The sequence below is a fragment of the Lutzomyia longipalpis genome, chromosome 3 (genome assembly GCF_024334085.1).
Source record: "Lutzomyia longipalpis isolate SR_M1_2022 chromosome 3, ASM2433408v1".
Classification (NCBI taxonomy): domain Eukaryota; kingdom Metazoa; phylum Arthropoda; class Insecta; order Diptera; family Psychodidae; genus Lutzomyia; species Lutzomyia longipalpis.
In genome coordinates, this window is record NC_074709.1 from 21,247,188 (window position 1) to 21,361,422 (window position 114,235).

A 114,235-nucleotide genomic window follows, 5' to 3' on the forward strand; every position below is an offset into this window, starting at 1 on the left:
AATTGAATTTCCATGGGAGTCAGCGTGTCATCAGCTTTTTGGGAGTTATTTCACGATGTCTTGGGCGGATATGGGATAAAGTGGGCAATTATAATTTTATTCTCTCTTGTTGAAATTAATTTTATTTTATGCTGTATCATTTGCTTGTTTTTCAATGTAAACATCAGTCACCCAGATGAAAATCCACCCTCAAATTTTCCAAAATTAAGTCAAGTTTTGCTGTCCACTAATTAACCCTTTACACTGACTCAGACAGAATTGAGCTTGAAAATGGTGACAAAAGTGGTTCAAAAATTGTGGTGTTGTGGGGAATAAAGTGAAATTTGGGATAGAGTTACTTTTAATCAGTTACTTTCCGGAACGCGTCTTTTAAAATCTTGCGGGATGGTACGCGGAGGTGGATGGAACTTTGTGACTTTCAAATGCGGAAGGGGTTTTTTCCATGGAAAAGTTTTCAAGAACAATTTAATAAACAGATTGAATGAGTAAACCTTTTGGGGTAAACTTGAAACAATTGTATTAAATCACACGAAAAGAGTTGCTTAAGGTGGTTAAGGCTGGGTTCCTGATAAGTCCTGTTCTCTTTAAAAAAAATCCAGCAATACAGCCAAATAAAATTAAATGGTTCTTCTTAGTCTTTCACTTTAAGAACTTGGAATAGAACAAAGTTGAAATGCATTAAATAATGGCAAATTAAGCAAACTAAGATGGACCATAATTCATGTATGAATTGGTATACATACATATTTCCTGCTGGCATGGGGGAGTACTTCCCAAACGAATGGTTCATCTTGTATGCGGGAAGCACATCCGCTAGATTGTGGAAGTTAAGTTTGTAGGTAAATTGTATTAGAAACTTGTGCATAGAGATCGACAAAGGTAAATCAAATACGGTTAAATTATGGTTGTGCTTCGAATCTTGCCTTCATCATTAATATTCTTGCTTCACATTCATCTCACTTCCATTATTCATCCATTTCATATCACTTAACCCCTTTTTCTATCCCCCCGCCGTGCAAACACACGACTGCATTTTCCCTTATATGAGAGGGGTAGAGAGGTAACGCAGTGCGAGGGTGAGTAATGCAGAAGAGCCCTAAAGGTGATAGATGGTCGTCCCTTTCTCCACCCTCGCATACAATGCACACCTGTCGAAGGGTTTTTGCACCATCAATAGGGGCGTCCTTGTTTTGTAATGCGACGCCGCACTGAGGATTTCAACTCTTAGTACCATTGCCGAATGCAAACGACGTCCCCATCGGTGCGGCAGCACGTCGAGATGCCAAGCTGAGAAAGTACTTGGATGTGTTTTTTGGTCAAAACATTCTCCTCAGTCTTCTGTGCGAATTTGATCTGTGCGGGCGTGCAGACGCGCTTTCAATTAAAAGTTCTCTTGTTCCGCCATAATCCAATCAACTCCCCATCCGGTATCCCGTGTTTTGCTAACACAAAGTTAAGCTACCGCACGAATTTTGTGGGCAGAGGGGCCAGCAATTGGACGAGGTCTCAGCGATCAACAATTGGGTACATATCGGAGGAACCTCCCATACATAGTCTCTCTTCTTATACCGGTAAAATTGTTGAATCACTCACCTATTACACACATCTTCATCATAACTTCACTGCTTACGCGGTTGTAGCCATACTACATTCAGGAGCCAAATCCCGCCGCAGGGAGTCCACGTGAAATTTTATCATCACAGCGCCAATTGAGAGGTGGAAGGTTGCTTTCTGTACCACAATCCTGTGATTTGTTTCAAGAAGCAAATTGTTCAATTGCGGAAAATCTTCTCTGATATTTCCACGCAAAAAAAATCACCCGAAGATTTGCAATACTATCTGCTTTTACCTTTTGCTTTTAATTTGAGTGCTGTGAAAGGACTATAAAAACTTTCTTCCAAAGCTTCGAAAAGTTCATTAAAAAAAGTGACTAAATAAAATTTTTAAAGGAGTCATAGCACAAAAAAGCGCGTTAGTTGAAGTGAAAGAGTTAATTTGGTGTGCATTTCTATCTGGCATTTGTCGGTGAAGGCATCGCAAATCTTCTCACAGACGCCAAATTGCATGTAAGTATTATTGAATGTTTCCGGGTAATTACACAAAATAAGTCCTTGTCGCTCTTTTTGCTATTATACGTAGAAAATTGTTTTTCCTCCGAATCTACAATGAATGATTGAAAATTTCCCCTGAATTTCCGTCGTAGGTCGACAAATATTTTCATACTAGAAATTATCATGTGTATGTACTGAAAATGAATTTTGGGGTATCTAATCATTCTGTTAAAAATTCTTATTTTGTATTTTAAATATATTTTTGTACCGTATCTCAGAATTCTCATTGTCCGAAAAATTAATTTACATCAGTTTTATTTAATTTGTCTAATTTTCACAATTTTTTGAAAAGATTTATAAAGAAACGTTGATTTTTCATCAAATTCAAACTGATTTTAACCCTTGGAGGATCCGATATTTCTAACCACAAATTTTTAAATTAATTTTCTCTCAAAAAGAAACTGTTTTTGGATTTTTTTTCCATGCTAAATTGAACTTCGACGTGTAGGGAACTTCAATTTCTACAAGTTAGTTGAAAAAAATTTGGAAAACTTTTTTTTTCAGAAAAAATTAAGGGCAAAGTTTGAAATTAAAAGTTTTGGTCCTACAAGTGTTAAATAGATTATTTTTGACGAATTAGAAATTCGAATTGTACACGGTGGCCAGTAAATTCCTCAAAGGGTTAATTTTTAACTTTTAATTAACCCTGGAGGATTTTGCTGACCACCCTGACGAATTCGACTCTTTTTAATCGTAACATTTATCATTTTGTGATATATTCTTTTAAGATCGTCTAAAGAAAACTTGGAACAATCTTTTCTTTTTGATAGAAAATTAAAGACAAAGTTTGAGATTAAAAATATCCGATCTTAAAAGGGTTAAGAGATTTTAATTCGTGTCTTTTTATTTCATTTTTTTCAAAGATGAATAAGAAAAACGTTGTTTTCATTTTTTTTATCATTATAAGCCCTGAGTGGAAATACCTTGTGGGTAGATTCCGATATTAAATGCAGTTTTCCTGCATTCCTCCACAATTTCCTCCCAATTTATTTTTCGCTTTTGAAAATGTATTTATATGTCGTACATAATGAGTGAAAAGCATTGTTGCATGCGGAAAATTTTCGTCTATTTCGGGAAATTTTGACACACAAACAACGGAGAGAAAACCGAAAGAAAAATCGTGGAGAAAGGCTACGTTACACATCATAATCTATCCACAAAAGAGTCAAGGAATGAAAAACTTAGATCAAGAATTGTAAAATATATTTAAAAAAGAGAAAAAAAACTTTACGAATCATTCAAAATGTAGGATCCTAGCTCTTATATTGTTTCCGAAATTTTCTAATTAAGAAAATCAATTGAATTTTTCTAAATAAATTCGTTTCCTTGCATACATATTTTTATTGACATGTTAAACATACTATGTATATGCTGCACAGTGCACATATATTAATGTACCTACATATTATATAGCGACGTGAGATGTTATACACATATCTACATACAATAACTCTGAAGAACGTGCTAAATTGGAGCGAATAGCACTTTCTAGCGTCAATAGTGAAAGAACATACTGGTATTCTGTGTAACCTTATAATACATAATTTGCTGTTGTTGCAAATATCTTATGCTCTGCTGAATGAGTTGATGATGAGGGAGATGAGGGGCTGCAGTCTCGATTGGAGCATCCCGAGTATTCCCATTGAATTTGCCGGGTGAGGTCCTTTTCAGCATAGCCAAGGGTATGTGTGACAATAGGATTTGCGGGAATGATGGTGCTAAAGAGTCAGAGAGTGTGTGTGTGCAGGACGCTAGTGGCGGGATGAATGATAATCACGCACAATGACAGTGCTTGCTAACAATCAAATATGAAAATTGGATTGAGAGTGAATTTGAATACCATGGAGAGGCTACCTACTCCTAGCCCATCCCGTGGCACAAGCTCGTGAGTCCATGTTGTAGAAATCAATAACCATCATATGAGTAAATATCTGGAAAACTCCTCACTTTGCCTCATTGTTGTCCCATCAATCGTCGTGAGTGTGTGTCAGAATCAACATTCGCACGACAGTCAAGCAGCACGACACATTTCAACCATATCGGACGCTTTTTTTCCTTTTTGTCCTCTATGGATACAGAACTGGGCATATGTAGCAAAGTGTTACTATATATAGTTATGTAGGTAGCAAAAAACTTTTATTCAGCAATAAATTGGGTATTATTTTGCAATAAATCGCTACTCTTTGTTCCGCACTCCAGTACAGTCGGAATAAATGGATACTGGGGCTATGGGGGCTATGATAGAAAATTGTAATACAGATGGTTCGTGACTTTTTCACTAAATGTGCTATCGCAATTCTCAATAATTCTTGGACAATGTGAGGGAGTTTTGTCTTTCTTTTTTAGGACGGCAACTTTCAGAACATTCGATGAAACATATTTGCTGTGTGGACATTAGATCTTGACCAATTCAAATTCTTTAATTAAACACATATTGGGTATATATAAACCCTTTAAGGACTGGTGGGACGTTTTTGAAAACGCCTAATTTAGCGTAATTACTCTTTATTTATTTATTCAGAATTATGGACATTTTAGGATCACAAAAAAAAATATTAATTGTAAGGACACATAGAATCAGGAAGAATAAAAACAAATAAATGTTAGAATTTTTATTAACACGGTTTAATCAAACTTTTAAGAATGAAAAAAATAATGTAGAGACGCCTCTTATTGGCACAAGAACAATGCCTAATTAGGACTCAAAGGTCTTATTATGACTCAAAATACCTTATTTGCACGAAACTTTTCTCTAATGTGGACTCATTTTTTTACCTAAACTGGACGAAAATATAACTAAAACAATTTCGTTTAAATAAGGTGATTTAAGTCCTAATTATAACCATGGAGGATCCAGAAGGAGTCCAATAGCCATAAAAGCTAAGAACTAAAAACGAAGTCCTAATAACACATTTTAGTCTGAATTACAAATTACTTGAGTTCCAATTTGAGCTTTTATGGAATTTGTAAAAAGTCGGTTTAAAAAAATTATAGTCGCTTTCTTGAAAGCTTTATGTTTTGTCACTTAATTGAATTAAAAAATTTAGCATCTTCCCAACATTTTTGCTTTCAATTTTTGTTCGTTATAAAATTTTCTTCGTCATAATAAATTCATAACACATTAAAGATCGTATTTCTTAGAGCTAATTAACGCATGATAGTCAGTAAGTAATTTTATGAATTTTACTCATAAAACAATGATGTATGTTGGTACTGAATCTACATCCTGAACAACAGGTTAGAACATTTCAACCAGGAGCCGTAGAGTACAAAGGACCAAAGAAATTAATGTTGAGGGACACAAGAAATAACAAACGTTTCCTCCACACTTTTGTTCCTCCTTTTGCTATTTTATCACAATAGAGCACATCCCAGTGCTACCAATGGGAATTTGCGAAACATTAGCACTAACCACAGAATACCCTTGCTAATTCACATCACCATTAATGGTACTTTGCGTGTTTTTCGAGTGTTCAATTCAATTGAATGTGCCTTTACTCACAATCACTTGGTATGCTTTTTCATCGTTTCCCAACCTCTTCCTGCTTCCTTTCTCTTCCTCATGTGTTCTCTTTTTTCCTATAGCCACAAATTTTACCAACTAATTTTCTCACATTGAAAGAACGGGATGACTTTGAAATAGTTTTCTTTCACCGTGAATGTCTCTCGGTTTTATGCCAACCAACACATCCTGCGGGGCTTCACACGGGAAAAGTTAAATAAGACTTCGTATGTCCTATGCTATCCCAATGTGATATAATGGGAGAGGAAAAGTATACACACATAGAAAACAGAGAGAAAAAAGGGCATTCTTGTAGTTTGTCTTTTAGTTCTATTTCAAATTTCATCTCATTTTTCCCATTTTTCTTTCGTTTTTTCCTGCACTCACACACTTGCACGTCCCCCTAACTGCCGACGCGAATTCAATTTGCACTAACGTAGTGAGAGCAATTTAAGTTTTCAAGAAGAAAAGCATTTTTCTAGTAAAGATACCAACGAAAAGTACACATGAAATAGGATGTATAGGTAGGTGAATATACATACATATATGTTTTTATATGTATTGTATGGGATAGGTGAGATATAAGGTAAAAAGAGGATAATTGGAAAAACTAAGTTTTCACGTTTCATTTCAGCACGACATGATTCTTTTCTCCCCTTAAGCATAACTTTGAAGGGGTTTTGTGGGGTTAGTTTCATGGTGAGCTTTTGAAGCTTTTGCAATATGAGGGCACGAAAATGTTAAACATGAAAATAGCTCACCTGTAATCTAGGTATATAGCCTACAGTTAATTCAGCAGTATGTAGCTTTGTATGTACTATCTAATTGCAAGCAGCATAATTGAATGAGTAGAAAACATAAATAGTCTTGTTAATATACAATATACTTACGATGCTGTCCTACCCCGAAACGGTCCTTGTTAAAATCGTTTCTAGTGCGAAATTTGACAGTAAAAATTGCGATAAAAAGGATTTTGCTTAAAAAAAGTTATTAAAAATTACATATTTGCGTTAAAAAATGAAATTTGCATGTCGAAAATTAAAAAAAAATCAATGTGATTTATCTTTATAAGGGCCAATCATAGCGATTAATGGGCCTTATTCAGCGACCAAGAAACCCTTGAAATCTTTAAATTTTGTACTGAAATTTCAAGATTTCAACCGAATTTCAAGGGTACAGTCTTGGTCGCTGAATTAGGCCCAATTTCCCCTTTTCCAAGAAAAATACTAATTTTAAAATTTCCATTGAAAAAGTCAACACAATGAAAGTATTTAAATTGGTCATCCACGAAACGATATATAACCGTGAGTTCAAGGAGTGACGAAGATTATAAAGCATTGAATGCGATGTATAAAGTTGAATTTTACTCCCTATCGAGGTGCTATGTATCATTTCCTTGCATAAGAACATTGAATGAGAGTTCCTTTGAGAAGATTTGCACATGAAAGAATTCTCCTGGGTTGAATTTCATTACAGTTTTCTTTTGGTACAACGTAAGGCATTTGGAGGTGATGGTAATAGACTAAATAAATATTATATATACACACCCTATATTGAGCGAAAAGTGCTGAGGAGGTGATTCCAAAAATGTATAAAAAGGATTGGAGCGTGGTAGGGTGGATTTAATTTCAATCAAAACACACCGGAAATCTTCGAGAAAGTTAAACAAATAAGACGAACTTTCATTGAGGAACTTTATTCATTTTGTGTGCTCACAGAATTCTCACACCATATCGCTTCACCTTTCGATTCTTCGAAACTCCACACCGTATCTCCTTTTACCAGTTTTCCAGCTCAAAAAGATGCTGCCTCTTCCAGGGTGTGTTCTCCTTTCATAATGGGAAAATTTATTGGGTGACTTGTCAAACTCAACTTTTCAATAAATATGTATTTGAAAAACATTCACGTGACTTTTCGGGAATATACATACCTTTGTGCGAAAATTCTGATTAGCTTTTCGAATGTTGTTTGTGTGAGAATACGGAGGGTATAGAAGGATTTAAATTTCCGAGGGGTTCGCATAATAAAAATATTATATACAAACCAAGAATGCACTTATTCGGTTAATGACTTTGATTTTTTCCATGGGAAAATTAATATTAAAATCATAAAGTGTATTGTATAAAAAAGCCAACCGTTAAATTAAAATTTTTGTAAATATAAAAAGGTTTTATTTTAATTATTTAAATCGAATGGTGCAAAATTTGGGTGTTTCCGAATTAGTTTGAAGTTTTTCACCATCTTTAGTTATTTCTCCTGGGCTAATTTTATTATATAAAATGGTATAGAAAGGTTCCGTTTCAGAATCTAGCAACAGGTGTACCTAGCTCAGGTCCTTATTCAATTAATTATTTTGTTTTGTACGGTAAGGAGAATATTCTCTCATCTTTGAACCCTTGACCTTTAGTTTAAGTAAATAAATAATTAAATAAAATCCTTTCTTTCTGTAAAATACAACAATTCTATTTTGAGTGAGAACAGAAAGATTGTTTCGTTTTTAAATAATAAACAACAAACAATAGTCAGTTGGACTGTATTATAATTTCGGGTTTTGGGAAACAAACTAATTGAAATTCAATATGAAAATCAATGATTGCTTCACTGAATTTAGGGGTGTTTTCGGTGAAGAGTGGTTTTGGTACTGTATTGAAATATTGCTTGGAAAACTCCACAAGTGTTTAGATTCAGTTTTGGTGCACTCACCGTGATTTTCGAGTAGATGATTGAGAAATTATAGGGGTTTCCTGTTTTATGGGAAACTTATTTAATACCAATCTTCATTTCACAACTTTGCACACTGAATTCAGGGATTGGAGGTGGGAGTGGGAGAAGATCAAGAGGGGCTACCCAGGAGAAATAAGTACCATTAATTTTCCTAATAACACTACATATATACTATTATGTGCTCCATAAGATGCTCTCGACAGTTATTGGACTGTAGCATGAGTGGGTGGAGGTGAATTCATTGAGTTCATTGTTTTTGAAAGGCAAGTTTGACTTTGCACCCTTCAAGTGTACCCCCAAGAAAACACCTCCAAGCACACCCATAGGTGCTTGAAAAGGATGGAGAAGAACGGAAGAATTCTCTAAATTATCTTTCCCTTATTTTCTTTTCCATCCCCCGCCCCCACTACACGTGACTTTTTCCTTAAACCCCTGTCCTCGATGGAATGGGGAGTCATTTATTATGAGAGCAAAGCGTAGTCTGGCGCAAAAAAAGTACGAATTCCCCAAGATTGTGTGACTCCTCTTGATTTTATTTATAATCGTTATAAAAGTACTATTTATTTGGTGTTGCACTCACAGACAAATCTGTCGGTGACTTACAATAGAAGATGAAAAACAGAATTGCACTATAAGAGAATTGCACGTTGCAAGTTGTTTTATAAATAAATTCGTATCCAAATTAACTATAGCGAAGTCACACAATACAACTACACAACAAACCATCAAGGCATTGTCTAATGCACTTTTACACTATCAAAGAGGATCCCTCTTTTTATTATAAATCCGTCTCGTTCATTTACGCACAGCACATATGCTCAATAATTTAATTGTAACATTACTTGGTGCGAAGGGGTGGCAAATTAGGAAGTTTCGGTTCTGCAAAAATTAAATTGGCATAAATTGTAAAATTTCAACATTTCATATTAAACAAGTCATAGTTTTTAAAGGCTTAAAATGAATATTAAATATAGCAATAAAATACTGTTATTTTTCAACCTCTTCTTCAAAAAATCTCACTTAAAACTTCCTCATGCGATACCCAACGTTATTCTCACACTATATAATGGACTATAATTAATTTGAAAACAAAAAGGATAGGAGAGAAAGCAAGCAACTTTCGTAGTATGTACTTACGGTTTTGTACATAAGTACATTATATTTGTTTCACTAAATAGTATTAGCATGAGAATTTTAGATAGGCATTATAGGAACTTATAAGCTCATATTAATTGTAAAATTTTCAAAATCTCTAAAATACTAATTTTCATTTACTTTTGAATAATTCGAAGTAAAATTTATGTTTTAACTGTAGAGGTACAGTTCCTTTATTTCATGAAAATTTTAAGAATTAGATTTAACAAAATTTCCCATTTTCTATTATATTCATTTTCTTTTCTTTAATAATGAAGGGGTTCTGGAAAGCTTTTGTAAGTTTGAATCCTATTCAAAAAAATTTTTTTTGCTGTATTCAGTGAATTGAATCACTTCAATTCATTTTTTCGAAATATACACACAGTGAATTGTATTTGCTTTAAAATTCCTTGTAATACATGGCCAAAAAGACGACATGACTGCTCTCCTGCAGGGTGAGTAAAGCTGTACAACAAATGTGGAATTCACGAAAGAATTTTTCAGCAAACGGGGGTAAAGCACCCAAGGAGCGAGAAAAAAAACGGATAAGGGTTGAAAGGGAAAAAAAGAGTGATAGAACATGAGCGTGTAGCTCCGAGTGTATTGGAGGGGTTGGTACAAAAAAAAGGGGAGAAAGTTTTGGAGGTTGGTCGGGGGCACAGGTGAAGGGATTTCAAGCAGAAAAACTGATTTCTTTGCCTCAAAAACTCATATACTGCGCCATTCTGCTAACATTTTATCGCTATATTCATTTATTGAGAAATTCGACACGAAAAGAGGGTATATGGGTGAAAAATGAATTTTTGATAGCATATGTATGTTTGGATATCTGTAAGGTGGCTTCCTTATTTTATTTTTTTTACTCTTCCACAAACTCCTGGATGGGGAGCGCCTCTGGAAAATTTTTACATAGACTGTATATCTTACATCATTTATTGGAAATTTGTCATACAACTTCGTCTCCAGCGGATCCTGAGCCCTTCGAAATATTCTTCACTTCACTTCCTTTTTTCGGGCTCTCCTCCAATAATGATGGGTATAAAATGAAATCCTGCCATGAAGAACGTACTGTCTCCAACATTGTGGGTTTGGGAAGAGAATAAAAGCCATGAGAAATTTCTTGATTTGAAATTTTCAACGTAAATACGCCGACGGCTATTTATTGTGTGGTACACGACATTGTCAATATTAAAAAAAATTATTTCAAGTTACCTACATAGATCAAATAGGTAGCACAATATTAGTTGGTGTTCCACTTCGTGGCCAACACCAAGTATTGTAATCGTCGGAAAAACCGACCACCTCAGATCGGGCTCAAACTTGGTATGAGCACGTTTTAGACATCCCACATTACGAAAATGGTGGTGGAAAATTTTTGATCCGGCCGGCCGGCCTGCCGGCCTGCCGGCCTCTGGCCCGAACTTTGCTTTATAACTCGAGAACGGTAACAGATAGAGACTTCCGGTTTGAAGTTTTCTATAGAAATGTGGGTGTAAAATTTCATTTTTTCGCATTTTCAAAATCCAAGATGGCCGCCGTCCGCCATTTTGAAATACCGTCAACCACTTCCCTTACAGCTAGAGGTCTGAAATTTTAATATGTTGTAGAGCTCAGTGAGACGTTTTCATCGACAATTCATACTTGAAAATCGGTCAAGCGGTTTAGCAAATATGGCGGCCTAAAGCAAAAAGTGTTTTTTCAATATAACTCGAGAACGGCTTGACCGATTTTGATCATCTTGGTATCAAATGAAAGGTTTCAAGAAGCCCTACAACTGTCTAGAACATTTCAAGTTCCAAAAATGGCCGCAAGAGGCGCTAAAATCAAAAACAAAAATTGCCTAACTTTAAGGGGAAATATCTCCGAATCCCCATTAGGCAAATCTTTTAAATTTTGATATGTTGTAGCCTGACTCAATATCTTTCATCAGTCCGAAAATGAAGAAAATCTATGTCGCCGTTTAGAAGATATCGCAGTTTGAAAAATTCTTGAATTTGAAAAGTTCTAAGAGCCATATCTCCTGAACTGCTTGTCCGATTTTGCTCAACTTGGTATCAAAATAAAGGTTTTGCAAAACTCTACAACTTTCTAGAACATCAGAAATCTCTAGAACTATTCCTTCAGGATAAAAAATGCCAAAAACTGTTTTGGTGAAACAAAAATCCGCCATTTTGTGTTCTAGTGGTGACCTTGAAATGTATCGAAACATATGTCAGATTATAGCTTATTTCAATACCTTTCCATAACTAGTCAAGAAATTTCTGTAGGCCTTATAGAACCAGAGATATAACGATTTTTTGCATACAATTACTGAAGTTCACAAAAAAAAATCACCTTTGCCTACTAATACTGCTCACAAATAGTATTACAACGCATAAACAAACTTCTATACGTTGTGGGACACCAACTCTTATAACTGGACGCGTTATGATTGACTTTCTCCTCCTTTCCTCCCCAAAGACTTTAGGCGACACATTTTCAAGTAGACGGTTCTTTGAATTCCTTTTATAAAATAGAAATTTGAAATATTCCTCAAACATAAACTTTTACATTCAATTAGATTCACTATTTATACTATATTTTAATTAAATCCAAGAGCTTTACATTCACAAAGTGCAGGTCGTAAAGAAATTTTCATTTTCCTCTCTGTGACTTCCACACATTTTTATCAAACTCATACCATGGAATTTTCATAACAATGTTCGCAGAAATGAAAAAACTTCCCCAGAAAATATCCCGTTGTGAATTTTTCTTCCACTAATACTAATTAATTTTTACCTCAGAGAGTAAGGTGTGGAGGTGAGTTACGAAGAAAAATTGCAGCCAAATAGGAAAAAAGCTCCCCAAATGAAAAGTGTAATCCAAGTTGTGTGAATGTTGTGCGTTAATTTAATCAGATTATGAATTCCATGTGAGATTACCCCCAGAAGTACCCAGTCATTGAGATAAATCACTTTTCACCCACTTTAATGTGCTGAAAATTTGCATAATAGAGTGACTTAATGAGAATTTCGCGGCCGAGACCTACGATGAAAAATATTGGTATTCTCCGCAGTAAGTGTAATCATCAAAATGTTAACTTTGGAAAGCTTTTCAATGAGATTGTTTTTTTCTTGTGATTGCAATGACAAAAAAATAAATTTCTGCTCAATTTTTCATTAAGTAGATTGAGTTTTGAGACAGTAAACAATCAAATGTAAGAGCGGCTAGAATAAAGAAAGAATAATATTGGAAAAATCTTGTGTTCACTAATGAAAATTCTCAGGAAAACTAATGAAAAACACTAATAATTTATATTACGAAGAATTATCTAAAATATTTAAAAAATAATGTTTATAGTCCTTTTCATTTTGAGATCAATAAATAAAATATATCTATCAATCCATACATCTATTTTGCTTTATAATTCTGTTTATAAGAGCTTAAAAGCTGAGCCAAAACTTCCTTCTTCTTGGTATATACAATTATACTATTCGCAATAAGCTTTTTTTTTTATAAATTGTGTACAAATAGTAGATTGCTTGAGATTTTCTTGAGCAATTCTTCATTTCTGGTACTCTATCATCATTTTCATCTCTCGCATTTTCTCAAAATGATGAGAAGATATAAAAATGTAATGTAACTTACGAAAAAAGCTCATGGGATTTCTATATATAATACGGTTTTTATAACAACATCTACAGCATCAAATGTAATCCTGTCGCACAACTTTAAAGAAAATAATATTTACTAATATACCTACCTTCTTCTTTAGAGTTTTCTCTTTTCTACTATCTGCTGCAATATTTTATTTCTCTGTGAATCATTCGAAAGAAAAAAAAACAACAATCAAAAATATAGCAAAAATGTTCCAAATATATATATTTTTTAATATGAATATTGCATAGGCTGTATGTAAAATAGGTATAAAAATACTTTTTTGGACGCATTGGCAAGAATATGAATAAAGTTCATTATTAATTGTAATTTAGAATTTATCTACAAAAAGTAAGTTTAACCAGAGACGTGCAAAAAAAATTATTTAAAGGAGTGTTTTTAGAAAGAACTTTACGCAGTATAATAAACTAAATCTAATCGAAGATTGAAGATTTCACACAGCAGTGAATTTTCCCCTAAACAAAAAAGATCTTTATCTATGCTTTTGGCAACTTTGTCAAACTGAGTAGCATATTGACTGGATTTGTGTACACACAGTATGGAAGTGGGGAGCTTTTAATGCATCATCATTAATAATGTGACGTAAAAAATGTATGAATCGGAGAAATGTAGTAGCTGGAAATAGTGTGATAAGGCGAGAAAATGACAAAGTGCAGAGTGTCAACCGTCCCATAAATTGCATCCAGTGTTCAGCTCATAAGTTGAAAATAATTATCATTTTGCACGTCTGTGGCACATATTTTTTCTGTTCTCCTATGCTTCACCCAAAACACATAAAATGATGGCAATTTGTCCGATCTGCCACTCCCAAGCATTTTCAAACAATTTTTTTTGTTTTAAATACTGTTTTAACCTTTGGTGTGAGAATATACCACCACACATAGCATATGAGTGGGAGGAAATATGTTTCTCACTTGCATATGACGTGTTTGGGGAAAAATTGTCAAATGTTGGGATAGGCGTTTAATAAAGGTGAATTCTATACAGCTTAAATACCTGTACAAATTTTATAAATTCTATACAAGCAAATTAAACAAATTGTGGGATAAAATCTCAAATAAATTTAGCACGTATTCACGCTATATAATAGTTATAAAATAAATAAAGTCTTATGGTCTTTTGTTTAAATGTTAATATTTTCACTATTATTTCAAGGAAATAATGTTAGTTCAAGGCTCGATTAAAACCGAAAGTTTTGTTTGAAAAATATCTGATCAAAAACTTAACTCAAAATAAGATCCATCCGGTTGAAGCATAAATCATCTGTTGGAAAAGTCTATGGATCAGTTTTCAGCTTGATTTAAGGATTTCGTGTTTTTAGAACGTTTTAGGGTTTGTAAAGTACACAAGAACATAGTATAATCAACACTTCCAAGGAGAAAAAGATTGACCTTAAGTTTTTTTTGTTATATACGTAAGGAATTAAGTAGACCAAGCTTTTAGAATTTTCAGAGGGAGAGATAAATATCCTTAAAATTTGAAACAAAGTAGCATTGGATGGATAAATATAAACATAAATGAAACGTGGTTAAAGTTTAACTGGGCACAAAGAGAGCTTTTCCCAAACTCTCCTCTTTAATATGGCACAAGGGAACTTTCAATTTGTCTTTGCGAGGTTCTCGGAGATTCTCCTCTCAGAGCTATATGCTGTTTATTGCACAGATGATAAACGTGGCGTGATGAGATGTTGGCATCATCTTATGGCCCGCACACATCACAATATGTAGTGAACAATCCATCGTATATAGCGTATGTGTGTGTATGTAGCAAATAAGCAGCAGAATAATCTCTTTTGCAGATGGTGGAGAAATCTCTCTTCCATATTAGGGATGAAATGGTTGTATGGGCATGGCATAGAAATTTGATGATAATACGAGATTTCTCTTTTAATACGCATTAACAAATTATATTTTGATGAATTTACTATGAGATAATCCCCCTCATGTAAAATATATAGTACGGGGGTTGGCTTAACTTTGTGCTAATTGCGTGATATTTCCACGAATTTTCAAAGGATCTCTTTTAAGCCCTAATTGAGCCAATCTCACAACACTGACGAGGGATCCATTTAACCCCACCAATATGATACCTTTTTTTTGGAAGAAGAAGGAATAATAAAAGTTAGAGATCTTCTGAGAATATTGTATGTACAGATGTATATAAAAGTAAAAAACAAATAATTTAAAAAGTCATCGTTTTAGTCTTTCTGAAGAAAATTAATTTACAATCGATATGAAAGCTTTTTACCAGAGCTTTTATATTTCTCAGCATTATTGACTGTGTTATTTTGAATTTTTCTTTCTTGTAGAGTCAAATAAAAAAATATCTTTGCTTCTTTCACGAACTATTTTAAGAAGATTGAATGATTTTTTGATTGAATGAAAAACAATATTTTTCAATAGATGTTAAACAGCTACGCTTTATTGTTTGAAATACATAACTATTGGAACATAAATTCATGAAATCAACATAACTATTGTATAAAACCTCGAAATATTAATTGGGGAATGGTTGAGCAGTTCCCTCGGTTTTGTCCAAAACCTGATCAAGGAAAAATAAATTTACTTTTTGGACAAACATATTCTCGCATAAAAAGTCAGATAAGTAGTGAATCCTTGTTGGTGCTGGTCGATCGAAGGGAAAGCCGAGGTTTCTCTCACTGCCATATGGTTTAATTAGGTCCTTTCCAACAATTACAAACAGGTCGCACTCGTATCCACTTGGCCTTCCTTTGGGTATTAGGAGGTTTAGGGGCCAACCTAGTCCAGTGTAGTTATTCGGTTTATCGCTCTGCTGCTGACGGAATTTGTTCGATACTGAGCATTTCAGCCAGTCCAGGATACTCGAATCACTAGACCGTCGCACAATTGTATTGGATCCAGGTCGAACTAGGATTAAATTCAAAAGAATGAAACTTTAATAGCGAATAAGGAATCTTAGTTATACTTACGGGTTACGTTAAAATAATCCATTTCAATAAAGAATTCCCTTTGATCATCAAAGGGAAATTGTAAGTCATTTTCATCCCTTTTGGGTGCTAGGAAAATTCTTACGGATGCTTCAGTTTGTGATCCACTATTTTCAACCAAAATTTTGTAACTGAATTTTTGATGCTGTAGATGAGTTATTCGGACAAAAACTGGATCCGTTGGGGAAAAGTCTAGGCCTTTAGATATGTTAACGTCATCCTTCTCCCAGTAAGTTAGCAATTCATTCTTAACTGGTGATCCTTGCTTCGTTAGAATAAATGTTTCTACATCTGTTATTTTGATTCCGGGAAAACTTAGTTCACTCCTTGTGTAGGCTGGCAAGTAGCGCTTGTGATGATTGCAAATATCGACAATCAGAGCATACCATCGGTAGAATGCTGGATCACGGAGAGCTGTAGCGGGATCACTAATAACTCCGAACCCTTCGAGGTTCCTCCCATCTGGATCGTGACAGTAACCAATGAAGTTGTGGCCCATATTAGCTAAGTCACCATAGTAATCAGGATTGGGTGATAGAGATGAAGATTGGATCATATTGCCCAGAGCATCGATCCCTGTATCGTCATTCATATCGACGGTCTTGTTGTGAGACTGTCACGATAGTTTGCATTAATTAAAACATTAATTAGCGTTAACTAAAATGCTATTAAACTTACATTGATAAGAAAACCACGATCGCATGCTTCTAGAATGCGATCCCTCCAACGAGATAGTGCAGATCGATCAACAACAAGCTTATCCTTTTCCCGAGATAAATCATCCAGGGGTGTATTTTGAAATCTGGCAGGATAATTTTGACTACCAACAGCTCTATTGAGTTTAGGGAAGTAAGCTTCCTCTATGGGTTTGTCAAAATTGCTAAGTCTCGCCGTACGATGCATGCCATTGCAGAGACGTTCAAAGTTATATCGGGCCAGAATTTGCTGATGAACGTGATAGAAAATCTCTCCTCGTCTGTATTTCTTAACTATTTCGTCAGTACCACTAAATGGAAAAGCAAAGTTGTAAATGAGATAGTAGAAACTGAGTCCGATATCTTCGCGGAAGTATGCGCAACGTTGCTCAGGTTCAAAGAGTGTTGCCGTAAAATTCAGTTCAATTTCAATGGGTGTCCTGTCTTCAATTGGGATCAATTCTAACGATTGTACAGCTTGTTGGTAAACCTTGCCATCGAAGAATTTTTCTGGAAATATTTCTGGAACAACAGGTAGCACATAATCTGTTGTGTGAGGATGATTAACTACGGTAATACAGAGAACCCAATTGAATAGGTAAACATTGACCCTTTCATGGCAGTAAACAATTAGGGATATCAGTTCCTTAATTGTTGGACATTCCATGAAGATTTTAAGGAGTTTATTTGCAATTTTCCGATGAAGCGGAATATAAATCGAGAATAATTCTTCCAGCTTGATATCATCGGCAAATCTCAGATCGGGAACATTCTCACAATCGTCAATCTTAATGATCACGCCATTATCAATGGGTTTGTTGCAATGCTCAAGAAAGGCACTTCCGTATTTTTGATATTTCTTCGAGACAAATTGATCAGATACTTGGAACTGATAGTATCGATCACCGAGAGATTTCTTTGGTTTTAGAATTGTCTCCTTGGGGCGCGTAAATAGAGCATCGAGGCACTGATACAACACTGTTTTAGATTCATCTTTCTCATCCATTTTCAATTGCGCACTTTAACTCACAGTGAGTTCAAAAATTAATTTCCAACTGATTCGATTTGACAATGAAATACACCATTTATAGCTCAAGAGGGAAGATATAAAGTTAATTGACACGTTATCTGTGTAAGAAACACAAACCACAGAAAATAATCTCGGTTGTTTTTGCAACAATGTAACTAACTCAACTAACTAGTTAAGATTTACAACATTTTTCCAAGAGAGAGAGGCTTGGAGAGAAAATAAGAATATACTGTGTTACACGTTTTTTGAATTTTCGATATTTTTCGATTACCAAATTTTTCTAAATTTTATACGTAGGTACTCCCTATATATTTTGTAATTTTCAAGACTGTGAGAGTGCTCGCAGAAGAAAAGGTCATTGATGTAAATCTCCGGCGGAGCAAGGCGATACGGTGATGGCTCTGATGGCCTTATCATGAGTATCCAAATTTATCACGGCATGTTCGACGTTACCCCATATGACCCTTTTCTTTCTGCAAGATTGCTGCCACACACACGATTAACACTCAATCCCAAGTGGAAGGTTTTGACTGCATAAAAGGGAGAGCTACACGGTCGGGTAAACTGGTGCCGGGGGGAGCCGATATAAACCCCTAAACGCCACACGTCTCATCACTCTTTCATCTTCTGGAGGCACATAACTAAATCTGTGTTTCATTAACCTTCCAATAAAATGTGCGGCTGACAACAGATGATCCGGAAACCGCACCACACCATATTTTATATCCATTCCAGGCCTAAGCACCATTTTCACACTCGTCCGATCAAAGGAACTCTCTCCCCTACCACACAGCTCCTTTGCCAGGCTGTAGCATGTACAGACATACATATAGTCATACCTATAGAGCATAAAATTTCCATGTTTATTCCACTGAATAGGTAATAAGGTCGTTATGGAATTTCCAAACGAATCTTCTCATACGGGATTACGACGCAATATTCTATACAAATTAATTTCAAAAATCGCATATCAATATGCCAGAGATAGAAAAGCTTATCATGACCCTTTTCACTCTTTCACTGAATTTATTTAAGAAGTAGGACTCAATTTATCTCTCATGTGAAATAATATTAAAATCTTTAATTCTGTGTTATTTTCGAAAATCTAAATGTTAGAAATAATGCAATTATCCAATTTTTGTGATTAAATTTCTGTTCTAGTTTTGTTTTTAACCGTGTGTACACTGTGCGGAATTCACTCAGACGCATTGCTATGGTGTATCCCAGCACACCTTCAGCAGCCACCACGCGGTCCGTGGCGGTCATGGGTGGCCCCTGTGGCGCCACCAGACAGCCACCACACGGTCAGGTGACATACAAATGGGGAATAAATCGTGACCGGTCACTGTGACGTCCCCTCTGTGGATGGCTCGTGGCTACGGCGCAAGCATCCAGAAAAATTTCCCACAAAAATATCCCAAAAATATTCTTTCAAAATATATTTCTACAACATACATAGAGGGCATGGCGATGGTATATTCCCTCATGAAATATACAATAATATGTCAAAGAATTATCATAACTTTGTAATCAGATTTTCGGGGTATCAACCATTCAGAAATAAATGCGATATCCACTTTACGTCTTGAAATTTAATGAATAATCTCAAAATGCGGGTCCTTAATGCAATTTTATTAATTAAATGATTTAAAATTGACGATTTTTAGGGTAAAATAATAAAATTGCAAAATATTGATCAAAACCTAAACTAAACCCTTTTAGAAGGGTCCTGACATTGTTTTATGCCAATAAATGTCCAGGATTATAAAGAAACTAAGATTATTTGTAATGATATTTTTCCACGTGCTTCATATGGGCTAAATAGGGAACCATTGCAAACATTATTCTCGTAGGCTTACGTAAAATAGATAGCTATTGCAAAGACTAAAAACTGAAAATACGCTGTTTTCGAGACTTTAAATAATATGAATTTTCTGCAAACAAAATTAATTCATATATTTTACTGTGCGTCTGGAAAGTTTAAGAGTTTTTTTGCAAAACATTTGGGTATTTCCAATATTAACATATGCATTGATGCCCAAGTGCTGCTCGAATTGCTACCTGGAGCATAATCTTTTAGTTTTCCCTACTAAGCCTTTCGGCAGTACAATACCATAAAACCCATTTATTACCTGCAATTGTCTCAACTAAAGGAAAATACTTACAGTAATATTTGTGTCAAAATTTTTACCTAAATTCATACCTAAGATTAAGATTGAAAATTCTGTTTAACGTGATATTTAGCAGGTGTGGTAAAACATGTTTTTTTCTCTCTTGAACGTACTCACATATCGATATAGTGGTTTATATTTTTTAAAAATAATTTATTTTCTGACAAAAAAATGAATAACTATGATTTTTGGTTTGAACGATCACAAAAAATATAATTAGTAATTAGTGAGAGCATTGATAAAATGGAATTAAAAACGCGAAAAATTTAATAAAGTATCTTCGGATAATTTTTAATTATTTAAATTTATGTAAAAGCATATTTTTATTCAAAAATATAAAAATATTTTTATTTTAAACTCATTTGGCATTGATCTCCCGGAGAATCATTGATCTTGTGAGTGAAAAGCATCGCTGTGACGTCATGCATTTCTTAGGATCGCTGTGGCCGTGTGGTGACCGCGTAGTGGCCGTCCACGTGGTTCGCGCACCGCTTGCGGATATATATTTCTTTCACTTTTCTATCTTTGTCTCCCTAATGCGTTTTGGGTCTGTCACCAAGTAATCTTCTCTAATGTGTAAGAAGAGTATAGGAATATGACGTTTATGTGCCTCTCTTTCACACAAAAATATCTCAACATAACTAGCGCCGCGGTGGTGGCTCAAAAAATTATTTTGGGAAATTTCCCAAAGTAGGAGCCACAGGGCGGCCACGAACCAAAAAAAAAGGGAACCCCCTGTGACTTTACTTTTGTGGCTGATTAAAAAAAAATTTTTTTTCTTTGTATTTTAGATAAAATGATATTTATCAGTTGTTATCAACATACTAAAGATGCCCAGATATTTTATTTTCAAGAAAAAGCTAAAAAACTGCTAATATTCCACATAAATTGTAAACGTCTCGTCCCCGCTGTGGCTGCTCTGGGACCCTCTCGTGGCCGTTTTTACAAAAATGTTTAATTCTCTTAAAATTCTATACTTTTCCGATTGATATCGATTTTTAAGTAATCTCTATCTGAAATTATAAAGTTTCTGTTACATTAAATTGGTGTTAAATACGTGAAATACGATTTTCAAGATTCATTGAATTCTGCATGGTCACAATTTGCAACCATTCGTGGGTCCCCTGTGGCCGCCAATTTCGGTCACGGCAAAAACTGAAAGAGCCACGAATTGGGACTGTCTGGTGGCGCTACTGTGGATCCCCGTAGCAGCCACAGGAGCCACAGCCACAAGAGGCTAGCTGGGGTGACCAGTCCCGGAGATTTCCCACAAAATGCAAAAATATGCACAGCAATTGCTTATTTTTAATATTTTGAAAGATTTAAAGGAACATTTCGATGAATTTTATTTTAAAAAAAATGTTTCCTAAAATCATTCCTCTCTTATAAGTATAAGCTTGAATAGGCTCCTTCCTTCGCTCAAATAAAGTTATATTAATAATATAATAATAAAGACTATAAGAAGATTTATATCAATTTTGCAGCATAAAAAATAATTTATAATGAATTTTTAGGGATCTTTTAAAACAAATGTTTTTGCATTGAATTTTTCAAAAACAAAAGCAATTCTCTTTTCATTTGCTAAAGATTTCTTAATGTTCAAATTTATTTCCTTTCTCTTAATAAAAAAAAATACATTTGATTATACTTTTCAGAGATTCTTGTTTTACTGACTTTACCCCAAGCATCCCTATACAACACAATATAATAGCTTTTTAATCGATGTAATGTAAGTAATGAATTTATTGCCAACACTTGTGGTTTAGGATGCTATATAAAATATTTAATAAACCACACAACATTTATCTTGATTCATTAATAACAAATGTAAGAAATTTATAACCTAGTTGGTGGAATTCAGGTTTTATTAATAGATATATTAGTCTGAAGAAATCTTACTAAGTTTTTCTGAAGACTTAACTATGTAATTCATATTTTTCGGTTTCTTAACTTTCTAAAATATTCTCTGTTGTCTATATTCCACGATATTTGCCCCACAATCCCCTCTATTTAATAAAATTTATGACTGATATTTAGAGATGTGAAATTTTCCCTTTATATGTATCTATGTATGTATGTATATAGCTGAAATTCACTTTGAATTTTTCTCTTCCGATAGGCACATCGTGGATTTCCGTCATTGTACGACACCCCTTGGTATCTCGGAAAAGCGGTAAGAGTAGCAATGAACTTTTTTTTTATAGAGTGCGTATCTCCTATGAAATCCATCCAATTCATTTCGTGTCTCGCCTCCACTTTATACGGAAATTGAAATGTCTCTCACCCATTGTGCCATCCTCCTTTTTCCACCGCAAATTCACCATCGCGAAGGAGACTATGTATGTGTATAAAGTAAAACACGCAGGAAGATGGAGAGGCCGGGTTTTTTTGTGACGATTTCAGATCAAATAACTTTAGCGGTCGTAGGGAGGAGGGGTGCTTTCTCTTATATGGTTGCTTTCGTATAAATGTAAAGCTTTTTTTTCCATGGAGCTTTTCTTTTTTATGAAGTACGATGAGAAAAGTGTGATAAAAATTGTAATACGTGGCTGTTGTGGGCGCAGAAGAATGAATAATTCCATCTCAGAAGATAATTGCTACTGAGCAATTAAACGCACATTAATTCTTCTCGGTCCGACACCACTGGAATAACAATGTATACACAATGCAGTGGTGCAGAAGTGTCCCACACCATGTGGGGTTTGTCTTCGGAAGCTCCGATTATTCTGCAAACTATCTCGCCTGTGAAATGTGAAACTTTGAAAACTTTCCTAATTACTCCTATTTAGCTTCCATCAGGAACTTTCCGACTGTATCGCATAAATCCTCTCATCCGATTAACATAAACACCAGCAACCTTGCAATTTTCACTTTTACCAATTTTGCATTCTTTATTTTTATGGAAGAATTTTAAAATATTTGATATTTTTTTTTATTCTGCAACATTTTTTGTTAACAATGTACTTACTGTCAAGTTTTGCTTTGAAGCTGTGGTTTGCTTCATTGGTTTCATTAGTTTTTCAATAATATAACTACTTTATACTTTCTTTAATTACGATATAGGCCATTTTGGATTCTAACTATATACATATAATGTCTTTCATAATTTAAGCGGTAAAAAATGTTAAAAGGATAAAACTACAAAAATTAAAAAAATAATAATATGCAAGAATTTAATCTTTAAATCTGGTTGAATCCGTTCGTAGAGCAAGGTTTAAGGTTTTTACTCAAACTTTAGCTTTTTTAACCGGGCCTAATTTTTTTAGAATCAGTCTTTATAATGTTTTAAGATTAGATCATGCTGAATCAGGATTTAATGCATTTATTGGTGATGATTATACTAATTGCAGAGCCCGAAAGTAATCAAAATTCGTAAAAATTATCCAAAAATGCCCTCAGGCCTAATTCAGCCTGATCTAACCTTAAAACCCTAAAGATTTGACCTTAAAATAACTTTAAAAAATAGCTTAAAAAATTAAATCCTGCCCCAAAAAACTTAGTTCTGGCTAAAACAAATTAAGCCAGACTTAGTTGTGAATTTCATTCATGGTTTATTTTCCTGGAATCCCTTTTATCTTTTACAGGAATTTAAAACCCTATAAGTAGTTTTCTACTTAGTATTCCAAAGTCATATTCAATAAAATTTTAATAGTTCATGAGGTAAAAGTCGAACTTTTTACTTCACAATGAACTTTTCACAAGTGGTGCCAGGATACATAATTTTGTTGGATAAAAAGTTAGTTATGTGTATTCACTCCGACCCATCTAACAATATCGAAAAGAATGTAGGTATATAAAATTTTCACTTCATCCATGAGATTTTATGCCAACTTTTGAAAGCATTTTAGGAAAAATTCTTTAAAATGGAACACAGCATTTTTTTTTCAAAGCATCCACTTTATATAGAAGAGTGAAGAGATCCATCAGGGGAGCTTCATTTAAAATCAAATAGTACAGGGAATATAGAGAGAGGTCTATATGGGTATATTTTGTGTGAATGTTGGTGTATTCACATGTACATTTCACAAAACTTATATAATGATCGATTTTAATTAACAACAGAACACCCACAATACGTTAGTGTGGTGTATCCCCCTTTTTTCAGCTGATACAGCATTTTCCCGTCCTCAACTTTGAATGTACTATTGAGGCCTCACACAGTCCTAAATAGCGCTCTGTGGTTATATGGAGCTCTAGGTGGTTGGGAGAATATTCCATTTAAATTATACCATCATGTAGGACGTATAACGTATCAAAGTATGGGGGAGTTATGGATCTCCCAACTTGCCATCCTCATTCTTTGTTCCACAAACAATGTGGATCTATGACTTTTGTATTTCTGTTAGGGGGCACCTACATCCCACACCATCCACCAAACCTTCCAGCCTACCACTGATGTCGAAGTATTTCCAACTCGGAGATATGGCATTGCGTTCTATGGTTTCCTCTATCAGGAAGGGGGTGAAAACTTATAAGTCAATCACTGCAAAGAATTCCTTTCTCGACTATTCGGGAAGACTTTTAAAAATATGAATGCTCAAATTGCATCATACTTCTTTATTTGATATGTGGAGCGCAACAACATATTTTTTCTAATTCTTTTTCTAATTTTTTTTCCCTCTAAATTCAATTAGAACATTGCTCACAAACATACGGAAAATACGGTGGGAAAGCTTGCACATTCTTTAAGGTTTTTTTTACAGGTCTATTTGCTAGAGATTTATGGGAATATGTATGTGATATTTATTAAATTACATAATAGGTACTTATTCCTATTACAAAAATCAGTTTTATAGTTACGGCCTCATACTACCAACTACTTTTAATGATATATTGCAATAAAGCATAACGAGTTTTAAGAAAAAGTATAATATATTTTATTATATTTTTTTTTAAATTATTATTTTTAAAATTCGATAATTAAGAATCGATAATTTAAAAAAGAAAAATGACTAAAATGTCATAAAAATATTCCTTAAATATGATATTTCCACGAAGGATTATCAATAATGTAACTATTTAATAGAATTTCAGTCAGCATTATATTAATTTTTTATATCAGAGCTGCCTCATACAAAGGCAAAAATAATTATTCGTTTTTTTTCTACATCTCTATATATCTGCAGTTATGTATACAATTTAACTCGTGATATATACATATTCCAGAGAGCACCTTTCTTTGTAAAAAAAAATCAATCTTAACCCCAAAGGTTTTGTTTTGCTTTTTTGTCGTATTTCCTCCCCCTTAAAACAGAATCTCTTAATTTCTACCCTCTGATCTAGATAAATAGGGAGCAGTGGTTTTTTTCTCCCTTGATCCTGAATAATAAGTATTATTAGGGTCCTCATGGGAGTCTTATTTTGCCCATTACTGTGTCACCCACTTCTCATTCTAAGGCATTATCTATGATACCAATTAACGCCCGGATAAAAGGTAAGATAAGTGTAATCACTGAAATAATTCCACAAGGCAGCCAAAGAAAATTACTCTGAGAGAACATGAGGGGGGTGGGATAAAACACGTAGACAGTTGAAATAGGAAAGAACACACGCTTGAGAAAGCTCATTGTTTTCCTGAAATAACCTGCGAACTTTCATTTAAATGAATTTCTTTAATTGAAAAGGGCTTTTCAAATATCAACTAGCACACACTGTGGGTAGATATATATAATGCAATTGTGGGGTAGTGCATTGAAAATTATATTAGAGTTATGGTGAAAGAGTTTTAAAAAAAATAACCACAGCAAAGAACATCAAACGTTTTCCTGTGAAAATAATTCTATTTGCTGCTGCATTTGGCAAACCCTCTATGTGGCTCGCGCTTTGGAACTTGAGGGAAAAAATACATAACAAAACGGAGAGTGTTAGTAAAAGGTAGAACTTTTCAATCTCTCCAAAAATCCAGCAGTAGTGGTCAAAGAATTTTGGTCTGTTTTCGATTTATTCATTCGTATTTCACTAAAAATAATAAATTGATTTTTCCTGGGACTTTGTAGTATTAATTTCAATATTTTGTCAATTGTCTCGTCGAGTCTAATTACAATACTTTGTAGAACTATTCTATACTCCTGGTTGCATTTGAGCTTTTGCCGATGGGGTTCCCCCATAATAGGAAGTTCCAAGGCTTGACCACATCTTTCTAGGGTCAAGTCAAATCCTCCCAAAGGAAAGAAGAAAAATCTCTGATGTGACCATCATATACACAAAAACCCCTAAGATTCTCTTCTATATAATAAAAGTAAATATGTAGGGGAGACCGGGGTAAAAATAGTCAATTTGCATAAATCCTTATCTGCAGGATTCCCCAAGGGCAAGAAAATTTCCTCGATAGGTCATTCTTATAGGAAATTTCCTGGCCTACAACTTTGCCTCAGACCACTTTTCTCTATCTCCACGGGAAATATGAGTTTTCGAGCTTTTCCTAAACCCTTCCGCTTCTGACTTTTTTTAGACGCGGCGGGTAAATATAGTCACCAGTTGGCTAAATAAAGTCGGTCGAATTTTCCGACATTTCCAATGATTTTCCACCTGAGAGATTGATAGTAGTTGATAGCTAAACTTCTCACCTTTTGATTCGCGACAAGAAATTTCACTTTTATACGCACTAAAACAGAGAATTTTGCGATTTTCTCAATCACGTCATTTTGCAACAAATGAAATGAAAATATGCCAAAAATTTCGATCTCCCATATGATTTACATGGGATGACTAGATCTACCCCAAGGGGTATGTTTTGATTCAAAAAATTGTAGAGAAAAACCATTAAAAGTTATTGAAGAATACACCTTGGCAATGTTTTCTGTAGTAACCCAGCTAGTAAGAAAAATTATCAGATTGGAAAATTGCTGAGGGAAAACTTCGGAAAACGCGTTTTTCTCAATACGCAAAAGTTTGGGAAATGGGCCAAAAATCTGTTTTCATTTTTAACTCATAAAGTACTGATCGCATAACCTCCAAATTACTGTCAAAAATTATGGGTTGGTAGGGCTTTCCACCAGAATTTTTTCCGATTTTTCCGATTAATAACTTCGGAGAAATTGGCATTTGAAAATTCGAAAATGACTATTTTTACCCCGGTCTCCCCTACAATGTACCTACATTCTGCATAACATTTAAAAACGAACCAGGGGATAAAAAATCAATTTGGCACAAAGAGAAACTGAAAGATGAGACGACCAAAGACCGTGTAGTCATGCAATAGGGCGCTCATTGGCACTTTAGACATGCAAATTCATTCAAATCATCCACTTTCAAAGAATGAATAATTAATAGAGTTTGATGGAAAAATTTATTATAATACCGTGGGGGGTAAATATATTGGTATAGAAAAAAAATCGAAAATCTGACAAAGAGGAAATTGCTTTTCTCACTGATGGCACAACTGTGTGCTCTTATATCACCCCATACGGTCCCTGGAGACTTCCGTCAAATTATCCGCGTCTCGAAAACAACCCTCTGTTGGTTTTAAAATGCTAATAATCACCCAGATAGAGGTATATACTGAATGTGTGAATTAGTTTGATAATTTTTAATTTTTTTTATTGTAAAAAGGAAAGTTTTATTCATTGTTAAAATAATGTGAAAATTTCCCCTGTAGATCATACATAAATTCAGGAATCTAATCCCACACCTTTGTACCAAAATGTGTGTACCAGTGATATCTCAATCGAACAACAAAATCCAATAAATTTTATCTGTCCAATGAAAATTTCAAGTGTTTCGTTTATATTCAATTTGAAATCCATTACGGTTGTAGCTCATGTCAGCGATAGATTTGTTGCGTGGTGTCCCCAACAGTGCTAAATTATTCTCCCCAAAAGCCTTCAGCATTAATCGAAAGTATTATTCTATTGAAATGCGCAAGAGTATTAATGCCCTCACGGAATGTGTGTTTGCGGGACCCATTACAATGCGGTTTAAAATGTAACCGCGTTCCCATAAATGCTTCAGGGAGGGATTGACTAGGCTTTACCGCGTGCTGTGTCCGATACTGCAAAATTGTCTGATCGTTATTCAATGAAAATTGTATACTTACCACGGGAATGTGGGGACCCATCGTCATTAGTAAAATAAATCCACCTCTTTCCAAATTTCGAAATATTATTTCAAAGTCACAGCGACATTTTGCGTACAAATAGGAAAATCGGGAAAATCAATTGATTTTCGATTGGCAAATGGCTCCCGCAATGAAATATTTCAACGAGCTAAATACAAATCCCATTGCTTGAAAATTATCACTTAAGTGGAGACCAAAATGCAGGATGTATACTCAGGGGCACGTTCCACCTAAAACCAATTGGCGTTTTTCACCGAGGGCTGCTCTCTGTGGGACTAATCCTCTTTGCACCTCCAAAACTCACAGAATCACTTTGCAAAGAGGATTTAGGTGACGATAATTCCAGCGAGTCTTAATTAACAAATTGACAATTGCATGAAAGTTAATCCACTCTATATTTCCTATCGTTTTTTTTTGAACGCATTATGTTGTCTATAATTCGGCTTTTGAAATGTCTTTTAAACTTCCAATATTTATAGTCAGTTATCCTAGAATTCTGCTGGCAAATGTCAAGATTTTCATGCAGTCATTTCAGAATGGTTATTTTAAGAAAAAGGTTTCTCTTTGGTCCACCTCCATTGCCTTATTTTATCCTTCCATCAACGGTCGGATGAAATGGATGGAATGGACATATTATCACACTTTTTGAAAATTTATTTTGTGGCTCAACAGCAGGGTAAAATCTTGTACTATATACCCGAAATATATATACTAAATTGTAGCTCATTTTATGTACTTTCTAAAACTAGTAGTGTTTGTGTAGAGCGCTTACTCATAAACATAATATGTTGATGGAAGATATTTTGAAAATTTATCCTCTTAAATTAAGTGAAGTTTTTTTTAACAGTATTGGTACATATTATTCTACAGGAATTTTCCTTTTTTGAACTTAAAAAAAAAAGTGTTTTGAAAACATTTTTTATTACTAATCCTAATGGAAATACAAGACAAAATCAGATAAATCAATTAAAATAGAGCACAAATTAAAAAGTTTTTCTTCTTTCAGTATTTTTTAAGTGTTGTATTTCTTGCAGAAATTGCTTCTTGAAAGTTTCTTGTTGGAATTTTTTTTCTCACAAGAAGATTGAAAGTTGCAAATTCCGATTAGTTTTGAAATCACCCCCAAGCTGGGAAACTTTCTTCATGCACATAAAAAAAAAAACCAAAATATACTTATCTGCACTGAAATCATTAGAAATAATAGGTTATTTCTAATTAGATTTTTTTAAAGTTAATTCACTAATCAAATACTTTCAAAGACTTTATTAATCCAAATAAAACGATGAAGTAACAAATCTATAGAGTAAACTCTCAGCATTGTGCATTTTGTGAGGTATTCCCATGTTAAATCAAAGAGATTTGGGATTGTCATTTTGTGAAAATCTCTCTCGCCGCACGTTTAATCTTCTCTGCATCAATTCCTACGTGATACCGAAGATACTAGCACGCACCATCTGATGTTTCTTCTCATGATTCCCAAGATCATGAATCCCTCGCGGGGCTTGTAGAGGAGGAATTAAGTGAAGAAAATGGAACGAAGAAGAGATAGAAAAAGCAATTGATGTAAAGGATGAATCAATATAGAAAAAAAGAGCATTAACAATTGAATATCGACGGACGTCTCCCTGGGAAACACTTGAAATATTTAATAGAGGGATTAGGATAAAGGATTTCACCAAATTGAATTCATATCTCATCATTCCCTTTTCGCCAATAATCTACATTTCCATGGTGTAGGATTCACAATTGTGAATAGAGTCACGTACGGGGATCCTTTGCGAACATTTAAGATTTTATTTGATTTTCCTCGACTTCCCGGTTATGTGCAACTTATATCGAGGACACCCTGCCAACAACTAAATCTCCATCCCCTTCCCACCCAGGCAGTTTCCGCCGCGTGAAAACGAGGTAAGGCGTGCAATGTAGGAGTATTTCTCACATAACTTGCATTTGGTAGCGTACCTCGCAGAAAATATGGAAGTACAATGGTGTGAATATTGTTCAAGAATTTATCCATGTCATGGATTATCCCTCAAGTGGCATAGCTACTTGTTCAACAATCTCATGTCTGTTGTTACAAAAGGGATAAATAACATATCCGCCACGATAGTAGGGTTACTTTAGAGAATAAATCCACAAATTCTTGTGCAATTATGCTCTTGTCTATTCTTGACGCGTTTCCGTGTATTATATATTGTACTGTACATAGTGAAAGGTACAATAAGACATATAGTAGTCACATACATACATCATGATGTAGAGTGTGAAGATTCGAGCCATTAAGTCATGAATTAATTCTACCCGGTAAACATATTTTGGCAAAAATTGATAAATTATTGAGCTCAATATTTAGTCAATGTAGGTCCGCAGAGATTGATAGACAATAATGGCTCAAATATTGATCAATTGTTGACGAATCACTAAAAATTCATGGTTAGATATAAAATTCTATTGTTTTTTTTTAAATCATCTAGAGTAAAGAAAAATTACCCGACGATTGAGTGAAAATAGTTATTGTTCAATAATTGAGCATAAATTGTTTAATTGATCAATTATTGAGCATGAATTGAGCAACTGATGGATGAAAAATCTATTGAACAATGTTTGGTCAATTTTTCTCAATCCATAATTAAAAATTGATTGAGCTCAAATGTTGTAGAAACGAGGTTCAATTATTGAGCAATCAGATTTGACCTGCGATTGATCAATCCTTGGCCAATTATAGATCAATTGATTGACTCACTCAATGGGATAAAAAAAACTTCAATAAATAAATAGCAGCATATTATAAACAATATTGCAGTGTTATAATATAAATTTATAGAAACTAACTAGCAGTGATGTCACTCCCATTTACGGTATTAACCAAAGTTTCAGGATAAAAGTAGCACGAGAGCCAGGCATGGAAAATACCGGATGATGCATAAACAGCCATTATTGATCAAGATGAAGGAATAAATTATTAAAAATGGGTATTTTCCCCCAGCGACCTTCTTCACCTGTCTCCAAACGTTATTCCCAAAAGAGAGGCCTCACAGAAGGTTATGCTGGGAGGAGGGTTAGTGTCCCTACCTCCCTCAAAAAGTCTTATTTCCTGGAAAACTATTTGCAATGGTTTTCCATGAGATATTTTTAGCTTTATATAAAACTATATAATCATTGTTGCTAATAATTAATTAAATTCAAAAGTGATTCAATTATTTATTCACTATACCAGTGCTAGATATGCTACAAGAGAGTTTTAAAATACAATTAATATGAAACACGCGAAATCTTACAGTTTGTAGCGAAACACAAGCGGCAAAAGAAAGTTTTAATTGTATATCGGTTTTTCCCATTGGGGCATACAATTGAATACTCTCTGACATTATATATCTATGTAACACGTCTGGGATTTTCTATCTCATGGCAGAAATGTGTATACTGTACGTCATGAGCAGAAAGTTGTTCTTAGCATCGCTTGCATGCAGAATTCATTAGGCAAAGTGTGGATGAGAGTGGGAAATCTGGGAGAGACTACTTTTCATGGAGTACCCTATAATAGTATCTACATAGCCCCAATTTATATTACTTCCATTAGTCATTTCAAGTGTTATAGACAACACGGATTTTAAACTTTTCCCCACCCTATACAACCTAAAAGCCACCCCAAAACATCAATATCTAGGTACCTATATAGCTTCATCCTGCCAATATGCAACACCGCCCCACGTTCAATATCGCCTAATCCCAATTCTGTATACAATATGTAATTGATAATAAAACTTTACTCCGTTCATCTTGATTGAAAATCTATTCGTGGAAAAGGTAGATGTATATACTAATTTAGATTTGGAGGAAAGACCTAGTTCTTTTCTCTCTATATATCAAAAACAAAAAAGATAAAAAAAAGATTTAGTTACATAAAGAAGAGTCTCGTATAACCTGCCTTTATAACCTGCCAGGAGGGAGAGGGAAAATTTCATTAGATATTATATCCCAGGCAGAATACAAGAAAATGATTCATTCAATTGTATGTGTAATAAGATTTATCAGCAACTCTCAGAACTCCGCATTAGCATTAGTTTGGTACGCCAGTAAATTTCCTTTTCACAAACTTTGTCGCATGCACAATGATTCTCAGGAGTAGGGTGTTGCTTACAATATTGCAATATGCAGAAATTTTGGAAAGGGGGATGTGGGGTAAACGACAAACCCCCCACACGGCCAAGTTAAACTGGAATATGTATGCAAAGAGGCTGATAAATGAAGAACGTCTTTGTTTTACATGCACCATATATAGAAGAGAGAAGGGAATTTTCAATTGCACAAGGTGATGGAAATTGATCCCTATTGTCTCATATTTTACTTCAAAGTCCATGAAGTTGACAGAACCTTACTAACTGCGCTAATCTATGATTTAAAAAAAATGTGTATTAAGGATCTTAAATATCTAGACAACGGTGGATCAGTCCAAACGACAGAAGTGTCGAATCCTCTGACTAAAATTGTAAAGTTGCGTTTAAACAGTTTCTCCGTGTCCTTAGCTGATACTTCCGGAAGGAATTTATGTAGTTCTACATTTCCCTAAATAAGTGAATTTTCCGAAACGGTTGGGTCGATCGTGACAATACTTAGAATAGGGTTTGGGAAAACCATTACGAATTTCTCCTAATGACTAATCTGATATAAAAATAATGATTTCTCTGAATCCCAATTACTGATTACAAGACGGGATAAAATGCTATAATCTATTACTATGTATGTAACTACCTACAAATTGAACTCAAAAAGCTTTTAACTTGGTAGATTTTTATGTTTCGTTCTAATTGATTTAATCGGATAACAACTTGTACTTTGAGAAAACTACACAAGGAAGGTTTTAAGGTATCGAAATCATCGATAAAACTGTCCAACACTATATCTTAGATTGATGGGGATTCTCACACAGGAAACCCGTGGCATAAGTTCGCAAGACATTATAAAGTTTCTATCATCAGCTGATAGTTTCCTTGGTAGTTTCCACCAACAAGTACAAAGTGTAATTGGATGTATAACAGAGGCGACGCACGCCTTGTTCTTTCTCATGTTTCGCAATTCTCCCACCTTGAAATGACTAAGAACCCATGTGAAGTACATAATACAACTCTAGAGTGATTTTCTCTGCAATTAAAAGTGTTGCATTGTCAACAAATGTCGCTTCCTGAACTTTGGAGTTACTTGTACGCTGGGAATACCTACATGTAGGCAGAAAAATCAAAATAGGAAGAGAAAGTTTAAAGAAACACGTGATATCTTAATGATGGCACACGTATGGTGTGGGTTCATTCGAAAGCACACAAATCGGTTTTTAATAAATGTTTTATAGTATTTTAAGATTCTAATCCAAGTAACAGTCAAGGAGGTGTCATACCGCCTTGAGGGATACGAAGGGCCTTGGCGGCTCAGTGATCCCCAGCATTACTTGGAGGAAATCTACAAATCTACAATCTACAATCTACATTTAAAGATTGCTTTAAAGTTAAACGTTTTTTTGTAATTTTTTTTAGTTTTAAAAAGAATTTTTTGAATGGAAACACAGGAAAGACTTTTATTACCTATTATTATTATTTTTTTTAGCTGTGATTCTTTCGAAGAAAAGAATAGCACAGCTTCTGTGTACACTCTAAAATGCAAAGTCGTCAGATCGTGCTCAAACTTGGTATGAGCACGAATTAGGGTCCCCACATTCCAAAAAACGTATGTCAAAAAAAATTTTTCCGGCCGTCCGTCCGGCCGTCCGTCCGGCCGTCCGGCCGTCCGGAACCTTTTGCTAAATTACAAGAGAACGGTAATAGATAGAGACTTGCGGTAAACGGCAAAGTTTAAATATCGACCGGAAGACATCCGATTATGAGGTCAAATCCACCCCCCCACCCCGCCGTCCGCCATTTTGAATAACCCCCAAATTTTATTATGCCTATATCTCAGCCCCTATTACAGCTAGAAATCTGAAATTTTGATATGTTGTAGGGGCCATCGAGACCTTTCCAACGATACCTCATTTTTGAAAATCGGCCAAGCCGTTTAGCCAATATGGCCGCCACAATTTTTCATCGAAAATCGGCCATAACTCGAAAACGGCTTGACCGATTTTGACCAACTCGGGCTCAAATGAAAGATCTCAAGAAGCTCTACAACTCTCTAGAACATACAAAGTTTCAAAAGTGACCGCTAGAGGGCCAAAAATCAAAAACAAAATTTTCGATTAGTTTTCGATGAATATCTCGAAAGCTACACGATGCATTTTCTTCAAATTTTAATATGTCATAGCTGACTATATTATCTATCACCATGCCAAAAATGAAGAAAATCTATGTCGCCGTTCTTGAGATATAGCCTTCCAAAGTTGGCATGCCATATCTCGGGTTCTACAAGTCCGATTTTAATCAACTCAAGCGAAAATGAAAGGTTTCATGAAGCCCTTTAAATGTCTAGAACATTGCAATTTCGAGAAATGACCGCAAGAGGCGCTCAAGTCAATATTTTGCATATCCAAAATTTTTAAGTCCAAATATCTCAAAAACTGTACTATGCATTTCGTTAAAATTTCAGTATGTTATAGCTGAGGTCAAGACCTTTCCAACGATAGGTCATTTAAGAAAATCTATGGAGCCGTTCAGGAGATATAAGGGTTTTAATTTTTTATTTAATTAATAAGCAAATTCTTGGGCGCCCCGCGAAGCGGGGCGCCTTATATGTATATAAGGTATATGAATATAAATGCAGAGTAAAATATAACGGTAAAATATAAATATATATAGTTGCATGTTTAATTAGTACGCTAACTATTTGGCGCCCCGCGAAGCGGGGCGCCTTATATATAAGGTATATAAATATAAATGTAAATGCAAAGTAAAATATAACGGTAAAATATAAATATATATAGCTACATGGTACAGATTAAGGAGAAAAGGGAATGTACATGGTAAGTTTCACTTACGGGCTGTGATTCTTCCTTCAGAGGCCAAGTTAAATATATTTAAATGCAAAGTCTAATAGATAGCTGCAGAGTATGGATTAATCAGAAAAGGGAATGTACTGGTAAGTTTCACTTACGGGCTGTGATTCTTCCTTCAGTGATCAGTCTAAGTGTGATATTTTATATAAGTTTGATGGTGCAAACTCTGGGGAAGGATGACTCGCGCCACGAATCACAGCCAATGCGCGAGTTAGCCTTCCCCCAGAGTTTGCACCATCAAACTTATATCAAATATCACACTTAGACTGATCACTGAAGGAAGAATCACAGCCCGTAAGTGAAACTTACCAGTACATTCCCTTTTCTGATTAATCCATACTCTGCAGCTATCTATTAGACTTTGCATTTAAATATATTTAACTTGGCCTCTGAAGGAAGAATCACAGCCCGTAAGTGAAATTTTACTTATAAGGGAAAATCCAATCCCCGAAGAAATTTAGACATTTTTCCATATTTTGGGATCGGCTTCTCAAACGGATTTGGCTTGATCTTTACGATATTTACGATGTCTGCTAATTTCCAGTTACTTCGGATATTAAGGAACGGTTATGGGGGAAGTAATTTTGAAAATTCTACAAGAAAAATGGCCAAAATGTGAAAATAATAAATTCTAATCAATATTTGGCAATTTAAATAGAATACCTGCTACATAATTTTTATTTTTCTTTTCAAAATTGGCTCGAAAATCATTCTTAAAAGTCTCAATGTTCTAAAAATTATTAGATCATCTCTTATTTAATCTTCATAAAAACGACTAAACTGCATAATTCTTAAACTCAAAAAATTAGCTGAAAGGGTTATAAAATCTTTCCCTCTTTGCATTATCAACTTGTTTATAAACAAGTAAGTATGTATTACATTGCTTTTCATATAATATCCAAAAAATAATACCAAACCTCACAAAAAAGGTTTTAAATTTCCCATTTGCTTGGGTGAAGATAATTAAAACACGAGAAGTCGTCATTACAGAGAAAACGTCTCCTTTTCTCGCTATTATCATAATTGAATAAAATTCTCTCATCTTCCTCTTTCTTTCATTTTACCTACTTTTTTCCAACCCCTATATTATATATATTTGCACCTAATATATAATAATCAATAAACGGGAAAGGCAATTTTAATTTTATTTAGCTATAAAATTGAAACAATTGACTATATTATCTACTGAAAGTCCTTAGAGTTTTTATCAGCCCATTCCCATGTGGCTTGGAGAAGAACATTATGATTCTCTATTTAGCTGGTCGTAAGAAGTGGTATGGGGTGCAAAGAGTAAAAATCAGAGAAGTATAAAGACCTAATTAATAAGATAAATTATCTTTTGGCTTTTGTTGAAATTTCCCTCGCCAGAGTTTTAGTTTGGTGCAGAGACATCGACAAACTGGTGGAAACTTTTTCTTTCAACAGAAAGGGATTATCTGCGCCATTCAATCTAAAGTTACTTATAGAGAATATTATCTTTAATAGAATTTAAGACTATATAATTTAATTTTAATGTATAATTGGGTGATTTAGGTAGTATCAACGTTTTTCTGTGTGTAAAAATAATCTATTCGATAAATTGCTTATTTATGATCAATTTACTTTTAATGAGTGTGTACTTGAGTGGTCACACTTTTGAGTGGATTACGCGTTCTTGATATAAGAATGATTCGAAAGAACAGAGAAAAAACCTCTTATTTCACTTACTGTCGCACATAGTTTTATATCAAAAGGTTAGTCTTAAGCCAAGCGTCGTCGGCTGGGTCCGTATGTGGGAGAAAAAAAAGAAGCTTCCACCACTTCGGGAAGCTTTTCATCGAGTTGGCAAGAGAAGTAGAAGATAAGAATGTAATGACACAGATTGTTGAGCAATTTAATATACTTTTCTTTTTCTCCGTATACTCTTTTTCGCGGCGTAGGAGGTGGCGGATGATGGCATTAAATTTTAATTATCAGTCTCTAAAATCCATTGTAGGGGTTATTGGATTAATGTGAAATTATGGAAATTATATGAGCGAGATTGTGAGCAGTGAAGTTGGTAAATCAGATGGTGGAATACAAGTGAATGAATATGATTCCCATTTGTTCTCATATATGTATATCCACTTGAGAATTCAGTCCCAATTCAGCCACTCTGTGTGCTGTATCTCTTTCAGCACATTGTTTGAGTCAGGAATTTCGACCTCTTCTACACTTTATTAATAATAATGAACGGCACAAACATAGGAGGAAAAAACCCTTCAGGCGGGTAGTATAAAATTTTCCCCAACAATACAAACGCTAATTAGAGTAACAAAATAATGATAAGCAAGCACAAATTGTATTGTCAGTTGATGCGAAATTGAAAAAGCTTTCAAGGGGAAGCACATAAGGATTATCTGTGGCAAAGTGAAAATCGCTTCGTGGATAAAAATGAAGAATAGGAAAATCCTTTTTGTGGACTATATATGTTCTATCTATATTTCTATCAAAAACGGATCAAGCAATTGGTGGAAAAATTGAGTGATATTGCTGGTAATATATTTCATCAAAATCCTCTAGACTATTGAGTTTTCTTTGGTAAAGTTGTAAGAGGGAAAATTCATAACGATCTATTTTATTATTTTTTTTTATTTTATTATTTACAAACATTCTTAACGAAAGAAAGCTTAATTTAATTAGTCCTTCCTTTAATTTTATTGTCAAGTTAATTAACACGATGAATTTGAACATAAACACATACATAAATATGCTTAAACATTCACAGGCTCGTTTGCATTAAGCAGAATAATTATCCAGAATTTAATCTTTGGAAATAATCATTTCTCATTATTGATCGTCAATGGCAATTTATTCAAAAATTATTTCCATATCAACAAATATGCTCGAATATCAGATTGATTCTTTTTCCGTGCAGACATTCCCATTAAATTTGTTCTTCACTGTACATAATATACATTCCTATGTACATACCTACAATAAAATATTTTCATCAATGACAGATTGTCGTGAAAAACTAACTTCCTGCACAAATTCACTATTCAGAGTTATTGGAGCGAATTTCAGACAAGCAAATAACACATCACTTTGTATGTCGTATTGAATCATCAGTCAAGCAATATATAGCCTAATATTAATATGCATTGAAAGCAATAAGAAATTGTCGATAAAAACACAGATATTTGGTCCTATTCAGCGTTAAAGAAATACTTGAAATCATTGAAATTTCAGAACAAATTTCGAAGATTTCAAGGACTTCTTAATCACAGAATAAGACCGATTGATGTAATTTTATGAGAATTTCTGAAACATCAGTGTGGATTTAGTTAAAAATCTTTTCTATTCTTTTTTTTTATAACTTGAAAGTGAAAAATTTATGGATATTTCTCTTTCTTACGACAATCCATTAAATATGATTTCCTTCATTTTCTTCTCAGGAAAGTCTTCAGAAACATTCAAGGACAGTGAATGCTAAATTATTTTTCTCGTATTTTCTCGACTGATAAATTAATTTTCAAACAAGTCAACTTTTTTTCTGATCCTTATAATAAATGAAAGAAATAAAGAGGAAAGAAAAAATAAATAAAATTCCTGACCCAAATACAATACGAAGTCACTTCAAAGTATGAAGAAACAATTTTTTAAAAACTATATTTTCCGATATAATCTTTTCTTATTAAATTCACACACTAAATATCCATTCTTTTTTCTAGCTCTACTGAAAAGTATACATTGTATATACATAGGTACATACTTTAAAGCATTATAAACTTTCTCCTTCTTCCTTATAAAAGCACTTCTTCCATGCAAGAAATATACTTTAAAAGCTGTGAGAAAGTTGGTATGTTGGCAGAACTAAAGTTGCCTTAAAAGCACTTGGTGCCATTTCCAATTTTCACAATATAAACTGCCAGCAGATTGAGTGGTTTACGAAGGTTGTCTTTTACGGAGGGGTTGCGGCATAGGAAAATGTGACTTAACGGTTTTGACATTTTCCATTTTTCCACCCCATGTCTTTTGGTTTTATATCTTGTTGGCTAAATCGTTGGTAGAGGAGGAGAGTGGAGTGAAAGACGATGTTTCATTTGCTTCGTCGGCATACTCTTTCATTTTCCTTATAGTGAAATTTGTGTGCTGGTCCTGGTTAGTAAGGGTTTGGATGGACACATTGGCTAATTCTGTGAACAAATATAACGTTTTTGGCGGGCAATATTCTATCTTTTTATTTGATAATTCGAGTTATATAGCGCCAATCAGAGAAACATTCTCCAAAAATGATTTTCCCTAATTTATCTTGAAAACAAGATGTAAATATCGAAGGTAGTGCAGTTAATCTTCCGTAAAAACGTATTGAATATTTCCAATAATAATAATCTACATACAATAAATATAACTCGATTGTAAATTAATTTTACGGCATTAGGGATGGATAATTAGTAAATTTCGGATGCCTTTGATGTTACGGATCCAGGTGTATTTTCTCTATTCAGCCGACCTCTCTATACACACACCCTAAAACAATACACATTTCATCCCTGGAAAATTATTATTCAGAAAGCGTCCTCTTCCACTTACTGAAGCTCACTCTCCTGGAAACTAATTGCGGGAGATGGTTGCTCTGTGCAAATTTCAATTTAATTTCCAATCGTCACTCTCCCTCGTTCTGTATCATTTTTGGGGAGGGTCCCGTCATCGATTATGAGGCATTGAAGGGAATAAAATGAACATCAACTTTACCCAAAATGTAGCACATACATATATCACTGTGAAATCTCCAGTTAACCGGAAAAAGTTGTATTTATCGTACATTTAGGTTTCACGAAGGTTTGTAAAAAAATGTTAAAATGAATAAAAAATAATATTCAAAAAGTGATTTTGATTTCTATTATTAATTAAAAAGGTAATTTAGGTATTAAAATTGTTTATTTAACAAACATAAGTAATTCAGTTCATTGAGAAAATTTAATAAAATCTATTAATGGTGCTGCTGTAGCAAAAAAAAGAAATATCTATAAACTATTTTTTTCTGTTTTTTTTTAATCTATATTCTTAAAGCATGCTTTTAAGTTTACTCACCAAGTTAAATCATCGCACCCACTGAGAATGTTTTGCTGTGTTTTCCACCATGATGGTGAAAAGCGGAAAACAAATTAATTTACGGTCGTCATTACAGGGCAAAAGCGGTGTGTATATTACAGAATTTTTCATGCGGGAAGAGGGTACATGGTGCACTGTTTAGTGCGGGAAAAAACAAGAGAAGAAATCTATCTTCTTGGGTGATGTGTTGTAAACAACAACAGTATGGAAAATGATTTGCATAAATACATTTTGATGAAGCTTCTATAAATCCACGTGCACGGCAATCTCTTAAGATATCCTCATACTTTTGCAGAATATACCACCAATTTTCGTCCTTTCACCCACCTCCCACATCTGTCGACCTATAGTACTTTTACCCATTGTCAGTATGTTGATGTGTATGTTTGCAATTAGCAGAAACAATGTCATGGCATGAATTTATGCATGAAATTCGTAAGAGAGAGTTTGAAGATCGCAACCAATTCAATTTTGCAGTAGATAATATATTTTGCATTAGAAAAGAACTCCAAAACTTTCCATGATGGAGTTTCAATTAGACGAATATATTTATGGTGGGTGCGGGTGGAATTGAGATAACATTTCAGGGAAATCCCACAATGCGTTGAAAAACATCTAATGAGGATCCAATGTTTGAAATTACATTATAATATTCACGGGGATACGCTGACGGGTCCGCAACACAATTAGGGAATCATTAGGAACGTTAGATTTAGCATTGATTTCAAAGTAATGCACGCACTCAATCGCTTTCCAGGTATTAAATGAATTTATATGTATAAAACATACATACATAATATACATATATAGACACATCGCTGGATTGGCGCAATTTGCAAATGAGAAAAAAATTGTTAAAGCGAGGGGAAATTCGGAAAATTCTGGTAAATCATTTTGAATGAGTTTAAGGACAGGAAAACACGAATAAATAATTTTTGTTAGGTAGCATAAAATATGGGATTTTCGGCGAAAATCTTGGAAATTAATATATTCAGCGACACCTAAAGAGTTTATTGTAAATATTGGAAATTAATTTGAAGTTGTTGAATGTTGAGGTTAAGAAACATATTTTATAGGTCTTTATGTAATTATACATGTATGTATCTCATATGCTAGATTACTGATACATGGTAGTAGAGTGTGATAGAAAGTAAACCTTCATTCTTTTTTTTTGATATTGTACAAGAAAGGAAATTGTTGATTCGAAAAATATTGTGACAAGGGTTCTTTTATGTAATATATCATCCCTTTTGTGATCGTTCCTTATACATATACATTACATAAGATGCGGAAATTCATGATGGTTTTTCAGAAAAACACACGCGAATCCTTATGACAAACAATCTTATACTCCTTCCCACATACGCTAAAGTGGAAGATAATCACCGCTTCTGGTAAACACATTCAGTACTTTGGGCACGTTCAGCGCAAAAGTCGTTATGGTTGCAAATCCTCCAACAAGTGTTTCTGTATCTATTGTGAAAGAATGGATACAAAATTACTCTCATTTTCACCCTAATTTCTTTTTGGGGTTTTACAACTTCTTTTTGATATTCAGATTTAAATGTAGGTATTATGTGAAGATGAAGTTAAAAATATTAAAAAGGTTTTATAACCCTTTTGAATTCTTTCCAAGAACTTGATATGGAATGCTTTTCTCAATCAATTTGAAAAGAATCAATAAGCTTTGAATTTTTCTTCAAAGAATATTCTTGATATTCGTTTCTTAGAATTCATTTATTCTTACATATTTGCTTTTGACTAAAAATTCATTTTGAATGTAGAAATTTTTTTTTAATTAAAATGAGTTTTAAAGAGATATTTTAACCCTTAAAATGCAATGTTTCCAGGAGATATTATTTTCAAGTAAAATCGTAACATAAAAGTACATTCAGTACATTGTACATCATTGCATATTATGTAATTTAAAGTCATACAACGATGGGGCCATAACATTAAATGAGATTAAATTTTGGAAGAATGCGTATGGGTTGTATAAATTTTCATGAAATAAAATGGCGACAATTTCAGTGCTACTGGTGAAGACAATATTGTATTATTTGACGAATAAATTTAGATACTAAACGGTTGTGGAATTTCATCTTAAGCATCTACCACCTGCTTCAAGAACTTCATAATAGAGTTTCCCTTTCTGCAATGTATTTTATTGCACTTTCTGTGAAGGTATTCCATAAGATTGTTCATGGGAATTAATTTTTTTTTAAGTTCGTAATTTTCTAGTAGGTAAAATAATGAAAGCTAAGATAACAACTTGAATTTTGTAAAAGGACGCACCTGTTTATCTATCACTAATTTTTCAAAATAATTCCTGAAAAAAACTTTTCTAAAGTAGCCCCGCGTTTTCTAAAAAAAGCCTCCTAAAAAAGTACTAAAATGAACCAGAAAAATTTCTAAATTCTCTTATGGATTTTTATTAGGTTATTTAGTGAATATTAGTGATATTTAGCAGATGAACAGACGCTTTTAAAATTAAAATTTTTGAAATTTTACTACTTTGTTATTACAAACTAAACAAAACGCTTTTAAATATTGAACGTTATATATGTACAGTATATAGTTAAATTTCTTAGTTTCATAAGGAAACATAAAATGCAATTCAATTCTTCTTTATTGTGTAACTCACCTGCTTTCGAAAACAAACTTGTTAAACTAAAACTCTTTTCCTTTTCCTTTCTTTGTATATTAAAAATGACTACATACATATGTATGTACCATACATATACCTGTATTTCTAAATATTTTTCCTAGGCGCAAAGGGAGATCACTATATATAGCATTTCTATATGCTATTTTATTCAAATTTTTTCTATGGCTACAGGACTTTTCCCAAGCACAAAGATGAATTTTTTATTCATAGAAGAACATTGTACAGAGAAAAATGCGAAAATTCTGCAAAAGCTCGTCGACATTGTTGGAAAATTTTCTCATAGATAATTGTACTACCATGTAAATATTGAGATAAAAGGACTGACTCTGCACAATGTTGGGAGTTTTTATGAGGAATATATACATAAGCAAGCGTGTCTGTCAGCAAATTTATTTTTTTACGGTGGAAATGTAGATTTTCCATGTGAAAAGATACCCCTGGGGGCAATTAAATGGCTGTTTATTTCACTTACCGGGTCATCTAGATTGGTAAACTGAGAGGACAATTGTGTGCAATATTGTCTCAATTGCAAGGGATAAACATCTCATGTTGAAATCCCTTTTAGGTAGTATATATACCCACCCACATGATGGACAATTTGTCTACCATAATCTCTCAATTGGCCATCATCATCCGGACATGTTTATCCTTCGTCACAAAATCCAAGCTGAGGCTACACCAAAATGAAGGAGGGATGCATTAAATTACCAATATAATTAAATTACACCCAAGATCAATAGATAATTTTAGTGAAACTCAAGTCAATCTTATTTTGTTGAATAATTTATCAGATAAATAATGTAAATTTAATTACACATTTTCCTCTAATTACATGAGTTTCGCAGATGGGACGAAATATGACGCACATTATTATATGAGAGACTTTTCTTTTGTGTATGGAGGTGAAATTGGGAAATTGTTCTCAATTGCGTCTCAGATAGAATTTATTGATTCATATTTACTCTCAAAAATACAGAACATTTATCAATTTGAATTCCTCGTTAATATTTTATTGATTGAATATTTAAAAAATCATAGATAACAGAATACCTATTTCTATTCTCACGTGTATTTAGTAGGGAAATAAGAATTCATTCCTATCGTTCTTACAGTCGAAACCGAACAAAAGTTAGAATCCACAACGATAAAAATTCATCCATAATTTCTCCCAAAAATCTCAAAGCTTCTCAAAGAGTAAGACAAGAAATTAAAAATTTATCTCCAAAAGAATTATTTCATTCGATGGGTTGCAAAAATTTTCCCATGAAAAAGTAATCTCATTCACTCATCTTAATCTCCCAGAGGGCACATTTGCGGAAAGGCCAAAAGTAATGGATTTACAATTTTGCTTCTTGCTTGATAATTCATCAAGGAGAGCTTCCGAGAGGGACCTCTTCTTTTCTTGCAAAAGTCAGCAAAAAAAAGACGCAAATGTTGTATATTAAAATTTCCAAAGGAATATCCAGTCAGAGTTTCTTTTATTATTTTCAAGTCATCAAGACACACCGCGTACACTATAAAATAAATTATCTCATTTATCCTTGTCCTCGAAAAATGAAGCAATTCTCATAAGTATTTTCTCCTTCTGCCATACCAATCTACACTCACTTTCACGCTTTACTGGCAGGGGTGATGCGAAAATTTTCTACATTACATAAAAATATTTATCACCTCCCGAAAGCTTGCAACTTTTTTTCCCTCCCTCTCTCTCACTCATCCTCTGTGTAGATATTTCATTATATTGTGCGAAAATATTTGTAGGTATATATGGAGTTTTTGTACACCCTCAAACGTGATAATTCTTCCGTAGAATATAGAATTCTTCCATAGCCTCAAAAATGCGGAGAAAAAAGGTGAAATTCACTTTAGCGTGTAAAGAAAAACAATTTTTCGCTCATAAATTGAGATTACGGATATTTTTTTTCTCTTCCTTTTTTTCCTCTTCAGCTCAATTTTTCGTGAGAATTTTCGAGATGTGCCAAGAGTTGTTTTTCAAATGTGAACCAAAGTTGTCGAAATGAAACAGACCATTTTTGGGAAATTCAAAATCCCTTCAAGGATGTGCTCTGAGAGTTTTTTTTTTCAATTTAAAAAAAAAACGACAAATCTTCGAAATTTTTTTTCTAACGTTTGACGTTTCAAAAACTTGATACAGCCTTTAGAACGTTTGACGATTTTTTTCTAACATTTGACGTTTTTTCACGTCAGATGTTTCTCTTCAAACTTTTGACTTTTTTCTTTACTTGAAGTTTCTTTTCTAACGTTTGTCATTTTTCCTAACGTTTAATAACTTTTTATTACATAAGAAAATTTTCTTTTGTCGTCTAAAGAAAATCCTGCACTTTCTAAATTTTAAAAAGGTTTAAATAACAGGGTTTAGATAATCTAAACTTTAAACCCTCAAAAACCCTCCCTGGAAAAACTTTTGATATTTAAATTAGGATTGATTTTTTTTAAATTCACAGAATCAACGTTTTTTTTTTAAATTTGTATAAAACTATGATTCATAAAAAATCAGACATTTCAAATTGATAAACCAACAGAAACAAGTTCGTGAATTTGGTGTCCTTCATCATGGCTGGTGGATGGATAACGTATAAGATGAGAGTGATGGAGAAGCTTTCGTGATTGCCATTGTTTGTGAAACTTTTTCGTCATACAATTTTTATAATGTGTCATTTAGGACGGTGTTTTTCATTCCATCTTACCCCATCCTCTTGTTACTTATCAAAAATCCCCGTCTGTTCTTCAAAGTTAAATAATTCAGCACGATCATCCACCTCCCTCTGACACAAAATTACCCCAATCAAATTGAGCAGCGACGTAGGGATGATGAATGTGAAGATGTTAATTTCTCCGTTTGTACACCAAATGCAATCAATATATGTACGACAATGTGTTGTGCTACCTCTTGATCTCCCCCATCCCTTCCCTTCAAACCATTCATGGCGCTAGTATTAAATACCTCTCCTCAGGTTATTAGTCTCGTGCCAATGTTATATGTTCTTGTCATTCTCCGTAAATGGCTTTGCCAAGTCATGTGGAATGAGTGATTTCTAAGGAAAATGTTGCTTTTCTCAACACAGTGCACATAGATTGTGGGTGGGGGGGGGAGGGGGTGGCAGGCAGGGAGGACAGAGGTTGTCACAGGAGCATTGTTGGCATTACAAGAGAATCCTCAATTTAATAATAATACAACCGACGCATTGAAGTTTCAATCTATATGCTCGCTTTAAATTTCTAACAAACTGTCAATATTCAATTGTCAAGAATACATTCCCATCCACTAGGGAATGTATGCAATGATTCTATATAGCATAGCATAGAGTAATATCTCACTGCAGAGATGACGTGTGAACTTTTTTCTCATTTCCTTTATGATAACACAAAGTGTTTTGATGGTGAGGTGTTGGAAAAACTTAGAACAGTTTGGGTGGTTATCTGCCGAATATTTTGATTGTTTTTGGGGAAATAATCCGAATAAATATTGGAAAATAATTGGAATATTTCCAAAGATCAGAATATATTCATTCCGATAAACACCCCGTGCTACATACCAATAACCTTTTACTGGCTTGAATTTTTTTTTGTTTCTGCTTCTCAATTTGAACGTTTTCAAGATTAAAAATCAAATAAATATTTTTCAGCTTCAAATTAGAACTTTTAGGGTTGAATTTAATCGTTCTTAGGCTTGAATTTAATACTTTTAGGGATTAAAATTAGTACGTTTTAGGTTTGAATGTAGTATTTAGTTCTCTTTTTTTTTCCCTCAATTTAGTACTTTTAGGCTTAAAAATAGTATTTTTGAAGCTTAAATTTAATACTTTTAAGGTTTGATAATCAATTCGAATTAAGAAAAAAATAAAGCTTTTTGGTTTAAGGATTTTTTGGCGATAGAAATTTTTAAATACATACCTTTCTCAATCTGATTAAAAGTTATTAGCCGTTAAAATCATGACCAAAATTCTCGGCCACTCTGTACAGTATAAGTAGGCGATTTCCTCTCAAGATACCTCTATACTCTTAAATGAAATTTCTGTTTTGATTCCTTGAGATTAAATTTTGTTTTTCTTTTAAAAATTCTTACCGCTCACCCGCTTTCGCATATTTCTATTTCCCAAAATCACCATAGAACACAAAATGTTAATAAGAAAAAATGCATAAAAACGTCTTCGATGAAATCTTTCACATCATAATCTTCATAGTCCTTCTTCTCCATCTTCTTAGAAAGTGCCCTACTTATATTTTTGTCACTAATCAACCCACAAAGAGATAAAGTTTCCTAACTTATCAAAGCTCTGGGGGATATAATTCAGTAGTTTCAAGGGATGTCGTGACACATCGACCAACATCACAGGATAGTATTTCCGGTCTTGTGCTGACATATTGTACGTACAACCCCGTTGGCGTTGGGGATGTTATAAAAAATGCATGAGGTTAACTTATCCACTTGAGAAGATGCCCGTTTATTGGTATGACCGCCTAGTGTGGGGTGAAGTTGTTTCAACATTGTACATGGCCCCAACTGGCACTGCCTCGTGAATTATAGAGAGGGACGTGTGAGTTGATTACCAATGGTGAATTATGTAGTCACAGACACGATCCAACATTGTGGCGGCTTTATAGGCTAGGAAGAAATGGCAATTCTGCAGCGTCATTTGATTATGTTTATTTAGTGGTAATAGTTATTTGAGGAGAATCTTCCCCTTATTCCATGCCAACTTCCTGATAGTCATTATGACAAATTCCTCGTGGATGCTGCTGGTACACTCGAATCACTCGAATATATCACAAAATATGAATCGTTGGGTTACTCAAAATTATTTCTTTTTATCCTCCCATGGCTATCATAAAAATGATGACCATATCGATGAGATAAGACCTGCCAAAATCAGCTTTCAATTTCTCACGTCACATCAAATTTCAGCGTGTAGGAAGCCAGTGGAAAGAGCCATAACGACCATTTTACTTGAAGGGCCATTAAAAATGAGGAAATTATTATCGGAGATTTAATCATTAAATGCCGAATGTTCATGAGAAATAGGATTATATTGCGATTCTCATTCACTCCAATATTGATGCCTTTCAATCAATTTTTTTCGTCATTTTACGACCATCTCTCAAGGATCTTTTCCGGGAATGGAATATCATATACGGTAGAGAAAAAAGGAGCAATGAATAAAAGAAAATTTGTTATCTTGATCGTTCTTTGAATAAACATTAATTAATGAACATTACATGCAAAATTTAAGGCGATTTTTAGAAGATTTTCTAAAATCAATAACTATCCAAAAATAATGAATGAAAAAATTTATTGGTAACTCTTATCATTAAAAAAAATGGAATTTAAAAACTAATATAACGGCCAAGTTTATACCCTTCTTTGTTTTCAATTTTCATCAGAATTTTCATGAGGATTCTCATTAAATTTTCATTTTTTTATTATTTCTAATCCTCTCTACCTCAATAAGTACTAAGAACGAGAATAGCTTCTTTTTCTTTTAATTCTTTTTTTCTTAAATTCTTTTATTTGGAAAACTTTCATTCCTTTCACCCCTGCGGGGCACCCAAATAACTCTGTTTCTCATATACGTATGAACGCGAAAAACGTTATGTATGTAGTTATCGTAGAAATGATAGTTTTCCTTACTAACAGTGCCAAATCTACAACTGAGAAATGTGTTTTATTATTATATAAGAATTTGTGTAGGACTAAGTCTCCGCCATAGGAACTCTTTTGGTGGGTTGTCGTGAAAGAAAGGGGTTGGATGAATAGGAGTGTGCCATATGCAAATTGGTTGGGAGCCGTAAAATTAATGTGAGCAACATTGCAAAATTACTATACATAAAAACGTGTCTTCATTTTGCCACAAGAGCCGCAGTAGCTTCCCGCATGGCTGCGCTTCGTCTCGTACGCCCAAATGCAAGGGAATGCACTACCGGAGGATCTTGCCAGAAACTTTTTACCATGAGGTTTTTTTTTTATAAAAGGGAGGGTATGCAATCCCCATACTATCGCCCCCCCCCTTTTATGTATCTACTCATAGTTAATACTCTTGCGGTACTTTGAGTCACTTTGAATTTTGCTGCGCGATTTATTTTCCCAGGGTATTTCAAAGTGCATGAAATTGTGTGCATTTTACTCACTTTTACACCCAACGAAATAAATGTACGTATGAGAACACAAAAGCAACTTCTTTCCCATCAAATATGTATGAATGAGCTTAAAATTTCCACAAGATCCCCTCGGTTGACGTTGCTAAAAGAATTTAATGTTACTTATAAATTTATTCGAAGCATTTTTTCTTTTCGTAAAACAGCATTATGCCTCATGTATCCCTTGGAAAGGATACCTACACCACTTAGACTTAGCTTTAAATTATTAAAATAGACATAGTGGCCCTCATGCTATTATATAGGAGAATGAGATAATTGGTCATAATCGTTAGAACATTTTCAAAGCTTTACTCTCTTCATCACCTAATTGAACACTTGATAACTATGATGCATCGAAGGATAATGATTTATTAATTTTCATCGGTGGAAAATAAAAATTCTTACACAGAAAAAGTCACGTTTTCCCTGAGATTTCGTCTCCGCTTGGAGCTTTTTTTAGTAGCTACAGAGAGAGGCAATTTATTAATAAAGATTTCTCAAAATAAAACAAAACACTTCTGGGAAATAATTCTCCAATGATAGAGTGGGTGGAAAATGTTTGGTTTTTTAGAGAACTTTATTAATAAATGATCTCTCTATGTAGCCAATAAAAAGGACTCTAAGAGAAGCCGAAAGCTCCGGAAAAACGTAAGATTTTCTTGGTGAGCATTTTCATTTTCCACTGACGAAGGACCCGGAAGTAAAGTCGACGTAAAACACGTAAAATTATAGTTAAATTTTTACTATAATTAACTCTTGATGTAAACACTAAATACTAAATCACCCCGCATTACGGTAAAGTAATTTTTATATCCTTAAACCATATAAAATGAAAATTATATCCCTTTAATTTCTAAATTAGATTTTTTTTTATATTTCCTTTAAAATTCCATCAATTTCGGAAACTTACAAAGCCTCATGTTCTAGCATAAATGTGAGATTTTTCAATTTTCTCTTCAGACAACAAAGTTAAAACATCTTTCTGCGCATAATGCAAACATGAAATAGCAATAAAGCACAAATTTAAATACCATTTCCCAAACTTGCCATACGCTATAAACGTTAACGAATTTCCCTTAACTTTAGGCGATGTCACCGTACAAAAGGTAAATACATCAACCTGTGTACATCTTAAAATTTGCATACAACCCCTCAGAGAAGATTTTCTGCCTGAGATTTTGGTGTAATATGGATTTTGTATTTTCCGCGGTATGCGATGGATTGTGAGTGAAAGTTCCTCATGTGAATATCACTTGTCGCACTTCTTGCAAAAGTTCTCTCGTTATTTCACTAAGTTAGGCATCAACCAAACCCAATTTCCTTCCACAAGGAAGTGTCAGATGGTTTTAAATAAACATTACATCGTGTGCTACACAATTCTGGTCTAAAAGATGATGTCATACTTATTATCCCATCTCCCCACTTATATGCGGATGAATAAAGTATTTAGTTGCTACATAAGAAGTGAAGGAAATATCTTAGGGGAAGGAGACTTTTTCTGCGCATAGCCAAAGAATTTTCCTTCATATTTTATCTTTTTTTTCTATATATAAACTTTATCTTATAAAAACTTTTACTTTAAGTCAAAAATGCAAAGCATTAAAAACTAATTATTCTGACTAATACACACAGAATTCTGTCTATAAAATTTCTAAATTAATTTTTAACCTACAAAAAATTACATTAAAATTACTTTAAAAAAAAATCAATGTAATAGAATTAAATTTGATTTTTTTTACTTGAATCATATGTACGTAGCATGTACGTACTTCAACAACATAAAACGAATTATTCAATTTATCGCTTTTATGATGGCGAATCAATTTATGGCCTCTTTGTGTTGCTTCTTCTTGGCAAGAATGTGTGTGTTCTTCGGGTGTAATTTCATAAAGGGAGCAATTTAATTCAAAGTCAGCGACAATTGAGAACCTTCTCCCTTTTTATTCGGGATAAAAGGCGCATAAGAGTGCGAAATTCTGAGGGCGATGTGAAACCTCCACCCCCTCCCCTGTCCCCGCTGCCAAACTCTCTAAGTCAGGGCGAACTTTATTTATACACCATCCTCGAGGTTGTGGGTGCCCTATAGCCAACAAACTGAATATTTATATGAGTGTCTTTGTTCGATCAGGACGTGATAAATTTAAGGCGATTACATTCCAATTCAATATATTATATCGATCAGAAAATACATTTGTTTTCTCAGCAATTTATTTCCCACCACCTCCCTATGGGAAAGAAATGTGTGGACTGTGGGGATTGAGATGAAACGATTTCGTTAGCCATTTTTGGGGGGTGGGAGTACTCAGTACCGCCACCCCCAACCCCACAATATGGGGGATGAAGAATGAACAGATAAAAGGCGGGTGTGACGTGTCTCGAGATTTGCCACCCTCAAAATAGAAATCACTTTGCTAAATCGAAGAGGAGAATATACACACCATAGCTCAGACAGATAATAATTTTCATGGATTTTTCAACTACTCTCAAGAGAGACTAAATTATGCCAAACCTACTTCACGCTATATATACATTGGATATGTCAAGAAAGAAAGAAAGAAAACGTTTTACAACGATTAAATAGAGATTACTTACTTTTTCATGAAATAAGAGAGAGAGCAAGAGAATTCTTTATCAATTCACCAAGACAGTTAAAATATTTTAAAAGTCTCAACAACTAGGGGAGAAATTCTTTAATAGGTCCGACTTAAGATTGTCAAGTTAGGCCAAAGTTGTCCTAAAGTTGTTTATTAAAACAGACTTGAGTTATCTAAGCTAGACCAAAGATTTTTAGCTCATCTTAAATCCTTTTATTTCCTTATATCAAAAGGATGAGAATAAATATGTTAAATATGTTTTCTTTTGTACAAAGTCACATGAAAGCAACATATTTCCATGACCCTAAGATTTATGAAACTTCGTACTTCTCGACACTTATGCGACACTCTCTGTGAGCACGTTCTATGTCAAATTGCAAGGAGAGAGCAATATTATATGTATCATCTATCTATAACACGCAGCAATGGAAGAATGTATATAGAAAAAACTCTCCCCTTGGTGTGCCCTTTCCATTTCTTCTATCAGAAATTGACCCAGAAACGTGTTTTCTTGCTGAAAATGAGAGAGTATAACAATGAATTTTAAGAGGTAATTAAAGTCCTGTCGGTTATGTTTCACCTTTCTTGGCAGATCAAGGGTCCTTGGCAATGATAACAGGTATGTCCAAGGTGGCAGAAGGGGGTGGGGGTGCAATGGAAAGTCCCCTTTTTGGTGTCTAACAAAATAGTTAATGAAATGGGGGTAAAGAAGGCAAAAAGTTTCTTTACATCCCAAAGGAAGAATCACTCAGAACGACAAAGTTTTGCAATATTTTTCCTTTTCGATACAAAGCCTTTCTGCTTGTATTCCATCACTGACGTTTAGTCTTGCTCTTAGATATTCTTTGAGTTTTATTTTTTTCATACAATTCAAAGTTTTCAATTTTCATCCCTATTTTCTTCTCAAAGAATTTCTGCATTCATTATGAAGATAGATTTCTTTTGGATTATCCACTGATCTACTTTGAGTGTTTTTTTTTGCCACCATGAAGAAGCCGAAGAAGTAATTATGCAAATTGTAAGGTTTTTTCTAGTAGATTTGAACATAATGATGGAGAATATAGGGGCAGCACTGCGCAAAATTGCTCATTTTGCGTTGGATTTGCAATATCGCCGGGGTGCTCTCTAAAATAATTTTACACGCAATTCTCTTCGTTATGCTCTCATGGAAAACTCGAGCTTTATAAGCAAATTTTTCCGGCACAACTGCTGAGCTTTGGTTGTTCTGCGCATCAAATATTGTGGTGTGTTCGGTTTTGGGTTTATGAAATACATATTGGGTTGATCCGGTAGACGAGTGCGACAAGTGCGCACAAGGAAATAATAAGGAAGACAATCATTGTTATTCTCTTACTCCCACATAATCGTTAGGCCCTTAAATGCGTTAATTTATTTACAAAAAAAAATTTAACGGATATGTATAATAAAATAATCAAATAATAAAATATCAGCAATAAGTATATAGAACCAAAATTCTTAAAATTTCGTTTAAGAAGAACCTACTTTAACTCTTCCTTAAACTGTTTCAATTCAAATTTTATAAAAAAGGTATTTTTTATGTCTTTATGCACTCATAGAATCTACGTTAAATTGTGTTTTCTTATCTCAATTTAAGTTAAACTTTGTAAAATTAATTGAGCTATTCCAAAAACTACTGAATTTAAGTAGATTATGAACAGCCTGCCCCGAACTCTCTACTCTAACATCTTTCTTTTCCTTTTCATATGTGAACATTATTACCTCCAATATGTTTTCTGTATTGTAGCAAATGGTAAATACTCATAATATTGCCCATATTTCCTCCATTTTGCTATCCTCACCGCTGTTCCCTATGTAATTTAATGTTCTAATGAAATTGTTATACATAATTTACATGCTGGGTCTCCTCTTCTATAGTCTCTAACCTCCGGGCAGCAAAATTAAATTCAGAATGAGTGGGCTGCACTCTTTAATGATGCTCTCCCAACAGGAGGGACCTATATATAAATACAATCAATTGCTAATATTTCTAGTTTGCGTCCCCCATATACATAATTGCCATAATATAGTACATGTGGTTGTCATTAATTATCAATTATTTGTTGTATATTGCAGATTACGACCATTGGGTCAATTTGGTGAGCCACTCCACTGCTTGTAGGAATATTGGTGAGTACTTATGTACCTACATGTAGAGTACATTTATACATAGTACAAATATACATAATACACGGACTGAGAGTTTTCGTATTTGCCGAATTAGGACATTGGCAATGTGAGGGATTTCCAGGAAATTGCCCGTCTGGGTTGCATCCTCGTTAGGTTTCCTTTTTTCCGCTCAGACACTCTGATATATTTGGGATAGATTTCCGTCAATTGAATCATATCGCATTGCCACTCTGCCTCATCAAAAGCAGAAGCAATTCCTTCCAGACACTAAATCACACATTCCATACATTTTTTTTCTGACCGAAAAGTCTCACAGAGAAATGGAGAAAAGCAAGAAAGCAGCCAAATGTAATAACCATAACTCAATGTCCCATTTCACTATCGTTTTCATTTTCATCCTACCACCCCTTTCCATGAAAATTCACTCTGTCTACATTTACTCTTTTATGTTCAGATGATATGTATTTCCAACAAACTATTCGCTATACCTCAGATCAAAGTTTGAAGTAAAGAATTTGAAGCTAAAGTATTTGGGAATCATCTTTTGCAATCTGGAGAGTCTTATCTGGGGATAAACTCAGAAAGGAGAAGCTAATAAGAATTTGTGTAAAAACATGCTTTGGAAAAATGATCTCTCAAAGAACTGAAATTTCACAGATGAAGAAGGTTTTAGAATGTAGGTAGTATAAAGGTGAATTTCATTTGAAATTTTGGCTGTGTTTCTTTCAAGCAGAGTTTTTGCTTATTGACCAAAACCGAAATTCACCAGATCAGGCTCAAACTTGGTATGAGCGAACACGAATTAGGGTCCTTCCGTAATTTAACCATTTTTTGTCCTCTTGAAACACAGAAATATTGAGGCTTTCAATCTTTTTTTTATTTAGTAAAAAGTCAATTTGTTTAGCCAAAACGGCCGTCAAAAAAATTATTGAAAATCGGTCATAACTCTAAAACGGCTTGACCGACTTTGATCAAATCTTACTTAAATGGAAGCCTCTAAGAAATCCTACAATTCTCTCTAGAACATTGGAAGGTCCAAAAGTGACCGTTAGTGGCTAAAATCTGTGTATTTTGTACTAAACTTTAAATCGAGAAACTTCTGACAATAATTAGGGCATTAAATGGACTTAAAAATGGTTCTAAATTTAAGAATATTGATTTGCGGTCCTTAAAATTGCGCCATCCTCTAACGTTTACTACAACGACAAATATTTAAAAAAAAAAAATGGAATGAAAAAATTGAATGTGCTTTTTTTGCAACAGTTAAGGACAAAAATAAAACTTTCATAGATATATAGTACAAATTGCGGGAATTGATTTTGGAACTTTCAAACCAAATATCGAGTACGGAAATACCATTTGGAATATGTCGTTTTCAGTGTTGCTACCGAAAGCCACTCCACTTTCCGATCACCCCCGGATGTGGTGCTTTTTTTCCAATGAACTGGCACATGTCGAGACTGTACGTGGTGCCTTTTCCTTCATCCCCTGTCGATTTTCCGCACATGGCAGTGCGACGGGGGGATAGTGGTGGTGTGCAGGGTCAAAAGCCAATGGTCGTGGTGAAATACACAAAAAAAGGGAGCTTGGAGAGTACAATTGGGGGACAAAAAGTGTTGCCAATTGTATAGTTTGAGGGGGGTTACTACTTTAAATCAATTGATTCGTCGTGACTCCTGGGTGCAATTTCATCTGATGATGTGATTTTCAATTGATCCGGTGTGAGGGGTGTAATTGGTCATTGGCTCACCCATCTGGATGCTATTTGCAATCGTCCAGCGAAAATCACAACAAAATGTTAGCTCAATAGAGCAGAAAATGTTTACACGGGGCAAATAGCGCCAAGTATTTGTGTAGCAAACTAAGAGACGATGAATTGATGTTTGGGCCATCAGCATTACTGTGAGCGTGGATAGGATCCCGAAGGGCTATGGGCAAGTGGCAGAGAAATGGGGCATTAATGAATCATTCGAGAGGATTTTGCTGAAAATTGTGACACATTGTGGACAATTATCACAATAATTGACTGTTGTGTATCAAAAATCAAGGGAAATTGCTTCATTTAACACTATATGTTGTGTTCTCTTTTTTTATGCTTGACTGTATTTTGATTGAAAAAAAAAACATTTTGTTACTTATTTTTAAAAATTATTCATTGCGTAAATTAAGAACACTACTCTGTTATTTAACGAGTTTAATTTTAAAAATTTCTGATATTACGAAGATAAGAATTATTGTTAAATATTTAGATTATTTATTTCGTTCTCCATTCACGTTTTGAATAATTCATAATAAAAGCAATGCTTTTTCCCATGAGAGATGCTTTCTCATGCTATAAAACAATATTCGCAAATTGAGAATTTATGTGGCTTTCACCGTGATATACTTCTCTTCATGTGACTGTGTGAAAGATTTACAAGATGCCTCTTCCATCAATTTTGTTCTTTTTTTTTGGGTGTAACCCGACGTAAAAAAATCATGGAATTGTTTTTACAAATATCTCACTTAAATAAATAAATATTTTATTTCCTTTCCTTAATCAAAAAATCCTTTTTCCGAGGAAAATCTCTGGATTTAGGAACAATTAGCTGATATTTCGAGGGGTGTAGTAAGGTGAGATTTCTCATTTATAAGTGAATAAGGTAAACCCTTGAATTTCCCTTCAGCATAAATTCACCTCTTAGTTTACGTGCTTAAGACAATATTCATTGTTATTCATGGCGAGATTGCCAGAATATCGTATATCTATTGTGTGTGTGTGGAAAATTTATTGCATTTATATTAATCCCAGAAGTGAATGTCTCGATTTGAAATCTTACGCATAGTGTGGGTGAATCTCAGTTCTCAATTTCACATCATCCTTGCACACGTAAAGTGGAACACGTGACTCATTAAATTGGGGTAATCAGGTGTAAACATATTTGCTGTTAAAGATCCTTTCTCTCTGTGTGAGAGAGTTTGTCGTGTTGGGGTTGTATTGACGGCCTCGGGTGTACCTGATGGTGTATTTAAGTGATCTGATAAGTACAATCGAGCAATTAATCAAACATATGCCGGTTGCAAATGATTAAATGCATTCCCTAGCTTTAACACCGACTGCCTCAATTGCCATTCATGGCGCAATATCCATGTGTTCCTCGCAATGGCATTCAAATTCATGAACTCTTGACGCATTTGTACCAGGATTAACTTCCCCATATAGCAATTGAGGTAATTCATTCAAAAAGGCAGACATTCTATTTTATTTAAATAGACATAATTGAGGCCTAGAACTAAGAAATCTCTTATTTTATGCAGGTAATTATTATTGGGATCGATTCTGTTAAAAATATTGTATTTTTTCCTAAAACTCATCAGTTTAAAGATTTTTGTTTTATATGAAGAATCTTATGAGATTTTGATATCTTGTTTCTTGCTTTAATCGTATTTTTAAAGGAAAATTCCTTTTCAATGGTTTTTTAAATATTTTTCTAACTGGTTTTGAGGAACTGTAAAACCTTTGTTTTTTATAAAACTAAAATTATACAATATGTAGTAAGAAAATAAAAGAAACTTATTTTTGTAAGAATCTAACCCAATATTATTTTTTCCCTTAAATAGGAAGACATTCTCTTTAGGAAATAAATATATTAAGAATTTCCTGTCTCAATCTTTGGCTTTAAAGCTTGAATGTAAAGCATTCAAAGAAAAGGCAACAATTGTAATTAAAATTGACTGCAAAAAGGAAAGCTTTTATATGTATAAAAAAGCTTTCATATATATAAAAGTAGTTGTCATTCATTGTGATTATTGACTGCTCAAATATTGAAATCTATAACAATATCTGGAGTTGTCGCCAGCAAATGTTCCTTGTCCAACGTCCCAGGAGATGATGACAGATCCTTTTCATCCTTTTGTATGTTGACGCGAATCGTTGGCGCGTTTTTATCAAGCAACAACGTCAGACAATCTTATGGCTGTTATTTAAGGCGTACATGACATTTTTGACAAGGACTCTCTCTCTCTCCGGCTTCACTCAAAGCGGAAGAAAAGTTTCTTTTGTTGTAATTCACCAAACATATGAATATTCCTCTCGAGTATTGTGGATTTGACGACAAAAAGTCCTCAACCACGCTCACACACCGAGAGTTCCGGCATGGAAAAGATATACTTCATACGCCATAGGGATGAAATTGCGGAAGAAATATTATGTTAGACGCCTTTTTCTGTACAGGGAGGAGAGTGAGAAAAAAAAAGAAAAGATAGAAAGTCAGGATGGGGTGAACGGGAAAGGAAAACAACAATACTACGGAGTTTTCGTCACCGGAAATCACATACAAAAGACCAAGAATTCCCCACAATTCGCGCCTTCACGGGAGATGTTTTCTTTTCCACCCACCCCCCAAGAGACTTCACCGCTTTTCCGATCTATTACACCCCTTTATCAGTTTTTCTTTCACGACTTGTCGCAAGAGATGGAGGAGAATAAATAAAAACAACCCCATAATTCCCATGCAATATTGTCACATAGGAATCAAACTTACTATCTTCCTTTTTATCTCTTTTTCATTTGAGGCGTTTTGTCAAAAGAGGAACTTTTGGATGAAAAAACTTCCATTCTCTGCTGTGTTTGCTTAAAAAACCGGGATAAGGGAGGTGTATACATCAAAGACGCTCTGTCCAACGCATCCCTTATACATAAACTTTAGTCCCTGCTTCAGCCTACCAATGTTAAAGAACAGTCAGACGTCACGCAATTTTCACAAGAATATTTGATAAAAAAGCTTTTGGCTTTTATTAAACTTTGGCATTTTTGTAATTTAAGCAAATTCTAGAAAGAAAATTAAAGAAAAAAGCTTTTTTATGATTAACTTCATAGAAAAGTTTATGGAGCTTTTTGTTTTAAACTATCTCTGGTAATAAAAAGTAAATCAGTTTGGATTTTATTCTTTGTTTTAAGCTTGAAGACTTTGAAGATACTCACAGTTAACAAGAATTTTAAAACTAATCATATTGACAGTTTTTCTGTACTTTTCCTTGGATTTTCTTAAAAAGGTGGTGACATTTTGTAGAAATAAATAAAATATATAACCTACAATTTCCTTATAGTTCACCTCTGATATTCATGGGAAGGGGAATGTGTTTACAGAAAAGTCTCTTCGTTTGTGTGTATAGGAGGGATAAAATCAAATATTTCCAATAAAAGTTCTCCGAAGAGGAAAAAGTTCGCCAAAGAAAAACGAAACTTTTGAATTTTTCACATTTTCCTCAGTTGTTTATTTTCAATACAGTATATTCACATTTCTTTTTCACATTAAAACGTCCTATCCGTGAACTATAGTATATAAATTATAGAAGAAAATTAAAATATTAAATGTGGTATTATGGTCAATGGTTTATCACCGCTGTTCAAGCAACTTCTTAAGCAAAATATGTAGGTCATCGTATTATGTATATACATAGTTATGTACAATATTCGCCATAAGATTTTCAAGAGAATTCTTTCTATCCTTAAGATCATAATCTTTGGTGGTATTCTGAGATAAAGATCAAGATCAAAATAAAGAATAAACCAAGATTTGGTATTCTACAAATTGGTTACAAGAAATTTTCAAGATATAATCTTGGAAATTGGAAATATTTCAGGAATCCGTTAAGCTTTTTTTTTCTAAAAGTTTTTGTACTAGAATTTTTATAAATCCCATAAGAACTAGTTCAGGTAAGGACACAAATATAAAATCACGAAAATGACAACATAAATAACGTAAATTTTTGATTTTAATCATTAAAATCATTGAAATTGCAGGAATTTCTTCCGAAATTCAACAATTTCAAGGATTTCTTAGTCACTGAATATAAGGCTCTTCGTAAATCAATTAGTGTTTAGGTCTTGTTTTTGAATTTATCTTGTTTTTGAAAAGTTTCTGTAACTCAGAATACCACCACTTCATAAAATAAATTCAAGTTTATTAAAAAGCTTAAAAAGCACAACCATACCAAAAGCATAGATCAAAAAGAGCAATATATTTTCTCTCCTTGTTTTCTTTTTCATATTTGAATGCTTTTAAATCTTATTCTTCAGAAAGAAAAATCATTTAGATTATTTATGTATATAATACATATATGTATTGTACGTACATATATACATAGTTCTTATTTGCATTGAATCCTCCAATTGGTCCCTTTCGGAATCGTAGAATGTGGAGTGCAGAATGATTTTGCTCCTTGAGATCTTGGGTGATGTCATTGGGGTTCATAAGGGGGGGGGGGGGGCTGGAAGTGGGGTGGAAGAAAATGTCTGAAGAGGAATTGAGCCGAGAAGAAAAATCTAACGCAAAGTGTTTCGAGTCAATATTTCCTTTCACCCTGATTTGATTAACTCACAAGAAATGACGATGACTCAATTATTTGGTAAAGGAGAGTAAGAAAAATTCTCGTTATTGAGGAAAATTGATTTTTTTCCCGTCACCCAACCCCCCCTTGAGCGATCTTCTCTTTTCTTCTTTTTTTTTTTGCTTTTGTAAAGTTTTCTGCGAGAGAAATGTGCATTTTTATTGTCATGGTACTTGACGACCCTTTTATGGTTTTGGGACGCACTTTTATGGCTTTCCTAATCCAATTAAAATCTCCTGTACAGCGTACAGGCCGACAGATGCCTCTTCCGTGTTACTGCCGCTATGCCTTGCTAGCGTTGGAGTATGCAACTTTTACTCTATTTTGCAAGAATTATTAATTAAATCACCGTAGGTTAGGGGCTGTCTCCTTAAGGGTGAGCTTTTGAGAATTTCATTAAATTCCATGCATGAGAAGGAACTTCGCTAAGTTGCCGAGGGAAGGTGAGATGGGTGCATCGTCGTAACGGACTTTTGATGCAGAAATTGCGAGCATCATGTGTTATTGCTTGGAAAATTTAGCATCCCATCTTTGCTTTGCACTCTTCTGTGCACTATGGTCCTTGAAAGCTGGCCCAAGAAACTTCTTGCTCTTCAAATTTTATCACATTTTCCCCATTTTCCTCTTTTCGGGATTAACCATTTTAGACGTATCTAAAAGGCTAATTTTCAACAAAACTAACTCTATTTTGTAATTAAAAGAAAAACCTGCATTTTTTAAGTTTGTTCATTTTGCAAAGGAGGTTATTCAGGCATATATGGGTTTTACCCTGATTCGAAGAAAAATTTATGACTTGTATTACCTCATTATCACTAAAGAAGACGCATAATTTCCCGGCAAAAATTACCTTTAAACGATATCTCAAATTTGAAAAATCGGTCAAGCCGTTTAGCCAATATGACCGCAACAATTTTTTATCGAAAATTGGCCTTAACTCGAAAACAGCTTGACCGATTTCGATTAAAGGGAGCTAAATTGAAGGATCTCAAAAAGTCCAACAACTCCCTAAAACTTCAGAAATTCCCATAGTGACCGTTCGGAGGTCTAAAATCTAAAACAAATCTTTTGATTAGTTTTCCATGAATATACATACTCCAAAAACACTATTTTCAATTTGCTATCAAATCCAGAGTAAAAGATAGGTTCGATTAATAAGCGAAAAGATGTTGATTTTTAATTTAATTCCGTGACGATCGAAAAAATTGAATTGGCCACTTTGGCCAGCAAAATCTTTCAAGGATTAATAGGGCCCTTAAACATAGCTCAAAAAAAACTTGAACATTTCTTAGAGCATAACTTTCTCACATTTTCTCAGCTTTACACATATTTAATTTAATTATGCGTTCTATATTTTGCCCTAAAATTGATAGACTGAAGGTAGCACAAGGCGCGTAAGCTTTGTTAGCATACCAGCATTATTATATTGACCGATTTTTAAGTACATATATTTAACCATATTGATAAAAACGACGAATAAAGTAGGTAAGTAATATTAAACTCATTTTTTTGTTTTACTTCAGTATTCAGTACGTTTTCCTTCCCACAAAAATAATTTTAAAAATTCATTATTTATTTTTTTATATTATATTATTTATTTTTTTATTTTTAATAAATTCGCTCATATATTTTCATATATTTTATTTTATTTTTATATTTTTTTAAATTGCCACAATATTTTCCAATGTATGTACTTGGTTTTCCTGTTTGAGTAGCCCCTTCGTTATAGCTTGCAACATAAAACATTTCGTGTTTCTTTCACATCGCACTGAAATATGAAACATAAGATGTTCCCAAAAAGAACCTCACACAGCTGTCCATGAATGCGCGAAATGCTCCTGAGAGAACGCGGTGTGGTCCCATGGGGCATCTGAACACTGCGACCAAACTGGTTTGCAGGGCAAATGTCAGTCACTTTCTGAACGCGATACATCTCACTCATACCTTTTATTCTATTCTCCCAGAACAGAAATTCTCTTATTTTATACAGTGAGTTTTTTGTAATTGTGTGCTCCAAAAACAAATAGTGTGTCTCCCCCCTTGTCGCTACACCGCTCCACAGTACGAATTTTCCCTGCAGAAAGCGTTCCGGGGCTAATAAGATAAGAAAGTGCGAGACAAAGAGTGCGGCGGCTGAAATGACCAAGGCAGCCTAAGTAAGATTGATATGTGAACCCTCACCGCGCAGAGAGACGCAATTTGTGAGTATTTTGCCTTCCTCCTAGTTCCCGGAGGACTCTCCTCTGGAGCTCTGTGTAGTAGATCCTTTGAGAATCCCCAATTTGGGAGAATTTTTGAGGAGCTCGGAAGCGGCTCCCCGGAATTGCATGCAGTCTTATTTTGCTCTTCGTTGCGCGGCGAAGACTCGCTAATGTCTATTTTTATCGCCTCGTCGCCAAATTATTCACCTTGTATGCCATTGCAGTCGCGAAAAGTCTCAGTGGAGTGCAATAAATGCAATCGAGAGGGGCGAAAAAAGAGAAAAACATCGACTTGTTTTTCATACACAAATACGCATAAAAATCGATGCCACGTGGATAAGGCAGGGGACTATGCACTGCAGTACCGACTGCTATTATTATCATTATTTTATATACAATTTTTATCAATTAGCTCATTTTTGTTCTTCCCTTATTATTGGTTCTTAAGGGTCTTAATGAAGAATTTTTAAACATGCGTAAATGAAGATTTTCAAATAAATCTCTTCAGTCAGGTTAAACTGTAGGAATGAAAGACTTTTTAGTGGTATTGATGCGTTTGATTTCTTTAAATGTATTGTACCTGTAAAAACCGACATAAAAGATTTTTTTTTAAATTCATTGATTATTAATTTTTTTTAAGGGAAACTATCCCCCTTTTGTTTATAAACAATCCGTTTGATGCCCTAGCCGTATAGTTATGGTAAATTTTGTAGAATATGTACCCAAAACGGTCATGTTTGGTCAATCGATAGACAAACTAGTAGTAGCACCGTTATGTGAACTCGGCACTAAAATGCTGCTCTCAAATGCTCCTCCCTTTCTCCCTCGAGCCCCTCGCCGGTTCAACTCTTGGGGGGCGACGCACGCGAACAAGCGAAGTACTCAAGTGCTTTGGCCTCCAGCAGCGACCGACTGTCTGGGAAATCAAGAAGTTTAATCTTTTTTTTTGTGTATTGAAATGTAAATTTTGTAATGCAAAATACTCAAAATATACGATTTTTACATGATTTAATTACAATTTGATACTTTTCACATTTTATTTATTTTTTTATAATCGTGTGAAGAACTACACGCACAATCGAGATAAATTTTATTTTAAAAGTTAGAGGGTTTGTTTATCTACCATTTGAATCCGAGTTTGTCCAAATCGGTCAGCTAGATCCTGAGATATACTTAAAAATTTACTTACATATTAAAATAGCTACTTGACCGTTTTTTTTTTAAACCCGACTGATTAAAAAATAACGAATTGCAAAATTTATAGTGGTTGAAAAATAGCAAAAATACACATTTTTTGCTCACCCGGAAACAATTCGTGAGTAGCGTATATCCGGTACAATATTTAAATAAAATTGACGATTGGCTCAGATAAATTAACTTAAAGTAAAACATAAGGATCGATTCTGTCTAAAATCTGTTCTTTTATTTTCTTACAAATAAAAAATTGTAAGATTTTGACAGTTGAATTTTTGAAATTTATTTTTGTTGTGTTTTTTTTTATCCCATGGAAAAGCAATTTTCCTTCAAAAACACGGTTAAAGAAAGAGATAAACTGTAAGAATCTTATACAATTTTTATAATTGAAGAATTAAAAAAAGAGAAAACAAAAGATTGCTAACAGAATCCACTTAATTGACTAATTTTTGTACATGTAGGTATTAAATCTTTCGCGACGACGCATGAAACATTGTAATATTCGGTCTTCTTTATATTTATTTAGTGGATGCTCTTAGCGAATATTTCTCGATTTAAACGTCTTCTGTCCGATACACTAGTCTGTATAAGGAACTAAATAAATTATTATTATTTAAACGTCTTCCAAACTTAACGTAAATTCAGGAAAATTCTATGCTTCACGTTTTGGACAACGTTAGAATCTAACATCTTTTATGGCAATTCACTCTATGTTTCGTCTCCTAACCGTTTGTTCTGTTGAAACAAAAACAATCTTCAAACATTGGGGATAATGTTTCTTATTTCCTTTGCTTTTATTAACACGTTAATCCGCGTTAATCTCTACTGCAGAGATACAAAAAAAAAACAATTAAAACTTTATAAACACTTTTTTTTGGGAAACTAAGATCTAGAAAACAACATTTGTCTGACTTCACTTTTGATTCAGCTCTTGCATCTCCCTTTGTTTGTCAACAGTCTTCTATTTTGTATTTATCTGTAATCATTTTCTTATGATGAAACACCTCTTTTTTCTTTTTTTTTTGAAATCTATGTAAGTTGTTTGGGGACACAGTGATGGTCAGAGAGTGAGAGAGAGTTTACGCGATTGAGGAGAATTTGCGGTAGCATTTTGTGAGAACGGGAATACAGTAAAAAATGTTCACAGAAGTGCAGAAAACGTGAATCATCGTTGAATCTCTCAGTTTTGCGCGCGCGAGAGAGTGAGAGAGGTATTTGCAACGTGCTGCAAAGAAGTTGAGGAACATCGATGTTGGGGCTTCTTCAATTGGTTTTTATGGTACACCAGCAGAGGAAGTCACTGACATCGAAATTGAGAACATGAATGTTGCGAAAGTATGGAGAACAAGATAAAGAAATGGAGAGAAGTTGAATATGTATAGCATTAAGAAAGAAGAAAAAAATGAGAAAATATGAACAGAATTTTTCCTCTTTCTCTCACTCATCGAACCTCTTTCTTCGCCTCGTAGTTTCTTTGTGCAAAAAAAAAGAAACATGTGTATTAGTTCATAAAGTTAAGTGGCTTTGTGAGGTCATTGTAACGTGTTTGGCGCAAATGGGTCCCAATGCTGAATTTTCGATTAGAATTAATAATTCAGCCGAATTTGTGGGAAAATCGAAAAAGACACTCCTATGCTTCTCTTTCGTTAATTTGTTTCTTTTGGCTGTTCTAATCCTGGTCAATTTTTTTTGCATAAAACTTCACCTTTACAACTTCCGTGAATTCCTCTTTAATACTCCATAATCCTGCGAGCCTAGCTGTACGTCAAATACACGAAATACACGGAAAAAAAACTAAAAAGAGTTCCTCTTGAGGAAGAAATTTGATTTATCTTCTTCTCAAACCACTAGGAAAAATTCTCTGAATACATTGATCTCAATTGATTCCAGTTGGCAGGAGGAATGAAACTGCTCGAAGCAAAAGGCTGGGGTTGGGGGAAGGAGGCAGGAAGACAAGAAAATTTTATTTGAATTTGAAAGAAAGTTGAGAAATGTTGTTAGATTCTTTTGTGATATTGAATATTTGAGTGAAGTTCATGGATTCTGTACGAGGAATTTTCAATGAAGTCACCCCATTTCAGATGGAATCTCTGCTGTATTAATATCATGTTTCCTCCTTCTCAATATATTGTGCTAAAAGTGCCTATAAGTTGAATTAGAATAGTTGGAAAATTTGATTTGCATCCACAAGAACTTTTACTATCTCTGGGAAAATTGAGAAGAAAAGAACTAATAGGATTTATCATTAGCTAAAACTTTAATACAAAATACTGAATCAAAAGCAATTTTATTTTATTCAAATTTGTTTCAAATTAAAATTTATTTTAATTATTTTATTACTCAAAAAGGTATTTACGTTTAGGTACTGCAAATGTCATACCTACTTATTTTTATTTAAATCTCCATTGATTATTTTGTCAATTAAATAACCATTAGAATTTTAATTGTAATTCAAAATGTCAGTCATAATATCTGTTCTGTTTTGCTTGTTTTGTTTTTTTTTTTTGTATTTGACACTGAACTTTTTTTTTTAAATAATTGTTTTTCTGATTCGATTTTTTAAATTTATATTTTTGAATATCCAAAAAATGTAGGGGAGACCGGGGTTAAAAAAGTCACTTAAGGGTTTAGAAAAAGCTCAAAATATCATATTTCCCAAACAAATAAAGCGAAATGTATAACTCATTTCTTTAGGAGATTAACTGCCCTACAACTCTTTCTCAGATCATTTTGTTCTATCTAGCTTGAAAATATATTATTTTAGGCTTTTTCCAAACCCTTAAGTGACTTTATTAGCCCCGCCCTCCCCTACTGATAATAAAAATCCTGATTTTTTTTCTTAAATACTGTAAGACAAATGCGTTAAGATAACATGTTGAAAAGGCACGATTTAGTGAATTTCCTTAATCACTTCTCGAGTAAGGAAAAAAAAACATAAAATAAGAAAAAGAAAAAAAGGAAAAATATAGGAAAGAAGGATAACAATTGAGTAGTGGGACAAACGGACAGATTTTGCTATTCGTGAACATTTATTTCTTCTTTCCCACTCAACATCAGATTATAAGGAGGGGAAATGGAGGGGGTGGAGATAAAGTACAGCTGATGGAATTCAAGGGAGTGGAAAAGATGTCTCCAACCACTTACTGATTCAATTACTCTCCTCCTTCCATCGTACTCCACTTTTTTCTTCGCTCAATCTTTCATGCAGCACGCGGAAGTGTGTGAATATTTAAAGAATATCCAACCGTACTAGGGTGGGTTGGATTCTCACCCCCATAGCATAGTGGGTGGATAGATGGTGTTCCTTCTTCTCAGAGGAAGAAGGAGAAAAAAAGGGTAGATTGGCGTGCGACACACCATCCACACAGTGCAAATGGTACTCTATGGAATTATTGATAAATTGTATATGAAAAAAGTTTGGGAATTGGGGAATTACACGCATTATATGAGAAATATTCGTCTATAAGAGGTTTGAATATATACATATACGTTCTAAAGATATAAGAAGTAATACTTCTGATCCTTATATATGCGTGTTCTATTTTATTTTTATCGAAATAAAGGGTTACACAAGAAAGAAAATTTGCTGAGCCTACTAATGGATAGAGGAACTGTGGGGTTGAACTGGAAGTTAATGTAGTATTCATATTCATTTTGAATTAGGTCCAGTTGGGGGATTAATGCTTTTACGAATCTTAAGATTTTTACGAATTTCGGTACAAAAAATAAAAAAAAACATTCAAAAATGCATATTTCTCTGATTCAGTCTGAGCTAACATTAAAACCTTAAAAAGTCTAATCTCGGAAAAGTTATACCAGGTCTAAGAAACTAAAAATAAAACTTTAAAAAAAACTTAGGTCTGGTTTAATAAATCCCAACCTTGGCTTTAGGAACTTTAGCCTAGCTGAAGCCTAGGTCTAACTTAAAAAAGTTAAACCAAACCTAATAGAACCTAAACTGTTAGGTACGGATAAAGTAGGTTTAACAAAACACTTTTACACTCATAAAGATAACCTCTGAGAGCACTAAAACAAATAAAAATAAATAAATTTTATTTATTGAAATTTTATATTAGAGTTAAAAATAATTTAAGTTTTGATATGGCGTTGAATTTTTTGAATGTTGCATCTGTATTATCAATCGCATTGCCACTAATCCATTGAATTTTATTCTCTGTGGGGTAGATTTTTCTTAATTTCACGGTTTATTATGTATTTACATACATACATACATATAGCGTAGCTTTCTTACCATTTGTCGTTTATGTATACGTTCCTCAAAACTCAACATAAAAACACGTTTTATACGACAAGTGGTGATACATACATCACTATATGTATTATACATAATGTGTATTGAGTAGTTTTTTTGATATATTCTCCTTCTTCATCTTTCATTGCAGTTTTCCGAATAATCTCTGACTGGCAAGCTTATCCAAACAGCTGTGCAGATTCATCAAGACATAAAAGAGTTTTAAAAGAATCTGGACGAATAATTCACACACATTTTCGCGCTGCTTTTCAATTATCTCTTGCAATTCAGTGTGCAACATTGCCATCATAGCAATTTGAAATTCACCGAGAGACGACAAAAAGAAGCAATATTACGCATTATTGCACATTGTGGATATAAAACAGTTTGTTTCCCATCGGCAAATTGCACACACACTTGGTGTTGGCAGAACTATATTCTCACATAGAATCCGTTAAAGAAATTGTTCAAGTGAGCGACCGCGTGTTGTGTTTGGTACGAGGCGAAGAATTGAAGACAAAATGGATGAAGCTAATAAAAAAATGGAGTCTGCAGATCCATCAGTAACTCTCACAATTCGACTTATAATGCAGGGAAAGGTGAGTAAGATTTATTTATTTAATTTTTCTTTTTTTTTAAATTTTATTTATTCCTTGTACCATCTTAAAATATTTTCCTCCCACTCTGTCCAATGTATGTATATAAAATCAATTCTCGAATCACTTCAATATAAAAAAAAAGTGCCCACATGCCAATTAAATCCGCACAGCAGCACGTCGTATAGAAACTTTGTCTATTCTTAAAATTTTATGACGACTAAAGAGAAATAATATAAACTTGGGGAGAGCCAAAAGGGTCTCTAGGTGAGATGGATTCAGCAAGTGAGCCTCAATCGCGAGGTACATTAAGATAGGCTATATCGTTAACGAGCAAACATAAAAAAGCGAGATACTTAAAAGTTGATAATTTCAACTTTTATGTTCAATTTGTGTACATACCTAGCTAAAAAAAAGGTGGTATTTCAGATTCTTTTTTTTTTCTCTCAATTATTTAAGATTAGAATTCTTTCTAGTCTTGCTAATTTCATCTAATGGGAGATTTATTTCTCTAAATGTTTGTAGGTAAAATGTAATGAGGACCAAATTGATGTTTAATTGATATTACAGATACAATATTATCAATTTGCAAAGTATTTTTTGAATATTTCTATAAAATATTTCTGATTTATTTAACGCAAAAATATGATAAAAATTTATATTTTTTTTTTTACAAACTAGTACATAGTATGTAGCAACAGTAGGTAGGTATAGGTACATATAATTTAATGAATATTTATATGCCCTTTAGGGTATTTTGATTCCATATTTTTGTTGGTTCATATTTCACAAACAAATTCGGTGCGACATATATTTTCTATTTTTTTTTTCGAGGCTTCTCCATGTAGTATTTTTTGTTGTACTGCATTGTCTGACTTTTGTAGTTCAAATTGAATTGATATTTATGAAGCTCACATGAAACTATAACGTGTTGGATGATGAATTTTGTATGTACGACCTGTGTTGGTTGGGGAATATGAGAGGAAAGAAAAAGTTTTTTTTTCGATTTTCTCCGTTGGGGTTGAATGTTGTTCTTTTTTTTAAAGTTCAACAGTAACAGAGCATCAACAGAGTTAAAATGAATGTATATATTGAGCTGAACAGTGAATGTGGCAGTATTTTTACTGTAGAACCTTTCTTGTTGCACCTGAGGGTCTCAATAGGATCCACACGCGAGTATTTCATTCTATAACCAAGCCCTCTGTAGCTTTTATAAATAAACCACTTTCACACACAAAAAAAATATTTTAAATTATTTTTTACATATGAAATAACTATGTAAAAGTTTTTAAAACAAAAATAACTTTTTTAATTCCATTATATCGACTTGAGTTCTTTCCTCGCAAATTCAATTTGTCTTTTTTTATTTATACTAAACTAACTCATTGCAACAGCGACACATTCTGTAGCAGAAAAGTTTTTCTTCAATTTTAAAATGGAGTTATTGTTTTGTGAACTACCCCGTTGGGTAATCATGTTACGAATAGTTGGGGTTGATAAAAACAGTTCTGTACTTGACGTATGAGTAGGTATGTAAATATTGAAATGGGTTGAAACTCAGCAAACGGTTTTCATTGAAAAATGTTCTAAAAACACCTATGTTTTTCAAGTATATAAAGGGACAGTTAAATGTAAGAACTTCAAATTATTTTTTTAAGAACAAAAAATTATTTTCAAGATTGGAAATTTTTAATTTTTTGTTTCAAAATTAGCTCAGAAATCTCTCTAAAAATTCCTAAAGTTTCAATCATTGTTTAATCATTCCTTATTTCTAAAATGGTTAGCTCGATACGTCTAAAAAAAAACATTCGCTATTCTTTATTGTCTATCAGGATTAAAACTGTTAGGAAATTCAATGAAAATTTTGATTTATTTTGTTCCGAAATTAACTCAAAAATTGTTCCCAAGACTTCTAAAGATTCCTTAATTATTGGACCACACCTTTATCTAGATCTCTGTTAAAGGGTTAATCAGCACTAATATATTGCGTAAATGAGATTTATTTGAGCATAAATCGGTTGACATGACAACACTGTTCAAGTGCTGTTAATCTGAGAGTAATTTCTTTAAAGTGTGATATTGCAATTTGAAAGTTATTGACGACAAAAAAGCATTAGAAAAAAAATTTGGGAAAAGAAAAAGTGTGAAAAATGTGCTGAATCATTTTGTGTATGGTGTTTATTTTGTTTATTTCATTATATCCACATAATATGCTACACGTAACATTACATATAATTACTTATATAGTACAAAATCTATAAGTTCAATGGCCTTATTCTCTTGTTGTATGTTTTAAAATGATTCAAATTTAGAACATTAAACTCTGTACATGACTATATGTGCAAAAAGGCTGGTGCATAAAGTGAAAATGTAAACTAAAAGAGCATAAAGAAATTCAGTGCGGGGATTGATGGTACCAACTGGGATGTTGCATGCAAATTAATTTAAAAATGGTAATTTACGGATTTTCTCTCGCATCATTTTGAGGTGAGACTAAAAAGCCTCCTCTCTCTCTGAGTGTTTGTTCACATTTTGATAAAATATGAGTTACTATTGCTCTGTTCACATGTCGATAATAATTGAGAACTTGCGACTTATTCCATTTTGTAGATTTATTTTAGATACACAGTGTTAACTCACTATGTCTCTCCAAGTAGGTTTCATTGTGTGTCACTTTAATGGTTGTTGTACGTACATAAGTATTTTGAGCATAGTGTGTAAATTCTTCTAAAATGTTGTACATACCTCTTACTAATCGTTCGATTAGCAATATGATGTTGTTTGATATTGAAAAAAATAAGTAAAGGTACTGCAAAAGTAACTCATGGGACAAATATCTTTCTTGTCAGAGCTTTCAACTCCAATACTGTTTTCAATAGTTATTTTTCAATCATTTAATTTTTTTTTAATAAAAAATCCATCAATATTGATTGATAAGAAAGGACGACTGTGGAAATTCAAGAATATCTTAAGAAAAGCGAATTTTAAGTCAAGATTTTAGTTCCATTTTTTTAAATTTAAGATCGACAAATTGGAATAAATAAACCATAAAATAAAATAATTAATTTCAATCACTATTTAAAAAAAATTCATTAAAAACCCCGTGGAAGGATTTATATTGCCCGAAATGTCGGTCCAAAATTTAAACTGAAATCTTAATTGAAAATCCTTTTTTTTTGAAATTTATTTACTGAATTAAAAAAAATTAGAAAAACAATACCTTGCTATTTTTAATGATTTGTTTTTCAAGTGACAACTTCTATTATTTACATACATTTATACTCATTAAGCAGGTACATACATAATAAACTATTTATTCGATAGTTTCAACTTTCATGTACCTACATATACTCAACCCCATTCTTCTTGCAGTGCTATTCAACTATGTCTGCTTAGACGTATTATATCCCTCTTTAGTTCTTGTTTTACACAGGGTGACATGAATATCTTCATTCAAACCCCTTTTTGACGTATTAAGTTATTGCCGAAAGAGCCCAAAATTGTACGAAAAACTTCTGCTGAAATTATTATTATTATTATTTTCGTATGATTGAAAGGGTCAAATTCATAAAGTAAGCACACTTAACAAATATTTTTTGCAATAATAATGAAAAAGTAGAAGAACAAAGAAGACTAACATTTGCATACTTTTGATTAAAATAACTCATGCTAAAATCTACTAGAGGGATTAATGGTAAATGTTTATATGACATATTTGATTATCTGATCAGAGGTGAAATGTGCTGGGAAACAATCAGAAGGAAGAAGGAGAAAAAAAGAGCTCCTGAATGGAAAATTGAATGAAATGGAGAATAGAGAAAGCAAATAGTGGGAAGGGAATGAAAAGGGGATCAGAAAACCAATTTTGAATCTGATTACGTTTTAAAACCACAAATCAAATGCAAAACAAGCGTCTCTCCTCCTAAACTCAGCACACTCAACCGCATGCATATTGTCTAGCAATGAAAATTACACCAATATGTGTATGCACTATGTTGAGATAGACTTTCCAAGTCAAATCTTTAGAGAATGAAAGATTCATTTTAGTCTTCTACGTTGAATGGTGTTACAGAGAGATATGTTTAAGGTTTTAGAGATCTATGAAAACTTAGAAGATACAAAAAAACGACTATTTCAGCAATTTAAAATGAAAATATGTATTACATTTTATCCGGAATATAGTCAACAGCTTATTATTTTGTTTATACGACTGAACTCTTTTAGTTTATGTTTAAAGAAAAGAACAGGTGTTGCTTGAAAGATTTCAAGCTTTTTTGTACCTACCTACAGAGTCTGGTACGACTAGTTAATGTTTATACTGTTAAAATTTTGCAAGGTCCATACTACTGCTGCTCAATATTTAAATTGATCGAGGTAGTCCTGCTCAATTTATAAAAACTTTCAGCTAATCAAAATTGTTTTTAAACAAATTTTGGCTGCTCAAAATCAATTCCGCTCTGGTTTTAGCAAGATCAAAAATAAGTAAACGAAATCTACTACTCTCGGTTTCTGTCATGCTACTGCTTGTAAGAAAAATCGGCCACTAACTCGAACCGACTTAAGTTGAGCACACTTAGTTCTCTAGAAACGTATACTCTACGCTATCTGATTTTAGGGCAAAATACGTTGGACTATCTGTGGTCGCAGATATTCGATAGAAAGCAAACTGCCTACTCGAAAATAAAACTTTATACGACTAGAATCAAGGTCTCTATTCCATATTAATATTTAGGACGACAATAATAGGTTCTAATAATTCTAACTTTGAGAGAAAATTCATGGACTTCTTTTTTTTTCTTCATTTATTGGTATTATAAAATTACTCAAAAATCTTAATCAAAGAGTTTTTTTTTAAAGAAATTATATGTAGGCATAATATCGTATAAACTATATGTGTGAGTAAAAAGAGATGGAGTAAGGGGAGATTTATGTAACGGACAAACTGAGAAATTGTGTCTGAACTTCAGGATACTCTCAGGCTGCCATCACATTTGAAATGTAAAACCACTGTAGTTCACTCTTGAAGATTGTGTGGAGACGGTATGGGGGTTGGTTTGGATTTTGATGTGGGAGTGCCGCATACATATACATAGGTAGGTGAAGTATGGGTGGGTATTGAAATGTCTAGAGATTGCTGCAGTAGCAGATTGAGGGGGTGGATTGGTTCAGGCTATATAGCATCGGAGGGCATCATGAACAAGCAGAAGGTTGAACAATTGATTCATTCATTTCAGAGGGCACATCACCTATTACCACAAAGGGGGTGGAAATTGTGGAAAGGCATGTGAAAGATAGTACAAGTTGACCTGAATACAATTGATATGCCGTATAGAATAGTGAATTCTCGCTCTACTGGCGGTCTGCTTTTGCAAAGCTGAGGCTTGAGGTGTATGGGGATCAATTGAATTTGCGGTGGAGAAAATAGTTAGAACAAGTTAATTATATCGATTTCAGTATCTCTTGATTAAAATTTAAGTTTCAAACAATTATGTCTATTACTGTCATGTCTCTTGTAACGATTTTGAAGGTGCTTTACAAATCTATTGGAGAATTTTTTTTTATTAGTCCTTTAATTTTTTTATAATCCTGCCGTGAAAAGAAGTTTGAAGATCCTTGAGTTAAAAAAAAAATCTAAAAACAATCTTAAACAAAAAATATGGTTCCCACGTATTTTTTTTATTTGAAACATATATGTTGTTTGTAGTACATAAAGAGGAGGGATGAGGGGGCAGTAAACATTGGCAAAAAAAAATGTCTAACAAATTCCATCCATTTGTGTAGAAATCATGAAATATTGCAAGAATTCGATATTTCTGTAGGTTCTACCTCTATAGTAAGGGGAATCAGTGCAATAATAAATGAGCGTGATTCCATTCTCATAACTTATCATTGATTTTACTCTTGACTCCGTACATACAATATTTCACATTATTTTTGTTCCCGCCTCAGGAAAATGAGAACAAGAAATTGGAATTTATTTTATTTGATGACTTTGAATGTTTCTTTTTCTCCTAATGGAAAATTATGATATTGAATGTATTTTTGCCATTTTCGTGAATCCCAAAGAAAATTCTGTTCATATTTTAGTTTGCTTAGAAGTTGTACATTGTTGAGTTTTTCCATAGATAGGACATAGATAGTACATGCTATATATAATTTATGTGTAAGGATAAAAAAAAGCATTTATGCATCCACACGAAGAATGCATCAGAAACAACAACACTTGAGCTGAGACAAAAGTTGATTATGTACTCTTGGAATAGAGAATAAAGTTCTTTGACTCATTGCAAAAGATTTTCTACGCGCATCATTGATGCTAAGTAACGGTCTATGTAATTAATTTAGAACTAAGCGAAGATATCTTGTGAAAGTTCCGTCTGTCCAAGAAGATATACTAAATGCTTTAAAAAATAAGAAAAAAAAAGAATTCAAAACGTTGGACGATAAAAAATATGAGAATTAAGTATTTCATAAAAAAATTTAAAGTGCAAAAATTTCTTGATATTTAAGGTTGATTTGAGGTGATATCTAGAATTTATATGTACAGCACATATTCATGAAGACACTGTTGTAAATTTATGTTAAAAGTTTTATATGAAAAATTTATTTTTCTCTATGCTCTTATGCAAAAGTTTCTATGTGGGAAAATGTTGAAAATCCAGCCGAAAAGAAGTGGTGGAAGTAAATAAGTGAATGCTGAGCATAAGTTCATGCGAGCACAAGTGAGTTAGAAACAAAGCAAAAAGAAAAGAAGAAATGTCTTTTTTCAGTAGGCAAACTTTGGATTTTTTTTAAAGAAAAAATATAAAGAGAGTTCTTTTTTGAATAAGTTGAGCAAAGAGTTTTAACAATTCACAAGATGTTAAAGAATTAACTAATTTTGTATTTTAATATTTAAACATGAATAAATATGGAGTTTATCGAACAGTAAGAGGTATGATACATCACAGTAACAAATTCACGAATGATACTTTGCCTTTGCCTAAATTGAATTTCTAATTTTATACACTCACAAAAAGCATATTGGATAGTGAGGTACATATAAAAATGTGAGTGAGATAGAAGAGTAAATCTAAATTAGATTGGCAAATCTCCAATAAAATGCACATTAATGTGACATTTTATCTTGTATTTTCCTAAGTATAAACACTGCGGGACTATGCATTGTGAGGGACAACGGATGGATACGAGGACAAAAATTGTCTAAAAGGGAACAGGAAAAAGTACAGAAGGGGTTTCTCTCTATATATAAAATAAAATTTCCTTTTGCCCTTAATAGACTTGAGAAGAAAATGTCAGAGAAATACTACGAGAAAAAAAAGGGAAAAAACATTGAGTGGTTAGGGAATATTTTTGTGTGGCTTTAGGTTGTATTTAGAAATGGTATAGTAACGTTGGGAAGGAATAGGAGATTCTGTAGATGGGTGAAAGAATAAAAAAGGTACACATAATCCAGTCTGAGCCACAACCAGTCGGTATTTGGTAATGTGAACAAGTAAGATTTGAGGAAATAATATATAACACTGTGGTTCTGGGAGTGACTGAGAGACAAACTCGATGATAGTGCTTGCATTAGGGATGGCATATGCCACAACATCATATTGGCACAATAATAACAGAGTGTACATAAGTAGTGATAAAAAGTGGGTGAAATAAAAAAAAAATGAAGATGTTGATAGTTGCAATTAATGTCATGTTTGAAACATTATGGCATAATCAACTTATTTTTCCCATTGCGTTCAAATATGAAATTATTGGTGTAAGCGATTTAAGTCTTCTTTAAATAGAAAAGTAAACAATATTAACTATTAAACCAAAAATTAATTAATTAATTGGCGTTAATTTAATTTGAATTTCGCGCTCTTGAGGAGGGATAACAAAGATGGTGAATTTTTATGGTGAAAAAGAAAATGTGGGAAAATATAACAATGGCGGCAAAAATTAAAAATTGGTAAAGAATAACAAAAAGAACGGAGACAAGTAGGTCCGCTCCGTATATAAAAGTGAAGCGCGGTAAAAAGAAATAATTTTTTTGAATCAGACTTCTCGACCAGTTAACTGAAATAAAGATTCTGGCCAGTGAAGCATTAGAAGAATTTAGAGATAAAAAAACATATTTCTTTGTGTTTAACATATTTGCTATGCCACCTATGTGGTATATTGACTAATTGAAATCGAGTAAGAGATGAGTGCTTTGCGCATTACGCATCATTTTCTTTTGCTTATTTTCGGTATAAAATGCAAAATGTTCATGTATAGTGCAATTGAGTGTTGAAATGTGTTCAACTTTAAATTCTTCTTTTATTTGGTGACGAAATTTCAAACTAAAATAGAATCACATTGAGTTGAATTCATCTGTAGGTATACATACATATGTACGTACAGTGACGCATATGTAATTCGTTCGAGATCACTTAATAAAATTAATGAGATTATTCGATTATAGCGAATAAGAAGCACATGTTTCCCCCTTAGATAATTTCTAAGGTAAATACCGTGTAAATTCCAGATTATATATTTGCCAATGAGTATGAGGTATAGGTATGCTTAAATATTGAATGATTTGCGGCATAATTTTGGGAGTTTGATATACATATATTCTGCTCCACATCATGCGGTTTATGTGTATAAATTGATAGAGAAACATGACATAATGCAGAATAATACAGTGAAATTATTGTAAATCTTTCACTATGAAACACTAACTGCCTCGAAATAACAATGGTTTACGGGTGAGTTAATGTGATGACAAGCAGCTTCACTAAATTTAACTAAAAATATCAAATAAAATTTGGGTAACAATAAATTTGTATACATTAAGTACATACTACGAATACATAGTACATAAAACAGATTTAAAATATATTTTTTTTTAATATCTAATCGTAGGAATTTCTGGCGATATAGCTTAGCTTTTTAGAATCGTTACGTTTGATGATAGTTCTTCAGTTCTGGAGTTCTTACATTCTTCTCATTCTCTCTAAATTAATTGTATTCTCCAGTTTGTTAGTTTACTATTAATGTAAGTTTGTTTTAAAATGCAAAATAGTAATGCAATCATGTTAAATCCACGCATGAGTAATACAAAAAAAATCTAATATGACACGATCCATTGAAATTTAACATCTCTTTAGCACAATTGCCTTATCTCATCTTCTTCACTGGGTGTTCTTAGATTATGTTGGTATAATGTGTGTTGTCTAAATTCAAAGTGAACGATACCAAGAGGTCCCTCTTACATGTTACATTTCGATTCAGTGACCAAAACAACTGTGTCGTTCTCTCACTCAATAGATGTTGTAATTAGTTTGAATGCCTCAAGAGATGTTGTTTCGGGATTCAGCAATGCACAAAATAAACTATTCCTCGAGACTCAGACTAGAGGAAACTGATTTGTGTAATTGTCTTGTGTGGTGTGTTTCCTATATTCTAAACCCAGAGTTGCTATATATCAATTTGAATGGCCATTTTCGTGTGTCTCTATGGTGTGGAGCTTCAGGAATGCATGCATGCATAGGGAAAGTTGATAGAAGTGCCTCAACAATGGTTGGGAACATTAAAATTTTCACTCCCATGGCTCCATGGAAGATGTATTCTAATTTACTCTCTTGGAAACTTTAAATGACATCTAATGTAATGACGCGGTGTATGGTTGAAAGAAAGTTCCTCAATCTTAAGATAAATCTTTTCATTGCGACTATTTGGGAAATTTGTTTTAAAAAGTCTTATGCAGACAATATGGGGTTCGTCCCCAAAATGTAATCAAAATTAGTTTTTAAATTATTGTACCTTCTTCGGGGAAATTCGTATATTTCCCAGAACTTTTCTGGGAAATGACCACGTTTTATTTGAATCCTTGACGATGCCCTACAATAATTAAAAAAATAATTTTGGTTATATTTTGGGGTCAAACCCCATATTGACTGCTAAAACTCTTTAATTTTCGTATATTGCATAATATTATTGTTTTATTATGGTTTTCTTATTATCTGAAAAATTAATAAAAATAAATAAAAGTGAAACATTTTGAATTCGATTTTAGTCAATCAAGTATAAGCTCAGATCTGTCTACTGCTAAATATCTACAATACTTAAATGTCTTACCAAAAACCCTTCAAAAACCACAAATATGTGTGTTGCACTGTGGCGTGATGTGTGAGAATTTTTAGCATATCTCTTTTCATCGTCTTTTGCTATTCTTATCCAATTGCCGTTTAAGTGAGATGAGAAAAGAGATATCAGTTTGAATTTATACGATATACATACCTAAATACATTATAATACATATCTCTCTTATACATATAGAGAAAGGATGCATTTGTTGGTAGTTGGTATGTTGGTTGGGTTCGTTCTGAAGTACATTCCTAGAGATTCTTTTTCTATCAATTTCCCTCCTTTTTAAATTTATCCCTTTTTGAAAAAAATAGAATTTTAAACATTTTATTTACCTTCAATTTCGGACCTAAATTAATTTTGCAAGAAATCACTGCTTTGCATGGCAAGGTAAATTAGAGCGAAGCGACAATTTACTTCGTATAATATAAAATAAAATATATTTATATGTACCCAGTGTTGTGTGTTTATTGAAATTCTTTATGTCTCGCCAGTCTCGACACTTTTGACACTACATAGAGCAATGTATATAATATGTATTAGAAGATTCTCCTCTTGTTTCCCCATATATACAAAAGTTATTCACACACAAGTAAGACACCAACGACGGTGTGCTTTCTTCCAACTATGACGGTAAAGAGAGAAAATTTGTGAAGGCTTCAACTACCGGATGATAATGGTTGATGGTGTTTTGACTACATAAATTCGACATACACGCGCAGAAAGGGGTATAATATCTCTTTTCTGGCACTTGCAAAGATTCTTTGACGTTTATATACCTACATTTTTAAATATTATATATGAGCAACATATTTTGTTGGAAAGAAGCAGGGGAAAAAGTTCTATATGCTTTTTGTACATATAACTGAACTATGTATAAGAATTGCTTAGTTTGCTACAACAATATCTTGTTATGGGTTGGATGGCGTCAACAAACCAACCATCCGAGAAATCAGCCAAGCGTTTCTCAAAAGCATCTCGGGTTGATCTGTCAAGGTGGTAAATCGCGCAGTAATATGTCTTCTTCCTTATTATCCTGATTTTTCATTTTTCTCATACTTTTATTCTTTTTTAATATATAAAATCTATTAAAATATGAATTTCTTATTTTTAAATTTCGACCTCTGACCTATATATCTGTATCGGTCATAACCTCCTCAGGATATACCTACTAAATAAATCGATATTACATTCTATCTATCTCTTTGACCTAGAATCTAATTTACTTGAATAAAAATACTAATTTACTTTTTTTTTATTTTCTTTTACAGGAAGTAGGAAGTATCATTGGCAAAAAGGGTGAAATTGTAAAGAGATTTCGTGAAGAGGTGAGTAAATTACTCTATGTATTATTTATTATTTTATTACTATTTAATTTATTAATATTTTATTTTTTTATTATTTACATATTTTTCTCTTTTCTTATATCCTTGTTTGACTTTTTTGTAATAAATTTTATAAGAGGATCGGACCTTCAGAATTGATTTAAAATAAAATAAAATTAGTTTATCCCTCAAAATCAGTTCACGTTTATTATTGTTATCGCAAACGATAAAATACGCAAGTACCTATTAAGAACTTACTTCAAGTTTTAAACATTCGTCTATATAACTTCATATTTGTATGAAAATACTCTTTGATTAAAATTTTGTTATATGTAATTAAAGAAGAAGTAGAAAATGTCAAAGTTTGAATTTTCTCACCCATGCTTGACATAATTTTCAACACATGGTGTATATTTCGTGTATATGGAACACACCTCAGAATATAGAAAACTTTTAACCATATGGAAATGTTGAACCACATCAGTCATCATGTTGTTTTAATTAATTTAAGCACAATATTAAATTAGGGAAAAGTTATCAACACACACACAGGATGAATTTGCTAAGGTCATTTCAACAAAATATGGGCTCAAAAGAAGACCTTAAAACAATTATAAAATTTATTATTTCTTCTAAAGAACTCCTTTAGTATGCCTTCATTAATTGACTCTTGGGAACTTTTTACCACCTTTGGGATAATGGTACTGTTCGTATAAACATAATTACAAAAAATCAATTTTATTTACCAAAATACTACATGCCTATGTACAATGAATAAAATAAATAAAATCCACCAATTCAATATTGATCAATAAACAAATTGAAACAATATAAGATATAGCAAACTTTTTCTCTTCATTCTGGCTGGCAATCCAATGGAAAAGTTATGTTTGAGTTATGTGCCGAGTTTTTGAACCGTAGGAAATGCTGTTTCCTCACACTTTTGCCGTTTTTCTTATCCTTTATACCCATGTATTCCTAACTATTTGTGACTTTCAATTGAATGAGGATAAATGGAGTCCACGTGAACTAATATCCTTGATTGCATCCATAAATTTCTCATCCATTTCCCCAAAGATTTCCCCCCTTAATTCTTTTCTCTATCTCTATTTTCTTTTTGTTTATTTTCTTCAATACGATATATCGTACTTTAGTGAACTGCAAAATAAATAATTAGTTTGAGAAAACTTCACTCTTTGTCTAATTGCAATAGATATAAATAAGTTGTAAATTGTTTGAATATTCTTTGAGAGATTAAATATACTTTTACCCTTTGTCAATTCGTGCTCATTTCAAGTTTCAGTCTGATCTGATGAATTTCTCTTTTTGAGACGTTAACAGAAGCTGTGTACCGAAAGAAAAACAGCTAAAATATCTCAGAATGACAAGTGCACGAGAAACCTCAGCTAATTTTATAATTGCTTTGTTTGATTAAAAAACTTCTTCGACATTTTAGTCGACATCTTAAGTTGTCTTCTTGTGGAGTTTTTTCTTTGTTATCCCATTTTTCTCATCCTCAACCATTCCCCCCAGAATCATTTTGCAAAACAATGTCATTCTTAATTTGAAGGATTATAAATTCGTAAGGGCGTTTTAATGGGTTCTCTCTTTCTCTTCTCATCCGTGCCCCGTAGATTTAGTAGGTACGTTTTACATAAAAACTCCACCCCTCTGTGCCACAAAGCCTAGCATTTGGTGTCATCTTTGCCCTACAATATGAGGAAAATTGTATCCAAAGGAACTCCCTTAAATATCAATTTAAATTTGTGCTTTTCAGCATGAATATCTCTTTAGTTAACTTTACTACACAAATCTCATAATCATTATCTTGTGCTACAGTAAAAAGTCACGTTATAAAACATTAATAAAATTCTTTTTAAATTTGTGCTAAACTCACAGAATACCAATTGATCATGGTGACACGTAGTGAGTTACGTTTTATGGTCCAACATCAGTTTTAATTACTCTGAAAAAGCTTTAGGATCGTACTTTTATGTTAAACGTTGGGAGCTTCTTCGAAAGAAATGGTTTCTAAAAGCTTTAATAAAAAGCACTTCATGTACAATTTAACTTTGAACTTAAGTACTCTATTAAAGCTTCAAATGGAATTTTCAGTCATAAAAAAACTTCCGATTCTGCCCTTAAATTCTTTATTTTGTTATACATAATTAGGTGAAAGATTAAATTAACCTTGAGAGATATTTTAACTAAAGAAATACAATAGAGTTAACCCTCAATATACTATCAGTTCAGTCACAAATAATGCTGAGTAATAAATTTAAAAAAAAAACTCCAAGTAACCGCGACAGTACGGGATGACGTTATACATAATCTCATGGGAAGAAAAAAAATGCATAGAGAGCATAAGGCACATGAGTTTTTACTTTCATTAATCATAATTCCTCTCGTTTATGAGATGATGAATTATCGTGAGGATTGGCATCATTAGTAGGGCGGTTTTTTTTATTTCATAAAATTTTAATTCAATTTTAAACACCCTCACACACTCTTCACAATCCATCATCTATCACCGGCTGGCTTTTTACCATGAGAAATGTTTTGTTAATGTGCAACATCTTCGTTGAGTACCCAAAATGTGTGGCTAAAAGTTTCTCCAGTTCTTCCGCCATACTTAATATTCAAATTAAGGGGAATATTTTTCCACTTGTTGCCGCAATGTGTGAGATAATATTATAAAATTTCTTTTAAATCCATATTTAGAATAAATAATAATTTTGTAAGAAAATTAAACTAATCCCCATAATCATTGTTTTGAGAATGACCTAAATTTTTGTGCTTTTTGCCTAATAACGATAAAGTTTCAGTGTTCCCTAACATAACTTCCCTACACGACGAGTCATGATACCGTAAGACGAAAGTTCTTACATACAACATTCATGGTTTTAAACACTGCTGAAGTAGCTGAATAATGTGTGTGAAAAGTCCTAAAATGGAGGTATAATGCTAAGAAACTTATCAAGGAGCGGCGGACCTGAAGCTGCGGGTTGCATAATGAATGAAATGCAACGAAGAAAATAAATGAAGTAGTGAAAACTTTAATTGTAGGTACTACAAATAAAGCTTCCCCCATCTCGTACTCTTTGCTGTCTAAAATCACGTATAATGAGTTTATTCTTTAAGCATTTTTATGGGGGGTTGTTGGTGTGAACAGTGATTATATTTTACAATAAATCTATTGATTTTGTCTAATTGAGACTCAAAGTGATGTTTAATTGTGACTCTAATGACTTATTTGGACGAAACTTTTGTCTAATGCGCACTCAGTTACCCAAGAAAGAAATCTTGGAAACATTTTCTTTTTAAGAGAAAATTAAGGTCAAAGTTTGAGGTTGCAAGTACAGCATCCTCTAAGGGTTAATGAATCTTTTTTAGGTATTTTGTCGTTTTAATTAGGTAAAAGCTGAAAAGTTTCGTCGTTCAAAGAAGCTATATTTTAAGTCCAAAGTCGAAATTAGATACTTTTCGTGTGCCAAAAAGACAAATTTTGCCTCCAAATCAAATTTTATCTCTGCTCTAAGGTTTTATCCTATAACTATTCCTTTTTCCTTATCTTTGCAGTCTGGTGCCAAAATAAACATTTCCGATGGATCATGTCCGGAGAGAATTGTGACGGTATCTGGATCAACAAATGCCATATTCAAAGCATTTGCACTCATTACAAAGAAATTCGAAGAGGTAAATTTATATTTTCCAGTTTTTTTTATTCTCAATATCTTTCCTCACACCACTGATTTCCATCTTAAGCTATACACGACGTATCAGTTAATATTCCATTGCAAATTGAACCCTTATTTCTGTCTCATTTAACAGTGGTGTTCACAATTCAATGATGTCAATACTCCAGGTGGAAAGACACAGATTCCGATTCGTTTGATTGTACCGGCAAGTCAGTGTGGTTCATTGATTGGTAAGTAATATTTTTTTCCTTCATGTTCTTGAAAAAAATTATGCTTTGCATGTAATGGGATATTGCATAAGAAGTAGAAAATCAAATTCATATTCCGTTTTTCTGAATAATTCAACGAACATTCAATAAAAGAGTTGATCTTATAACTATCATATAAGAAACTGATATATCTACGTTATTTTTTCCAAAAGCTTTAAAAGTTCAAATGTGAAAGCTTTAAATTTAAGAGGGAAGTTTAGGCTGGAAGTAGTTAAAAAGGATTTGCAAAAGTGAATTTATAAATTAGTTTTCCAATCAATCTTTACTAATTTGACGTAATAATTTTTTTTAAAGGGAAAGGTGGTTCCAAAATTAAGGAAATTCGTGAAGGAACTGGCTGCTCCATTCAAGTTGCTAGTGAGATGTTGCCAAATTCGACTGAACGTGCTGTTACTTTAAGTGGTACTGCTGATCAAATAACTCAGTGTATTTATCATATTTGCTATGTGATGCTGGAGGTAAGTTCCTACAAACCTTTCCCGTAATTATTCCCCTGAGCCCTAATTTAAAATTATATTTAAAATATTTTTAAAACAAACATCTGTAGAACAATGCTATGTGCCCCGGTAGAGAAACCCTTCTACCGTAATAATACGTTGAGCTGTGGCACTATGTGTGTCTAGGGTTGGACTGCTCTGGGTGAAAGAGTGAGATGAGTCGTTAGCTCTATGCCGCTCATCAGGCACTCATAGGTATCAGTAACCCATTGCCGCTCGTCCGATTCAGTTCGGGACCCGTTAGCTCTCTATATAAGGGTAGTTTATAGCCCATGTAGGAATATCGTCCTACACATCTTTCCTTGGCTTTTTTAAAGGTTTTTTTTTATTCTATTTGAGAACATTTTCTTTTATTGATTCCATTCAGTTTTCTTGTTCTGAAAATAGAATTGATGGATGCGGATTTTATTTCTTTCTTCAAATAAATTTCTTAATGAGAAATTTTCTCATTAAGTCTCCTTAGAACTAAATAAGAATTAAATGGAGAAAAGAAAATTTTCATTTTATTGTTTTTCATTAGTTTTTTTCATTGAATCTACTATCATTAAATGACAAGTTTAGGGATGAGAAGAAGAACTGTCGGAAAAGGTTTATGGATGGAAATGGCAATAAATTTAGAATCGCGTGATAAATGGCACCAATTAAAAATTGCTTCAGTATGATATATTTCGTTCGAATGAGTATTTTTTGCCATCCAGTTTTGCTGTTTTAAGGGAGGGTGAAAAATAAAAGAGCCATTAGAAGACACGTTTTCATGGAGGGAAGATGAAAATTCAAAAATTTATTCATTTTTTTTTAAATTTATTTACAGCATTTATGCGCACCAACGTACAAACTTTTATGGAAAAATAACCTAAAAATTATTCATAACTCTTTACTTTTAATGTAGATGCGATTAAATTGTTTTTAAATCATCTAAATTGTGCGGAAAAGGATTTTATTTCACAATATCTTTTCTCAGAATTAATTATTTTGTGCAGAATATTCATATTTTTTTATTAAAACTTTTTAATGAGCTTTCCCTCTAAAAATAAATCTTATTAGATACCTACATTTAGTTGCAACAATTTGACGTATAAAGCAATTGTAAAATAAATAACAATTTCATTAAAAGATAGTAAAAGTGATTACTTCACTTATTTTTTTTACCAATTTGCCTGTAATCACCTTATCAATAGAAATGCGGTATATACACATACATAGTTTTTCGATGAGGAAATTCATGCGTTAACGATAAATGGCAATTGATTGTGGTGGGAAAATCCTTGCAGGGCTTGCAACTTTATCACAATTCGCCAATTTATTTGGTGAACATGAAAATAAATTGATGTCCATTGTTATAATCTTTTATTTTCATTGAGAATGGTTTCAAAATTGGTGTTGATTTAAAAATTGCTATTTTTTTTATATTATCTACATACATAAATGTACATAAATGTATTATATATATCGCTCAGAAGCTTTTATAAAAAGCGATAAATTTAAAATAGTCTTATTAATTTAAAATGACACAATCAGTCTAATTGATGGGAATAATCAATGATTGCAAAAGAACCTAAATATATCACGAGAAAATAATTCGATATAGTTAGTTCAACACAATAAAAAATTCATTAAAATATTTTCCTATTTATAGGATGGATTTTATTACACTTTAAGAGCTTTTATAATGTAGATAATGTTTAGATGAGGATGATGTTTCTCAGGCACATCATAAATGGGGAATGTTTAATTTTAAACTTTGTTAATAAATTATAAATTCACAATTTTAGTTTTGTTAAGAGAAAGTTTTCTTTTGAAAGTTTCTAAACTAAAATGTTATTTTGTATATATTTTGTTATAGTCACCACCAAAGGGTGCAACAATTCCATACCGACCAAAACCACAAGTGAATGGTCCTGTAATTCTGGCCAATGGACAAGCTTATACAATTCAAGGAAATTATGCGGTACCAGCTCAAGAGGTAACATATTACAATTATGGTGACACTACATAATAAAATATATACATATGCTTCTCTTATATACATACAAATTTTCCCCAAACACATAACAAAACAACATTTTGAGCTGATGCTATATCAAGTTTAATTAATAAAGTTGTGCAAAGTAATGTGATTGATTACATGTTGGTGGAATGTAATTCATGTGCTCATACACTCTGCTTTTGTCTTGTAGCTATTTTAATACTTTCTCAGTGACATATTAATACTTAACATTTTCACATTAGAACATACCCACATTAGAGATTTTTACCCTAGCTGAAAACATTTATATAATTTCATTTTTGATTTGATTATTTTGTGCGTGAAAGACAATTGGTGCAAAAAAAAGTGATAAAATTGCAGAAAATAATTTAAAAAAAAATTTTCTTGTGTTTATCGGGTTTTAATTATTTTCTGAATTTTACAATTTTTTAACGTAGGTTCTGTGAGCTTAAAAAGTAGAATTTCCACACTTAAATATGCTAAAAACCACACAGAATATGAATACATATTTGACTTAATTTAAAAATTATCTTTTCTTCACAAGGAAGTTCTAATTTAGCGGTAGATTCTGTCAAAAATCTTTTCTTTTCTTGCAATTTAAAAGTTTTTATGAGATTTTAACAGTTAATGTTTTTCAAACGTTCTATTTTTGTTCCATAAAAGAAAAACAACTGATTTTTTATTCCAGAAAAATATTAGAAATATATTCAAAGAGCTCTAGAAAAGTAATTTTCCTTTAAAATACGATTAAAGAAGGAAACAAATTGTCAAAATCTGTTAATATTTTTCATGGAATACAAAAAATCTTATAACTGACAAACTGTAAGAAAAAAAAATTTTCAACAGAATCGAGCCCTAAATTGATAGTTTCATACAAAAACATTATTATCAAGCAATTTAGCCTTTTGGCAACAATATGCCTTAAATGGCTGGTTCTCTAATCACTAAAACACAGTTTAGTTTTGCGAAAACTTTTACTTTAGAACTTATTGCAGTTTATTTTGAAGTATAATCCTTAAGTTAAAAAAAAAATGTGAGAATAGTGATCATAGCAATAAACCACTATATCTTTCAAGTCACAATGTTTCGGCAGGTATAAGAAATTGTTTAGAAGTGTGACAAATAACTATGTGTGTGGCTGTTGTGATCAACATCCTCATATTCCAACATATCAGTCGTTAGAACATCTTGCTTTTATGTACATATATACCTATCTTTTAAGTTAAGTAACTGAGTGAAGATGAGAATGTTTGCGATTGATGTATTCTGTGCTGTGAATGTAAATGGGACAGAAGTATTTTTGTAGATTTTCATTATAGGTAGTTTACTGATTTAGGTTTAGGTTTGGAAAATCTAGAGTATGCGTGATTGATTAGATTGATACGTATACCTTCAACTACTCTGGTAGTAATTTTTTGATGATGTTTTGTACGTTGTAGACCGAAAAAAAATCATAAAATTAAACTATCTAACATAAAAACGTAAATTAAGTTACCCTCCCCTTCGCTGTACCCTCCATGTAGAATATTATTCTAAATCTGCTATATAGAAGTTCACATTGTTTAACCTCGGCAATCCTGAATGAACTGACCAGTCCACAATGTTTGCTAAACTATATTTCCCTAAACCGAAAAAAAGGATTTTAAAATGTGAACCAAATAGACGGTTTTTCCCTCATTTACCCCTACCTGCTCGCACCGCACCCCGTAAACGACCATGAGTTCCCAAAGTGATGTTGTTTGCGATATTAATTAATCTGTGATTTATTTTCTCTCTTTTTTTCTATCTCTGTGTTTTTTTTTTGCGCGCATATCATGGTCGGTTAGACCTGCACAGTATTTCCACTAGCGTTGGCCGGTGGCCTCCATGCTGGCATCTCGGGTCTAGCTGATCCACTCCTGAAAGGGGCACATCTGCCAGCCGCAGTGCCTCCACATCATCTACAGCAAATACCTGATGTGAGTTAATCGTTTTGATTGGTGCTGCCCCCCCAAAGAAATCCATCCACTTTCTTTTCTGCAAAATAAGAAATGTATAAATCATAATACAACAGAACTACCATGAATAAATGATACCTCTGCCCCCAAATCCAACTTTCAACTCCGAACCACAAAACCCCCTATTCAACCACAACATTTTAGTCGTTTTTTTGCGAGGAAAATCCCCCCTGAAGTAACTTCAATCCAAAAAACCCTCCAAAGAAGCTAAACTGCCCCATTATCTCACCCACATTGTAATATTTCTTTTATATATATTTACATTTTAATCCGTTCCCAAATTAATTGGTCGACTCTGCCATAAATGTATGTTTGGACAGTAGAAAGAGGGATTATGGTGGTATGAGAGTGAGTGTGAGAGATTATTGATAAATAAAATGCATAGATATAATGTACGAAACATTGTATACATTTGGTATATGTAGCATATTTTTTGCCTATTATTTATCATTTAATGCAAAAATTAAAGCTGAATTTCGGTATCTCTCCGGCATTTATGAACATTTAATTTCAATGTTTTCAAATAACAAAGTCCTTTTCATAACAATTTTTTTAGTGTACAGAACAAAGAGAGTTTGAAGTTAGATTATTTATTAAAAATAATAAAAATAAAATTAAAATTTGACGAGAAAAACTTACTTTATGTACATACATTCAACCCCAAAAAACAAAGATTATTAATCTTTTGTTGTTTTAATTATAGCTTAGATCACTTATGAGAGTTTAAAAAAAAACTAATAAAAAATAACAAAATAATTTTCAAAAAGGACAGTTAAATTAAATTGTAGGTATTTTATCATCTTGTGTCAAGCATATAAAATGCGGAAGATATAATTCTACAAACGTCCTTTATTTAGGTAGTAATTAACTAATTAATTCTGGCCTAACTACTACAATCTGCCCAAGATTATAGGACTGATTTTCAAAAAAAAAAAAAAAAAAAGGATTTTCCATTTTAGCTGTGTTACTTTCATACAGCTTTTTATTATATACATATATAGATACATTATAGGTAAAAACATATTTGAAAATTTCCTGTATTTACCTACATGTATTTTTTCAATTTATATTTTTGACATTTTTTTATTATCTGTCATATTGTAACAAGTTTTCACTTTGCTTTTTCTCTACATTTTTTTTTGTTTAATTTCATTTTTTTTCATTTGCCTCATTGCCTCTTTCAATGGAAATTTTACCACAATATTTGCTATATATCTATATATTAGTCATATATAATATATTGAATTTTGTCTGTGCCACTGAATCCTGCTGTAAATTGTATTTTGTGGTGCACTGAAAAACTCATTATTTTCACCATTTTTTTGTGTCAATTTTTATGTGCAAACATTTGAGAAGGCTTTAGGTGTATGATGGCAACGAAGTCAATTTTAATGAAATAACCATTTTCATCTGCAACAATACCTGTGCGAATTTTTTTCAAAGATATCAACAGAAAAAATATAATTATAAATAAAAAAATGAAAGAATAATTTTCTCTTCATTTCGATTTTCAATTTTTAAACAAGTTGAAAAGTTTCTTCGCTAATTGAATTAAATATAATATTTTATTTTTATAACATTAATTAGATTAAATTCAAAATGTGCCCCAAAAAATCATACTCATGCTGTATACTTACATATACGCTGTAATTCCTCGTTGCACAGCTGTCGAAACGACGTGTTGTCGTTTTTTTATGCACAGGAAAACACCGAAAAACTGATATCTTGATTAATTTATGTCTTCAATGTAATGAAAAAGAAAATGTAAAGTGCGGTGTGTAAATATTTGAAATTAATGAAATCTGGCAATGTGTCAAAGTGTCAAAGTTATTTGAAATTAGGGAGATGAAAGAGGTAAAATGAAGAATTAGCCTGTGTTTTCAATTCTTTACCCCAATATGATTTTTTGATTACTTATGCGGTCGTGGGGTACAATTTCTATAGGATTTAAAATACGGAAAAGGGCCCTTGTCTATTTCCTAAAATTTACTTCAGAAGTCTAACATTTATAACCGATTTTGATAATGACGGAAAGTTCAATCATCGAAACGTAATAATTTAAGAAAATAGAGAAAAGTTCTTAATCCTTTTTGCGTCAAAAAAATTTTTTATTGATTAAAAATTTTAAAATTTTAAAAATCTTGCGGTAATTATTTGAACGAAGGCACGATAAAACGATCTATTCTACCTATACTAAAATAAATATTATTTGAAAATATCAGGTCCAAATAAAATTTTTACTTTTCAAGAAAGTTTTAGAATTTAGCTTTTTATATAATTGAAATTTATATTTCTTCAATTCTTATTTTTTTTCTTTTACTTTTTTTAAAAATTAAAACTCTCCTTTCTTGAAAAGTAAAAATTTATTTCTTTTGTTTATTTAAATTTTTCTTTTGGAACCCTACCTACATAATATTTTTGGTTTATTATTATTAATGTAGTGCAAAGAGGTATGCTAATTATATTAATGACGGAGTGGTTGATAAAATGTGTATAAATGAAAAAAAAAATGTACTGGTAAGCTGACCAAGCTTACGGGAGCTGTGTTTCTTTCAGTGTACCAATTTTGTGAGAGCAAACTAGAACGCGAATTAATTTAAATACGCGCAAAGTCGGGAAAAGTTGAAAAGTCATACCCTAAGAAATGTTTGGAAAGCCATATCTCGAGAACGGATCCATAGATTTTCATAAATTTTTTTTTGTTTGAAAGGTCTTGAAGTCAGCTATAACATATCGAAAAATGAAAAAAATTTATGTCGCCATTTTCGAAAAATTCGAGTTCGAAATTTTCGAAAACTTTGTTTTCGATTTTAGCGCCTCTTGCGGTCATTTCTCGAAGTTGCAATGTTCTAGACATTTGTAGGGTTTCACGAAACCTTTCATTTGCGCTTGAGTTGATCAAGATCGGACTTGTAGAACCCGAGATATGACATGCCAACTTTGGAAGGCTATATCTCGAGAACGGATCCATAGATTTTCTTCATTTTCGGCATGAAGCTAGATAATATGGTCAGCTACAACATATCAAAAAATGAAAAAAATTTATGTCGCCGTTTTCGAGATATTCATCGAAAACTAATCGAAAATTTTGTTTTCGATTTTTGGCCCCCTAGCGGTCACTTTTGAAACTTCTGATGTTCTAGAGAGTTGTAGGGTTTGTTGAGATCTTTCATTTGACCCCGAGTTGATCAAAATCGGTCAAGCCGTTTTCGAGTTATGGTCGATTTTCGATGAAAAATTGTGGCGGCCATATTGACTAAACGGCTTGACCGATTTTCGAAAATGAGGTATCGTTGGAAAGGTCTTGATGGCCCCTACAACATATCAAAATTTCAGCCCTCTAGCTATAATAGCGGCTGAGATATAGTGAAAACAAAATTTTGAGGTTATTCAAAATGGCGGACGGAGGGGTGGGGGGGTGGATTTGACCTCATAATCGGATTTCTTCAGGTCGATATTTAAACTTTGCCGTTTACCGCAAGTCTCTATCTATCACCGTTCTCTTGCAATTTAAGTTTATGATCCGGCCGGACGGCCGGACGGACGGCCGGACGGACGGACGGCCGGCCGGAAAAAAATTTTTTTGGCGCATACGTTTTTTGGAATGTGGGGACCCTAATTCGTGCTCATCCCAAGTTTGAGCCCGATCTGACGACTTTCGATTTTGCTCGGTACACAAAAGCTGTGTCTGAAAGAAACACAGCTAAAAGTAAAACGTAGAAGCATTCAAATCGTGTATTACTCTCCCAACCAATATGTATTTTTCTACCACAATTCCTTGGGCCTTGTATGTAAAAAGTATGTTGTAAATAAGATAGAAAACACTGGTTATTTGAAAATTAACATTTGGGCAGCACCTTTTCAAGATGATTAGCCTAAAAATGCTGTAGAGAGGCTAAAAAATTTACCATAATTTAACATTTTATGAAAATTTTGTGTAAAACTTCTAACCTCTAGTCATTGATTGACATTCCTCTGTAGATTTTTCTTCTTCTGTGTATGCGAGGAGTTCTTATAGTGATAAATGTTCTTTCATTTACATCCTTGACCTTTCCAGAACTTGTTGTTTTTTTTTTCCTAAAAAGAAAATTGAATTTTATACACATTATCACATTCTCATTTTGGTTATTTTTTATTAAATGCATTTCTTTTTCAGATATAAAATGTCATTTACGATGTAATTAATAGTCAATTTATTTATTTCAAATGTAAAGCAGATGGGTGGACTCACCAAGAACCCTTTGGCAGGATTAGCAGCTCTAGGAGCTCTTGGTATGGCTCCGTCAAATACAGGAGGTTTGAATCCCACAGGTGAGAATTTAAAAAATATTTTTTCAACAATAGATTTGTTTGTTAATAGTCGAATATTCTCAGACAAAATTAGTTTTAAAAACACTAAAATTTTGTTTTGGAATCCCCATTTTTAATTCTTAAATTTTTCAATTTTGTTCTTATAGTTTTATTATTTTTTGATCCTTTATCCATTCAGTAAACTATATGTTGGCTTTTTTTTTAACTTTGTTGAATTTAAATTGTATGAAGGAACATTTGAAAAACTCTAAGCATATAATCTGTAACCCCTTCGCACCTATTGGGTCATGCACTGACTTAAAGATGAAATATTTTATTTTCTTCAATGAATCCATTAAGAAAAACTTTAGTCAAAAATTGAGTCTAAATTAGGCAAAATTTTCGTCCAAATAAGCCATTTTAGAGTCTCAAAAGGACAGTTGGTCAAAAAGTAAAAGAAGACGTTTTGACTGAAAACTTTCTTGTGAGACTATCTAAAAAATAAATTATCCTGATAATAGGTCGAAGTGTTTCAATGTATTATACAGACGCGAAAGGGTCAAAAATATATTTTCAAAATTTTGGATTTAATTAACGGAAATAAAGACATAAATGGACATTAATGGTGATCTCTTGCTTTTCGCAGCATTGGCCGCTTTGGCTGGATCTCAGCTACGTTCTAATAACACAAATCGCAATCAACAGACAAATCAGCAGCAACATGAAATGACGGTGCCAAATGATTTGATTGGATGCATCATTGGGAAAGGTGGTACCAAAATTGCTGAAATACGACAAATATCTGGTGCCATGATTCGTATTTCAAATTGTGAGGAACGCGAGGGCGGCAATACGGATAGAACAATCACAATTAGTGGAAATCCCGACTCTGTGGCACTCGCCCAATATCTGATTAACATGAGGTAGGTCATTTTTTGGTTTTCTTCTTTTTCTTACTTTTTTTTTCTCATGGATTTTAGTGGATCTCAAAAATAGTTATTTCTGATCCATTTTCACTTTAGAGAAATTTTTTTGTTCTAATTTCTTCTTTAGTGTATTGATTGGGTACACTTTTATATTTTATTTAAAAAGAAAAACTGAACTTCAAATAAGCTACACGTTATGTAGCTTTTAAGCTTTAAAAAAAAAAGTTTCTTTTTGTAAATATATTTGAAGGGGATGCTTTTTTTTTTTCAATTTAACAAATTTGTAAATTTTATGGGGATATGTAGCGAAAAGGTAAAACCCTAAATATTCAATTCTCTTTCATGTGATTGTCCGAAAATTTATGGAGTGAACAACATGTTATGAGGGGGGATAATCCTGGAAATTTATTAACAAATCCGATGAAATGACTACAAAATAATGGGGGAGTGTTATCAATCAAATTCATTTTACCCTTCTGTCATTATCATATCATACCACAAAATGTTTCATAAATGTTTTACCTCATACATATGTATGTATTTGTATTTTATACCACCTCTAGCCTCTCATTTTTTTATCATATTCTTGTGTCCTTTTTCTCTTTGTATATGTATAACATATTTTTTTGACTGTGTGTCTCGTGTAATAAAAAATATTACCCTCCCTGTCACACCCCCGTCTATGCAATTCCAAGCGCAGTCTGAAGTCCCCACAATTTCACAATACCATTCATCATAAAATTATCCTGAATGACCCACCGCCCCCTTACCTTTGCCTAAAGCTTTCACCTGATACCTGAAAAAGAAAATATTTTGAGTTTTTATTTCTTTAAATTATTGATTCTCAATAACTCCTATTTATCCTCCCTTCTATGGCAATGCCATTCAATATTAACTACATATTTCTTTTGTGATTAATAATGTCCTATCCAAGCCCTCAAATATAATGAACTTCATCCTCAAATTTTAACAATAATATCCCAAAATTCACAAAAAATAATTCCCCTGAATACAATTCTTCCGATTCTTCCATGTCCTGAAAGGCAAATTTTGATATTGAATAATTAAAAGCAAAATCCACGCTGAACGATGTAATGATGAAAATTATTTATATATGTAAACATACTTGGAAACATAATAAAATATAGTCTATAAGACTAGGTTGTATAGTTTTAAATAAAGTATAGCACATTGTGCTTTCGAAACTTGAGCAGGATGCATCAAAAATAATCTGCAAAAATACATATAAAAGCTCTCTGATTCCCTATATGTATTTACGCTAAAAAAAAACAAACATTTTATGATGTTTCGAAAGCATAGAGTGAATATGGTATTTAGAGATAATCTCCATGAGCAGTGCTCTCAACAACTTACAGTAAAATATTAAAATGAATAAAATATTAAAATAAATACAAAATAAACTGAAGGTATGCTAATTAAGGTAGGGTAAGATGGGGCAAAAAGTTAAATCGTAAGGCCTCGGAATATGGACTGAAAATACATTTTCCCATTGAGATTGAAAGAAATCGCGTGAGACAAAGTTCTTTTCGATAAATATATTTCTCAAATAAAATTAACTTTTTGCCCCATCTTACCCTACATAAACTAACTAAGGACAATGAGACTAACATTATAAAATAAACTATTTATGTCTCATAACATTGAAAGGTTATTAAGTTATTTTTAGTTCATAAAAACTACAGGGTTAGCAGCTTATTAAAAAAAGAACATTAATTAGGGGAAGATGGGGTAATTTGGTCATTTTTACAAAGGTGTTAATGGCAATATATCAAGCATATTAAATGCTAGAATATCCGCTTCTGCCCAGTTAATGCTCACCATAGACGTAATCATTCGTACCAAGTTTGGTGTAAATCAAACCATTAGATTTTATTTTATTCGTTAACAATTTCAGAAAATATTCTTACCTAGAAAAGAAGTAGGTATGCTTATTATGTACCAAGGTATCTATGTTAAGAAATAAATTTACGCTTGAATTACATTGCTATTTTACCAAACAGAAAGATATAGGTATACATATTTCGATTTGAGAGATATATTCTCAAAAAAAAAAATGTGGATAGGGTAATGGATATTGATTGCATTTCTCAATTTCAACATTATTTTTTTTTTTACTTTTCGTATTTTCCAATTGATAAAATTGAGTTGTGCAAAATTTAGTTCCTGGATGGGGAAGTACCGCCTAAATGAGTATAAAGGTATCCCCACCTAGATAAGGGTGAAAAGAGGAAGAGGAAGGAAATGAAAAGTTGGAGTTTATAGACAATGGAATATGAGATTGTTTCATATCAGTTTCATGTGATCAACCAACAACAAATAAAGTGGTTGGACAAGAACATTCTTTACGTGGCAAATGAAATTGAAACTTTCACAGAGCTGGGAAAAAATATTTCGTATCATATTCTATATTATTTTTTTTATTAAAAGAAAAGCATAATTGGGGGAAATAAATTTTTAAAAAAATGTAAGATTTAGGTAACGTAAGTAAATAATAAAGTCCATGTTATAGCCTAGAAATAAGCTTTAAATTGGAAAACCTATTAAATAGCTTATTTTTATTATAGCAAAGGATGCTAAAAAGTTAAGAATTTAATTATAATTGTTAACAAGTAAAGAGGAGTTCTGTTAACTTCTCTCTCAGTCAGTATTTGGTACAAATTAGGCTATGAAAACTTTACTTTAAGTAAAAAAAATTCGCAATCCAAATTTTTCCTAAACCAATCCGACTATTGACACCGAGAGAAAGTCGAAGTTCAAAGGGACTCGCTAGAGTACCTGTGTGCACCCAGTAATAAATAAACAAAACTTTATACACAACTCATAATACACTGTTACACATCAATTACATAAAATGACTTTACTAAAAAAAAAAGAGACGAAAGATCCATTTTAACGTAACAATATTTTAAAAAATATTTTTAAAGAAAATATAAAAAATATATAAAACAAAATAAAAAAAATATCAAAATTTATTAATTATAAAATGAAAAGCTGATTATCCTTCTAATATCATTTTTTGAATAGTTTTTTTTTTTATTAGAAACATAAATATTCTAAATAATACATAAATTGTTGAAAAAAAAGGATCCAAAATTGAGAAAGGACCAAGAAAAAAAAAGTGAAGTTGCCTAAAGTTATTAACTACAAATTACATCAGAACAACTGTTACATACTTGCAAAGCATTAAAAAAAAATAAAAAGAAATATAAAAATTTATAAAATTATCAAAAAAAAAAGTTTTTGTCATTTTAATATCATTTTCTGAATAGTTCATCTATCTACATTTTTTAATATTTTAGAAAATAATATTTATTTGATATTAAAATTTTAAAGATTTTAAAATGGTTATTAGGAAAACTGAAAATTTCAAGTAAAACACTGAAATATCGTATCTGCTTTAGCTCTACCTATGCTCGGTAATGTTAACGTTAATAGATCTTTTAACTGATTTAGAAAATTTAAAGAAAAACAATCAAACAAAGACTACAAACAAGACTACATAAATACATACACAGATTTGAAAACAACATAACCCGAACGAGACGAATTTATCCCAAAAACAAAACCTTAATCTTTCACTTTCTCTCACAACTTCTTTACCATTTCCCCCATACCTTAATACCTAACATGAACCTCCTTCTCTTATCCCCACAGCGTCGAACTCCAGAAGGCGAATCTAGCCGATGCAAACAATCAAACAACAAGTAATGGAAGTAGTGCGAGTAATGGTGGTGGTGGTGGTAGTAATAGTGGTGGTACCGGAAGTGGCAGTGGCAACACATCGTCCGGACAGACAGCCCAGACGGCGATTCCGACTACCACAAATCAGACAGGCGGTGCAAATTCACTAGCTAGCGCTATTCCATTGGCGCAATTGCTGTCAAAACCGGGAGCACTCAATGCACTGTCGAGCCTGAGTGCTCTAGGGGGGCTATCGGATCTCCTTGGTGGTTTGGCAAATTTAGGTCCACCGGTCCAAACTACGGGGGTACATCGAAATAAGACCTTTGCTCCGCGTCTCAGATCACCTAATTCAAGTAGTACCGGGGGGACTGAGAAGAAGAGTGACAGGAACAAATTTAATCCTTATTAGAGGATCACGATGGTGTCATTTCTTTACTTTTTTTTTATTCTATGATACCACACTGCTTCTTTCTCTTCTGCATACTTTTCCTTCTGTTTATGGAGGATTAATCTCTCACTCTATGTGTGTGAATTTTTCATTTATTTTATCTATTTTTTTTTACAAATTCTCTTCGCACGTAAAGAAATCTTCAAATTCTTGCGCAGGAAGCGCTAATTTATTTGATCGTGCTCTTATGTCTTTTATTCTCTATGAATTCATAAACCACAAAATATTATTCAAATTGAAGTATCGTAATCTTAGTATCTCTTAGATTAAAGCAAAATCTACATAATACTAAAAAAAAATAGTTGGTAGTCATATTTACCCCCTAATCTTATCTATATTCGTCATAATTAGAATTTGATTGACTGCGGGAAAGTCGAGGTAAATGGGGAAAAGGAATAGAAAATCTCTTTTTGTGATTTCTAACAGTGTATTCTCAACGACTCTCCCCCCATAATTTTATTTATTCAACATGGAGTTTTCTTTTTGGAGTGTTTATTTAAATTTATCCATTACTATATTATGCGTAGTGATAAACTTTTATAGATAATAAGGGCAAATATAAAAACAAATGGTTTCATTTTCATCGCGTGGAAAAAATATTCAAAATAATTCTTTTAAAGAATTTTTATTTTTTTAAACAAATAATTCGAATTATTCTTTTATATTGAATTGCATAAAATGAACGAAGCCTTATACATTTATTTTTTATTTGGAAAAGAAAATCACAAAAACATGGATCACTTATGAAATTTTCAAGACAATATTTTACGATGATGATGAAACATGAATTTACATTTTAATAAATAAATAATTACAACAAGAAAAATGTATTTATTCGTATTTAGAGTAGTTTGAGATCGAGGAACAATTTTAGGTGTTTTTTCTTTAAATTGCATATTCTATAGTAATGAAAAAGGAAAATTATCTTGGTATTAAGATAAAAATAGACTTATAATAAGATTTGAATAAATATTCAGTAGAAATCAACACACACGATAAAGAAATTAAAAATAAATTTCAATTTGAATCACAAACCACGAAACTACAATATAAACAGATAATTTTAAACGTATAACTACTGGATAAACTGGAAGATTGAAATTATTGATTATGAAAATTATAACAAAACAATATTGTTCATCACCAAAGTAAATTGATTATTAATAAACAATATAATGCAAAATATCCTATCCGTTATTTTCACTCCAATTGCCGTACCGCAGGGTGCAACATAATTTTCCCGCTAATTTGGCTTTTAATTGGAAAATATTTGTCACATGGAAATTATTCGCATATAATCAATAAAATAACGGCCAATTAATATTTTCTTTGCTTTTCAGCGTTACAATTTATTCATTTTTCTTTACAAAATAAAAATAATTAATCTACTAATTCTCGGTATTAATTTATTCGTTGGTATAACACACGCATGTGACGTACCAAAGTATTTGAAAAAGTTAATTGCCAAAAAATAGCTGACTTGCTGAAAAAACTGAAAAAAAAATCACTTGAAAAAATGAAAATATTCGTTGATTTTTTTTCTGTTTCTTCAGCAAAGAGAAGATTAAGAAAAAAAAAGAATTATTTAACAATAAAAAAAAACAAAATGCCTCTTCAACCACCAACCACCAACCTGAACGATGACCGACCACCAATATCCTTACTTATCCAGTTTTAATGAAACAAATCATATCAAAGTTCCACCTTCAAGCAAAATTGTCCACCTCATCCAACCATAAAACTCCGGTAAGATTGTTTTTTTACCTATAATTTTATCATAAAAGCTTCTTTCTGTTCTTTCTTTTGACTTTTTCTTTGTACCTTTGGGGATAATCATTAGGGATACTCACTATTTGTTTATTTTTTTTTTATAATTGCAAATGTGTTTAAGAAAAAAAATTCGTTCAATGAAGATCCCAAGTGGTAATAATGAATAGATTTAAATTGCCGGAATTTTGTGAAATTTTTACAAATAAAAATTCAAGATTTACTGGATTTATTAGAGAATTAGGATTAGTATCTCCTGCACTAAATATCGTAATAAAAAATAACAATTTGAAAGTTTTTTGGAAGATTTTGAAAGGTTGACGGTTCGATTCTGTCAAAATCTTAACTTTTCTGACTATTTGAGAATTGAAAAAAAAAAAAAATTTTTAACAGCTTGTATTTTTCAACAATCATGCTGAATATGCTAAAAAATATGCTAAAAATAGAAATCTTTAAAAACTTTTCTAAAAGATTTCTGAAGCAGAGAATCTTTTCTGTGTTTTATTAAATTAAATAACATAAATCTTCCTAAAGAATAGCACTAACTTGTTATATTTATAGTTTTTAAATAAATGTTTTAGCAAGTTTCAGTTTTTATTTAAAACGGAAATAAAAGAAAAAGCCGCCAGGTCTTTAAAGAGAGCGTAGAAAAGGTTGAAACAGAATAAAAATTTACAGGAGAACGTGGCCCAAATCAGACCTCTTTCTTATCATTATTCTTAAGCTCTAAACGAACATTAAAAGGTCCAAATTGGGCCTCATGCCTTAAAGTTTATCCGTCATGCCCACTTAATATTAGATTAGAAGACAGGTATTAATGGGGTAGATTCTGATATAAATCTTTTCTTTTCTTTCAAATCGTCAGTTAAAAGATTTTTGGTATTCTGGGAAAAATCTTAAAGGTTTTTCACATTTTTTTCTATCTTTAATCGTGTTTTGAAAGAAATTTACTTTTCAAGGCCTCTTCAGAGATCTCTCTGACTATATTTTCCTTATCAACAAATTATTTCTCTATTCTATAACGACAATAAAACAATTTAAAAACACCAATCTGTCAAAATCTACCAACAACTTTTCAGAGAAAAGAAAAGAAAAGATTTTTATGAGAATCTACCCCCAAATTTTATATTTTTTATTACCACATGGGATATTATTTTCTTTAAAAAGATATTAAAATTTGAATAAAATCAGTGAAAATCTCTAATAGTGATTTTTTTTTAAGTATTGCTAGTCTTTAACAAATATTTGATTGACTAATTTTATGTTTAAAACAACCCCTCATTTCATTCGGAAACTTTATTTTCATCCATCTTATGCTTGCACTAAAGTCTCTCTATACTAATATTTCTATGAACAACAATAAATTGGAAAATATTGTAAATAATTCCAGAATTTTTGCAAAATATTTGTTTTTTTTTCTTTTACTCAAAACGTTTTAACATCGTGAATTTGGAGGAGTACATTTATGTTCTTTTTTTGTGTTTTCATATTTGGTCAGTATGTATAGTTAACGCAATTGACAGAACCAAAGAAAAAAATGAGAGGACAAAGTTTGGAATATATCGCATATAGTACAATATAGTTGGTATTCCACATGAGTGTAATATTTAGTATTTTTACAAGTTTTCCTGTCGAATTCATTAACAAATAAATATTTTTTTGAAAATATAAAAAAAGAAAATATTGTATTATAATAGTTTTGTCATATTTATAGTATTTTTATTTTTGATTTTTGATTTTTTGAAATATGTACAATTTATTGAATTTATTGAACAAAATAAATAAATAAATACTATAGTGAGTTGAATGCTTCATTTAGCATTTTTTTTTGTTCATTTGGATTAATCAATGGGATTTTATGTGCTTTTTGCAGGATTTCCATGGAGACTGCTGGTCTGCCTCTGCCCGGATATCACTACATCGCCCCGAATCACATAGTAAAGGCGCCAATCCATTGAATCCATCAACAACCGTTTCAATCAGCGCTACGCCCACAGATGAGTAACATTTACAACACAGTCTCGGCCGATTATTTTCTTCTGCCACAGCAATCTTTCTCACAGTCACTTCCTCCAGCTTCTTTTCCCACCATATCCACCCGGTGGCCACACTTTGTCACTTACCTGTGGAAGGCTGCTGGTGAGATTTACACTACAGCCGATTGAAGTAAAAAAACAAACAGTTTTAAAAAAAGAAATCTACAAAGCAAGAATCACAATATTTTTTCGCCCTCTACTATGTCTCTTTTAAAATTAAACATAAAATAATAATATTTCTGTTGGGCTTTCGTTAAGTTTAAAAATGTTCTTTTTTTAGTTTCTTTTTTTATAAAAAAAATATTTTACAACATGTCTCGTTATTTATACATATCTCGACAAAACATACATATCTAAATTACCTTTTAACAAAATTCCTAGTAAACCTACATATTTGCACCCAATCCCAAATTGTGAGATTCATTAAATCAAATCGACTCACAGGCTTGGATTATCTGAATTATGAGGCAACAGATTTAATACAGAAAAAAAGTGTTTCGATGAGATTTTTTGCACTTGTCAGAAACTTAACGAAACTACGATTTTCCCAGTGAATTTACGTTAAAAAATTTTACCTCAATGTATTTGAAACATATCTCCAACAATTTAAAAAAAAATGAAAACACCGAAAATATTTAAAAGAAATCCGCTACACCGCCATTTTATTTAACATCGTCTTCGTATCGTGAGATAGAAAAAAAATTGATGAATAATATAGCAACAGGATGCTTAAAGGGAATATTAAAGAAAAAAAAAAAGAGAAAATTAGTAGAAAACTGAGTCATATCTCATTGTAAACAAAAATGAATTTATTGAAAGTGCCAAACTTACACAAACCTCACCTTTGTTTTATTTATTTTTTTCTTATCAAATGTAACGAAGATGAACGGAAAAATTATTGATGAAACGCTATTTAATGAAAAACTTTATTTGTCTGCGTTTTATTTTGAAGGTTTTAAAAAAGGAAAAATTTCAACAACATTGATTGAGATTGAGACAGATTCAAAGAAGAAACTTAATGCGAAAAAAAGTGAAAAGAATGCAAAAAAAAAGAGTAACAAATACGTGTAATTTAGGTAGAATGTATTTTAGATATTCTTATTTATTATCCAATAAAATACTATTCTATAGATGAGAAAATACTTAAAAAAAAAGAGGATTTAGGTGAGGGAAAAAGTGAAGAAAAAAAATCAAGTGATAATTATTTGCAAAAAAATGGAGAAAGTGGAAATTATACTTTGACTAAATAAAAATAAATACGACATTTATTTTTTACAACGTGAGACATTTAATTTATAATTTAAAGAAAAATATTTATAATTAGGGTGGAAGAAGAAAAATGCGGATCAATATTTAACTTATGAGTGTTGAAAATTTTTTTAGCCGAAAAAAAAACGACTTGAACATTTTTTAGTTTTTAGTTTTTATTAATAAAAATAATATTTAAGAAGAAATTTTAGAAAGAGAAAAAAAGACGGGCGAATATAAAAGCACTGGAAGATTTATTGTTTTTATCTTCAAGCAAATATACATTAAATGAGAAAAAAACATACAAATAAGATACAAGAGACGTAAAGTAGAGAAAAAATGTGTTGACACTTTATTAAATAATTTTTAAGTACAATTATATTTAAAGAAAGAAGTGAAATCTTAGTATAATAAATGAGCAAAATTGCTGGGTAAAAGAAACTGAGAGACTCCGTGTAAAATGGGGTAGACATTGATATAAAAAAAAACTGCGAAGAGGTTAAAAAAAAAAGACAATATTATTTGTAAATAATAAGTAATATGGAAAAAATGGTAAGTATTTGAAGATGAAATAATTACAATTGTCAAAGAAAAAATATATATTATATATTGAAATAGTGATGAAAATTATTGCAAATGTGGGAGGTGGAAGATAAAAAGAAACATATTTAATTCATTTTAAAAGTAATTAAAATGAATAACTGAGAAAATTGGGAACAAGTTATTCTAATTCTAATTAATTATTAACGTAAAATTAATATCAATTCATTTTTTAAATCATATTTCAAAATATACTGTCATATTAATTGTAGATAACAAAAAAAAAGTATAATCGTATATGAATTGATGGTAGATTTAATGATGAAAACAAAACAAAAAAAATATTTATTGTTTGATTATTCTCTTAAAATGTAAAAAAAAAAGAAATTCAAAAGGTAAGTATTCAAAAAAAAACTAATACATCTCAAAAATAAATAAAAAAAACAACAAAATAGATTTTTATATATTTTCAAAATCAGTATTGGTGAAAAACTCTTCTTCTAACATGAAACAAAAAATAGATTTTTCTTTTATATCTACGTTGCATACTTTTTTTTACTTACTATTTGTTCCACAAAAGCAAAGACATTGAGAATGTCCTCTTAACGTTAAATATTTCTAACTTTAGAAAAAAAGAACAAAGTGAAAAAAATAGTATGAAAGTAAAGAAAAAAAAATTAAGAATTTGACAAAGAAGCAATATTAATCGTAAAAAAAAATGATCTATTTCATGATTTGAGAGAAAAATAAATTCAATCAATAAGAGGAGATGTCAAAACGTATGAAGGGTTAAAAAAAAACATTAAAAAAACAAATTAAGAATGCAACGAAAAAAAATGAGAATTTCCTCAAAAGTTTCGGTTACACTCAGCGAGAAAAACATGAAGATTATTTTGCAAGAATCAAATAAATAATTTCTGATTATTCTTTTTCGGAAAATGGGATCAAGCCAAAGAATTTTATAAATATAGAAAAAATAATTTAAAGAAAAATGAAAAAAATGTAGAAGAATGAATAGTTTGAAAAATTAAAATTAGCATTTTTTTTTCATTAGAACTGCACTCAAAGTGCCAAACAATCTCGAATATTGTAAAATGAGGGTGTTCTCTCTAATTCATTAATGGAGTTTTGATCGTTTTATCGTATTTTTCTGACAAAAAATTGCTTTTCTGTTCATATTTGTTAAATTAATAAAATTTTCTTGATCAATTAAAATGCTGGAATTTGAAAACAAAAATATTTTCTTTTAATTTTCTGGCAGTTTAATAAATGTCAGAAACAATTACAAATAAAAATATTTTGAAAAAAGGAAGTTCATGAGGAATTTGAGAAAAATCCGAAGACGGAGCATTTCCATTAAACGTTATTTAAGACTCCAAAATGTCTTAGCTGCACTCAAAAAATATCGAAAGCTGACTCAAATAATGTCAAATTGAGACTCAAAAACATTCTAATGCACACGAAATATTTCACCTTATTGAAAAGTACAGGAAATAAATTTTTGCCGAGCTGTTAAAAATAAAAATTAGTAAGAGAACTTACTTGGAAAAATTCTAAAGCGGGCGATTGTGGTATATTTGCGGCCAACATCATCATGGTAGCAATTTTTTGGTACTCATTTTTCTAAGGAAAATGTATGAGGCTGTCCACTCCATGATTAAAAACATCATGGTAAAATGTTAAGATATTTTTTGAGTCCCAATTAGACATTTTGAGTTTGCTTTAGAAATTACTTGAGTCTCAATTTGACAAAGCATCTATTCGTTTTTGTAAATCCTTGTATTTCGTTTATTCGATATTTTATCGCTTCCAAAATTTCACTAATGAATTAAAGGGGAATTTCCCTCTCAATTGCGGTTTTTCGTTTTGCGACAAAACAATTGAGCAATGTTGAGAAAAATTAATAAAAATTGTGATAAGATAATGAATTTGATCTTCAAGTAATAATTTTCCTCAGTTTTTCTTCCAATGAGACTTATCAAATTAAAAGATATAGGTATTATACATTTGGATTATTTTATTCGCGGTAATTTATATAAGAAAAAAACATGTCTTTGATTCATCATTATAAAAAGAAAATAATCATTTCACTTGATATATTTATCTAATCATTCTTAACACAATATATATTATATAAATTTTACATATTTGAAATCATGCAATATTAATTTAAAAGAAAAAAAACAAAGTATATTAAAATACCACATAAGGTGAGAAATAATGTAAGAGAAAAATTATACTATAAAAGATGATAAAAAAAAAATAGTCAGCAAACCGTTGAATTTTATTGTTATACTGAGAAAAAAAAGTGAAAAATAGTTGCAAGTATTTGAACTATATTAAAAAAATGATAGCTACAAGAAAATATGAAATTAAACATAAAAATGAAATAAGGTTTTAATAAAAAAAATATGATATTTATGTATAATACGTAACTTAGGGCTGTTTTGAAAAAACAAGGTGAGAACAAGTAAAGGACTTTAAAGAAAATCAATTCAAAAATATTATTTTACATAAATATTAATGTTCTCAGCTAAGACAAATGATATTTCGATTTTTTATTTAAAAAAAAGGAACATATGTAGTACTTTAAGAAGGTCTAAAGTATAGTTCAAAATTTCGAGAAAGTTTTGTATTTTTTTAGGTTATTTTTGAAAGCAAATTAAAAAAAAATATTCTTTTTTCTTATTTTCTCACAAAAGCAACAAGTTTTTAGGAAAAGAATTAATTTGGATTATTCAAAAATTTTGAACTATACAATTGCCTTTGATTTTTTTTAGTTAAAAATATATTTAGCATATTAATGTTAGTTTTATGTAAACTTTTATTTTCTAGAAAATTATTTTTGTGTGCCAAAATGCGAAGAAATATTGGGTAGTCAGTCAGAATGATAAAGACTTTGAGAAAAAATGTTTCTTTTTGTTGCCTGACTATCTAATTGGTAGGCATAGGGAATTTAACTTTTACGTAAATATACATAACTTTGAAACTTTATATTTAGAAGAATCTATAGTCTTGTTTCTTGAATTTTTCTTTTAACCCTTTTAGGGCCGACATGAAACAAATATTTTGATATATTTATTTTTCTTTTAAAAATTATCCAAAATCTAATTTTATTTTGATAAAGATGACATTTAATTTAAATTCATAATTAAAGTAATTATTTGAAATCTGGGAAATATGTTTCATGTTTGAGTCATCGTAATAACGAGGGAAGGGTTAAAAGAACAAATTGTTCTTGATTAATAATTTTTTTTTATTTTTATGAATTTTCTTATAAAAAATTGAAAACATTTTATGTATTTTTTTTTAATTAAATAAATTATATTAATAGATTTTGATGATCAATATATAGAAAGAAAGGCTGGAGATTCTTGAAATAAGATTTAAAAGAAAATTCTTAATGGGTATATATAAATTTTTATTCTTTTGTTACAGTCAATAATATTACTAGTAACATGTAATCTTATTATATGTATTTTTTACTTTAAAACTTTGACAATATCTTTTGGTTTTGATCGAGATTATAGTTAGTAATACAATTAAAAAAAAAACATTTTGATTTCAATGAGACTGAATTCTTCTGTTTTTTTTTTTTCGTCAAAATTCGCTCTAAAAATTTGTTACGATTTTGTTTAATTTATAATATTTGACTTTAATATTTTTTGTCTCTGGAATAAATTGCGTTATTATTTTAAATAAAAAAAAAGTCTTTTACTTTAGTTGGTATTTTCTTTGGTTTTTCTTTAAATTTTGTTTTGTATTTATTTTTCTATTTTCTTAATATATAACCAACATCATATAGAAGCACGAAAAAAAAGTAATAAATGTATATTTACCCACCATCACTCACTGATATTTTATCACATCCTTAGATAAATTGAAACAAATTTAGATGACAAATATTTACTTAATCAAATATTTTCATTAAAAATTTTTGATGTATGAAAATTACAATAATTGCAATTTTTGACTATAACTTATTGGACAATCGTATCAGAATTGCATTGTAAAGTTCCCTTTTTCTCCCACAAAGAGAATCCCACACAAATTTATCATCGTAATTTTTAAAAATAAACAAAACAAAAATCACAAATCAATAATTTTTTGCAAAATAAAACGTCATTTGAAGATGTTTATAAAGAAAAATGCTCAACTTGTACATTTGAAAGCAAATTAGATGTTTTTCGACTCTATACAGAATGTCTGGATGGACTTTCTTATTCAATTTCAACCTTTTTCTTATTAAAAAAAAAACCTCTTAGAGGGTTGTTTATTATACAAAATAAGAAATGTCCCATTGAAAAATCACCTTATTCACCCTCTCTTAGTATTTAAGGTCAACGCATGTCTGCAAGAAAAATATGAGAGAAATAAAAAAAATCACTTTATCACCAAATCCACTCATCACACGAGAGATAACTTTTAATAAAAAATAAAAATAGATCGTTGCAAGGCAATCATATTGATAGAGAGCTTCGAAAAGACAAAAAACTCTTCTTATTTTCTAACCATCTGAACAAAGACTTTCATTTTTTTACCTTTAGAAGAATATTAATGAGGAGGTGATTCAAAATTTGTAGGTAAAGCTAACTTAGAGGTATCTGCAGTGTTTGTAGACTTGTGTATAGTGCAAAATCTTCTAGCTTTTCAGATATTTTTTTCTTCTTTATATCTTTTCAATTTTATGACACTTTTATCATTTTAACCCACGCTCTATACACTCTAGCAGTCATCGGGATCTGCACTGTTACAAAAAAATGGATAAAATAATTTAATTTTTTTATTGTCAAAAGAGTAAAGCTATTTTAATTGAAATGTTATCGATTTCTTTGTTATTTTATTCAACTTCATTGTAGATTTATTAAAATTTTTTAATTAATATTAATTATGAGGTAATTATATACTTGACTCAATAATAACATTATGGGAGGAATCTAAGTAGATAAATTTTTTTCATAACTATTTTTAATACAGATTTGCCCAGGAAATTGAAATTTTGACAAAGCTCAACTTCAAAGTTGTATAGAAAAGTCAATTTTTAACCAATTTGTTTGAAATTTCGCCATTCTAAGATACTCTAAGAAAAATGGTTATTTTTGTTTCACACATCAATGAAATTTTGAATTGAAAGATGGAATTTAATTGATTGAATTTAATTGGCCTTTTTCATAGAATTGTCTGAACAATATTTGTTCCAATTTTCATCACTTTAGCTTAAGAGATAAAGAAGTTGTCCTCTAAATTCCTAACTAACTGAGCAAATCCGGATTAAACTTTCCATTAGAGTCATTGCAGTCAAATTCTCATTCCATAAAATTTGCAACCTTAATAAATTGCCTTTATTAGGACCAACTATACATAGTTAAATGAAGGATGAAGTTGAATATTGAATTTCAGTTTTCATCTCTATTTTAAAAGACTTTTGAATTAATTTTGGGTAAGTATAAGAAACATTGTAGATCTGTAGAAAATTTTCCACCCTTATTTTTGGGAGCTTTGTTTCCCATCAGTGCAGATCACGATGAACAAACTTCTACATTCTACAGAACTATGAAGACTTTGTCGAGGTGGACGAAATTCATATGCATAAAAAACAGGGATTAAATAAGCAACATTTTGTGAAGTTGTACTCTAATGTAGAGAACACTGAAAAATAGCCATTTTACGGAGATCCCACAGGGAGGACACAGAATACAAACAAAAATATAAAGGATGTATAAAGAAAAAAAAAAACCCGGATCACATGCCCCAGAAATACATCAATTCTACAATATATTTTCGCGATGGTTTCTTAGAGCTGTGATTTGTAGTTAAACGTAGGAGCAAACAGCTGAAGTTTTTTTTTATTTTTCCATTTTTTATTTCATAAAACTTTAAGTTTAAAGAGATTTTTTTATGTTCTCTGTTTTGTTTCTTTGGCAAACGTTGGTAGTTTTGAAAAAGAATGTTGTGCCGTAGTTATATTTAAATAAATATTTTTTTTAGCAGGTATGTCAAATCAGCTTGCACACAGGCTTTTTTATATGAAAATATTTTTTTTTACATTAAGAAATAGGAGAGATAATAGAGTTTTTTTTAAATAAAAAAAATGAACGGCAGCTTTACATTTTTTTCTTATAGTTTTAATTGCAAAAAATATTGATTACATCGGAGAAAAAAATTATGATTTATTCAATTGAATATTTTTGTAGAAGAAAAGGAAACATAATGCCAGAAAGAGATCGTGAAATAGATTCCAAAAAAATGAACCTATATGACATAAAACACCCAGACAAGAGAAAAAAGAAAAGAAATATTAGAACACATATTTATCAAATAATATTTACGTCAAATAACATAAAAGAAAACATATTGAATTAAATTACAATTTTATTGTTCTCATGAGAGTATCCCTGGTATTCGAAGGACCTTTAAAGGAAAAGAACGCAAACACAATAGCATAAAAAAAGTTTTTTTTTAAATAATTTTAATAAGAATAAAGACAAATCAGGCTAACAAATTATTGCAGAAGAGAATTCATAATTTAATTCACATCCAACAAAAAATAGGTTCAAAAATTCTTTTTAAAATCGATTTCCAAAAGAATCATTCTTTTTCGCATTCCAGAAATATTCTTCATGGAGAACCAATTTAGCCTTTAATATACAGGGTCTTTCGCAATTTACATAAGGAAATACATTAAAAGGATTAAAAAGAAAAAGAAAAAAACATAATAAGAAAAAAAATATGTTGCGACTTTTAAAGAGAAGATTTTTCTAATTTTTTTTCAATTTTTTGTTGTGTCTGAAAAAGGCTGCTGATGTGTTTTGGATGCATACTGAAAGTTTAACAAAAATATATAAATCAAAATTTTTGGTCATTATAATTAAATTATCAACATTAATATTAAGTTGTAATGTTTTTTTTTTAATTTAAAAATAATTGATAATTATTTGCGGCAAAATCCCAAGTTATTTTTTTCAAAATAACAACTTTTGTTTATAAATAACTGGGCGCTTATTCCGTTGTTTTATTGGATTCTTTAATAAAATATATCGTAAAACTTAACGGTGTAACACTTTAATTAGCGAATGTTAGCCTGCTCACAGAGTGAGACTTCAAAATCAATTTAACTGTTATGGATGGTTTTCGAAAAATTGCCTTTATTTCAAATCGAAAATTAAACTTTTTACAGAGCAATGTCATCTTTGCCTCCGTTCGCGTTGTCTTTCTAATTCTCATTTTTTGGCACCAAGTGTTATATTTCCCCTACATTTCTTTTCACCATACAAACTCACCATATTTTCTATCCAGTCTCGGATGCGCTTAATATTCAAATTAATATTTTTTATTAGTTATCAATGTCAACCTCTGGTGCCGGCCAGCTACCTCTACTACGATCAGGTAACAGACCCTCAAAAAGGAGAGAAAATAGAAGAAAAGTAAAAGAGAGCATGGAGAGGTGAATTAAATGATGAGAGTAGAAGAAAGACGAGAGAGTAGTGGGGATTAGTCTCAACATAGCCTTTGTTGAGTGCAGTCGTGTGCACATTTAGTTATGAGGCTGAGGGTAAATGTTACTGGGGAGGTTGCTCACAAGCTCCTTGAGGCGCCTACTAAATCGGGGCGTCACAAAAGTATCTTTTGAAGTGTTTTATGTTGAAATTTTTATAGAACCCTTCAAAAACGTTTTACGATCATAAAAAACAACAACAAAAAATGTTTAATGATCACAACAATTTATGTTGACAGACGAACGACTTGGAATAGAAACTCTGTATGCATCCAAATCCATTTAGCACACATCAATAAAAAAATCTGAGGATAAATACAAGGAAAAGTACATAGAAGAATAAAAAAAAATGTGTAATAAATCAGGAAAATCGTTGGGAATGGAAATTTTTTTCTGTATAGGAAATATAATCGTAAATCGCATGCATTAAAAGCTTTTTACGAGGCAGTGATGAAAGATGCGCGAAATTGACGTACCATGAGTGGAGTATGAAAAAAAAACACAAATTCTACACGCTTCTCAAGATATTTTTTTTTAGTTTATCAGTGTAAACTTAAAGAAAAAAAACGGTAAAATAAAAGTCTTATAAAGAAGCAAATTTTATTGTGAAGAGTATACAATTTAGATGCAAAGGTGCCAAAAGCCAATCTTATGATGTCGCCAAATATAATTAAAGAAAAAATGTAAGAAAAATAGGGGAAGTTTATAGAGGAAAATGAGATACGAGAATTTGATGGTCTTCTCTGAGAAGACATGATATTGATACAAATTAATTGTTTATGTTGATAGATGAAAAGGGGTTGCAAATGGGGTCTAGAGGTGTAACTTTTAGAAATGAAAAAAAAAAGAAGAAATTAAACTAAAATTATATTGACATATTTTCAATGTAGTGTATTTTGGAAATATTTATAATGAATATTATAGTAATATATATATTATATATTTAAAACACATTATATATAGGTATATATCTTAGGCAATATTATTACATTACGTGTTATCATTATATCTAATCGGATATTAAATACACTCTAAAAGACAAAAAGAAACATGTAGAAAGAGACAGAAAAAAAAGAAGTAAACGTGAATGGCCAAAAGGACGTTTTAAAGTAAAAAAAAAATTATATCAATGAAGCAGTAACCAGGAATGATGTGAAAGAGGTGTATTCACTTACATAATGATGTGACAACACCTACTATAAATCATTAATATTGTCAATTTTTTTGAAGATAAAAAAAAGGAAAAAATGAAGGGTATATATCTGAAAAACTAATCTTATCACCATATCAAATTTTCATTCTTATAGGTCGCGCGAAAGCAAAAGAAAGAGAGCCAATATAAATCATTGAATTTTTCCTTGCTTTTCAAAACCACACTTTTAGCGCAAAACTTAACACATTTTTAATGAAGACTACACCCTCACATAGAGGAAAAACAACACACTTTAATGCGATGAAGTACATAATTAATCCCACATAATATTTACTTGTAGTTAATATCACAAAATAATATTGACAATTTTCGACATATTATTATTATAGGTAATTAAAAGAGAAAAAAAATAAGGAAACAAGGCAAGAGAATTTAAAGAAAAAAAAAAGAATTTGAAAAAAAGCAGTAAATCTATTATCAAATATAGAGAAGAAAACCACGATAGCAACAATGATTGCAACCACAAAAAAAGTAATAATACTGGAATTTGATATTATAAACATTTATCCAGAAAATTTTAGACACAAAGTTTTTCAATTATGCACTAAAGAAAAAAAAATTTCCCAATTTGGATTAATTTTTTTCCCAAAAAAAATTTTTAATCCTTCACATTTCTCTTCGATTTTAGATGCAAAGAAAAAGAATTCGAGTATACAAAAATGGAGATGAAAAAACTGCAAGACAAGCAATCAGCATAATATGCATTTAAGCTTGATTGGTAGTTGTGAAAAGTCTTGTAGAGGCGAAAAGATAAAAAAAATCAAGTTTAGTACAATATTATATACCTACTCATATTACCGATCTGTATCATGTCTTATGTATTTTTGTTGTTGATAAAAGAAGAAAAAAAGCAGTTAAATAAAATTGTGTGTATAGAAAAAGCTAAATATGTGTATTTTTAATGGATCTAATGGGATGAATAGGAATAAAATGGGATGGGAAAAGACTGAGGCCGTTGATGGAAATCGCTGATTTCCTGAAACGTAACAGGATCTTCCTATGAGGCAACCGACTTGCTTCAAGACTGCAGTCTAGTAGTCCCCTTTGACTACAGACTTTCTAATTCGGGTGGGAGGGTGGCAAAAAAAATAACAGCTGTTAAATTTAATCAGCTGTTTATACGTTTATTTTTCTTTTTTTTTCACCTTCACCCTAAGGTCTTTAGGTCATGATTTTGAAATGTATAAAATTGGTCTACACTCGTGCCTTGGCATAAGATAGTCTAGGATATACTGCTCTCGCGTATTGAAAATAATGAGTGAGAAGAGTATATCCTAAACTATCTTATGCCAAGGCACGACTGTATTTATCTTTGATTTGTAAATGCTTGATAAAAAATGTTTAATGCTTACTGTCTAACGTTTGATATTCCTTTTAAATATTTAAATTCTTCTATGGTTTTAAAATCCTCTTTTTTCATGAATTTTTTGAAACGTTTTTTTTAGTGTAGAAATAATCTCTTTAAACCTTTTTAATGAAAAACCCATAACTTCCTAAATTTTAAACTCTAATATTCTTCCTGATTACGTTCCTCACTGGCAACCCTGGCAACAGTCCATTGACCCCATTTTGATCCTTTTTAGCATTATTACTTCAATGGAAACATTTCATTCTATATTGCATCAGAAAGAATTATATACCTACATATATGAGGTATTCATCTTCTTAAAGCAACTTGTGACAATCTATTAGCAATCAATAAAACGGGTCAATTCAATTTAAGCCATAATAGATGAAGCTTTTCTCGGATATCATGTGGATCGTCTCTATGAGAAAAAAATTAATATTAGAGCAATTTTCACCTGTCTGCTTGACATTGAATTGTAATAATTCTACTGCGCTCAAAATTTATAATAGTAATCGTGATGCTACTCAATCGTGATCATGTGCTTTTCCCCAGCACATATAAAAATCTCCACGAAAATGGGCGGGTGCGGATTATAAAGTCAGTAATCGAATTGAGTGGACTTGAATTTTCCTTTGGAGCTTTTGTGCTTTTTGTTTAATTTATTTTGGGTGATATTATGCAAAAAGTTTTTGCATAATCAGCATTGGATTACCTGAGCTTTTCTTTTGGTTTAAATTATTTTTTAATTAATATTACCTTCGCTATTGCTCCGTATATTGTGAGGTAAATAGAACATATGCGACTTTTCCAACTTTGTCTTACTTTCCCCTTGAGAGCTTTGAAAAACTTTGAAAGTTCCCCAAAACTTTCTTCATGCTCTTGCAAATTGGATTGTGTCTCGGGCACAAAAATGCCGTAGAAACCTTCCAACGGAGTTTACTCCTACGAGGCCGTGCAAATTTCAATGCTTCTGGCGAGAAAGCTTTAATGTCACATACCATTCAAATAAGGGAGAACACCGCGTAATTGAGATATTTTTTGCACCGCATTTG

General features: G+C 32.1%; 2 protein-coding genes across 16 annotated transcripts; one reads left to right on the plus strand and one right to left on the minus strand.

The window, feature by feature from the left end:
* Nucleotides 1-1,331: 1,331 nt before the first annotated feature.
* Nucleotides 1,332-106,247, plus strand: LOC129792622 (poly(rC)-binding protein 3). Of its 15 annotated transcripts, none has more exons than XM_055831867.1 (14): nucleotides 1,332-1,571; nucleotides 1,641-2,066; nucleotides 22,112-22,165; nucleotides 53,616-53,669; nucleotides 67,837-68,284; nucleotides 79,666-79,722; nucleotides 83,299-83,415; nucleotides 83,551-83,647; nucleotides 83,981-84,144; nucleotides 86,027-86,146; nucleotides 87,997-88,128; nucleotides 92,382-92,478; nucleotides 93,104-93,380; nucleotides 97,059-98,721. In XM_055831867.1, exons 5-14 carry the CDS (start codon nucleotides 68,207-68,209, stop codon nucleotides 97,495-97,497), a joined length of 1,578 nt encoding a protein of 525 aa, XP_055687842.1. In that variant the 5' UTR covers nucleotides 1,332-1,571; nucleotides 1,641-2,066; nucleotides 22,112-22,165; nucleotides 53,616-53,669; nucleotides 67,837-68,206; the 3' UTR covers nucleotides 97,498-98,721. The 15 variants fall into 15 exon arrangements, with proteins under 15 accessions (XP_055687842.1, XP_055687841.1, XP_055687847.1 ...); XM_055831875.1 differs by lacking the exon at nucleotides 97,059-98,721 and adding an exon at nucleotides 101,177-106,247 and having other exon boundaries at nucleotides 1,335-1,571; XM_055831877.1 differs by lacking the exon at nucleotides 97,059-98,721 and adding an exon at nucleotides 101,177-106,247 and having other exon boundaries at nucleotides 1,335-1,571; nucleotides 92,385-92,478.
* Nucleotides 15,520-17,832, minus strand: LOC129792590 (phenoloxidase 1-like). The gene is made up of 3 exons (XM_055831802.1): nucleotides 16,775-17,832; nucleotides 16,079-16,709; nucleotides 15,520-16,016 (listed from the first exon to the last, which is right to left on the minus strand). The coding sequence occupies exons 1-3, from the start codon at nucleotides 17,795-17,797 to the stop codon at nucleotides 15,625-15,627; spliced, it is 2,046 nt and encodes a 681-aa protein (XP_055687777.1). The 5' UTR covers nucleotides 17,798-17,832; the 3' UTR covers nucleotides 15,520-15,624.
* Nucleotides 106,248-114,235: the final 7,988 nt, after the last annotated feature.

Bases quoted from the DNA above. Each gene is read 5' to 3' on its own strand.
- LOC129792622 (XM_055831866.1), top strand. From the start codon at position 68,207: ATGGATGAAGCTAATAAAAAAATGGAGTCTGCAGATCCATCAGTAACT. The intron at 79,723-83,298 runs GTGAGTAAATTA...TTATCTTTGCAG, and splicing joins TAAAGAGATTTCGTGAAGAG to TCTGGTGCCAAAATAAACAT. The intron at 83,416-83,550 runs GTAAATTTATAT...CTCATTTAACAG, and splicing joins TTACAAAGAAATTCGAAGAG to TGGTGTTCACAATTCAATGA.
- LOC129792590 (XM_055831802.1), bottom strand. From the start codon at position 17,797: ATGGATGAGAAAGATGAATCTAAAACAGTGTTGTATCAGTGCCTCGAT. The intron at 16,710-16,774 runs GTAAGTTTAATA...CTATCGTGACAG, and splicing joins ATCGTGGTTTTCTTATCAAT to TCTCACAACAAGACCGTCGA. The intron at 16,017-16,078 runs GTAAGTATAACT...ATTTAATCCTAG, and splicing joins GGATTATTTTAACGTAACCC to TTCGACCTGGATCCAATACA.